Source organism: Cupressus sempervirens, chromosome 10 (genome assembly GCF_028749045.1).
Source record: "Cupressus sempervirens isolate cs-2001-9-10 chromosome 10, ASM2874904v1, whole genome shotgun sequence".
Classification (NCBI taxonomy): domain Eukaryota; kingdom Viridiplantae; phylum Streptophyta; class Pinopsida; order Cupressales; family Cupressaceae; genus Cupressus; species Cupressus sempervirens.
In genome coordinates, this window is record NC_143127.1 from 559,926,191 (window position 1) to 560,070,369 (window position 144,179).

General features: G+C 35.6%; 1 protein-coding gene and 1 pseudogene across 3 annotated transcripts; both read right to left on the reverse strand.

Annotated features, from left to right (window-relative positions):
• Positions 1 to 31,896: 31,896 nt before the first annotated feature.
• REP (Rab escort protein) lies at positions 31,897 to 70,847 on the reverse strand. 3 transcript variants are annotated; one of them, XM_089807585.1, is made up of 10 exons: positions 69,904 to 70,766; positions 65,604 to 65,729; positions 59,100 to 59,199; positions 39,246 to 39,284; positions 37,863 to 38,202; positions 36,873 to 36,948; positions 32,863 to 33,058; positions 32,595 to 32,684; positions 32,335 to 32,428; positions 31,897 to 32,072 (listed from the first exon to the last, which is right to left on the reverse strand). In XM_089807585.1, exons 1-9 carry the CDS (start codon positions 70,599 to 70,601, stop codon positions 32,345 to 32,347), a joined length of 1,749 nt encoding a protein of 582 aa, XP_089663711.1. In that variant the 5' UTR covers positions 70,602 to 70,766; the 3' UTR covers positions 31,897 to 32,072; positions 32,335 to 32,344. The 3 variants fall into 3 exon arrangements, with proteins under 3 accessions (XP_089663711.1, XP_089663712.1, XP_089663710.1); XM_089807586.1 differs by having other exon boundaries at positions 31,897 to 32,204; positions 69,904 to 70,753; XM_089807584.1 differs by having other exon boundaries at positions 31,897 to 32,428; positions 69,904 to 70,847.
• A 17,469-nt stretch (positions 70,848 to 88,316) lies between these two features.
• On the reverse strand, positions 88,317 to 106,094 carry LOC149535117 (AP-1 complex subunit mu-2-like; annotated as a pseudogene).
• Between the last annotated feature and the right edge of the window lie 38,085 nt (positions 106,095 to 144,179).

The following is a 144,179-nucleotide window of genomic DNA, read 5'->3' on the forward strand; positions in this document are numbered from 1 at the left end:
AGCTATCATGGATATGCCTCCACCAAAGACTATCAGTCAGCTTAGAGGTCTGCAAGGACGGCTACAATCCATAAGAAGATTTATCTCTCAATTAGCTGATAAGGCTCAACCTTTCAATAAAAATCTGCATAAAGGATCTACCCATATTTGGAACAGTGACTGTCAACAAAGCTTACACCAAATCAAAGGCTACTTGGCAAAACCGCCAGTTTTGATGCCACCCATTCTGGAAAAACCTTTGATTCTGTACATTTCAGCTACAGATTCTTCTCTAGGAGCACTCTTAGCCCAAAGTGATGAGACGGGTAAAGAAAGAGCCATATACTATATTAGTCGAACTTTGGTGGCTTATGAACTAAATTATACAAGTATAGAGAAGGCATGCCTTGCTGTAGTTTTTGCCTCCCAAAAACTTCGGCATTATATGTTGGCCCACACAGTTCACTTGATTGCCAAGATAGACCCTTTGAAATATTTATTAAGTAAAGCTGCACTTACTGGTCGCCTTGCTAAATGGATGATGATTCTTTCCGAATTTGACATTCAGTATGTTGAACGTAAGGCAATCAAAGGACAAGCCATAGCTGACCAGTTGGCTGACTTCCCACTTGAAGATGTAGCACCTCTACAAATTGAGTTTCTAGATGCCTCAATCATGAACATTACTGACAGAACATGGAAAATGTTTTTTGATGGATCCCATACACAGAATGGAGCAGGAGCAGGGGTGTTGTTTGTTTCCCCTCATGGTTATACGATCCCAAAATCCTACAAATTATTGTTCCCATGTACAAACAATATTGCAGAGTATGAAGCATTAACAAATGGGATCAAAATGGCCCTTGAATGGCGAATAACTGAGCTACACATCTATGGGGATTCTCAACTGGTTGTGAACCAAGTGAATAATGAATATCAAACAAAGGATGATAAATTGATCCCTTATAAAAAGTTGATAGATGCTCTAAGGAACTATTTTACCTTTGTAACATTCCAACAAATTCCTAGAGCAGAAAACAAGGCTGCTGATGCTATGGCCACCTTAGCATCTATCCTCCAATTACAAGAACATGAATCACGATTTGAGTTCCTGGTGGAAGAATTGTGTCATCTAGCCTATGATTCTTCAGATAACCAGGTGATCTACACTATTGTAGGTCACGATTCCTCCCGCTATGCGGCTATTTTCTCCTACCTACGTGATCAGGTTATTCCCGAAACCCTCACGCGCAACCAAAAATGCCAACTCCTTCGTAATGCCTCACACTACACTTTGGTCTCTGGTGACTTGTATAGGAGGGGTCTAGACGGAACGTTGCTTAGGTGTTTAGAACTAGAAGAGTCCGAGAAGGCACTTGCCAAAGTCCACAATGGCATTTGTGGGGCGCATTCTAATGGCCTTGCACTTGCCCGAAAACTACTTAAGACGGGTTATTACTGGCCCACCATGCAAGCTGATGCTGTGCGCTATGCAAAGTCCTGTCAGAAATGTCAGCTCCATGGTAACTTGATACATGCTCCTAGGCAAGAGTTAATCCCTTCTATGACATATTGGCCATTTCAGCAATGGGCCTTTGACTTGGTAGGAAAGATCCATCCAAGCTCATCCAGCGGTCATAAATTTATCATCACAGCAACGGAGTATTTCACTAAATGGGTTGAAGCTGTACCATTATCTGCTGCTACAGGCAAACATGTTGCCCTGTTTATACTGAATCACATCATTTTTTGATATGGTATCCCATCCTCTATTGTTACAGATAATGGAGGACAATTCAAAAATAAAGACTTAAAACAGCTGTGCAAAAAGTTTGGAATTAAGCAACACTGGTCTTCCATTTACTATCCCCAAGGGAATGGCCAAGCTGAGGCCTCTAATAAAATGCTGCTGAAAATCCTACACCGCACAGTTCACAAGTCTGGGAAAGATTGGCACTTGCAAATAAATTCGGCACTTTGGGCCTATAGAACCTCTATTCGTACTCCTACAGGGGCTACACCCTTTTCTCTATTCTATGGCTCTGAGGTTGTTCTCCCATTAGAAGTCGAAATACCTTCTTTGCGCATCTCCTTACATGGGTTAATAACTGATGAAGACCATAGAGCTATGAGAGTACAGGAATTAGAGACTCTGGATGAACGGCGCAAGGCTGCTTTTGATCACATGAGAGCTTATCAGAAGCGCATGTCTACACAATATAACAAAAAGGTTCACCCCCGTGAGTTCCAAGTTGGTGAACTCGTGCTTAGAGAGAATCCCAAAAATCAGCAAAATAGAGAACAGAAAGGGAAATTTGAACCTAACTGGTTAGGTCCTTACATTATCACAACATCATTTGGGTCTGGTGCTTACCAGTTGTCTACTTCAGAGGGTGAAGAACTTGCAGAACCTATCAACATCCTACACTTGAAGAAGTTCTATACTTAGAGGCTTACTGCTCAGCTATCTTGTATATATCTATGAGCCTGAAAAAATCTTAAAAATCAGAAAATGTCCTGAAAAAATGATCATCTTAGTGAAAACCTCACTTTGATGTATCACCAAAAAAAAAAAAAAAAAAAAAAAAGAGCTGTCAAAGTGGTGAAAACCTGGAAACAGGCGCTACTTGAAACCCTTGCACCTATGTCTATCAATCTCAATCATCCACTTTGCTACACATTTCCTAGCTTGGAATTGTTTCTTGTCCTCATCTTGGGGGCATAGCTACTTATCCTATTGAGGTATTCTTGTGCATTAGGGTTTCTTTGACAACTCACAAAATAGTGTTTCTCAACACTTCCCCCACTTTGACATCAAGTGTTTTTCAACACTTTATAGATAGTTTACCTACGGTCTCCGATGTCGTGATATTTCTCACTATCAGAATCAAGTCTTGAAGAAATGGCCAAGTGACTTGCACACACGCACTTTAACACTTAAATGACTGAGCTATGTTGATCTTTATCTACTTTGTGTGTTGTATATGATGATTTCTTTGTCATGTGTTCCCTCCCTAATAGTCTTTCGAGGATGTCATTGACTAGAAGACTAGGGGCATGGGGCATGTCTTCTTGATTTCTGCTTGTGGGTATACTTTGTTTGTCTATAGTGTTGTAAGCATTTGTGCTTGTCCTATTCAACACTTTGACTTATAAATGTATCATCCTTCATTGTTTTGCAAGACTGCACTCAGGGTTTATCCTGGCGCTTATGCCTTGATACAGGTGTAATCTTGCTAAATTAAACTTAGGGTCTCTAATCGTGTATTTATCTTGACTTACATGTCTTTGATGCTTAGATTGGATTTCCACATACCTATCTAATATCGATCATATTCATATCCTCATGGTTATACTAGTGATGGTTGTATGATCTCATGATGTCCCTAATAAATGCTCAATGATGAAATTAAGAGTCTAAATGTTATGCGCTTCTTGCTAGTAAACCACTTTGCATATTAGCTTGCATTTTAGGTTCATTTTCTAGCTTAGTCTTGCATTCTTGCATATGGGGAGAGCTCTCTTTCTTCATCTTTTTGTGGACATATCAGCTAACTCCTTTCATATATTTCTTTACTTTCTTCTATTCATGCCTTTTCACCTTCTTAATCTTTCACTTCATCTCTTTTCTATCTTATCATCACATTATATAAATTTTTGACCTCTTAAATAATTTTGACATCCTGGATTCCTTTTCGGGATCGAAATCCAAATTCAAGTTCATCTTGATGGTCAAAATTGTCTTTTAAAATTCTACTTTCTTTTGAGCAGTTAACTGACCTTTTGAGGTCTAATCTTGGAATCATCACTGGGGCATCTTCATTTCTTCGTGTCTTCATCATTTCTATGCTTCATATCTACTTCTATTCACCTTTTCTCATCTAAATCCTCTCTCTACTAGATTTGACCTAATTTTTATGCTATATCCTTCAAAGTCAACTCTAGTCAAACTGGGGCATTTCATCAATTTCTTATAGTCATTCTTGGGTTCTAATCATTTATCTGTCATATCTTGGACATTGCTATATTCTAATTTTCTCATGTCTAGCCAGTTTTTGCATCCCCTTACCTCATTTCAATTTCGATCCCGAGGGGGCAGAAATACTCTATTGCTGATTGTTACAGCTATCTATTTCTTAGGAGCATTTGTTTGACTTTATCACTTGCTCTTGATCTATTCACTTTGCTAGGTGTTAGAATTCTTTTCAGATCCTAACATCATCTTCCTAGTGTTCAGTACTACTGCTATCAGGCTGTGCATTCAGGACTTGCTATCTATTTCTGCATTTCATTCTTTGAAATCAGATATCTATATCTATCACTGCCTACTTGGCTTTCTATTTTTCTTTGACATAATGTGTTCCCAGATCGATCACACATTAGTCAAAGAGGGGCAAATGTAATCACCTAAAAATGGTCATCTAGACTATTAGCCCCCTTTTCAACATTTTGGCTAAATTAATTTAATCACTTACCTAAGCCAAATTGCTAATAATCAATTTATTTGATTATAACCTATAGTTTGACTATGCTATCCTAAGTTCATTATTTGATTAAAAGAACATGTCCCCTTTTAATTAAATAAAAGACCCCATTCTTCTAACCCACTTAAAGTGCACACATAAAGTCCTTTTTCTATTTTGCAATTAAAAGAAAAGGCTTTGTGACTTTTGTCTTATATGACAAGTCAACTTATATTCTATTGGTTGACTTGTGTGTGCACATGGATCACTCCTATTTTTGAATTCCATCGTTGATCATCCACCATCTTCATCTTGATCTCCACCGTCCGTACATCTTTAAAAGGGAGAGAGCTTTCCCCCTCAAAGCATCATCCTCATTTGAATATTGTTATGCTGCAGGTTTTCTAACAGGTTTCTTTGGAGCTTTGTGGAGAACTTCTCTTTCTTGTCTACATTCTCTCATCCGTGGCATTCTAGCTTAGCTTAGCTTTCATTTTTACATGTAGCTTAAATCACATAGTCTAATAGTTGGATTGTAACACTCTCATACATGCTTAACATAGCTATACTTTGTATCTCATTCTAGCTTAATCTTCATTTGCATTGCATTCTTGAGGAACTCCTTGGGACATTTGCATTCTTGCATCTTGTCTTTGGAACCTCCCATTGCATGGTTTACTAGCAAGAAGAGTATCTCTAAAGCTCATCTGAGAGCCTTCTTATTCTTGAAATATACTCTCTTGCACTCCGTGGATAGGGAGCTCTAAGCTGGCATCCAAGCATTCCAAACTCATGGAATCGTTTGGATAGAAGGGTTTAGAGTGGGACACTTTCGAGTGTACACTCTCCACCTTTCAAGCTAAACAAAAAAAATCAAATGCTCTCTTTTAGCGAGCAAAGTGTTCTACACAACACCCAGCTTATTTCTAAAGAATAAAAACTTAATTTTTACCACAGCCTTGTAAGTATATCTACTATCTATTTGTCCATAGGAAAGTACCAGAGTTTCGCTATCCACTTCTCGACTCAATCTTTGATGAAGAAAACCTACAATTGCACCTTTTATCCAACTTCAATAGCTTTAATAGGCTACAAGATTACCACAATAGTTATATAGAAAAAACTTCAACTTCACAATCCTCTCTACTAACGAAACAACTCTCATTGAATGTGCACACAAAAAATTGTGCTAAAAAATGTCTTTGGAAAAATTTGAAAAATTCGCAGCTGAAAGTATACCAATTTCTATCCACAAGAATAATTCTCTGCTTCCCTCGCTAAAACTTTTCTTTTCCCTTCTTCCCCAATTTCTCTTGGAAATCTCTTCCTCTCCTAGAAATATCTTCCTCACAATATGTCTAGGAAATCTCTTCCTCTCAAAATATTGAGGAAATCTCTTCCTCCAGTAAATCTCTTCCTCAATGTCTTTACACAACTCATCCTTGCTCCTTGGATCCACACCGTGGAAACCCCATGCCAAAGCATGATCACCATAGCCACCTTGCAACCTATCTTTACTCAATTATTGGTTGTCGTGGCCATAAAAGAAGCTGGAGATAAAAAAGAAATATATAATTTGTATCATAGATCTTTGCTTTGTATTCAGAGTTCATAGTTCTATACCATGTTAATTTCTTATAACTCAGTTATAGATCAATTGCATAATAAATTCACAAAAAAATTTGATATCTAATTTATAACAATTAATAAATTCGGCTAACTAATTGAAACCAAATAGCGTAAGCAAAATAGCAAAAGCCAAACACACATAGACAATAATACGGATATACCCAAGAAACCCCAATTTGTAGAAAAACATGCAATTGTTGGATATGTTATTCAGCCTAACAACATACTTTCGCTCAAAGTTTAATAGAATCCAATTACAAGTTTGTTATTGCAATCTTACATACATAGAGCCTAGCTGCTTTACTTGGCTTGCAAAAAAAGAATATTTTATTGCTTTCTTAGGCTTTAAAACATATCATATATAAAATCACTTATTGTTTTTATCAAAATTACAAGCATAGAAATATTCTTTTAAAGAATAAAAAAGCAAACCTCTTGCTAAATATCCAACTCAAGTTGCTTTAATAAAACTTCTCTCAACCTTTCGAGCTAAACAACAAAAAACTAACAAGAATACTATCACTTCATTAATGTGTATATAAAAAGAGTGAGTTAGCACTATCTATTTGTAAGTCAAAATTTGAGAATGACAAATCACTTCGAACAATCACAAGGAATTAAAGAACTTGTACCATTCAAATTTGACAAGTAAAATGCATTATCATCTAAAGTATACTATTATCACTTCATCTAAACTATAATTGTTAATTTCCTATAACCTAGTTATAGGTCAATTGCACAATAAATACACAGAGAAAAAACTCTATTTGATTTATAACAATTAATACTATGGGTTCCCCAATTTGGAGAAAAACCTGCAACTGTTGCATCTTCTATTCAACCTAACAACATACTTTCTCTCAAAGTCTAATAGAATCCAATTACAAGTTTGCTACTGCAATCTTACATATATAGAACCCGTATGTTTTACTTAGCTTGCAAGAAAAGAATGTTTTCTTGCTTTCTTAGGCTTTAAATCATAATATATAAAATCACTGCTTATTTTTTTCAAACTCACAAAGAATAAAAACAAAGCTCTTGCTGAATATCCAACTCAAGTTGCTTTATAAAAACTTCTCTCCACCTTTCGAGCTAAACAAAAAAAAAACTAGGACTCTCTTAGAGAGCAAAGTGTTATGCACAACACCCAGTGTATCCCTTAAGAATAAACACACAATCTTTACCAAAGCCTTGTTAGTATATATGCTATCTATTTGTCCATAGGAAAGTACTAGAGTTTCACTATCCACTTCTCGACTCAATCTTTGTGAAGAAAACCTACATTTGCACCTTCTATCTATATTCAATAGCAATAACAGGCTACAAGATTGCCACAATAGTTGTACAGAAAAAAAATTTAGCTTCACAATCCTCTCTACTAACAAAACAACTCTCACTAAATGTGCACACAAAAACTTGTGCTAAAAATGCCCTTGGAAGAATCTAAAAAAATTCACAACTAAAAGTATAGCAATTTCTATCCACAAGAACAATTCTTTGCTTCCCTTGTTGAAATTTTTCGTTTCTCTTCTTCCCTAGTTTCTCTTGGAAATCTCTTCCACACAAATATATCTAGGAAATCTTTTCCTCTCTTAGAAATCTCTTCCTCACAATATGTCTAGGAAATCTCTTCCTCTCAAAATATTGAGGAAATATCTTCCTCAATGTCTCTACGTAGCCCATCCTTGCTACTTGGATCCACACCATGTAAACCCCATGCCAGAGGATGATCACCATAGCCACCTTGCAACCTATCTTTACTCAATTATTGGTTGTCATAGCCATAAAAGAAGCTTGAGATAAATCCTTTTTTGTATAATTTGTATCATAGATCTTGGCATTGTATTCATAGTCCATAGCTCTAATACCATGTTAATTTCTCATAACACAGTAACAGATCAATTGCACAATAAATTCACAGAAAAAAGTTATATTTTATTTATAACAATTAATACATTGGGTTAACTAACTGAAACCAAATAGCATTAGCAAAATAGAAAAAGCCAAACACAAACAGACAAAAAGAGAGACATACGCAAGAAACCTTGATTTGTAGAAAAACTTGCAACTGTTGGATCTTTTATTCAGCCAAATAGAAAACTTTCGCTAAAAGTCTAATAGAATCCAATTACAAGTTTGTTAATGCAATCATACGTATATAGAGCCAAGTTGCTTTACTTACAAAAAAAATATTCTTGCTTTCTTAGGCTTTAAATCATATTATATATAAAATCACTTCTTGTTTTTATCAAACTCACAAACTTAGAAATATTCTTTTAAAGAATAAAACAAAAAAGCTTTTGCTAAATATCCAACTCAAGTCGCTTTAAAAAAACTTCTCTCAATCTTTCAAGCTAAAAACCAAAAACTAACAATAATATTATCACTTTGTCAATATGTATATAAAAAGAGTGAGATAGGACCACCTATTTGTAAGTCAAAATTTGAGAATAACAAATTGCTCGGAACAATCACAAGGAATTAAAGACCATGTACCATTCAAATTTGACAATAATTGCATTATCATCTAAATTGTACTATTATCACTTCATTTAAGCTATACTATTATCGCTTCATCAGTTATAGATCAATTGCACAATAAAATTCACAGAAAAAAACTCGATTTGATTTATAACAATGAATACTATGGGTTCCCCAATTTGGAGAAAAACCTACAGTTGTTGGATCTTCTATTCAGCCTAACAACATACTTTCTCTCAAAGGCTAATAGAATCCAATTAGAAGTTTGCTACTGCAATCTTACGTATATAGAGCCCAACTGCTTTACTTAGCTTGCAAGAAAGGAATGTTTTCTTACTTTCTTAGGCTTTAAATCATAAGTTGCTTTAAAGAAACTTCTCTCCATGTTACATCCCAATTTTTGACCTAGCTTGAAATATAGCCATTGAGGTTCGCATGAAGTCAGTTGGTAGTTTAATTTGATATAATATGGCGAAATGGTAAAATAGTTGGTCGTTATGATTTCAAGTGAAAATGACATGTTGGTTGATTGTTAATCATGAATTCATGGAATTAAGATGAAAGGTTAGTTGTTATGATTATTTATGATTAAATAATATATAAATTAATTACAAAGAATTTCCTTGTAGAAAGCATGTCGAAGGGGTGAAAGCATTGTCAAAAAAGAATTAGGCAGGGCATCACCATCACTGGGTAGACGGGTAAAGGACCTAGCCAGAATACATCTGCATGACTCACATGAGTTATTAAATAATTTGATTAAAATAATTGAGTTAAAATATAAATCGTATCTTAAATTATTTTAGTTTATCTTTTGTCATATACGTGCATTTAAATATTTTAAAAATATATATATATATAATAATTTGGCACCATTATCATTTAATAATTTAATAGTTGTACTTTATGATATTGTTCAAATTATAGTAATTGCATTATTATAATCTTCGAATTTTTAATAAAAAACGTGATACAACTTAATGATTTTAAAGATTGATTATATCATAATACTAATGATCATTCATAGTTGGGCCTTCAATACTCTTTGTTGTTTTTATTAATTTTCTAAAGATAGTGGAGCGCGCACAACCATTTACACCACTTGCAATAAAGATATGCATATGAAGAAAACAACAGTCGAACTTAAGAGAGTAACCAAAGAGTCCTGGACAATAGTTACCAAGAATGAAGAATCAATCATATTATAATAGTGCAAAATTAAGGGGAATCAGCTAGTCTAAAAGTCGATGCACTTATCTGCTCTTACATCCATTCCATTACTCCTTTTCTTTGGATTCTTCTTTGGCTTCGTATTATTTAGCAATCCAAGTTTCTTTGTAGCTGTGTGAAAAGACTGAATCTAGTTCTGATCATATATCTACCTTGAGACAAATCAATATCATTTTTGCAAGCCTCTGTGATGAGTTGAAACAAGTGCAGACTCTTCCCAGGTTTGGATTGAGAGAGAGTCAAGTAAGATTACCCATTTCTTACAATTGTTTTCTTTTAATTATACTTTCCTTGTTATCACGTCTGCTAATTTGGGTCGGTAGTCTATTATGAGAAAGGAAATCCCATATAGAATATAAAATACTACATTTTTATACTAATAAATCACTCTCCATATATCTTCAACTTGAAGCATGAATATTCTAGTCTTTAACAATGGAGCTTATGTTCCCAGTCTATCGTCTGTTTACTTTATTATCATTGCCATTAACATATGATAATTTAGATGTCCTCCTATATTGTTCGAATGTGTAATTATTTGTTTTTCCTTTTTAAGAATGTTATCTTCTCTAGTAAAATCAAATATATTCAGTTATAAATTGAAAAACTGAGATTGAGATAATGAACCCATAACATGATATATGTGTTTTCATCCATGGGATAGTAAATAGATTCATTCTGTAGCTTGATGTAATTCATGACATATGTAAAAATTAACCATCTTAGTTTAGAACCAAGTACATCTAGTTATATATTTGCAATGAAGATCTTGAAAAATCAGAACACTAATTCATTAGCAATGATGCATGATAAGGTGAAGAAATGTAAAGAAAATCCAATGTTTTGGTACTAATATAATCATAGACTGAATCATGGTGGGCGGTAATAGATTTCTAGTTCTTGGAAACTATTCTTAAATCATAGATGATTCTTTATTCATAAGAGTGTATCAATCGTGCATATAAGGGATAGAAATGCAATGAAAGTTGAGAGCAATTAAATTTGGCTTAGAATGTTATACATTTATTCAAACCATACAAAGATGAAAATGTTATCATAAATCCAAACACCATGGCTCACCAGGAAATATGGTGGAGTTAACTAATTAGTCATTCAATTTAGATATCTTTAGAGAAAATAATTATGTAATCACAGTTAATGAAATGTTGGATGCATGTTTAATTGACAAAACTAGTTGTTCTGAGAATTCTAGATACCTAGGACTCACCTGGTTGTGTAGCTAAGAAGATGAGTGATTGATGAAAGTACACTCTAATACCACTGATGAAGGGCCACACCACCCTTACCAACTCACAACCAAGAATGCAACAATATGAAGAGAACGGGATGATAAAATGTTTCAAACAATTTTATTATACTTAACAATCCAATAGCAATTACAATAACATTTCTACAAGATCTCTCAAGATCCAATCCAAACCCAAGCTAGTCCAGATCCACACTCTGGTAGAAACTTCCAAGATCTCAACTTGTGCTTGCAAGCCACCAAGCAACCTCCTTGTTTCTAAACCGCAGCCACTAGCTCTTCTCCAACCTTATCCAAGATCCAAGCGTAAACTGCCTCACATTCGGCGCTCTGTCTACACACTCACAACTCCATCACAATCCTTCTGTAAACTGCCTCAAATTCGGCGCTCTGTCCATAGACTCAGGAAAACTCACTCTTCACTTTTTCCTTCTCTTTCACACCTTGAAGCCTTCCAAGCTTTCCAAGCTTCACCTTCCACAACTTTCACCTTTCCAAGCTTTCCTTTCAAAGCTTCTACTTTCCAAGCTTCTCCTTCTCAAGCTTCTCCTTCTCGAGCTTCCACTTCTCAAGCTTCCACTTCTCAAGCTTCTTCTCGAGCTTCTACTCCTCGAGCTTTTCCCTTCTTCTCAAGCTTCTCCTTCTCGAGCTTGATTAGAAATGCTCATATGCCTTGCTTAAATAAGCACTTACCACCCAATGCATAACTTATCCACAACCTTCTAGAATTCCACCTAAACAATATCCACAACCTTCTACAACTTCCATAATCTTCTACAACATCCACAACTTTCTACAATATTCATAACTTTCTAGAATTCTACCCACACACCTCGATAAATGGAATGACAACCATTTATTTTTTATTTTTTTTATTATGCCACCTATACACCTCGAAAATAGAAATCCTCTTTTTCTCTCTTTTCTCCTTTTTCCCCTTTTTTAATTTTTTTTATTATTTCTCCTCTAATTTTCGTCACTTTCTCTCTCCTCTAGATTTATTTTTATTTTTATTTTTTCAATTTTTTTAATTTTTTTCAATAATTTTCCCATGCAAGATGCTCATGCATAAGTGATGAGGCGTGAGAAAGGAATCACCAAAAACATGAAACAATAATCAATTATGACATATCATTGTTAACAATTTAATATGAATTAAATAAAGCTCATGCATATTCTTGATATGGTGATCTCCTGCTACCAAGTCATATTCCATGTTGTATATCTTGATGCCCAGTGAATGGTAAGATGTTCCCTATCAATTTTGGGTAGGAAGGGTCTTTCTCATTAGAGATTGTGTGGGGATATGTTGTGGTCCAAGGTTGGGTGGTTAAGCCCCTGACAATGTTTCACCTCTCTCGAGATGTCGGACATGCATTAGATAGAGATAAGCTATGCATTCATTTGTTTATCGAAACTAAGTAATATCACTTTTATTTATGAGGAGGTAGGATTAAATTGAGTAATTTCATTGTTACCGTTATTTTACAACTAGAAGTAAGGAATAGATTCATAAATTACTTTTCATTTATATGAATATCGAATACAAGTACATTTCTAACCTTGAGTAACTATCACAGATGAGTAATCAGAAGGAAAAGAAATTTGAAGCCCTAATTGATTGTGTGATTGCTGGAACCTTAAATGATACGGTGGTATTGGAAGCCCTAGTTGAATCTATGATCGTGGAAGCCCTAAATTGAATCTGTGGTCGTGGAAGCCCTAAAAAGAATATGTGTTATTGGAAGCCCTAAGTGAGATAGCAGTATCATAAGCCCTAAATGAATCGATGGTAAATGATGCCCTAATTGATTCCATGGTATGTGATGCCCTAATTTTAGATTTAGTAGTATTTAATTGTAATTACCATTTGATTTAAAATAGCATTTTTTTTAGATGTTAGTTATCATGTGAAATTGTTATAGAGGTATTTGTGGACTAACCCAGGTGGTTGCAGAAGCATCCTTAGTTGATTTCGATCTCAATTTTCTGAGTAAATGGTTTTCAATTTCTCTAGTAATTTCATTTGAAGGTATTTCAAGTTTATAGTTAAGAAATTTTGTCTAACAGATTTTTATCGATAAATCTTATTCACATGAACATGAATAATATAACTGTCTGCCTATGAAACAAAGTATAACTGTATACTTTGAGTATTGTTGAATGATAAATTAGACCCTAGAAAACTGGATGTTACATATGGTATCAGAGCGCTAGGTTCAACCTTGAAACCTTTGGTCCAACACTGTTTCTGAGAAACTAAAATGTTTTTGCATATCTAGATATTGCAATCAAAACTGGAAAAATCACACTGAAAAATCATTCAGAATAGCCAAGGAGGCTGAAATGATATAAAGTGGACAAATGTATAAACTAATAAAAGATAAAAAGGATGGCAAGTTGAGTGGTGGAGATTGAGTTTGACGACCCAAATTTTGAAATCCTTGGCCAGGGTGGATTGTCTAGACGCTTCAGTTATTTTGTCGAATAACTATTGGGACTTTAATTAGGCAGATTTGCTAGAACAATTGATCTTGTTGATTGTCCATAAGCTTCAGTTATTTTGTCAAATAACTATTGGGACTTCAACCCACCTAAATACTCAGATGGCAGGATCAGAATGGTACAAAAGATTAAAAAGAGGTCCAGATGTCGAGACTTGCGCAATCCAAACACTGTTTATAATCTTGATAAAATGTTAACAAATCCATCCCGATCGAGTTTGTCAACCCAAATTAATGACAAAAATAAATTGTTACCTATTTGAACCTGAACTAAATGAAAACAAAACTATGAACCATGATCCTTTCTTATGTTGATTAAACAACAAGATCATTATGTGCTCCATTAGGGAGTTGGAACTATCAATGCTTGTTTACAGATGTAAACTTTTGATGAGATGGGCATGGAAGCCTGAATCACAGAAATGGGAAAGATGAATTTCCAAGTATTTACAAATGAATGATGAGCATCTTATGAATTGTTTCAGTCTTGATTGGATTTATGATGATCTTGCATAGTATATCATGTTTTTACCCTTTGACACATTGTTATACATGTATAATACACATGTGATGTTGACTTTACATATTGAGTTGTTGTACACTTTTTGTGGAGATATCCTATCATGAAATGATTATTCTAATGAAATATTGGGCATGAAGGCCAAGGTTACAATGGAAAAACATGGATTCACTAACCTATTTCAGGTAATCTATAAGTTTGCAAGGATGATCTATCTATTAATGAGGGCCATATGCCAGATGGTACGTATGAGTGATTTAAATTATGATCAAGTTATGATCTAGAACTTGCTGGTTGAAGAATTTCAATTTTTGCATACTTATCTTACTTTCAGTAGATGAACCCTGAAAATCCTCTTAAATGAAGATATCAATATGGAATCGAACTAAAGATATGGGGATTACCTACATGAGTATGACAGGAACATGAAATAGAACCAACTCAAATGATGCTAAGAAAACCCCAAGCAAGGTAAAGAGAACTCAGGTGATTACGTGTTTAATTTCATGTTACCATGCAAGTATTTTTCTGAGAACTTTAAAGTAAAAAAAAATGGAGCTTGAGTTTCGATTATGATTTTGATTCTGACCCAATTGAGAAAAGAAATGATATCACAATGTTATATATATTGTATTTGTAATATTCTTTTAGTGCCAAATTTGCAGAGATCATCAAGGATGATGAACCACAAGGGGAATGGTACGTAACATTCCAATTTTAAAAATACTCCTTTATAAAGTTTGTTGCAATTTCAAGTTCATTAAGGATGATGAACCACAAGGGGAATGTTATGTTACATTCTAATTTTTCACCTAACTTGATATATCGCCGTTGAGGTTCCCATGAAGTCAGTTGACAGTTTAATTTGATATAATCTGGCAAAATAGTAAGATAGTTGGTCATTATGATTTCGAGTGATTGTTAATCGCGAATTCATGGAATTAAGATGAAAGGTTAGCTGTTATGATTATTTTATGATTAAATAATATATAAATTAATTACAAAGAATTTCCTTGTAGAAAGCATGTCGAAGAGGTGAAAGCATTGTCAAAAAAGAATTAGGAAGGGCATCACCATCACTAGGCAGACGAGTAAAGGACCTAGTGTAGTGCTTGCCCCTAGTCTACATTTTCGAGTTACATTTCTGATATCATTGCCAAACTCTTTTAGGCCAATTTACGTTTGATGATTAGTATTATTATTTTAGAGATTATCATATGTTGTTTACACTCAGTTTATTATATGATGAGATTACTTGGTACTCTATATTTCATGCATGTATGATGATTATTCAATGGTTTCAGTTATCGATGATGATTAGTTAGATGGTTTATTATTCCATGTGCTTCTTATGGATACTTACACCATACTGCATGTGTATGGTGTGCGTGTTGTTTTATTTATGTATGGTGTTTCTGATGTGGTTAAGGAAGGGAGTCGTAGTCACCTGCTAGTCGGGATCTACATGATGCACCACTTCCTGCCATTGTCTGTTTAGCTTAGAATATTGCATTTGTACATGCATGAATTTTTATGCAGGTTGCAGGTACCGGGTATCGACTTCCCTGAATTGTCAGGATGAGCGTACCCTATCGCACTGTCTCAATGGTAAGAGAGGGGAGATAAACTCTTAAGTCCAATTCCTAAACCCTTTAGCCAATTGTCCTAATTGATAATTAGGACAAGTATCTGAGTTAAGTACCCTCTGAATGCATCAAATGATGTAATTTCGGGATTATAACCTTTTTGTTTTGATTTAGTATATGCTTTTCTATGTAGGATTTTTGTATGTTGTTATATGAGTCCTTTATGTGTTTTCTATTAATTAAGTCTAATTAAAAAGATTAATTAATGATTTAATTTAATAGAGAATTATTATGATATCATTAATATTTAATTAATTGAGAAATTAATTAAATAAAAGAACTAAATTTGGAGATTAAAGTTCAAAGATAAATTTAGAACAGGATAATATTTATTTAATTTAATAATAATATAATTGGAGCTCATTTTTAAATAAATGCTAAATATTATTGTTAATTAAATTAATTAAATATTTTATCAATTAAGTTTCTATAATTAATTTAAAAAGTTGAAAGACATTAAATTATTAAGAATTCTAGATCGCATGATCTAAGCTTGAGTTTAAATATGAAAAATAAATTAAAAGATTAAATAATAGAAATTAATAACGTTATTTTAATTTCATAAAGTGCACATGAGATTAAAGTAATAAATTAATTTAAAATATAAGTCAAGTGGAATATTAAATAAAGTTATTTAATAATTCAACTTAATGTGCATGAAAGTTGAATGCAAAATAAAAGAAAAGATAATAAAGGTTAATTTGGAGTTAACTGAGTTGTGCAAAGAGTCTTCTCGGGTAAACGCACAATTAGTGCCCCGATTTGAGGAGAAATTGCTTATCACAACTTTGGGGGTTCATTTTTGGGATAGACGAAGTTGGACGGGAATTTTTGGGGAGACAACTTTTGGAAGCGAATTTCAGAAGGCTAATACCAAAGAAAGATTTTGGGAAGAAGGTTATTGAGAGGAGCGAATTCTCTTGCAGTTCCTAGGGATTTCATAATAGCATCAGGATCAGGTAGGATCTTGTGTTTTTGATTATCGATTAAATACGCAATTATCCTTTCATGTCTTCTTCGTGTCTGGGGTTTGTAAATCTGAATTCTCTATGATGAATGTTTAAACATTACAATATTGAAAATTATCATATGCTTGTCTATAAACTTCTGTATACAAAATTTGTATGGTAAGGGTTGAATCTATTATCGAAATTCTAAATTAGAAGTTCGGATTGACTATATTTCTATACCAATTTAATGAAGAAGGCTATGTCTTTTAATATATTTATAGGTTTAGGAATTAAATTAGCATATTTATGAATTTATATATATATATATATATATATATATATATATTTATTTATTTTTTTTTTATATTCAAACAAAATTTAATTTCAAAAAAAAAAAAGAGATTGATTAAAAATAGATTCGTTGTTTTCTTTTTTTTTTAAATAATAATAATAATAATAATATATATTAATGTAATTAGTGGGGGGGATGGAATTATCCCGTGCCCAACCCCACTGTCGGCAAAGCCGACAGTACCTGCGTCGCAGGTACTGCGACCGCAGGGTCTTAATTTAGCTGATGGGCTTTAAAACGTTTTTAAAAGGATTTTGTTAAAATTTGTTTTTTATTATGTATAATTTTTATTATTTAAAAAAAAAAACAAATTTTATTATAATTTAAAATTTTCAATTAATAAATTTTTAATATATTTTAATTAATAAATATTGTAATCTTGATTAATATTGATTAGTTAAATAATAATACATTTAACATAGTTTGTGAATATTAATTTATTAATAATGTTGGTTAAATATTAATAAATTAACAATTAATGGATAGATTAAAATAAGTAATTAGAACAAATGATTATTGATTAATTTAATTTAAATTAGTTTAATTAAAGTTAATTAATAATGAATGTTAATTGATTAAATGGTAGATTTGAAATATTGACTTAATGGAAGTTATTATAGAAATGGGTTAATCGTAAAGGGTAGTTATGAAAACTTAGTTACTTGAAATTCGACATTAAACTGAAACATAAACCTTACCTTAGCTCAATAATATACTTTCAAATCCAATCTCTGAGACTGTGATGTTTTCTTTGTGCTTTGAGTGTTATGGGGTTGGTTTAGCGTTGACCAGTTTAGGTTGTTACCAGAGGCTCGGGATTGTGAATGTGATGTCATGATGATTTGGTCTCGATCTTTCTTAACCCGACCATGGTAATGTGATGAAGTGCTCTATTACATGATTGTGTTTACTGTTTGTTATTGCTTTCCAGTTTCCTTGTGTGAAGCTGAGATGTACGTATTTGAGATACTTGACTTAACCATTTTCGAGTCTCGATCAGTTATATTTGATAACCATTTTTGAGTCTCGGTCAGTTATACTTGGATTGCTTTTCGGTCGCTTGAAAGGACTGAAGTGTTTGTTATGTTCTTGATGATGTCATGTTTTGACTTGACCATTTTGGAGTCTTCGATCAGTATTGTAATTTACTATTGGGATACTTTTTGGTTGTTCATTGGAGAACCATTGGATTTTGTGACTTATCATTGATGCCTTCAGTTGCTGATAGAGAACTGTCGTGATCATATGATTACTATTTGATATTATCTGTTGCTCATGAAGAACTAATATAATTTTATGGCTTATCTTTTATGATATCTTTTCAGTTGCTTGTATAGGACTGAGGTGGTTTTATTATGATTCTTTGATTTATGTTTTCATGAGCCTAGGGTAGGTTATCTATGTGTAGAGTCGGGAAGTGGCTTGCAATGGGGGTCGGAGCCCTAAGAGGCTGCCTTGAGAAACCCATTGTAAGTCATTTTTAATAAGTGAAAACATTTACACTAAATGAGAGAAAATGAACCTAACAAGATAATTGTATGTTCTCTCCCATGCCTTGAGTGCTAGTACAGACTAGGATGGGGTAGAGAGAACGCTTGGTTACGACCTTGCATTCCATAGTAGGCCTCGTCAGTACGAGAGGATACTAGTGGCCGCAGGATCAGTAGGGACCCGGGATTCTTAAAGGATTGCTCAGGTAACTTCTACATGACTTTTGCGATGACACTTTTCCGCTTGCATATTAGGTTTCCTACGTGTCTTGTGGTACCTCTAGGATTTAGATGTCGATCTTTTTAGGAACCCTTGAGTTAGCATACTTATAGGATTTCCTAGACTTAGAGAGTATTTATGATTATAGGTTTTGTTATCCTATTTGGGACTTGAGACTATCTCCTCAGCGCGGTGGGAGTGGACCATTTAGGTTCTACGCGGTCGGGTGGTAGTGCTTTTACTCTTACCATTGAGATCCGTTTCGTGGTCACCGTGGCTGGAGTTTTCGTGATTGGCATTTACCTTCACTATGTTCTTGGATTATTATGATGGATGGTTAGATTTTATGATAGATGTTTTATCATTATGGATGTATGGATGTATCATGTATGGTGAATAGTTTCATATATTTTTTACTGTACTTTGTATCATGGATTTGAGGATGTTGTATCTTTATCTTTACATAGGTATATTCTTTTAAGCCTTTCATACCCTGTGACTTGTACAGTGGATGATTGAGCATTCCGAATTAATTTTCCGAGAGGCATTCGGAACAAATGTATATTATGGACATGTGACTTTCTGATTATTCTTTCATATGTATGTGATAGTTGTTAGACTTAGATTTAATTAAATTTAAACGTGACTCAACGTCTTGGGATCTTTAAGAAATGTAACTTGCGATGTATGTTTGTCGATGATTACATGTTATTGCTTCCGCTACTATGTGTTTGATGTGTATGTTATATTTTCTTACTTTAAAAAAAAAAAAAAAAAATTAGCAAACTTAGTGAAACTTTAGGTTAATTCTTTTGGATCCCTTGGCGGGGCGTTACATCTGGTATCAGAGCTCGAGTTTCTACATTGGGAGCTCTGGGTATATTGGAACGCCACTAGTGTTAACTAGTTGAACAAAAATGCAAACCTTAAACTAAAACTTGAAACTAGTTGAACTGAAACATTATGTAAACTATTAGTTACCTATTTTTAATACTTCAACACTTAGACTTCAAAACTGAAATTATACTTAAACTGAAATTATAGGTAAACTGAAAAATTGAAAATATCTGGTTTGCAAAACATGTGTCTTTTATCTATGTGTTTCAGTAGTATGTTTCATGGTTATTTTAGCATCTTGTGTCTTGGATATTATTGTAGGATGGTATCTGGGACGAGATCTTCCGTTAGAGGTCGTAGCCTTGGCCGTGGCAAAGGCCGTGGACGAGGCAGAGATATTAGTGTTCATGAGTCTATCCACGAGAGCCCCATTCAGGAAGAGAATAGGGAAGAGCATGTCAGTGAACATCAGGAAGAGAACCATGAAGAGGGACATGCTGACTCTGAGGAGGTTGATCCGAGGCAAATGATGCAAACCCTTATTGATCGCTTACCTCCTATTCTTGAGCAGGATAGAGCACACCAGGCAGGACATGAGCATAGACACAGATCTAGGAGTCCTCAAAGGGATCGACATAGATCCATAGTATCTTCTCAGATGAAGGATCTTCAGAGGTCCAAGATCAAGCCCTTTAATGGGCAAGGTTCTGGGTATGTAGCTGAGCAGTGGCTTATTGCCCTTGACAGGATTTTTGCTATGCAGGACTTTGACAGTAATGTCAAAGCGAGGTTTTCCATTACCAATCTAGAGTTATTTGGGGCCACCTGGTCGGAAATGCAGGTGGATCTCATAGAGTATTTGCAGCGGTGGACCACCATCAGGCAAACCATCAGGGGACAGTAGTTGAGACTACAGGAGCTATCCGAGGTACACCTCTCTCTGTATTATTTGATTCGGGTGCTACAGATTCTTTCATTTCTCCATCTCTAGTTGATAAGTGTAAGTTGGAGTCGGTTAAGCAAGATCATGGTTGGCAAGTGGAACTAGCCTCAGGCGCTAAAGTTTCCACAGATTCTATTGTTCATAAGTGTGGACTTAGCATAGGAGGATTTGAGACCTCAGTCGATTTTCGAGTTATTCCTCTTGGCTCCTACGATGTGGTCTTAGGTATGGATTGGCTTGGCTCTCATAGGGCTAGTATAGACTGCAGAAAGAAGACCATTATGTGTCAGGATGACCAAGGGAAGGATGTTGAGATTGTGGGGATACTGAAGCCTATATCCCTACGGATGATCTCTGCTATGCAATTAAAGCGAAGCTTTCGTAAGGGATGTCAGGTATTTGTCGTTATGGTAAATGAGCTAGATGAGGAAGACTCTACGAGGAAGACCCTAGATCACCCTATTTTACAGGAGTATGTTGATGTCTTTCCGAGTGAGATTCTAGGCATGCCTCCGAAGAGAGACATTGATTTTAGCATTGAGCTCACTCCAGGAGCAGAACCTATCTCTAGAGCTCCTTACCGTATGACCACTCAGGATTTAAGTGAGTTGTGTTTGCAGTTAGAGGAACTTTTGGCCAAGGGTAGTATTCGACCTAGTGTATCACCATGGGGAGCTCCAGTGCTCTTCGTGAAGAAGAAGGATGGTTCTTTGCGCCTTTGCATTGATTACAAACAGCTGAATAAGGTGACAATAAAGAACAGGTATCCTTTACCAAGGATTGACGATTTATTTGATCAGATCAAGGGGGCTACAGTGTTCTCTAAGATTGATCTTAAGTCAAGATACCATCAACTTCGCATCAAGGAGGCTGATATTCATAAGACCGCCTTCCAAACTCGCTACGACCATTATGAGTTCACAGTGGTACCCTTTGGGCTGACGAACGCTCCATCAATTTTCATGTGCTTAATGAATGGGGTGTTTCGTTCCTATCTTGATAGATTTGTTCTTGTGTTCCTCGATGATATTCTGATATATTCTAGGTCCCAAAAGGAACATGAGGAACATTTGAGTTTAGTTTTGCAGTGCTTGAGAGATAATCAACTTTATGCCAATGCAGCAAAGTGTGATTTCTTTCAATCAGAGATACAGTATTTGGGACACGTTATTTCAGGCGAAGGTATCTCTGTAGACCCTGCGAAGATCCAGGCAATAGTAGATTGGCCTGCACCCACTACTATGTCGGAGATTCGTAGTTTCATGGGTCTAGCTGGTTATTATCGCAGATTTGGTCAAAACTTCTCCAGAATAGCACACCCTATTACCTCCCTTCAGAGGAAAGGAAAGAAGTTTCTTTGGATAGAAAAATGTGTAGAAGCATTTCAGAAACTCAAGGAGCTTTTGACTAGTGCACCGATCTTAGCAGTACCTGATCCAGAAGGTGATTTCATGGTGTGTACGGATGCTTCCCTTGAGGGTATTGGAGCAGTTCTAATGCAGAATGGTCGAGTGATTGCATATGAATCACGCAAACTCAAGGATCATGAGTTGAATTATCCTACACATGACCTTGAGTTAGTAGCAGTAGTTCATGCCTTAGTGAGATGGAGACATTTCTTGTTGGGACACAGATTTGAACTACATAGCGATCACCGTAGTCCTCGGTACATATTCATGCAGCCTAATCTGAATGCTAGGCAAAGGCGTTGGATGGAGTTTTTGTGTGAGTATGACTTTGAGGTAAAGTATATCCAGGGGAAGGAGAATGTTGTAGCTGATGCTTTGAGTCGCAAGAAACATGTGATATCATCTATGACTCTTAGTGTTGATTTGAGGTGTCAGATACTTCAGGCACTCCCCACTAATTCATGGTATCTAGAGGTGTGCAGTGAGATCAATTTAGGGAGACCCTTGGAGGGTAAGTTTTCAGGCTATGTCCTAGAGTCAGATGGCCTTTTGAGACATTCAGGAAGGATCTATGTGCTGCTACTGGATGAGCTTCACATATTGATCCTATCAGAGGCCCATCGTGCACCTTACTCGGCACATCCAGGTGTCAAGAAGATGCATGCAGATTTGCGACGTTTATTCTATTGGTCTGGGATGAAGCGCGACATTGCTGATTTTGTGGCTAGATGTCTTGAGTGCCAGAGAGTCAAGGCAGAACACCAGCATCCGGCAGGACTTTTGCAACCGAATCTCGTTCCTTCATGGAAGTGGGACATCATCTCTATGGATTTTATAGTAGGATTACCTATGACTCCTCGCCGTCATGATGCTATCATGGTCACCGTTGACCGGTTGACTAAGGTGGCACATTTTGCACCAATCAGGTCTTCCTACACTGCAGCTTCAATGGCTAATGTCTTCATGCGTGACATTGTGAGACTACATGGTATTCCCCGAAAGATCATTTCGGATAGGGATCATGTTTTCACTTCCACATTTTGGACATCACTACAGCATGATCTTGGAGCGCAGTTGAATTTCAGTTCAGCATATCACCTAGAGACAGATGGGCAGACGGAGAGAGTGAATCAGGTTCTCGAAGATATGTTGAGGATGTACGTGATGGATAGGCAGACTCATTGGGAGGACTATCTCTATCTAGTGGAGTTTGCTTACAACAACGGGTATCACAGTTCTATTGGCATGGCACCTTTCCAAGCCTTATATGGACGCCCTTGTCGTACACCTTTGAGTTGGGATAGCCTTGAGGATCGCATCCTGTTGGGTCCAGAGATGCTTCGTGACATGGAGCAACAGGTGGTGTGTATCCGAGAGCACTTGACAACGGCACAGGATAGGCAGAAAAAGTATGCTAATGCACATAGGTCAGATAAGCAGTTTGCTATGGGAGAGAAGTTTTTCTTGAGAGTGCATCCGCGGAAGAGTCCGATTCGTTATGGAAAGGGCTCAAAGCTAGCACCTCGCTTTGTGGGACCATTCGATATTCTTGAGAGGATTGGTCCAGTTGCCTATCGTCTTGCTTTACCGCCCAGCCTTGCTCGCATTCATGATGTTTTCCATGTTTCAGTACTTAGACAGTATATCCCTAATGTTGTACATATTCTTGATTGGTAGAGGACGGGCAACTGGCTTTGGAGCCAATTCATATTCTGGAGCAGCGGGAGTTGACCCTCAGGGGTCGAACCATAGAGCAGGTAAGGGTCCAATGGGACCCTACTAATGACTCTTCAGCTACATGGGAGGATGCATCTAGATTACGAGATTTATATCCCGATTTGTTTATAGGCTTCCAGGAGTAAGCCTAAGTCTAGGGGGGGTGGATGTAGTGCCTGCCCCTAGTCTACATTTTCGAATTACATTTCTGATATCATTGCCAAACTCTTTTAGGCCAATTTATGTTTGATGATTAGTATTATTATTTTAGAGATTATCAGATGTTGTTTACACTCAGTTTATTATATGATGAGATTACTTGGTACTCTATATTTCATGCATGTATGATGATTATTCAATGGTTTCAGTTATCGATGATGATTAGTTAGATGGTTTATTATTCCATGTGCTTCTTATGGATACTTACCCCATACTGCATGTGTATGGTGTGCGTGTTGTTTTATTTATGTATGGTGTTTCTGATGTGGTTAAGGAAGGGAGTCGTAGTCACCTGCTAGTCAGGATCTACACGATGCACCACTTCCTACCATTGTCTGTTTAGCTTAAAATATTGCGTTTGTACATGCGTGGATTTTTATGTAGGTTGCAGGTACCGGGTATCGACTTCCCTGAATTGTCAGGATGAGCGTACCCTATCGCACTGTCTCAATGGTAAGAGAGGGGAGATAAACTCTTAAGTCCAATTCCTAAACCCTTTAGCCAATTGTCCTAATTGATAATTAGGACAAGTATCTAAGTTAAGTACCCTCTGAATGCATCAAATGATGTAATTTCGGGATTATAACCTTTTTGTTTCGATTTAGTATATGCTTTTCTATGTAGGGTTTTCGTATGTTGTTATATGAGTCCTTGATGTGTTTTCTATTAATTAAGTCTAATTAAAAAGATTAATTAATGATTTAATTTAGCAGAGAATTATTATGATATCTTTAATATTTAATTAATTGATAAATTAATTAAATAAAAGAACTAAATTTGGAGATTAAAGTTCAAACATAAATTTAGAACAGGATAATATTTATTTAATTTAATAATAATATAATTGAAGTTCATTTTTAAATAAATGCTAAATATTATTGTTAATTAAATTAATTAAATATGTTATCAATTAAGTTTCTATAATTAATTTAAAAAGTTGAAAGACATTAAATTATTAAGAATTCTAGATCGCATGATCTAAGCTTGAATTTAAATATGAAAAATAAATTAAAAGATTAAATAATAGAAATTAATAACGTTATTTTAATTTCATAAAGTGCACATGAGATTAAAGTAATAAATTAATTTAAAATAGAAGTCAAGTGGAATATTAAATAAAGTTATTTAATAATTCAACTTAATGTGCATGAAAGTTGAATGCAAAATAAAAGAAAAGATAATGAAGGTTAATTTGGAGTTAACTGAGTTGTGCAAAGAGTCTTCTCGGGTAGAAGCACAATTAGTGCCCCGATTTGAGGAGAAATTGCTTATCACAACTTTGGGGGTTCATTTTTGGGATAGACAAAGTTGGACAGGAATTTTTGGGGAGACAACTTTTGGAAGCGAATTTCAGAAGGCTAATACCAAAGAAAGATTTTGGGGAGAAGGTTATTGAGAGGAGCGAATTCTCTTACAGATCCTGGGGATTTCATAATAGCATCAGGATCAGGTAGGGTCTTGTATTTTTTATTATTGATTAAATACACAATTATCCTTTCCTGTCTTCTTCGTGTCTGGGGTTTGTAAATCTGAATTCTCTATGATGAATGTTTAAACATTACAATATTGGAAATTATCATATGCTTGTCTATAAACTTCTGTATACAAAATTTGTATGGGAAGGGTTGAATCTATTACCGAAATTCTAAATTAGAAGTTCGGATTGACTATATTTCTATACCAATTTAATGAAGAAGGCTATGTCTTTTAATATATTTATAGGTTTAGGAATTAAATTAGCATATTTATAAATTTATATATATATATATATATTTTTATTCAAACAAAATTTAATTTCAAAAAAAAAAAAGAGGTTGATTAAAAACAGATTTGTTGTTTTCTTTTTAAAAAATAATAATAATAATAATAATATATATTAATGTAATTAGTGGGGGGGAGGGAATTATCCCGTGCCCACCCCCACTATCGGCGGAGCCGACAGTACCTGTGTCGCAGGTACTGCGACGGCAGGTACAGAGTACCTGCTGTCGCAGGCCCTGCGACCGCAAGGTCTTAATTTAGCCGACGGGCTTTAAAACGTTTTTAAAAGGATTTTGTTAAAATTCATTTTTTATTATGTATAATTTTTATTATTTAAAAAAAAAAAACAAATTTTATTATTATTTAAAATTTTCAATTAATAAATTTTTAATATATTTTAATTAATAAATATTTTAATATTGATTAGTTAAATAATAATACATTTAACATAGTTTGTGAATATTAATTTATTAATAATGTTGGTTAAATATTAATAAATTAACAATTAATGGATAGATTAAAATAAGTAATTAGAACAAATGATTATTGATTAATTTAATTAAAATTAGTTTAATTAAAGTTAATTAATAATGAATGTTAATTGATTAAATGGTAGATTTGAAATATTGACTTAATGGAAGTTATTATAGAAACGGGTTAATCGTAAAGGGTAGTTATGAAAACTTAGTTACTTGAAATTCGACATTAAACTGAAACATAAACCTTACCTTAGCTCAATAATATACTTTCAAATCCAATCTCTGAGACTGTGATGTTTTCTTTGTGCTTTGAGTGTTATGGGGTTGGTTTAGCGTTGACCAGTTTAGGTTGTTACCAGAGGCTCAGGGTTGTGAATGTGATGTCATGATGATTTGGTCTCGATCTTTCTTAACCCGACCATGGTAATGTGATGAAGTGCTCTATGACATGATTGTGTTTACTGTTTGTTATTGCTTTCCAGTTTCCTTGTGTGAAGCTGAGATGTACGTATTTGAGATACTTGACTTAACCATTTTCGAGTCTCGATCAGTTATATTTGATAACCATTTTTGAGTCTCGATCAGTTATACTTGGATTGCTTTTCGGTCGCTTGAAAGGACTGAAGTGTTTGTTATGTTCTTGATGATGTCATGTTTTGACTTGACCATTTTGGAGTCTTCGATCAGTATTGTAATTTACTATTGGAATACTTTCTGGTTGCTCATTGAAGAACCATTGGATTTTGTGACTTATCATTGATGCCTTCAGTTGCTGATAGAGAACTGTCGTGATCATATGATTACTATTTGATATTATCTATTGCTCATGAAGAACTGATATAATTTTGTGGCTTATCTTTTTTGGTCTTTTCTCCTCTCCATAGTGATGTTTTAATTAATTAATTAATCTTTTTAATTAATTGATTAATTGATTAATTTTTTAAGCATGACTGTTGGTTTTCTTGGAAGTTGAGGTGGTTATCCCCTCACTTCTATTTAAACCGTTTTATTGTAATCTTATTGTAAGTCCACTGATGACGGGGTGAAATTCCCCAGAAACATGTCTGGACATCTTTTCAATAATTTCAATAAAATTTGTTCTTGCTTATTTCTGGATCTTTCTGATACTGCAAGTGATACTTTTGTTAAATTTTAAATCCTAAAGTTCCTTCTTCACGCTGCCGTCAGATTTTTCCAGTTTCCCTGAGGCTTTGCTAGCGGTGCTTAATGGCTTCTCCAGTTCACTTTTCTATCCTGGTGCTTCGTTGTTGATGGCTTTTTTTGCTTCGGGTCTTGGCGGATGGTTCGTGGTTGGTTCCACCCTTGCTGTCCCCCTTTGCGATCTTCGCTGGTGCCGAGTTTTTGTGGGTTGATCCTCTTTCCTTTGCCTTCCTCTGGTTTCGGCGAAGGCCCGGGCTGTCTTTTTTATGCCCTTTAGGGCTTTGCGGCCGCTCTGCTGCTTTTTTGTAGCTTTTTGGCACTTTGTGCCCCTTGGCACTGGGTGCATTTTGCACCCCGTGCCGCCTTGGATTCCTACTGGCGATGCCGTGGCCTCCTTCGTCGCGGGTCTGCGTTTTCGGCCGGGGGTTCTTCTGCTCCATGCTGCAGTTCTGAGCTTTGTTGCCCCTTCGGACGCCGCCTCTCTGCTGTCGCAGGATGCCGCCTCCTTGGATCCCCCTTGGCGATCCTCTTCTCTACAACTGGTTCGTGTTTGGCCCCTGCCGTCTTCGTCGACCTCCGTGTTTTTGGCGCTCGGTGTTTCCTCTCCCGGCCCCCACAGGCGGTTTTGGTGGTTTCTGCTTCCTTTCGGTGGTTTCCGATTTCCCGGTTTCGGTCCCAGTTTTGCTGCCTTGGTGGTTTCCATGTTCGTGGTTGCTCTTGGTCGCCTTCACTATGGTTTGGATTTGTGCCTCCTACTTCGTGGGAGATGGGTCCCCTCGTACCTAGCTACTATGTAGCGAACATGAGGGCTTCCCTAAACCCTATACATTCATGGCTTTTTGCCAAAAAGTACCTGCACGACTATTTTTGGTCTTTTCTCCTCTCCATAGTGATGTTTTAATTAATTAATTAATTGATTGATTAATTAATCTTTTTAATTAATTGATTAATTGATTAATTTTTTAAGCATGACTGTTGGTTTTCTTGGAAGTTGAAGTGGTTATCCCCTCACTTCTATTTAAACTGTTTTATTGTAATCTTATTGTAAGTCCACTGATGACGGGGTGAAATTCCCCAGAAACATGTCTGGACATCTTTTCAATAATTTCAATAAAATTTGTTCTTGCTTATTTCTGGATCTTTCTGATGCTGCAAGTGATACTTTTGTTAAATGTTAAATGTTAAATGTTAAATATCTTTTCAGTTGCTTATATAGGACTGAAGTGGTTTTATTATGATTCTTTGATTTATGTTTTCATGAGCCTAGGGTAGGTTATCTATGTGTAGAGTCGGGAAGTGGCTTGCAATGGAGGTCGGAGCCCTAAGAGGCTGCCTTGAGAAACCCATTGTAAGTCGTTTTTAATAAGTGAAAACATTTACACTAAATGAGAGAAAATGAACCTAACAAGATAATTGTATGTTCTCTCCCATGCCTTGAGTGCTAGTATAGACTAGGATGGGGTAGAGAGAACGCTTGGTTACGACCTTGCATTCCATAGTAGGCCTCATCAGTACGAGAGGATACTAGTGGCCGCAGGATCAGTAGGGACCCGGGATTCCTAAGGGATTGCTCGGGTAACTTCTACATGACTTTTGCGATGGCACTTTCCCGCTTGCATATTAGGTTTCCTACGTGTCTTATGGTACCTCTGAGATTTAGATGTCGATCTTTTTAGGAACCCTTGAGTTAGCATACTTATAGGATTTCCTAGACTTAGAGAGTATTTATGATTATAAGTTTTGTTATCCTATTTGGGACTTGAGACTATCTCCTCAGCGCGGTGGGAGTGGACCATTTAGGTTCTACGCGGTCGAGTGGTAGTGCTTTTACTCTTACCATTGAGATCCGTTCCGTGGTCACCGTGGCTGGAGTTTTCGTGATTGGCATTTACCTTCACTATGTTCTTGGATTATTATGATGGATGGTTAGATTTTATGATAGATGTTTTATCATTATGGATGTATGGATGTATCATGTATGGTGAATAGTTTCATATATTTTTACTATACTTTGTATCATGGATTTGAGGATGTTGTATCTTTATCTTTACATATGTATATTCTTTTAAGCCTTTCATACCCTGTGACTTGTACAGTGGATGATTGAGCATTCTGAATTAATTTGTCGAGAGGCATTCGAAACAAATGTATATTATGGACATGGGACTTTTCGATTATTCTTTCATATGTATGTGATAGTTGTTAGACTTAGATTTAATTAAATTTAAACGTGACTCAACGTCTTGGAATCTTTAAGAAATGTAACTTGCGATGTATGTTTGTCGATGATTACATGTTATTGCTTCCGCTACTATGTGTTTGATGTGTATGTTATATTTTCTTACTTTAAAAAAAAAAAAAATGTTTAGCAAACTTAGTGAAACTTTAAGTTAATTCTTTTGGATCCCTTGGCGGGGCGTTACACCTAGCTAGATTACATCTATGGGGCTCGCATGAGTTATTAAATAATTTAATTAAAATAACTGAGTTAAAATATAAAGCATATCTTAAAGATTTTAGTTTATCTTTCGTCATATTATTTTTAAATAAAATGTTTAGCTACGTGCATTTAAATATAATAATAAAATATAATCATAATTTGGCACCATTATCATTTAATAATTGTACTTTATGATATTGTTCGAATTATAATAACTGTAGAAACATCCTTAGTTGATTTCGATCTCAATTATCATGTGAAATTGTTATAGAGGTATTTATGGACTAACCCGAGTGGTTGCAAAAGCATCCTTAGTTGATTTCGATCTTAGTTTTCCAAGGTAAGTGGTTTTCAATTTCTATAATAATTTCATTTGAAGGTATTTCAAGTTTATAGTTAAGAATTTTTGTCTAATAGATTTTTATCGATAAATCTTATTCACATGAACATGAATGATATAACTGTCTTCCTATGAAACAAAGTATAACTGTATACTTTGAGTATTGTTGAATGATAAATTAGACCTTGGAAAACCAGATGTTACACTCCATCTTTCGAGCTAAACAAAAAAAACCAAACTCTCTCTTAGTGAGCAAAGTGTTCTGCACAACACCCATCTCATCCCTAAAGAATAAAAACATAATCTTTACCAAAGCCTTGTCAGTATATCTGCTATCTATTTGTCCATAGGAAAGAATTGGAGTTTCGCTATCCACTTCTTGATTCAATCTTTGATGAATAAAACCTACAACTGCACCTTCTATCCAGATTCAATAGCAATAGCAAGCTACAAGATTGCCACAACAGTTATACAGAAAAAACTTTAGCTTTACAATCCTCTCTACTAACAAAACAACTCATTGAATGTACACACAAAAACTTGTGCTAAAAAATGCTTTCAAAAGAATTTGAAAAATTCACAACTAGAAGTATAGCAATTTGTATCCACAAGAATAATTCTCTACTTCCCCTGCTAAAAAATTTTGTTTCCCTAGTTCCTCTTGGAAATCTCTTCCACACAACTATATCTAGGAAATCTCTTCCTCTTAGAAATCTCTTCCTCACAATATGTTTAGGAAATTTCTTTCTCTCAAAATATCAAGGAAATCTCTTACTCTAGAAAATCTCTTCCTCAATGTCTCCATGCAGCTCATCCTTCCTCCTTGGATCTACACTATGTAAACCCCATGCCAAAGGATGATCACCATAGCCACCTGGCAACCTATATTTACTCAATTATTGGTTGCCATAACCATAAAAGAAGCTGGAGACAAATCTTCTTCTTTTTTAATTTGTATCATAGATCTTGGCTTTGTATTCAGAGTTCATAGCTTCTATACTATGTTAATTTCTCATATAGCTCTTATACCATGTTAATTTCTCATATGTCTCTTATACCATGTTAATTTCTCATAACCCAATTGCTAATCAACTATACAATAAATTCACAGGAAAAAGCTATATCGTATTTATAACAATTAATACACTAGATTAACTAACTGAAACCAAATAGCATAAGCAAAATAGTAGAAGCCAAACACACATAGACAATAAGACAAATACACCCAAGAAACCCCAATTTGTAGAAAAATTTGCAACTGTTGAATCTTTTATTCAGCCTAATAGCAAACTTTCTCTCAAAGTCTAATAGAATCCAATTACAAGTTTGCTACTTCAAATATATAGAGCCTAGCTGCTTTACTTAGCTTGCAATAAAGGAATATTTCTTGCTATCTTAAGCTTTAAATCATATCATATATAAAATCACTTCTTGTTTTTATCAAACTAACAAAATTAGAAATGTTTTTTTAAAGAATAAAAACACAAAGCTCTTGCTAAATATCCAACTCAAGTTGCTTTAAAGAAACTTCTCTCCACCTTCCAAGCTAAACAACAAAAAACTAACAATAATATAATCTAACAATAATATAATCACTTCGTCAATGTGTATATAAAAAGAGTGAGACAGGACCAGCTATTTGTAAGTCAAAATTTGGGAATGACAAATCGCTTGGAACAATCACAACGAATTAAACAACTGGTACCATTCAAATTCGACAAGTAAAATGCATTATCATAATCAGATTTACAAAGATTCAACATAAATAATTTTTTATTGCGACTTTTGGTTTAAGAAATATTTCAAATCACTTGAGACAGTCCTAAAACACTTATCTTGAGTAACTTTTGCACTATAAGATTGGATAAGAAATCAATTTTATTTGATTAGCAAAATACAATAATCAGTTGCTTATAGATTCAAAGCAATAAAAATTACTATAAATTGATCATTTATGTCTTCTTATAGTTAGTTGGAAAAAATGTATAGTATGCCACCAAAAGCTTAAAAGGCCGTAAAAATACAAATCCAAAAGGCTGCAACAAGATGCAAACGATAGATTAGATGCGATTATATATCCTTGTCCGTTCATATTCTTTCCCGGTAAAGGAAAGAATAATAAAATCTAAGCATAAATTACCAATTGTTCAGTTTCCTCTCACATTTTTCTGTCACTCCAGCGAGATCAATATGTAAGTAGGATTTCTATAAGATGCTGCTCACTATTAATGTGATAGGATTGAAAAGATTTTATCTAAATAAAAATCAATATTTCATAAGAGCCTTTTTTATGCTTACATCAGTTCCACTAGTAATCTTCATTTTCCATTGCGTCTTCTGACTCTACAGTCTGCGGAAACAACATTTCTGAGTGGAACAATTCTTGAAACATCTGTAACATTCAACAGCCAAGAGAGATGTTTTCAGTATGCCATTCTTCATAACTCTCACTACGCACCCTAGAATGATAGAAACATAAATTTAAAAATTTCATAAAATTATCAAACATCATATAAAACGAGAGATGAAAAGAACAACGCACTAGAAAGGATGCCTACCTTGGATGTTGACATTACAAGTCGCCTGTAACAAAGTGTCTCATCTGGTATGCAACATTCTACTACTGAACATTGCAAATGCTCCAGATCCTACAAGTGTTTTAAATTGGATTAGTTTCAAATGGTATCAGTGTTGCAATGCGGACAAAAATTACTATCATACATATTCTAGTTAAATAATCCCTTGTATCATAAAAGAAACCCTGACGCCTAGGAATACTGATCTGATCAACAGAACTGCATTTTTAGCAAAATTTGTAATCTGTACCTCTGTCAAATGTTGAACAAATAAAGTGAACCAAAGCAAAGCTGGTTTACTCCTCTCCAATTCATTGATATTGAGAGATGATGCCTCAGATTCAGGTGTTTCATTAGGAAGCATAAAAAGAGATTTCATGGCCAAAATAAGTGCTTCTTTTCCTTGTACTGGATCTGAACATGGTGTTGAAAAATATACAACGAACCTGAGAAAAGATAGAACATATCATTACAAGAAATGTCATCATTCACAAACAATAGCTGAAAATAACTATTATAAAAACTAAAACATTTCGCCAGATTATTGAATGAGAACAGAAATCCTTGAAGAGATGATGGAGAAGTCCTTGGAAGTAAGGACCCCCAAGTGAAACATGAAGCTGGTCAAAATCAATGTTACAAAGCTACAAACTATGACAGGAAGCCAAGTCATATGTTGTAAAAAGGCTCGGAACAAAAGAACCATCATCGATCAACACAAACGAACTGGTGCAGCTTCTGAAAATGGTGATTGGGGAATAACAAGTGTTAGGCTGAAACAGCTAGGCTTGAGTATCCTAGGACAAGTAAAAGTACTGCCCTTCGAAACACTAAGGATGGATGAAACTTTACCAAATTGTGTCAATCTCTGTTGCCTAAATTGTGCACAAGGGGAAGAACCCCAACACAGAAAATCCACGTATACACTCTTGCCTGTAATGAGACGAGGTTTGAATGCTCGGTTAAAAACCAGCAGAGAAAATCAACTCTCACTGATCTATCTTCCTCTCTGAGAAAATACATTGCACTACAGCCAGCGCTTATTGCTATTGATACGTATAATAGGCTGCTGTAATCAGACTGACAACTCTAAGGGTTCCCTATAAGAATGTCCATTTAAAAAAGGCGTCCTCTACAAGAAAAAATACCACAAGCATATTATCATTATAACAAAAGAAATGGGGATAAAGAACCGCCAAAGACTCGATACAAACATGGATCTCTCTGCCAAATTTGAAGGGAAATAGATCATAGAACACGAATACTTTTTTCTCAATTTCTCCATCCCTGACTGGCAAAGACAACAAAATTTATCAGGATGCAAAGCATGGTGTTTAGTCCCAACATGTAATTGCTGAAAGGTCACACTCAACTTGCAAAGGGAAATGTGCATAAACAAAATGCCATCTATGATAAGATGATAAGTGCCCTAGGGCTTTTAGTATAATATGTTTACGTTTTATAGCTGCAGGAGAAATCATTTCTACCTGTGATGGATTGGCTCTCTCTCCTCTGCATATTATTCCTGGCTTAAATGATTTGAATGCATTTGAAGTTGAATCATTTCCTATTCTCTGCTGCCACAGTCCATGTCACTCTCAAATGAAATCCAAGCGTCGTCAGTTACTAACTGCATAAGGAATACATTGGTTTGGGTAACTGCGTGATTATTTAGTGTTTGCATGAGAATATTAAATGCATAACTGTCATGGACAGCTCATCTAACATTGGGTTATATTCTGCAGAAGTTAGAGTCTGTGCGTGGCATCCATCAGATTTGGTCAGAGATTATGATGTCAAGAAATTGTTTTTATTTTCATTAATGTTTTAATTTGAGTGATTTTTTGTTGTTTTTGACATCAGTGTCTCTGCGCTGCTGTCTCTTCACCAGTTATTTTCAGAGATTATTTTGGGTGTACCAATTCTTCTGTGTTTGGTATCGATACAATGCAATAAGGTGCTCTGTCTACTGTTGATGTTAAGGAGATTATTTGCTTTCACTGTCAATAGTATACTTCTGATGATTGGTGAGAGTAAACAAACTTTGAGACGGATTATTATTCTGATTAAGCTTGAAAGCTCTGTATTCAGATTCCAAGTGTTCAATAACAAATTGAATTTTTGGGTGTGGCTGGGTTTTTCCCTCGAGTAGGAAGGTTTTCCCAGGGTAAATTTCTGTGTCTATTAGTTCTTTGGTTTTGAGCTTCAGTCCATTGAATTTCTTTGTATTCGGTTCAAAATTAACATAATAATAATAAAGGGACAGCTGTAAGAGGGTCCCTTGGATTAAAAAACCCTAGCCATAATGTGTCACATAATCTTAGAAGATAATTGGCAAAGTTGCAGTGGTATGTTTGAGCTTAACAATTAATGCAGTATACTATATTGAGGCCCATGTTTAAAATTCTATTCATGTGGCCCAAGCTCCCATACTTTATTACGCACAGCCCACAAACCCCATAAAGATTTACCAAGGATGACAGAAACAGTATCTCATTAAGAAATCCTTATTAACGCACGTTAAGTAATAGTCATTTATTGAGCAAAATAAATAAAAAAATTCAATTCTTATGTAAATAAGCTAACACATCAAGACATCAAGGGTACAGAAAGACTCGAACAATAAAATAGAAATGAAAAAAAAATGCTAATGACAAAATTAATGATGACCAAAAAAAGATCTTGAGTGTATACATTACGAATCATTTCGAGTGTTGGTGTTATGATCACTCCCAAATCAATAGTGAAGTGGAATCTGATTTAAAGATTGTTTGTAGAGTTAAGGTGTTTCTAGGTGTATAAACTTCAAGAATCGTTACTACAAAATAAGTTTCATTGATGATATGCTGATGACACTTGATAGGTAATAATTTTCTAATGGAACTGATAAGGGCCTGGTTATGGGTGTGCATGGCATTGTCAACTGGCGTGTTTATGGATAGTTAAAAGCTCTCATATATGAGTGTATCCAAGGCAATATATAGTCTTAAAGACTGGAGATCTCTTATCACTTGTATGCATATTAGTTATATGTATTTCTATTGAATTTGCAGGCTCAAACTAACATAATAGAAGATCCTGACAAAAAGGAAGATTTACACTCTGTTCCAATACAGTGCCAAATGACGAATATGCAAAAACAATTAAGATCAAGTGAGGTGAGGTAAATATACAAACATAGAGTGTCATACAGGTAAATGGTGATGTTTATATTCATCAACTAAACATCCTCAACTATTTCTACTGACTTCAGTCCATTTTACCAATGCACAATTGCTGGCAAAGTCTCCATGAAAATTATATTCATTTTCATCTAATTTACATTTGATCTATACTCATCAATCTGACTATGTTTGTTATAGCCTAGCATGGAGTAGTGACACTGATTTCTTGCAAATTTAAAACCTTGGATAAAGGCACTTTTGTACTTAAAATGTAGGAATTGTGGAAGGACACAAAGATTAGAAAGAAATCTGTAGGATTAGAGAATCAGAAACCAAAATCGGGTGAAGATGTGTGAAAGTGTTTTAGTTCAGACCAATGTTACCCAGGGACATGTCCCCGGGCTTATATGACCCGTCCCGGAAATGCGGATGTCCTGGAAATTCAGGGAGATACGAAGACATGTGCCCTGGCTGTCCCATAGTATTAAATCATTAACGTTTGCATTTTGATAATTTGTTTGACTTCAACTTTCATGTCAAGTCTCAATTTACACTATTGTACACAAACCTTATATGTTAATGTTCTATTATGTATATAAGCATGTTTTATATGTTCTCATTGACGTATATGAAATGTCCCTATATATTTGAAATTTTCCTTAATTATTATATTGTTGTCCTCTCTATCATCCCTCCATCCCCTAAAATGGCAAAAAAAAGAATGTCCCGCAAACCCATTCCCCCGTCCTAGAAACTCAGTATAACATAGGTTCAGACAAAACAATTAGAATCAAACATGACAGAATCAAATTTTAACACTTCCAGACCAGCAGCACAATTCTCAATAATTTTATTAATCTAAATGTTCACTTCAGAGCTGGAAAATGTTGATTCTACCTGATAGTTTTAAATCTATGGTTTATGATCCATACATAAAACTTTGATCCTGTTCTAATATACTAAACTTTTAGTTGTGTTTCTTAATGTTTAACTTTATGAACCTTGTATGTCTCCATTTAAGAGAGAACCTAACTTTTTCCAAAATGTATTGACTTAAACCAATAATTAGATTGACATTGTTGGATTATGGACTTACTTTCCTTCTGGACATGCTGATGTATTGCTGCCCAGCTGAAGTGCTCGGATTGTTGTTCTCTGATTTCCAATTATAGCTGTAAATTCAGAAACATGAGGTTTCCTAACATCAGTCATAGAATTTCTCTAGAATGTGCAAGCAATTAGACATATAGATGTGTGCAATTTGAACATATTCAACTTTCTTTATCTCATTGAGCAATTGTATACATAATTGCAGCACAAAAGTAGATTAAAAAAGTAAGATACACCTACAGTCGATCATATTTAAAGAAAATATCCCTGCAGTCAAAAGTTTAAACAAATATACAGAGAATATATCACACAACTCACCCTAAACAGGTGAAACAATTAGGAGTTAGGCACACAGCTACAAACCAAGTAATAAATGAAAGTAGTAGTGGAAGCTTTAATAAGTTTCAAAGGGGAGGAGGGAGAGGAGGAAAGTAGATGTTAAGGAAGATAGATTACTGGATTATTATAAGTGGAGACCAAAAGCATTAAAAGAGGAGACTCCATAGCAAGACGTTCTACAAAAGAACATAAATCACATAAATTTGGCCTAGACTGTTACTTCTACCAGCCTTAAAATGAGCACTATCATTTATCAAAATACTATTTTTGGAAAGCAGAAGAGATGGCCCCAAAAAGTAAAAATAAGAAACATTAGAAAAATACTAATGGTTGAGAAGAAAACATAAATGAAAACAGAAAAAGAGATTTCAATATACTTGGATAAAAGAACTTAGTTATATCCATGACCATAAAATAGTCGGATTTCAAGCAATATCCTGGCTTCTAGTGCAACTTACATATACAGGAAGGATGATCAATTTTTGTCTCATTTAATCAACCTGTAAGTAAATTTACTCATAATGAACAAAATTTAGGGCAGTAAGAAGCCATGATAGTACCGTAAAATTAACCAAAGGAGAAATAACAATTTTAGTATGGAACAGAGACATAAAAGGGCAGGTAATACAATACTTACATCTAGGTGGGAAGGCCACCAATAATGTTGACAGATCTGGTTTTAGAGACTGATTTATGATGCATATGCATCTTGCTACTTTCCAAGATACCTTAGAAGGAGATCTGATGATTGGATGTAGCACCTGTTCCATCCTCCCAGAGTTACTCTTTGTATGTTCCACAGATGGATCTGATAATGGAATTGATTGTATGTCACCTGCCTCACTTTTGTTGAGTTTCAACTCAGCCAGGGATGAGGACAATCCAGATGGTAAGGCAGTAGAGAAGTTGATAACAAGTTTATGACTGAACAAATATTGACCGGATGCTATCTTTATTCCCTTGTAGATTCGACTTTCCTGTAAAGAATGCTTAAAAGGCATTAAAGTGCTGTACAAAAGAAAATGATGAAAAACGTTACCAGAAAAATAAAAACATTTCCTTTTTTGGCTGAGAGTTTCTAATAAAAAGGAACACCCAATTTTAAAAATAAATAGCTACAAAATGTAGAAATATAGCATAAATTTGTCAGCTATTTCTACCTTTAAACTTATAAACTATGCTTCACTTGAGAAGAATATCATAAATTCATGTTTTCCTAATACGGAACCTTTCTCATATATTATCAAAATTAAAAACAATGGCTATTTTTCTCATCCAGCATCCATCCTTTTTTTTCTTCTAGAGCAGAAAAGAGCAAAATTCTAAGGAATTTCCCCATGAGGGGATGCGGAGACATGGGGACGCAATTTGGGGATGGAGGACCAAAGGCCTATAATTTGGAGATGGAGAAAGGACAGCAGGGGGGCAGTGATGGAGCAATGGTGGAGGGGCAGGTTAATATAAAACTTGAGAACTGAAATCTCCAAGCAATATCTACAGCATAACATCTCTGTGAGTGCCCTCTGATAGGAAAACTAATTTTCTTAACTTCAATGTTGCAATTAGTATGTAATGGCATGTTCATATAGCAAGCAACCTGGCAGCGTCCCCGGTAGAGGTAGCAGCAGAGTGGTGGTTCCATGGGGAGGTCTCAGAAATGGTAGTGGCTAAATCCTAAACTAAAATGTAGCACATATAAGGGAGTTCAGAACGTTTGATAAAAAAACTAAGTGACCCCTTGGTAAGATGGTGCGTTTTAGTTCGATGTGTAGACATTGCCTAGAAACATCCCCCTACAATGGACGCGAACTTTTTTATAGGGAATCAGGGTTGCATCCCCATGTAACACTAGAAAAATGTATAAAAAATATATCAAACGAGCCCTAAAGGACTAAGATCTTTGGCCAACATCTTCGCAAGCCAAGACATACTGACTCAAAACCTAACTTTACAAACTCTAGGAAACAATAGAATATAGAGAACATCAATTAAGCGGTTTTCATAGAACTGAAAACCATACCTTACTGATAAGCAAACCAGTCACTGCCATGCGAAGCACCTGCAAAGAAAAAATTATATGAGAGATTCTAATTAAAAACTTTGAAGCTATGGAGGTGATCATACATATCCCATGAACTAGAATCAACGGATCCAATTTGTAGACTTGCCAGAAATGAAACTAAACACCTTAATGGATATGGTAACAGCTCACCAAACATTCTGTATGAGCTAACCCCTTGCATGTAAATTTAAAAAATAACACAGCAGAGAATCATAAGTGAATGCATAAAATTGCAAACTAAAAAGAAAGGAAGTATCAAACACTGGTGTCAATTCTTTATTTTCCATAATGTTCATTATTGTGGCATTTATTTCATATGTGATATTTTGTATGTCCTTTATAAGTGGTAATTAAATGGCAAGCCCTATTTGACTCTATTGTCTCGCATCAATAGTAAAATCTCTATTTCCCATACAATTGACCATATATCACTCACTTTGCACATTAAAAGCGTTGGTCTCCAATGTGTTTAATTCTTCTTCAAAGTTCAATGTTCATGGAAAGGTGATGCTTCTCTAGACAAATACGATATGCATTCTCAATTCTTGATGAGTCCCTTTTTGTTATTTGGAGCAAAACAGCATCACCTGTATGCATTGAGCTCTTACCTTGCACCTGCACCAAAAGAAGGTGCAATAGTTACGCCAACAATCAATATATATGTTTGAGTAATATACTATAGGGCATACGATATAATTAAATAGTTAAGATTGTCCCCTTTTTTTTCTTCTCCTCTTTCTTTTTCCCTTCTTCTTCTCCTACTTTTTATTCTTCCCCTTTCGCATTGGATATAGTAAGGGTTGAAGGGAGGGAAAACCAAGTGTATTCTCCTCCTTCTAATCCTTCTATTTGTTCTTGTTCTTCTTTTGTTGCTTCACCTTCTCCTTCTCCTTCTTCCTCTTCTATTCCTCCTATTTTATTCTTCTTAAGAGGAGAGCAAAATACACTTTTGATAGAGAATCTAAATTTTAAGAATAAATAATATGTAGACCTAATAAAGAAATCAATAGTATGGCCATAAAAATACACATAAGTAGTTTCATTGTACACATTCAATCTAAGAAATGAATTCTATTTTCTAAATAGAGTGTATCATATAAAAATATAAAAAGTATTCTCAATCTCCATGTGAACTAATCACCATTACCGGACACAAATATATGGTCCATTAGTATTATTTTTGGATTTAAAAACCTATTACAATGATATTGTTTGTTTTTTAATCCTATAGAGTCCCATTTTTTAGTGAGCATAAACATCCAATATTTTTTTAGACCTTATAATGAGGATACATTATAATAATTTTAGCTGACAAATGTGTCTAAATAGTTCTATTTGTAGGGTCACTTGTGTTTCTTATTGAGCATTCAGCTTCAATGCCCTATTTTCATACTCTCGAAAATAATAAATATGGTAGAATGATTTTGTTTTTCTTTTAGTTTTTAGAAGTTCCCTTCTTTAAACAATGATAAACATTCCATATAATTTTTGTCAGCCCTTAGGAAGTGGGTGCACAATCTGGCCTCATTATTTTACACATCAAAAAAACTTAGTTTTTGAAAGGTTATTTGAGATCCATTCAATGTGATTAGTAGATCTCAGAGACTATTTGACAAGAATGAACCCATTTTTCAGTTTCGAGATGTTCGACAGAGATATATATTGATTAAACATTTTTTACTAAGTATACTAGTCCTTCAAAATCTTTATAATACGTATTCACCATTTTCTTTCACACATGGATAAACTTTTAGTTTGCATTCTACTGGACCTGAATAAATAGCCATGCTGAGGCATAATAAATGGTGTATGAGGAGAGTATCTTCTGGCTGATTCTGGATGGGAGGGACCTCCCCAGGACAAAGAAAATCTATTACACCAATTAGGAGGTGTTTCCTCCCAACCTAACATGATAGACTTAGGTAAGAAAATTTTACTACTTGAGGCAGAGCAAAATATATCAAGTTTACACACGAGGTGGCATATGTTCTCTTCTACCATTTCAATTATGATGGCAGTGTCATCTGCAAATTGGATGTTTGTGTTTCTTAAATGATGAAAAACCCTTCACCACACACAAATGTTTAGTGTCAAGAAACCCTTGGTGAGAACTCCTTGAAGGATAGGGATGGGCCTCATACAACAATAAGCAAAGATTACAAAAAGAGGATCAAGAATAGAGAATCACAAAACCATAAGGAAATGAAACATGCTTCACAAACAATTACAAAGCTTTCTCTGCAATGACACTTCTCAAGAAAAAAATGGCACTTCTTACCCCGTTGCAAGCATCAAACAACTCTAGATACCATTTAAGAAGGCTCAAAGTGTCCTTTGATATATATGAAAGGTTAACAAAAGAAGATGTGTATACTTCCTCTATCCCTGTCCCCTAGAGTTGAAGCTCAGTAGGTATACTCCTCAGTCACACTAAATTCCTTCATTCCAGAAAGATTTGTACTTTGTACTATCTTTTGTCTCATTTGGAAACTTTGAAATGAACCCAATCTGACAAATTTACATGGGATAAGGTCCTTTCCTACAGCTAATATGACTTATTGAAGAACAAGATCCTATGTGTGTAATCTTCCTTGGCTGTTACATATATATATAACAACCCATTCAATGTGAATTGAATCAAGTAAGTTCCACTGAAAACATTGCAACGATTTTACCATGGGCTGCATTTGAGAAAACAACTATGGTTCCATGGATCCAAACATTCCCTGGGGTATTTGCCTTTGTCTAATCTTGACGATCTTGTATGCAATGGTGTTTGCTTGGAGTGTGAGGATAACAAGCCACGTTTTCTAGATCTTGACTGATCCATTTCTGACTATTCCTCACCCGTTGGGGGCTTTTGGTCTCCACAAGCTCAATACACTGATATTACCCCACCTCCTTGGAGAACTACTTTGCCTTAGTTATCTCTCCAAATTAATCTACATACTATTGCTATATTCAATTGTACTCTCCCACATGGTTATTGTTTTTTCCCCCAATTCAACTTGGACAATTAGTCTAAAGTCCTCAATTGAAGGCAACAATGGACCTTCATCATCTTCATCTAGCAAAGAAAGCATCACTTAAGAGGTAATGAGAGCAGTGAAAGTATAATCAATGATTCAATATACCTACTCATTGAATGCTTCCTACATTGTTCAAATAATATCTCCTAAGTTAGATTGTTTCTTTATTTAATTGTCTAGATAATGTATATATCTTGTATAATAGATTCTTTCTATTATTTGTATGCTTTGTATACAGGTTTTGAAGGGACCCAAAACCCTTTACGAAGCACTTACAAAAGATGATCAATAAAACTCATCACAAAGAACCAAACAGAAAACAAAGGACAGCAACAAAGATTAAACAAAAGACATGCCCAGCCACCCCTAGTAGAAAGCCAACATAAAGCCAGCACAAAACATAGAACTGAACCCAACCAAAGACTAACCCAGGCTTTTCAAAGTTTGTGTAATCTCCTCTTCAAACTGGTTCAATTTTTGAATCAGATTCTCTGTATTAGCCCTAGTTCTCTCCTTCTCTTACGCCAAATCCAGAACAGCCCTTTCCTGATACTTGTTCTCTAGCATGCAACCAGAGCATTCATATTCTCGGCTGAAAACTTAACCACTTTATAGCTAGGGTTTATGATCTTGCGAAGGGTGGAATCACATTTATTAACTCTCTAACTAAATTCTTCAAACTTCTTATGGAACAATTCCTTAGTCTTCTCAATTGCCTCAATGTTCCTGGAAAGGCACTTAGTCATCACTTTCTTCTCATTCTTGGTCCATAGAGTACACACAATAGATTCACCAAAGTATTTCTTCATACCATTGGAAGGGGTCACAATAGTAACCCTCTACACCTTAGAGAGGTTTACCTCCATGCACTGCATCTCATCAAACTTAGATGAGAGGGCACGATGCTTAAGGTGCAAGCTTTTAATCTCATAGAAGGCCCATCTATCACTTTGAGAAGGTAACCATTCGTCATCTCCAGAACCCCAAACCCCTCCTCCATCCTTGGCGCAAGTCTTGAGAGCTCAGTGCAACAAAAGTTGAGCAAGAGATCTCCACCTCATCCTAGGCAAGCACAGGATGCACAAAACTAGGAGAGGGGGGAGGGAAATCATTATCTAGGGAGTTATCATGGTCAACAAGAATCTGAATATCCTCTTTTCCCTTCTCCAAAGACATTATATTTTCTCCTTAGAGGCACAAACAAGGGCTTCCATAGCCTTAGCTAAAGGAGAAGGGATAGCAGCATTATCCTCCATAGCAAGGGCATTCTTCAACTTAGTTGTAGCAATAGAACCCTTGCCCTTGCTCGACCTCACAGGCTTTCGAGCATCCTTGGCCAAACCCTTACCTTCACTCAACCCCACAAACTACATCCCAAGCGATATTTTGAGTTTCTTGAGCAGGGCATGAGGGGCATCTTCCTCATCAACTTCAATTTCCCAACCATCTTCCTCTGAGCTCTAATTTTCCTCTTCCTCCACAAAAACAAAAGGGACTCTAAAAGGGGTAGTAGCATGTGTATCCCTAAAATGTTCGGAGATGAGAAGATAAGTCCTTGGTACAAAACAAGGTTATTACTAGGGTCCTTATGATCCATATTGCTTGCATTAAGCAAATATAATAAATAAATAAAAAGGTATATGTGAATCTTATGTCTAAAATGGTTTAACATTACTAGATGATGGCCACACACTGTGGTGAACCTCTCATCCATAGTGAAGCATTCCATGATGGGCTTCAGCAAACCCCGCTATATCTCCTTAACCTACTCAGGTGAGAAGTAGGAATTGTAACCCGTCACCAGTTTCTTCTTCTCCTATTTGGACTTGGGAAACTTATTGGTGGCTTACACAGACATCTTCTTGTCCCAGTAAAACTTAATCCCTTCAGTCTAGTAATCTCCCCCACACAGCCTTCATCAACAACCATAGTCCTACCAAAGAGACTAAGTTTGTCATTATTCCATCCTTGCACAAAGATTTGTGTGACCTTGTTGATTCCATGAAATATTTCTAGGTAGAGAGGTACTTGTTGTGTGGTTTTCACACCACACCCCATTGCAAATGGGGACCCCTTCTTTTTTGGCTTTAGCTAGTAGGAGTAGTTGTCTTAGGCAGTTTTGGTTGGCAACATTTTTTTTTTCAATTCTCCAAGTCCAAGATGAGTTTGGCCAATTTTGGCTCAGTAGGAAGTGTTTTCGTTCTCAAGCTTGTGCAAGCATTTTGATGCCCCACTTAGGGGAATCTTCGTGGTCCAAGTCCAAGTGGAAAGTGAAAAAAAACTGGTTAGGGAAAGATGGGTTTCTATGTTGGAAAAGGGTACGAAGTTTGTGAGAGAACCATGTCTTGGTGGAAATTTCGGATCTTCTGAAACCTCCCCTTTGGTGGAAATTTTGGATCTTCCAAAATCTCCCCTTCTGTGGAAATTTTGAATCTTTTGAAATCTCCCCCTCCTCATTCCTCCCAAAAATCACAAGACTCGGGCTTTTTTTTTGATGGCAACTCAAGCATTGCAATTGTAGAATGATGAGAGGAAGAAGTTGATAAAAAAAAATTCAAAGGATTTTCCACTCCAATGGAAATTTTGCCATATTGAGTCTCCCAAGTTTGTCATCCTCCAAGGTATTAGAAGATCGATTTATGGCATGAGGGCAACACCATGAACAAGAACAGAGCAAGGGATCGCCAAGGAACATTCAAATGAAAAAATTTAAGAACACCATCTCTTGGGGAAATTTCGCATCTTCCAAAATCTCTTTCTTGGGGAAATTTTGCATCTTCAAAATTTTCCCGACCAACTATCATGCTTTGTTGATCGCCAAAACCATCCTACCTCTCTTCTATTAAAAAATAAATATTTGAGAGAGAAAGTGACGAAAAATAGAAATAAAAAATGAAATAATAATAATAAATAATTTTAGATTGAGATGAGAAAAAATAAATATTTGAGAGAGAAAGTGAGGAAAAATAGAAATAAAAAATGAAATAATAATAATAAATAATTTTAGATTGAGATGAGACTAAAATGTGCCTCTTTGCAAAATGGTTGATTTTAAATTCAGATGAAGTTTGATTATTATTGATGTGATTTTATTTTCATATTTTTCACAAAGTTAATGCTCTTCTACTATTTTTTGCAAGGTGAATTCAACAAGGAGAAGGGCTGAATTGAAGTTCGTTCTTCAAAAATCAGCGTTGGTGCGCATACCCTCCATCGTCACGCCAACAAGGAGAGGCTAGAGGGCAAGGTGATGATCAAGACCTCAAAACTTCAAGTGGGTATTACAAGGAGGTGGCTTAAGCCTAAACTCAAGTGAAACCCTCCATCGTCACGCCAACAAGGAGAGGCTAGAGGGCAAGGTGATGATCAAGACCTCAAAACTTCAAGTGGGTATTACAAGGAGGTGGCTTAAGCCCGAACTCAAGTGAAAAGGAAGGATTTGTGGTCAAGCTATCAACCCACAAAGTCAGACTGAAATCATGAGGAAATTTAGGAAAGCAAAGAACATCTAGCTACATGAGGACATGTTCAAGGAGAATCAAGAGAGATCAAGTCCACTAGTACACAAAGATGCAAGCAATTCAAGTCAATTCCATGAGGAAATTTCGAAGGACAGAGAAAATCACAAATGTAGGGAGATACTCTACAAGCCAAGAGTCCAAGTAGAGGATATGGATGATGACATGGCAGTTGTTTGTCTTCTCCAATTAGAGAATTTCAGTTTCAAGCACAATTAATCACAACATGCCAAGAGTCTCATTTTCTCATTGGCTATCAAAATCATTGTAATTTTCTTATTGGGCCATTAATTGGTGCCTTTGTTTAATTGGTTGCAAATTTGGAAACCCTAATTAGGGTTTGTGGGAAGAAATCTTGGCCCTTGATCTTGAATCGATCTTAGCCCTTCATTGTAATTGACCAACTATAAAAGACCAAGGCCTTCTCATTTGTAAGGAATTAGTTTACAAAAAAGAGTAGAGCTAGGAGGAAAGATTAGGGAGCTAGAGTAGAGTAGGATAGCTAAGGTGAAGACTTGATCAAATTGTTGTTATAATGCTTGTCAAAGTATTTGATAATTCATTGTTGGTTCTTCATGGTGGATTACTTGTTATTGCTTTGGAGTGTTGCATGGTTTCTTTAATCTTTCACTTGGAGTAGATTTCTTTTCATGTTGAAGTAGTTTAGTTGAATGGAAGTTGTTGTACATGTTTTCTTATTTGACTCGAACAAATTTGGGCCACTAGCCTCTTGCTAATGGTAAGGGTGCCTTGTGTGGTAAGTCGTTAGAGATATAGAACAGAGTAGGATAGCTAAGGGAAAGACTTGGTCAAATTGTTGCTATTATGCTCGTCAAAGTAATTGATAATTCATTGTTGGTTCTTCATGATGGATTCCTTGTTATTGCTTTGGAGTGTTGTAAGGTTTCCTCAATCTTTCACTTGGAGTAGATTTATTTTCATGTTGACATAGTTTAGTTGAATGGAAGTTATTGTGGATATTTTCTTGTTTGACTCGAACAAATCCAAGCCACTAGCCTCTTGCCGATGGTAAGGGTGCCTCGTGTGGTAAGCCAATGAAAACACTTAACTTCAATTGATGTTCAATCTTTGGTTTGCATCCAAATGATGGGATTAGATAGAGAATATTGACATGAAAATCATTTGTGTATTTTTTAGAAGCTTGCACTTGGTGGGTGGAGTCGCTAGTGAGATTACACCTAGTAGAGTCCAAGTCATCCATAATTCCTTGCATTAAAAATAGATGTAGAAATAGAAATAGAGGTTAGAAGTTTAAGTTGGAGTGGAAGTGGAGGATCAAGAATTAAATTTTCATAGCACATTGTAGAGCCAAATCTTTAGAAGTGCAAGAGTGATATCCATTAAATGAATAGCGTAAGTCCCTTTATGATAACCAGCATATCACATCATATAACTGAGTGAAGTCAACAATTAAGAAGGAACCTTGAAGTCATTTCATGATCTTACTTTGCAAGCTTAGCACAAGTGATGACCTTACATCAAGAGAGGATTGTGTGCTTGGTGTTTCTCCTCAAAACATTAAGTATTTGATTATGTATGTTGTAGTGGAACAAAACACACATCAAAAGTAATCCACCCTTCCTCAGACAATACCATATAGTGTTATTGTTCTTCCATACCTCATAGCTTGCAATTTTAACCCTCATTTGTTCACCACCCATATTCTCAAACAACTTAGCACTCTCAATCATAGAGCAAAAAATTTCATAATAATATAGATGGCACCACAACAAAAGGTCAACAAGCCAAGTTAAAGACAAAGCCACTAAGAAAGTGTGTGGGAAAGCATTATGACTAGAAATGTGCTTATCTTTCGGGCGATCAGCCCACCTCAGAATGAATATATAATTAATGTATGTTGTCATCATGATTGAATATCAGCTTTCCATATTTACCATGAAGTTTGTCATAAAAAAAGGAGGGATTTAATATTTGCTTCCAAATTATCATCCTCATACCATATTTTGATGTCCTTAGGTCTAACCCCTAGGTTAGCATGGTCATCGGCCACCCATTGGTTTCCCTGTAGACATGAGTAATCTAGCTCCTTTCAAAAGTTTTAATCATACGAATTGAGGATCTTATAATATTGTCAATGGTCCATGAAGCCATGTCCTCCTACTCCAAAAATCTTATTACATTGTTGGGGACTCCCTCTATCGGACGATCCGAACTATTCGATAGTTTGGAAGACACCTATGGCCACAACAAGGTCATTAGACTAAATACCCAAGGGGAGAACCACTATCATGAGACAAATGCGATCCTCATTTCTGATCATTCCCCCGTACCCAACCAACCCTAAATTCTCCTTGGCTGCGCCATCAAAATTAATCCTCACCCAACCAATTGGAGGATATAGCCAAACCAAACCATCCCTGCATTTCTTAAGTTGGGCAACTAGTTTAGAAAATATCAGTTTTAATTCTCAACTTATTTGAAATAGATAAGAAATCCTTCTTAAAAGTAATTCTAGGATATCTATTGCTATTCTTCTCCAAAACATGGTATCTTCAAAAACGGCTCTAAAAAAATTGTGAGGAACCACTTCTAGATGAAGAGCCTTATCTCTAAATATTTTGTCATTCTGCTCTTTCCAAAATCCCCATATGAGATGAGGCATTATGAAGGACCAAATAATTTTGATAATTTGATTAGATGAAGGGCAGCACCACTGACTAAAAAAAGACTGGATTTCCTGTGGAAGAACCCAGCTTAAGTTCCATTTAATCAGCACTTTGAGCCAAATCTCCAAAGTATAGTTGCAATGAAGCAGGATATGAGAAGCAGATTCCTCTTCTCTCATACACAAGTAGCAATGATTAGGAAAAATGAAACCCCTTATGTAGAGATTATCAGTAGTAAGAACCTTGTTTAGGAGGAATAACCAAAAGAAAATATTCACTTTCGGGATCAGATTCTTGACCTGGGCTTTCACCCAGAAAGGAAGTTAGAAAGAAAAAGGCAACAACAAGACAGCAAATGCCACTGAAAAGCAACCTGAGGCAGTTTCAACCCAAATAAGAAGGTCCTCGGCATCAAGGATTAAGTACAAGGCATTGAAAGAAAGCTGAATTGACAACAATGGATCATTGACCTCCAAAAGATTTGGCCCATTTTGAGCTGATCCAGTACTCAACAACACAATCACCAAATCGCACTTTGCACTCCTCCATGAAAGAGGCAAAGGATTGAGAATAGCATAAAGGATTATCAATATCCCAGAATCAAACCTTCCTACCATTGCTAACCTTCCATCTAGCACTATGAGTTGCAATGTCCTTAACCTTAATATGTTATTCCAAAGATGAGAGCCCTAAGTAACAACCGGTGACCTGAAAAGATCATACAAAGATGAAGCAGAAAACAGATACTTTGTAATGTCCCCTATTGGGACTTCAATTTATTTATTTCATTTTTTTCTGATTGCATACCAGTTATATATATTTTCTTGTTTTTCTCCATATTTATGAATGATGATTTCTCACTGATAATATTCTATATATATAGTTTCTCATACCTAGAGTCATGTTCTTTCATAAATAGTAATTATATTATATTAATTATATATATTATATTACATATATAGATTACATTATATTTCTTATCAGCATTATTAAATAATATTATTTTTAATATTATTGCCTAATATATTTACTTTATATATTATTAATTTAAATTTAATCTTAAATCTTAGTAGCAATATAATATTATAGTATGATTATAATAAATCATAACTATATCATTATTTATATTATTATTATTTTATTGATTTATTATTTCTCTATATTTTAATTATATTTATTTTGATAGGGATATCACAGTCCTCCCCTTAGATTTTGCTTGTCTTCGAGCAAAAAAATCATTTATGCATAACCACCACACAAAGCATATAATTGGATGCAAGAAGACATAAGAGATTTATGGAGTACACACATTAATGTATGAAAGCGTGAAGTATACATGAGGTAGACATATGAGTACATGAAAATACAAAGTAGACACATAAAAACACAAAGTAGACATATGAGTACATGAAAACACAAAGTAGACACATAAAAACACAAAGCAGACACATGAATGCATGAGAACATGAAGCAAACACATGTTGACACATAACACATATGCATTCTTGATTAATGTCTTACAATTCAGTAAAGTCAAGAAGATGATTTAAAAATTTAATTCTTTGATAGAATCCTACAACCACAAGTGATCATTAGTACACATGTGTATGTATAAGTTTCAAGAAAATGTGAGTCAGGATAATTTACTCCAAGCCAATCCCATACTTCCACACGAGATGTATATGCATATAGACATGTAATATAATCAACCTTTCATAATTAGATTTATTATCAATAAAATAATATTATCACATATTATATTTTCTTCAATTTACTATGAGGCTAACATTCTCAACAGTCCCTCTTTAGCAAGGAGGGAATTGAAGAAGATATAATACAAGATTAAACACCACTTTGAGTGTGGTCTATCAAAGTATGGTGTCTAGCAAAATCCGGCCCAAAGAACCATGCTGGTTATCAAGGTATCCGGCAAAATCCGGCCCGAAGAACCATGCTAGTTATCAAGGTGTCCGGCAAAATCTAGTCTATCAAAGTACGATGTCTAGCAAAATCCGACCCGAAGAACAATGATAACACTTTGCTCCAACATTTTTGGTGTTAAGAGACAGATCAATTATTGATAAGCTCGTCACCTTACAATAGTGACCTTACACATAAGAAAAATCGTCACCTTTCAAGATAGGGATAGGGCCACTGACTCAATCACCTATTCCTACTATCCACCATCTATGGAATCGGAAAGAGAGAGAAGAAAGGCTGATCCCAATCTAAAATCTCATGGCCGACCAACCCCACCACTTTTACATTAGCACGCGATCCATCCATCTACTACTTACTCCTCTTGCTCACGGGGGAGGCACCCGACATTTGACGGCTCACCCATCAACAACTAGAGTTCATTGGGATAGGTTTCCCACCCGCTAACTATTGCAATGAATTGATAAAAATTTTAGATCATATGACTGCTCCCTCCCCCCACCCCCTCCAATAATAGTTGTTGTGCATGCAGAGGTTTATTTAACACAAGTTTGCAAACAAAATAATTTTCTATTATTCATGAATAAATATAACTTACAAATGTATTTACAAATTTGTCATACCAAGTTTACCTCTAAAGTACTCTATTTTCAACCTTGCAAGAGGCATGGTGAAAATGTCAACATCTTGCTCATTAGTGCTGATATAAATCAGTTTGATAACATTTCTGTCAACCATGTTTCTTATGTAATGGTAATGAGTCTCGATGTGCTTTGATCGATTGTGGAAGATAGGGTTAGTAGAAAGTTTGATGCAACTATGGTTATCACAATGAATCACTATGGGACTTATTTGCTTTCCAAAAAGGCCCAATAATAGCTTTCTCAACTATACTGCTTTGTGAGCTCCCATGGAAGCTACCATATATTCAGCTCCGATGGAATCAAGGCAACTGTTGGTTGTTTTCTACTGAACCAAGATATCATTGCAGATCCAAGACTGAAGCAATACCTTGTAGTACTCTTGTGGTTTATGGAACAACTAGCCTAATCAAAATCAATATATCCTTCATGTTTAACCTCAACATTTTTGTACTTCAACTCAAGACCAATAGTGCCAGGCAAATATCGCAAGATATGTTTAGCAGCCATCAAATGAATTTTCTTTGGTTCACACATTAAGTGATTTAAAACATTGGTGGCATAGCTGATATCAGGGCTAGTATTTACTAGATACATAAGTGATCCAATGATCTATCTGTAGTATAGTAACGAGAATCGCGACGATTCATGCGATTCGGCAATTCGATTCAAGCCAAACATTTTTTTGTAAATCGATGAATCAAATCAGCAATAAAAGGTTTATAAAATAAGTTAATAAATTTCAAAGGTTTTTAAAATTTGCCGATTCGATTCCGATTCAAGGCCGGTTCGCAATTCGATTCGGCCTTGTCGATTCTGATTCTCGTTACTTTAGGACTTTGTAGAGAGTGTGATCAATAGACTCTGAATTCACACCTTCTTTTAGCTTGTGTACATATGTTTCCATCAAAGTTGCTAGGGGTTTGTTGTCCATCATCCCAAATCTAGTCAATATGTCATGGGTGGACTTCCCTTGATTTAGAAAAATATGATCTTTCTTTTGACATACTTCTAGACCCAAAAAATAGTGTAGTAGGCCTAGATCCTTCATTTCAAATTCAGCTATAAGATCTTGTTTGCATCTTTCAATTAAATGATCTTCACTTGTTATTAATAAGTCATCAACATATAAAACAAGTATTAACATGTCACCATTAGATATTTTAAAATATATGTTAAGATCAACTTCATTTTTGGAGTATCTTAGTTTGGAGAGGTAGCTATCTATCCTTTCATACCAAGCTCATGGTGCTTGTTTGAGGCCATAAAGAGCTTTCTTTAGTTTACATACATATATGTTCTTATCTTTTATAACAAAACCTTTAGGTTGTTCAATATATACTTCATTAATAACACCATTCAAAAATGTGGTCTTGACTTCCATTTGATGTATCTTCCATCCTTTGAATGTGCAATTTCAATAATTGTCCTTATCGAAGTGTGTTGAGCAATTGGAGCAAAGGTTTCCTCATAATCAATACCTGCCTTCTGGGAAAAACCTTGAACAACAAATCTTGCTTTATGTTTTTCAATACTGCCATCTGAAGCATATTTGATTTTATATAACCACTTTGATGAAACATGATCACATAGTGGTCATGCCTCAATACATATCTATAGCACTTTGGAGAAGCACTATATATATAGAATTGTGATCACATAGTGATCATGCCTCAATACATATCTATAGTGCTTTAGAGAAGCACCGCTTCATAACAAACATCATTAGTAATACATCCGATATGATTTGCAACTCACCCGATACTTACCCAAGGTGATCAGTGGTAATACATATCTAAAGTCGATGATAATCTGCATTAGGTACAAGTAGATATTAACAGATTTCCACCGATAATGATTGGGTACTTTGCATTAATAATATATATATATATATATATATATATATATATATTATGACAGTTTATATGTGTATGTGTGTATTATAATCAACCTTCCATAATTAGATTTATTATCAATAATTTAATACTATCACGTATTATATTTTGTTCAATTTACTATGAGGCTAACATTCTCAACACTTTCAATAGTTAGTGACCAACAAGATAGCTCCCGTAGAGATTAAAAATCAGACTTAACTTAAGGAAAGAGTAGGTGCTCATAGTTCAGATTAGCATGACAGCAGTCCTATGTTTCAGTCTATTGAGGGAGTTGATGACAAGGGGGAAACGTGGAGGATGTTATAGGTATCAGTATGAATTGTGACTTGCATGGTGAGAGTGTAAGTTTTGAGGATTGTATGGAAAATATGAGTTATACTACTGGTTCCTATGACAGCAGTGAGTCATGCTTGCAGCAGCATGATACAGTAGAGATTTTATAAGGGAATGATATTGGCATTGGTGATGTCGACACTACTGAAGTTACCTTGTAATGACCCTTACTATAAAGGCCACTGAAACCCTCAAACTGGACTTAGGAATTTTGTCAAACAGTTGGCATGTAACCGAATAAGGCTGCAATATTACTAATTGTTGTACAACGAAACCTCAATATATGATGCCAATAATGTATGAACAACAATTCCAGATTATAACACTACCAATCTAAGAGATAGATGACAATATGAAACTCAAATATGAAGTCCAATGCAATTCTAATTTTATGACAGCAAATAGAACTGATTACAATGAGAGACTGTCACAACTATGCACTTCTAATACATCAAGCTCTTGACAATGCAATGTTATGACATGAACAATAACCCAGTTCAGATTTGGAATGCAAATGACGAAACTTTTACAACAGTTATTAATGACTGGAAATAACTATTTATGCAATGACAGTGCTGACTGTTCTAATCCATAACATGCAATATTTTGGCAATCAAAACTTCATTTTGTGCACCTGAAATAGCTCCAATTTTGCCGGATATGAATGCTGAATTAATGTCACACGAAGACCTCACAATCTGCCCCAAACCGACTCACAAAATTGCAGCTGCTGCCCAACTGACAGGGCCGTACAGGTACGGCCTGGTACGGCTGCTAGATAAAAATATTGCAGCATTTTTTGTCACTCCAAAAGCAATAAATCTGGATGCCTAGGGTTGCTGAATAACCCCCTAAAATATGAAATTCATCCGTCAAGCCAATTAGGAGTTATGAGCAAAAACGTGGGTCCAAACCCTGGACTGGCAGTCTGAAAATAATGCACAACTGTGTCTTCAAACCCTGTTAATCAATCCACAAATGCTAGGGCACAACTGAAACCCTTATTCCAACCAAAGTAAACCCTTATAACTGAATCTCAATGAAGTCCAAATGAGATGGCTGAATTACTAACTCCTCAAATGCAACAATTCAGGTGATATTTCACACCCTCAAAGTCGCCAATCCAAGGGAGTGATTCGTTCCCAAAGATCAAATAATAATTTGCAAACCCAAGAGACTACAAATTTGCTCCACAATGGAAGAAGTAGAAGAAATCTCAAATCCAAGCATGTCCAAAATGAGAGGCCCAGCCCTCTATTTATTCACAAACTGATTACAATGAGAGACTGTCACAACTATGCACTTCTAATACATCAAGCTCTTGACAATGCAATGTTATGACATCAACAATAACCCAGTTCAGATTTGGAATGCAAATGATGAAACTTTTACAACAGTTATTAATGACTGGAAATAACTATTTATGCAATGACAGTGCTGACTGTTCTAATCCATAACATGCAATATTTTGGCAATCAAAACTTCAGTTTGTGCACCTGAAATAGCTCCAATTTTGCCGGATATGAATGCTGAATTAATGCCACACGAAGACCTCACAATCTGCCCCAAACTGACTCACAAAATTGCTACTGCTGCCCAACTGACAAGGCCGTACAGGTACGGCCTGGTACGGCTGCTAGATAAAAATATTGCAGCGTTTTTTGTCACTTCAAAAGCAATAAATCTGGGCGCCTAGGGTTGCTGAATAACCCCCTAAAATATGAAATTCATCCGTCAAGCCAATTAGGAGTTATGAGCAAAAACGTGGGTCCAAACCCTGGACTGGCAGTCTAAAAATAATGCACAACTGTGTCTTCAAACCCTGTTAATCAATCCACAAATGCTAGAGCACAACTGAAACCCTTATTCCAACCAAAGTAAACCCTTATAACTGAATCTCAATAAAGTCCAAATGAGATGGCTGAATTACCAACTCCTCAAATGCAACAATTCAGGTGATATTTCACACCCTCAAAGTCGCCAATCCAAGGGAGTGATTCGTTCCCAAAGATCAAATAATAATTTGCAGACCCAAGAGACTACAAATTTGCTCCACAATGGAAGATGTAGAAGAAATCTCAAATCCAAACCTGTCCAAAATGAGAGGCCCAGCCCTCTATTTATTCACTTTTCTAAGAAGTTGCTAGAACTTCTAGAAACATCCTTCATAAAATCTCATTATAATGCACTTTTTCTAGAACTTCTAGAAACATCCTTTATAAAATCTCATTATAATGCACTTTTTATAATAAAGTAATTTTATAAAATAAAAAGTGCAACTCAACTTAAAATTATAACATGTAGGCCCCAATAACACATAATAATAAAATATAACCTCTTAACACTTCTTCAAGAGCAAGATATGACCACCTGATCCGCAGAATTGACTCTCTCTCCACATCATTTGCGTACGAGAGTCTGGAATAGGCAAAATCCATGATCAATGTCATGTCGAACTAAAGAGGGGACATTACATACCTATCATGATGACTCGTGCTGTTGTGAGTCTAATTTGTCATATCATTTAGATAATGGTTCAGAGGACTCATTGGTTGATGATAGCTCCCAAGATCATGACTCACAAGGACTTGTGGCTACATGGGGAGGGAAAGCATGTGAGGAGATTGATATAGCAGCAGCCTCTACTTATTCAGATGAGTCATTCATCGATGTACTCAGCAACAGTACCCTAGTTGTTAATGTGCGCGAAGATGATAGCACACATAATGTTGTGTGTCATGAGATGAGCAATGCAAATACATCGTCCTATCACAATGCAGTTTGTGGGCCAGAGAGCTTACATGAGAGTCAGGGAGTTCAGAGACACCCTATGGCTAGGCAATTGAGGGTGAGTGATCAGATTGCTACAGCTATAAAGCATTATAGCGTTGCCTATCCGATGTTAACTACCTATGGATTGGGTGCTCTTGTGACAACTGAGCAGTGTGATAGCAGTCTTTACCTTGCAGACTTTCATACCCCTCAAGAGGCCATCAAGCTAATGAAACACAACTATTTGTAGCTATTGGCTAAAATAGACTACCTTCTCAAGTAGGGTTGCACTTGTTATGATGCCTTGTTGGAAAGGAATAGGAGGTAGTTGAGCTCGCTCATGAGCTTGAGGTGACTTCTGAGATATTGGAGAGCACCCAGTTGACTCTTCAGGAATCATAGTTATAGTTAGACGAGGATATTATGGAGTTCAGTTCAGTACAGACTTAACCAGTTACAGTTTCAGTTCAACTTCCTTCTATGGCAGTTGATGGTGAGTCGATACCCAGGTGCAGTGGATTTAGCTAGGATGAGTTTACTGATTGAGAGCTGCAAAGAGCCTCTTGTGTCAGGTTCTCCAGGAGCCAGCACATTGATCGATTATGTTGGACAGGTTAATAGAGTCCTTGTGAGGTAGAGGTGGGTTTGTTAGTAAGTTCTGTGACAAATCATGACACTACTCCCTCTTCTTCACATAATATATGCAAAGTGTCATCTGGTTGGGAAGTTGATTCTCATGTTGGGTTGTTTCTCTCTAGAAACAATACTGTTATTTCATCCCGTGTAGTAGATTTTGTTCAAGAGCTTGTTGAGTCTCAAAGATGGAAGGAACCAACCTATACCCGAATCCGAACTTGTCCCAAACCAGAACAGGCAACTTAGTTTATTTGTATTTTCAATTATGGTTCCTGTTTCAAGGGACATCCTATTTATAGTAAGTCAACAAATGATTCAAGTAAGCTCAGATGATTTAGAGGAGTTATATGATACTTTCAGATGTTACTTCTGACTTTCAGTTTGGGCTCCAAGATTCTTGGAGGGTGCATCTATTTTTAGTAAGTCGGTCACCTAGTCAGGACCATTCATCATCTTTTATCATCAGGATCACTCCTATGCTATCAGATTTTCGATTTCGGTGTTGTTAGGCCATTTTCACAAGTTGGGTACATAATTAGTTATAATTTAATTAAGGTTGTTATTTTTATTGAAATTGTTTAATGGGCACCTTAGTGTTATAGCAAGTTGGGATCAAGATGAGTTTTAAATCATGGACACATGAAACAAAGACCTTGTGTGTCAAAAACATTATATAATGAAAATGTCATTTTTGGAGCAATGGGGGAGTTTAAATTAATTAAATGACTTTATTATTTGTCAACTTTAAATTATAACATAAAATTGTTTATGAGAAATGAAGCCTTTTAAGTGAAAAGTGTAAACATGAAGTCATTGGCTGTTTGGTGTGAAGGAGAAGCCATTTGAATTGAAATATTTTAAAAGCAAGCTCTTGGAGAGGGATATTCATTCTTGAGCATTTTATTATTTGGTGTTGAGTAGTTTGAGGGTTTGAGCTGAAGGAATTGTGAATTTCTTTCAAACTTTTCTTGCATTTTGAATTGGCTTTCAATTGCCAATGAATTGTCCTATTTTCTGTTGTTGTTTGGGATCGAATGTCTAAATCGATCCATGCTTGGAAGATGACATGACTGCTGAGGTTGGACGCAGTGCATTCTAAGAATTTCAGAGGCATTAGCATGGAGTTCGGCACCAATATTTCACATACACAGCAAGGTGACTGGCCGCAATTCTCTACAGAGAAGCAGCGACCAAGTTTTCAAGGCTGCGATCAGATTGATAGAGGCATAATGGGTGTATGAAAGACCTGTGTCACAATTTCAGACCTGCATTCATTTTCTAAAGGGTCCATATCTCTGCTGGGCAAATTTATGATCATTATTCTTCATTATTGGAACGCACCATTGCATAGCAGCATTACCAGGTTCTTGCAATTTGAATTTTCAGTGTGTGCATTATATTTAGTTGCCATCATTGTCACAGTTTGCATAATAAAATATAGAAGGAAGAATTTGCACTTTCAATTTCCATGCATTGTTATATATTTCATATTCTGAGAAAAAACCAAAAAAACACATATATTTGAAAAAACGCAACACAAAACATAAAGCTTTCAAAATACAAAAAAATATATTCTACAGCATAGTAGAGTGCGAGCCAGCAGGGCTCATTACAGATAGTGTTAAAATTCAACAAAGAGCATGACAGTTTGACATAATTGGCTCACTTAAACCTTGATCAAACCTACAACTCTTAGTGCTACAGCCTATATGCACAGACTTTTGAAAGTGCAACTAATTATATAATTAATTAAAAACTGAAATCAGAATGTAACAATTGCTGTCTGAACTTTTCATTATTCTGATTTTTGGTTCTACAGTTCTGATACAAACTAGTGACCATCTAGTCTCATAAATAGACTCGAACCTGGGTGATCAAGGAAAAACAAAATGTACTATTGTCTGTTATCTTTAAAGTTTAACATAGAAAACTCTAAAAATATGCCGGCTGTCTTGCCCAGAATAAAGCAGCACTATAGAAAATCTACAAAGAGCAGTCAAATAAACTAATAAAAGCACCCAAAACAGCAGTTACAGAAACTAAAACTGGGGTTTACTTTATCATAATTACTATTCCACCAGAACACCATCCGAGCATCCCCTAAAAAATCTAAACTTTGTTTGTCAATTATGTCTACAGTTTCATCATCACTCTCAGAAATTCTCTGTTTGGGTTCATAACATATAATTTTATGAACTGTGGATTGAAGCAGTTACCAAACCCTGTCAACCACTAACCACAAAACTTGAAGCCATACTCAAGACACCATAACAAGTCTTAAAAACAAAGCCACATAAACAATGCATAGTTTTTTCCAATAAAATCCCTATATAAACTGAAAATAACTCCTTTCACAATCTCAGGTATGTATAGACCTTGGAGTCTAATCTGATACTTACATAAATTGTTCCTTTAATAGCAGCGGTACGGCAAAAAGCTTGAGGGAGCTCTGCTTGGCCATAGACTGGATATAAAAATGCTCCAGATGCATTGACAAATCTGCAACAGAAAATTATAAGCGTGCCTCTGAAAAGCAGATGCTTTAACTGAAACAAACATCAATTCTGCATTAACATCCACCAACAAATTTGAAATTGTTTGCTCTTTATAAATAAAGATAAACTAGTACTCCAGATCACAGAAGAGAAGAGTTGCTTTCTTAAACAAGATATTAATTTGATGACAATATTTCTTTTGCATTAGAAATAGTGCCGAAAAGATAAATCTTTTCCAGAGATAGCCTCCTGAATTGTGGCAGTCGTAAAATGTAAGTGATACAAACACAGGTCACTGGGGATAACTAGTCTTTGAATTCTATAATGTTTAAACTATGGGAAGGTTGTCGGTTGTTTCACTCAAACGATGATATGACTGATGTCATGTCCCTTTTTGTAAAATAATTAAAATTGATTTATGGTCAATAATTACCCATTTTATTCTTGTATGGGATAATCATAAAAAGATTAAGGGTAATAATTAAGTTTTGCTTATGAATGTCTAACTATTGTCAATAACAAAAGGACAATCAAATATTTAAAACACTTAGCAAGGAGTTGGATTTCACGCCATAATGGGAAATTTGGATTTTGTACCATAATGGGAAATTGGATTTTGTGCCATAATGGGAAATTTGAAAATATTTCTAATTACAACTTTCCCGTCAAATGGAGTGGGAAATTGAAATATTCTACTTATTGCATTTCCCATCAAATGCAATTTGGAAAACAGAAGTGAAGTGGGAAAATAAAATAATTTTAATAATGATTTTGAAATTTTCACACCTAGTGCAGATTTGGAAAGCAAGAGTGGAGTGGAAATATGTAATGTTTCTAATTAATGATTTTCCCACCCAATTGGCCAAGGACAAGATAAATACAAAGAATGTTTGGAAAATAGAGATTATGCCATTTCTACTTCTCAATTTCACATTGTATGAACTCCATGTTCTGCAAAATTCTTCAGTGGACAGAAACCAGTTGGTGGATAATGGATGAAACGTCGAAACCCAAAGGTTCACATAGAGCAATTTCAATAAGAAGTTGCATTTGAGTTTCAAGATTTTAGCAGTTTCAACAGTTTTCTATTGTGTGTGTTCAGGGGTTCATTAATATTGCTGCAGTAATTCCACACATGTTTTGATGGGTTTTTCAGCTGCTATTAATCTTGCATCAAATTGTAATCTATGTATCTTTCATTTGGAAATCAAATATTAGTTTGTAATATTACAGTGACATTGGTGGTATTTGGATGTAAAAGTTTTTGTGGGTTTTTCTTACGAACTGGAGTTCGAATATATATATATATATATATATATATATATATATATATATATATATATGTTGCTGCCCTAATAGATCAGTTTCAGACCTGATTGTAGTATGCACATATCAGGTAAATCATGTTTCTATGCAAATGTAGCTAACCAGTTTGGTGTTTTTGGTGAAGTTCTGTACAATATTTATGAATCCATTTTCCACATCTGAGAGTAATTTTATATTTTGGGTTGAGGCAACTATAGTGTTATCAAAGCATAATCTTGCCAGCCTGTTGGGTATAAGATGATTGATATGAATCGTGGGTTTTTTTGATTCAATGGTTAAGAGAATGAGACAAAATGACAATATGAAAAATCTCTAATTGGTGTGTAGAATACATGATTATTAAAGAATCTCCAACATTTCAAGAATACTAGTCTTAGAATGGGTGAGAAGGCTATGCCTCAAGAGGAAGAGATAATAAAAATCTTTAAAGAGTACCAGTATAAACCTGAAGCAAAAGGGTAATATATTTTGACAGGTACTTTGTGAATTCTGAAGCGGACGAAGAACGGTTGAGAAAGGATAAAAACTACATGAAAATAATCAAAAGGAGGATGTCTGCGATCATCAAATAAATGAAATGTATCCACAAAATGATAAAAAATCAGAGCTAGAAGTTGAAGGAGCAACCATTGAGATCCTAGGAAATGAAAAGGAGATAGAACAAGAAGACTTTCAAGCTAATTTTTCAGAAGTTTCAAAAGAGAAGCATGCCAAATTTGGGAACAAAGTCAAGGAGGACTTAGATAAACCTTTCTCCATTAATAAATTTTATTTCACTGAATAAGGCTGTATTAAACCCGCTGGCTCACACTACTGTAATGCTGGATAAGATTGTTTTTGTTTTGAAATGTCTTGCAATCTTGTGTTTTTTCAAATATATTAATGTTTCAGTGTTTATCAAATACTGGAATATGCAAGTAAAAAACTCACCACTAATAATGCCAAATATCAAATTCTGAACAATCTTGCTATTAATGACTTGCAAATTTATTGCTTCACAAATTAAAAATTATAATTAAACATAAGGGGAACCTGAAATGTTTGATATAATTCCAATTTGCAGTAGAATAAACACATTCCACCTTGAGCTTTAAATGACACCAATCACAGCCTGTATAGGAAAGGCCCGCATCCTTCAGCAGTCACCAACAATGCCAACAATGGCACCAATACTACAGCCCTTTAAATGCACCAATAATTGTTGGATTTGACGATTTCAAGATGAAGGAATATGCCCTATCCTTTATACTCTCGAAGGGTTATCCATTGATTGAATTTCATAGTAGCATCATGGATAGGCATGCATTTGAAAAAAATGGTGAGCTATAAGGATATACAGGTTGAGGGTATTACTACCTCATGGAAGGAGGTTGAGCTAGTCTTATCTATAACTCGCGGAAACCAAGTCCCCCAATTGAGCAAAAAAGCATGGATGCTTTCATACTGGAATAGTAAAATTGAGGGGTTTGATGTTAGATGATTGGAAGGATAAGAGGTATTCTTACTCTTGGAGAATATGTGTATCATTTCAGGTTGTGGTGAGAAATGCAATCTTTAATTTGGTTTTCAAATGCTAATGCTTCCAAATCAGCATAATAAGGTGTTCAAAAATATGTTCCCAAGTTCGTATCGGCTAGGGAATGTCAGCATAATATAAGTTTTGAAATTGGTTGTGAGAATGTGAATCTTGTTCTTTATTCCTCAAAGACTATCTTGAAATCAAGTTATCACCAAATCTTTGTTTGCTGGGTTATGGGTTGAACATAACCTTCAGGTGCCTTATTGGATACATTGAGTTCTTGGTCATAGCATCTAATATGATTAATCCATCAACCACTTTTTCATCCATGGTGAATCAAGTGTGTAATGATCAGTTGGAACAATCTATTTTGATATATCTTGATGATTTTATAATGTGTAGCAAAGCAAAAGAGGATAATCTGAGGCTCCAAAAATTGATCACTGGGATTCTAGACACAATGAGAAATAAAGGGGCTTTTGTATGGATTAATGAAACGAAGATTCTGATAAACTTTAGAAGTTAGTCATCTCATATTTCATATTTTTCATTTCATAGTTCTCAAAGCCATTGGTTATAGAATGTGATGCATCATGAAGGAGATATACAGAAAATGCTTGTCTTATTGAGGAAGCCAATAGTACCAGAAGAAAATTTCAAGAAAGTACTGCAGCACGGAATTAAAGCTGCCTAATCTTGTAATGTATTGCAAAAGTAGCAAGCATTCAGTAATACCAAAGTGGTATGAATTTACTATTGTTCCTAACAGTGATAAAGTTATCTTCATATTGAGCTGCTACAATTCTCTAAATGCAATTGCACAAGCATTTCCAGGGATGATGACCTTCAAGGGTTTGAGAAGTATGCAGATTCTATCAAAGATAATTTCTTTTTTTACATGGCTGGCACCCCCATTTCGCACTGATCACATTGATGGACATTACATACGATTCCCACTTTTGCAGTTCATAGATAATTTGTTGTTGCTGATCTTGATGACTTTAGTTTTTAAGAGCTTTATAATGTTGTAGTTGGGGATAATTCCTTGCATAATGAGAAGGGAAGATCATCATTGCCAGTGTCAAAAACTCCAGTAATCATAACTTAAATTTGGAGGAGATTCAAGAAGGTTGTCCCTCTATTGCAATATGTATGTGCTGTCTATAGGTTTCCGGTGAAATTGTGTAAAGATTCGTGGATATTGTGTACTATGAAGTATACTGATGGTATAGATCATTTTGGTGCTGATATAGGCTATTTTCATATTTATATCTTCTCAATTCAAATCAGATTCAAAAGTTGTGGGCTTAACAGTTTGGTTTTGAACAGTACAATGTTGACAAACTAGTGTAAGATTGGAGATTTTGTTCAGTCTTTGGAGAGTTGTGGATCATATGTGGCTGTTGTATGGAGGTATTTCATACTCCTCCATTGAAGTTTTTCTATTATAGATCAGTCCATTAAGTTGTATGTAACATGTGTGGGCCTATTGTTGTAAATTCTTGTGATGTATATTCCAGCACTGTGGAAGAAAAAGAAATGGCTATTCTTGAAATTCATATTTCCTGTACTGGGGAGTACAACGACTCTTATAACAGATCTAAAAGTAGGAAAAATCAGATTTATATTATTGCTAGAAGTTACAGGATTGTTAAGTGTGTCTCATGCTGGTGCATATACATGACTATAGAACAAGTTGCCAAAGTAAGGAGAATGGATGAAATGGCATTAGGTAAATTTCTTTGGAAATATGTGGCTCAGATTTGGAATTAGAGTGAACGTTCAAAAGGTTTGCATGGATATTTTTTTTGGTTTCATGACAGTGTCACTAAAGAAGTTGATCTTTCAAGTTTGCAAGGTGTCTCTTGGAGTAAGATGCTACACCCCATCGAAAAAGAATCAAGGTTTGGTATTCAATTTTTTTCATGAAAAAACATTGTGACATTAGAACCTTGGAGCTCTATGTAATTGCTTGAGGACAAGCAATTCAGAGGGGATGTGGGAGGGGTGGCGAGGAATTTGTCATGTCCCCTTTTGTTAAAAATTGTTTTATGGTCAATTGTAACCCATTTTAGGACACTCAAAATATTAAATTTAATATTTGGAAACATTTTGTGGGGAGTTGGATTTTGTGCCATAATGCGAAGTTTGAAATATTTCTAATTACAACTTTCCCACCAAGTGTGGAGTGGGAAATTGAAATATTCTAATTATTGATTTTCCCACCAAATGCAGTTTTGGAAAGCACGAGTGGACTGAGAAATTTAAATATTTTTAATAATGATTTTCCCACCAGGTGCAAATTTGGAAAGTAAAAGTGGAGAGGAAATTACTAATTTTTCAAATTAATGACTTTCCCAACAAATTGGCCAAGGACAAGATAAACTAAAAAGAATGTTTCAGAAAATGGAGATTATGCCGTTTCTACTTCTCAATTTCTCATTGTATGAACTTCATGTTCTGCAAAACCCTTCAGTGGACGGAAACCCATTGGAGATTTAAGGCTTGTGGACAGAAAACCATGAGTCTCGGGTGGACAGTGGACAAAACTCTACTGAGAGCAATTTTGTCCAGAGGATGCATTCAAGATTCAAAAATTTTGCAGTTTCAACAGTTTACTATTATGTGTTTTCAGGGCTTCATTAATATTGTTGCAGTAATTCTAGAGATGTTTTGAGGGGTTTTACAGTTGTTATTAATCTAGTATCGGATCATAGTCTATGTATTTTTCATTTGGAAATCAAACAATATCAGTTTGTGGTATTGCAGTGACAATTGTCGTATTTGGCTGTAAATGTTTTTGTGGGTTTTCCTTACGAACTAGAGTTTGAATATATTAATGTTGCTGCTGTAATAGATCAGTTTCAGACCTGATTGTACAATGCACATATCAGAAAAATCATGTCCACTGATGTTTTATGATGCTCCACTTTTTAGCCCTTTCTATGCAAGAGTACCTAACTAATTTGGGGGTTTTTGGTGAAGTTTTGTATAATATTTGTAAATTTATTTTCAAGAATTGAGAGTAATTTTATATTTTGGGTTGAGGTTATTACAACTGGAGATGTTTCCAAGAAAACAACAGGCATGGCCATGATGCTTAAAATTGACCTTGACAAAACTACAACAATTAGTCCCTAAATTAACTCAAATATTTTTTAAAAAAATTGGTACTTTCAATTGCTCTCTGCATTCATTTGTGAGAGAAAAAACTACAATTGGACATAAAAATGTAATATAGGAGACCGCTACTAATCTCAATACCACATTCAAGTAGTATCATCAGAAATTTATTTCAAGAAAACATGGAGGAATCTCAACAATCAAGAATAAGCCCTTCAAACAAGGACCTTAAGTCATCTCAATGCATGCACATAAATATGCCATAGAAGAGTCCAATGCACAAGAATCTAGGAAAATTAAGCAGCTATAAAAAAAACCTATTGTACAAGAATCTTTTAAAATTTTAAATAATTGAAGCTATTTACAGATGATTCATCCGTCTAGAAGACCAAAACATAAATAACTAGAAAAGTAAAGATTGTATATGCCACAAAATTTACCTGCCAATAGACGAAAGATAGAGAACTAAACGTTCAATGCCATCTTTTGTTCTCAGTACTGTGCTTCGCCCCTCTGACTCATCCTCCTGATCATAATCTGCTAGAGCTATGGCATATAGAATCATGCTGCGGAAAACACAAAGTTAACTTCTTCGAATGGAAAAAAGAATGAAATGGGTTATATGCTAAATTATGCAAAAAATCCAGGCAATGTCATGTGGATTCTGAATTAAAGCCACAAACCAAATAAGCAGGAAACTAAAACAATCTCATTAGAAAATTATATTTAATCACCACTAATGTCACTCTATATGTAAAGCTTCGCAAGCATACATCAAATTTCAAGATTACTTTTACTAATCCCATAATCATTTCTCCATTCTGCAATGGTACAGATATTGCTATATATCTAGATAATTTCACTAAGTAGACTTTGAGATATGGTAACTTTTGCAATTGGAAATTTGCTATGTTTTATAAAATACATGTTAACATCAAATGCTCACTAAGGTAGACTTTGAGATATGGTAACTTTTGCAATTGGAAATTTGTTATGTTTTATAAAATACATGTTAACATCAAAGGCTGGTGCATTTCAAGCCACCATTGTACAGGGTGTAATGTCCCCGTTTATGGCAGGTTTATGCGGTTGATGGAGTTAGCTCATCATAGAGACCCTCGTTAGCTGACAGGGTGTTTTGGGGGTCCCAGCTGTAGATTTACTATTTTTGAAAGTTGCTTTTTTTGGCAATGTAGTGGGTGGCTTCGGCAGTTGGTTGTCACCTACAATAAAAAAAGTTAATAATTGCTTGAGCTCTTATTTATTCATTAATTATTAAGTTGCATTATTATAATAATATTTATATTATTATAATAATGAGATTAAGTGATATTTCTAAAAAGTGTATTAGAAAGTTTCGAGTGTTGAGTTCTTTTAGAAAACTTCCACAATTTCTGAAGTGGAGTTTTTTAGGAAACTTTGGCAAATGAAGGATTATAAATGAGAGCTCATTTCATTGGGAAAAACACGCTTGATTATTTATTTGTTTTTGTGCCTCTGTGGCTTTTCCCTAATTTCTGAATTGTGAGCCCTTGCTGAATTATAAGGGTCTCGGCTGAGAAGTTCCTGGCAATTGTGCTGAAGTATACAACTGGCCAACATTCTCCTACTGTATCTTCTATAGCTAAGGAGAACAACCTGAATTATTTTATATTGACTGGCTGAGGGTTTCTGGAGTTTGTGAAAGATCTGAGAATTCCATTCTTTGCAAATTGAGCAGGAGTTTATAATTTGCAAATTTCTCTTACTGTCCACACTGTATCTAAGGAGAGCTTATGCTGAGAATTGTTTTTGAAGTTCAAGAAGAATGGAATTAGAACTGACTTTGCAACCAGCGCTCAACAATTCATCTGGTGCATTTAAAGGAAATAGTTCTGAGCAGATTGGTCTGCCGGTTCTTCCACCTGGGGCTGTGTCTGGACATCACTGGTCATCTGCAACTATTTACAAGGTCTGGATGTCACTTTGGGGAGGCTGGTTGAGTGCAAACAAGGCCTGCAATCCATAATTTAGGAGCAGTGATCTAAATCTGGGCCTGTGAATAAAATTAAGTGACCTGCGAATTTCTCAAGGGGCCTGCAATCTGGTATCCAGCATTTTAACATTAAGGAGGACGACTTGCATTGCCTGCTGGGATGTCAACTAGGGAAGCTAGACATCATTTCACAGTGCCTGTGATTTAATTCTGTGGTTTGCATTTACACGGATTGCCTGCAATCTATATTCTGAGGCTGTGATCGAAGGCATTTGGGTTGCCATTACCAAACTGGCAACGTTTCTTCACATACAATAAAGGGACAGCATCTAGGAGGCACCGTGAGGCATTTAGAGGCTGTGAGAAGCATTTTTACAAGCCCAGTGATCATCTATATAAGGCTGCGATCAGACTGCATACACCTGCAATCACTCTAGTGAAGGCTGCTTTCAGACTTTGGCTGGCAATCTGAAAATCTGGGCCCTGCAAGTACTGGTGGTAACCTGGGGTTGAAGAGGATAGGGATCTGTTCTTAATTTAAAGGCTACAGCTAGTAATTATTGATGCTCATCAAGCCAAAATCTGTATTTCCAGGTTCCTTTTGATTTTGGTTGTAAATTCATTTGCTCTTCATTGCAATATTTAATTACAAAGTGATTTGCCTGGTAGTGATGAGTGTATTTGGACCGGTTCTTCAATAAATAGTGAAGTTGTCTAAAATCTGACATATTTTGGACTGGTTCTTCATTGAACATTTGGTTTGGCTCTTCCTTGTTAAATTTATTTTTCATTAATAATCTATTCAATCTGGTAACTTCAAACTGTTGACAAAATGTCAGACAGCTAAATAGAAAAGGAATTGGTGTTTGTTAAGTTATAACTGGTTGGGTTTTTACACAGGGCCATAATAACATGAAAATTCAAAAAGAAAATACACAGCCCCATCTACTGTTCCGAAAATATAAATAACACAAGTAGATGTTAAGCTTCACACAACCATAAGTGCATTCTGTAATCCTAGAGCAGTCACAGGAAAGGAAAGAACAATTGTAAATATCCTCGTCTCAATGAACAGAAAAAACTAGAAACCTTCAAAGTAGTAGACTTTATTTCCATTTTCCAGTTTCAAAAAAATATGGTATCTACAAGTTTTGACGGATATCTTTATAAAATTATGTATTTTTAGAAGTTCAATAAGTTTGCCAAGCTTGCTGCAAATCTGAATCTCACAAAATTGATTTGATTTTTTGATTCAAAATATCTCGATGTAGAAATCTTAGAACCTGTCGACTTGTTTATGATAATGCATGTTTCCGTGTATATGGAATCTCATGCTGTCAATGTTTCTAGATTTCTGAGCGCATTCTACTGTAGATCGATTTTTATTTAATTTATCCTCCAGAGTAAGATCCAGATTTCTCTGACGACTTCTTGGTATTAATGATGAGTTTAAATATTTAGCAGTATGCTTTGGCATTTCCAACACTTGTCATAATCCATGTTTTTTCATTAATGCATTGCTAACATGGTTCTGATTGGCATGTATCACGCCTTACATTTTATTTGAAATGCCTGCATCGGGTCAGAAGCCTTCTATAGAATTTTAACGAATTAGTTCAGAGAAAACACGGAATGTGGGCACAGTTATTTGGAATATACTTCAAATTCAAATTTGAAACCTTCTACAATCCGTGACCGTCGAGCATTTAGTCATTGGTTAGGATTCGGTCTGGTTTGCTCATCACCAAATTCTTATTGTTAAGTAATTGAATTGAGGTCGGTTCAGCCATGGAAGTGACAAAAGCTTTTTATCGAGGATGGGCCTCCCAATCACACTGAAAGAAAAATGATAGAAATTGGCTGGTTAAATACATATATTCTAAGAGTAGTCATAACTCGGCCACCCTTGGCTCACTTAATTACTATCAGAAATAACAACGAAAATCTGCGTCCAAAGGGTTGCACTCTGATCTTAAAAGAGTGCACGCAAAGAAAGAGATCCTCTTACAGGCATATACCTCCACACTGTGATACAGCACTCTCTAATCCAAATCGCGTGTTTTAGAAGTTGTGAAGCGCTACTCTCAATGAATTGGAGAGTACAAGACAATGTATAGTCCCAAGCATTTCTAAACAGATGTAATACGTGAGCAGGAAATATGTGGGTTAATAAGTGGACAATTAGAATGTGGTGAAGCAATCATTTCAAAACATATGCAATGTAAAACGTTTTGCAGCCTTTACGATCATACCAGAACAAATTAACGAGACCATAGTAGACATGTATCTGAAAACACGAACTCAAAGAGTTTGGGAAAACGATAAATTCTTTAACAAAGAAAAATCGCGTAACACGTGAAGAATCTTTCCGAACAAATACCCCAACGCATGCAGCCCTTCCATTGCGAAAAAAATTCACTCTGGTCAACTCAACTTAGAAACAGAGTGAATCAAACGAGATTTTTGACATGAAAGCTTAAAAACAAGAGCAAACGTTGTATAATTTTAATATCTCCGTTATTACTGCTACGAATAAAAAAATTCAGAGTGGGTCAATCGATTCTTTCAACTTGTTAGATTTGATGAAAACGAAATAAATGGTATAATTTTAATTTGGAAGTTTTATCTACTGTGATAAACACTATTGAGGTTATAAAGAGAAAAAGAGATGTTTTTCATTATGTCAAGGCATGCAGAACTTCCTTCACTCGTAAAATTGAAAAGAGAAGAATCTCACAGAAGATTAAAAAGGCTATAAGCTGTACGATTTGATAGATGAAGGCAGGCGTTGTTGGTCCAAAAAATGCACAAAACTACTCTCCAAATCCTCCTGGCTGAGCTTCTCTTGATTCTGAATCAACTTAAAGAATCTCATGAGATGCTTCTTCTCCACCAAACTAAGCGTCCTGTCCTGAAAGATACTGGCTCTCGAATCCGGCACAGGCGTCAAACCTTGCCCCAATCCCGACCAAATATAGCTACCCTCCACAGATTTAAACTCCAAGTATTTACTTCCCCCAGACTTCAATAACAAATCCACCAAAGGCCCCCCGCAAAGGCAAAGCTTGGGGCCGGCGATGTCCAAATTGAAGCTCTTGGGAGGCCCTAGACCTTCCAAACTGTAATTTTTTTGCTCAAAGTCCGAGTATATAGTTCGATCGGTTAGGAATTCCAGTCGAAGATCCTCGCCGTCGGGCGATCTTAGCGTTGCAGTGGCGTCGTTAGTTTGCGTCTGAGGTTGGGAAGCGCTGAAGCGGCCGCCTGAAGATGCCCATTGAGTGACTTCATCGAGGGATAGAGAAGCCCAGTGGTGGCCGTAAAAAGAATTGGAGTCTATGTGGAGCACACTCTGCCCCGAAGATGCTGCGGCCGCTGCCACGATCGATTCTTGAAGCCCTGTGCCTATTACTATCACGTCAAACGTCCCCGGTTCGATTTCTGGGAATTCCTGGGCATCTCCCATCCTTTTTCTGTTCTGCTTTGTTCAATGCAGATAGCAATTCACGCAGGAAGCGTCTTCAACGCCTCTTCTATCCTTGCTCTCGGCTTTCTTCTCCTCCAAGCAGCTTGCTTGCGCTGTTTCTTCTCCTCCCCCTTTTCGGCCTTATGCACTTTGTCCCTTGCCTGGCCCTTTTACATGAAGGGGTAGTGAGGTGAGGAAACCCACCTTCAACGAAAGAATCCTTTTTATATGGTATAACTAGCGCTTGTATCCCGGCACGGTGCAAGAGTGGAGCTACCTAATAGGCGATGGGGCTGAAGTGCATCGGTAGCTGAATATTTCGTCGGTGTGATTGTATTGTAGATAAAAACAAATTATTTCTAACAAAAATTGTTATATGATTTGTTATCAAGCAATAGGAGATTTGTAAAAGACAGATTTGTTATCTACAATTTATATTCAAATTCTTCATAATATTTTTATTATTCATTCATTGGAGACTTGCTTATCACTGGCAATGCCTTTGTCGTACATGTAAAAATCAATTTTCACAAAAAATGCCATGTATATTTTCAAGAGATCGCTTTAACAATTACATCCAGTTGATTTGACCATGTTGATGTCGATGGATGAATGGGTGTCGTCGTTTGCTCTATTGTTGTTGTAGAAATCAATTGAGAGTCATTTAAAAGTCATTGTGTACCACATGATGAAAGAGGTTGTAACAGCAAATAGAAAACTATGAAAGAATTATAAAAATATCACCTACATTCCATGATAAACAGCAATGGCTTCCTGCCCTCGCTTGATATGATATGATATGATATGAAGGATTTTAATAATGTCCATGAGGCCAAAGCAGCCTATGGGACCCGCCTTCTAACTACAACCTAATCTAGTTGTAACTCTTTGACTAACTCTTTTCTTCTTCAATGCATGTTGATGATCAATTTTGTAGTCTTGTACAACTATTTTTCCTTGAAGAGGTGGCTTAACTTGTTTTCTAATATCTCTAAGTACCTAGACCTGGTATCACTATATGTTAGGCATTCCATGATAAAGTGATGTTTCATTTCAATGGCCCCCATGTCGCAGAATAGGCAAATCCTATCTTCCCACTCCTCTTTTGGTACTCTCCATCTCCCCGTCTCGCATCTTAGATGGTGAGAGCTAGTCATAAGCTGGGCTATGAGCATTTTGGCCTTCCACTTGATATATGCACCTAAATACGCTTTTTCCTCGTAACAAGTATTGGGATTAAATTCTTTAATATAGTGGAACTTTTTTCTCCCCATGTGCCTTGTCCACATGATGTTACGAAATTTCTCTAGAAAAACTTCTTGATTTCTTCAGTATTATCCGGACAGTTATGTATGTTGATGTCCCACTTTTGCATCCATTTGTTGTTTTGTTTCATCCATGTGTTTTTTCTTCTTTCAAGTCTTTCCTTCATGATTAGCTTTGGCCTACAGTGGTTTCCCATTCCTTGGATTTTCTTTTAAGTAACATATTAGTCGAACCATTGCATCTGCTTCAAGTGGGGAGGCACCCACTTTAGATAATAATATATCATAAGGCACCGTGGTTTTAATTCTTGGGCTGCTAGTAATAAGGTGTTTTTGTATCCTTTCAACCTGTCTCCATTTCAGATCTAACAAGTTGCTGCCCCAAATTTCACACCCATAAAGAACTACGAGGGTGACAAGCAGCCCAAAGAGCATTTTCTTTGTCTTCCAATCACGTAGTTCAACATTCCTACACTTATTATGTAATGAATATAATGTCTTCCAATCCCCTTGAATCCTTTTAGATCTACACATTTCCCACCTGAGCTTGTTCTGAAAGTCTATTCCCAAGTACTTGTATTCGCTCACAATCTCAAGAGGGTTACCCTCAAAGAGAAAGGTGCCCAAGGGTCTCTTGTTTCTCCTTAGCAAGAAGATCATAACTTTGGTTTTGCTAGTGTTGACTTCCATCCCCACCTCTTGACAAAAGCTTTCTAATGCTTTCAAGTGTTCTCGCAGCCCTTTAGTTGTCTTGGCGATAACAATGAGGTCATTCGCATATAGTAATAATTTTATCATATATCCTTGCCAATTGAACTCCCTCGCTATTGTCCATGTTCAATCATGCTTCTAATTTGTCAATGTAGAGCTTGAACAAGGTTGGAGATAGTGGGCAACCTTGTTTGACCCCTATATTGTTGCTAAAACATTTTGATAACCCATCTATGGTTTTGATTTTGGCTATGACTTGTTCATAAAGTCTATACACCACTGCCCTTAATGCCATAGGGATTTCCAACTCTTCCATTCTTTTCCAAAGTTTGTCACGTGGCACTATGTCGAAGGCTTTCTTGAAATTCACAAAGTAACAAAAAGCCTCTCCTCTTGGAGTGTCCCAAATTTTCTCAACTAAGTATCTAAGAGTCATCTTGTGATCAATAGCAAAGTGTTTCGGTCTGAAGCCTGCTTTCCCCTTTGCTCTCTTCTCCTCTGTTTCAGCCCATTTACTAATTTTCCGTTCAACCATGCTTCCAAATAGTTTTCCAAGAAGGGGATTGATCATGATGGTCTGATAATTAGATGGATTGTTTATGTGTCCACTTTTGTGAATCAGGACAACTACACTAGTCATCCAATTTTTGGGAAAGCCCTCCATGTTGGTGTTGTTAAAGATATGTTGAATGTGAGGGGCAAGAAGATCAACACCCCACTTTAGGTATTTAGCTTGTAGCCCATCCATATCTTGTGCCTTTCCTAATGCTAACCTCCTTATGCCTTGGGTGATACCTTCAATATCTAATAGCTCCTCTGTGTGCTTAGTTATTTGAGTATCATGCTCGTCTACTTCGTGCTCATAAAGCATTTTGGTATATTCCAGCCATTGACTTTCAATTATGTTATTCTTGATTTGTTTCTTTTTATGCTTGAGTTCACTCCAGAACTTTTTGGCGTTATTTTTTCTACGATTTATCATCTCAAGCCTTCTTATGATCATATATTGTTCCTTCTTTCATTTTAGCAACTTGAGATACTCCTTATGTTTTTCACCGTTCTTTTACCCTCTCATATTGCTTTTTGCCTTCTTGCATTCCTCATCAAACCATGGGTTAATCGAGAATGTGTTCTTATTATCTATTTTGGGTTTAGATCTTTTGCATTCCCCAAGTGCCTTGTTAATAATGGGAATGAGATTCTCTTTGTTCATTTGGTGTTGGTTGGAAACACTTAGGTTCTTTTGTTGATTATTAGATATCCTACGAAGAGAATTTTTGAAGATTTCTTGATTCTCCTTAGTCATTATGATCCTACCCAACCAAGGGCCTTTTCTTTCTTTGTAGATATGTTGATCACTTTACTAATTTTTTATGTGAGTGGCCAACAAGAGTGAGATCAAATTATGGTCTAATTTTAATCCAATTAGATAGTCCTCCATCTCAAACTCCAATATCTTTGAGATGTAGTTTGGGGAGCAAATGACATAGTCAACTATACTTTGTCCATTGTAGGTTTTACAAGTAATGTTTCCTAAATTAGGCCATTTCTCTGTTCCATTACAAATTATTGAACATCAATATTTGGTTGGGCAATTTCGTCAAACAATAGGTTTTTTTTTTTGAAACATATGGAATGGATTCAAAAATGAGTTAATACTTGACTCTTTATTTTATTTTTCCAATTCAAAAAGCTTATATGGTTCTTAAAGACAAATCAATTAAAAAGTGAGTCCTACTTTTTACTTGACAAATCAATTAAAAAGTGAGTTCTACTTTTTACTTGACAAATCAATTAATAAAAAATACCAATATGTTGATGCATTATCATTCTAATCAATAACTAACCATCTATACCTTCTCGAGCTCCTGATGAGCCAACACGTTTGAGGCCTTCTTTCTTGATTATAAAGCTTGCCCCTATAAAGGCACTGGATACAATTGGTAGCAGACACTTGTTGAGATTGTCTGTAGATAAACTCGTCCCAATTATTATTAGTCTTTGCAAAATAAATTCCATATTCATGATAATTGACAATAGCATCTCAATTCAATTTCTTCCCTACATTAATAACAACAAGAAACCATAATGCATCCAACAAGGTGTTAGCCGCGAATCTAGTTTAGAATAGAGCAAGTCCCCACCATTTCGATCTCTATTGAACATGAGAACTGCTATAGAGTAGCCACAACATCAAATCGAATTCAAACTTCTATCTATAAATGCCATCACACTAACAAACCCTTGAAAATCCCACCTTTATAAGTCAAATATAATTATGGTGGATGCAAAATCTATGAGAGACTTGATTAGCCCTAAAGAATTATAAATTCCAACTGAGATCATTGTGGATTCCTCGGTAACCCTCGTCACATTCCAAGAAAACAAGTATTCAATTGGGCATCCCATAAATCTAATTGTCATGCACTTGGTTAGAATCCAATGCTTACCAAGTGCATCCTCTACAGTCATTGTGGATCATGTAGCCCTAAACTATTAGCAACACACCCAATTTGGTCAAATATCCAATCATGTAAGGGGAAGATTCATTCACAAGATTTTGGAATACATGTACACCGTTCCACACAATATTTGGGGAGGAAATTTTGTCACTTTAGACATTTCTAAATTTTACTTGGCAACGCATTACAGGATGATCGAAATATATACTAATGGAAGTAAGCACATAGATTCAACATTTCTAACTTGAGATTTTGTAAAGTAGTGGTGGAGACCGCTGACCATAGATGTATAAGACATGCCTTTCACTGAGTGTTTGGACATTGTGAGTAAGAGCATCCACTAGCACCTAACATAACTGATCAGCAACAAACATTCTGACAACAAATTTTTGATTTGGAAGATGTAGCTGTAGAACAAAAAGTTAGCGTGCAGAGAATATTGACTAAATTAAAAACATTCATAAACCAAAAACATGCTTACATATAAGGTTAGACAAAAGAGGGTAAGAGAGGGTGCAAACCAAAAGGAAGATCACCCAACAAGCCTCCTCGATTGTGTAGATGCATCTTTGGATGGAGATGTGCGCTCAATGATGTTGCTCAAATTTCAATGGATTAGAGATTTATAAGTGCAAGTGTGGATTGATTTTGCCATTGTAATGATATTTTGGTAGTTTTTAGGCTCTCAAAATAGCATTATAACTTTAGCATGAAATTAGATATCTTTTTGTGAAGGGAAAGGGTTTCATTTATAGGCTAAGGGGTGATGAGATGGAGGGTCAGGATGTGAAGATGGAGAAAGGGTGAGGGAGGGCTAAGATCTAAGGGGAGGAGAGCACATGGATTGTGCTTCTTCAAATCTATAGCCTTGTGACAAGTGTCACAAGGGGGTTGGATAGGGGAAGAGGGTCAAGATGGGTGTTCAAAGGGAGTTATGAGGGAGGATAAGGGAGGATGAGGGAAGATGAGTGTGGAAAATGGGTGTAAAAGGTATTTAAGGAGCCTTCAAGTCATGTAAGAGTCTTTAAGGCTCTTGGATAGGAATGCAAGAGGGATAAGATAGAACTTTGACTTTGGCTTGGTTTAGGACTTTCTTAACCCTTGGTTAAAGTTGTGCACGTGCTTAGATAAGGGATTAGGCTCAGCTTAAGAGGGAATTAGGTTGCAAGTGGCATGTTAGAGGGATGCAAGTGGGCTAGCACTTATGAGGTAGGTTAGTTGGTTAAGCAGGCTTAGCATCGATCAATGGGTTGGATTTAGCTAATGGTGGGGATTTGGGTATATTTAGGGGTTGGGAATTGATTTGAAATTATTTATTAGATCAAAGGGGATTTTCGGGATTAAATTAAATAGTTTTATGCACTTATTTAATTAAATAGGAGAATAGGGATTTAATTGATAATTAGACTTTGGATTTGTCATTTGATTTTATCAATTGGGCTATAATTGATTAATTGAATTAATTAACTAGGGGATGACAATAGATTAATTAAATATTAACTACTTAATTAATGATGTCTTAGGAGATGACTAAATAGGATTACTTAAGTGATGTAATTAGATTTAGGTGTCTATAGCAATGTGAGGAAATTCCAGGGGCTCTCACCCACAAGTGAAAGCCTATCGGCAATGATCTAGCAATCACACCTTATAAGGACCCATTTGGTTGTTGGAATAGGATTTAGGAATTGGAATCTAAAATCCTTGATTTGGGATTCTAGAACTTGAAATCCATATTACAGTTTTTGAAATTTATTTAGGGATAGTTTGATTCACACCTAAAAAAATTTGATATGCGAAATTTCTTATTCCAAGCCCATTTGGTTCAAAATATGAATATATGGTTCAAAAATTGAATATAAAAGTTACAATGAGAAAGGCGGTTCATATCTCCAATTTGTTCAAGGACCTATTCACGGTGCTTCCAACTCCACACTTCCCAAAAATGTCGATGTTCATTGCAAAATAAAAATTCAAGAAAAAGTTAAAAGAAATGTGAAAGAAATTAGATATGTGTGGTACTAGTTATTTTATTTAATCCCAACATATGAGTAGGTGCAACAATAGTCAAAAATCTTCCCCCAATTTTAAGAAATTGTATTCATACAAATTTTGACAATAATCTTTCTAATTTCTTCAAGTGGCACCTTCTAATTTTTATAAAATGGCATTCAAAGGGTACACGAAGTAAACGCAAAGGGTATCACTTCTTGAAATGCCTCACTCTCTCGATTACAACTCAATTAAATTTCAAAAATATGTGCAAAAATATGTGCTTCCAAATGGGCATCCAAATGTCAAACCCAATTAAATTTCACTTTAGTTGAAATCCTCATTTTCAAAAAATGGGATTTAAAATGGGAATTAAAATGTGAATTCCAAATAACAAGTATTTTGAGGGGAGATGGAATTCTTATTTTGGTGGTCAAATAGGGATACTGAATCAACATTTCTCCAAATTCTAATCCTCATTTTGCAAACCCAAACAATTGATTGGGAATTTTTGAGAATTTTGAATTTCAATTCTCACTCAAATTCATGATCCAAACGAGTACTTGAAGGGGTAGTGAGGTTAGGAAACCATCATCAAAGAAAGGATCCTTTTATATGGTATAATGAACTAGCAATCACACCATAGTGTGCAACAGGTATGCCTCAAAAGTATGGAAGGTCAACAAAGTATCTATTCATGTGTATGTATTTCCCTTTCATCCTATATATGTTGTCTATATAACTATCCATCTCTATTTATCTTCCATCCTCTCACTCTATTTTCACATCCATTTCGAGCTTCCTCCCCCTTCTATATTCCTCTTCTTGTCAATTTCCATCTCCATCTCCATACCTCTTTCTACATTCTTGCTAGCTCTATTTCTTTCTTTCTTTTTTCCTTGGGATGAAAAATCCCTATTAGAATGCTATTTTAAAATCTAACATGAACAACAGTGATTCACCTTAGGAAAAAAAATGTGAAAAAAATTGTGGTAGTAGACATGCATTCTTTTGAGGAAAATGGAGTAGACTAGTGGTAGCCACTATAAAGTTAGAGGGTGTGAGAAAAATATATAGAGATATAAAGTTAGATTGATAAGTAAAGATAGAAAGAGATTAAGATGTAAAGATAAAAAGAGATCTAGAGATTTATAAAGAGAAACATGAAGAGGAAGAGAATGAAAATATATAAAAATAAAAGTCCTCAATTGTGGTTAAATTTTCACATATGTAAATTAATAGTTATTTTCTTGACTTTTATTAAATGATTCCTCAAAAGAATACCTTGTTGTTATGTGAAGGAGAAGTGGTTGGAATGAGAAGGGTAAGGTTTTGATATAATGTAGGTATCTTTGATTTGTATATTAGATGTGGAGCCAAGAAATATATGGTTTTTAGTTTTCCTTTTTTTAACACTAACATATCGTATCCTATCATGCAAATCAAGATCTACCAACAACACTAATGTATCTCCTATGTTTGCATTTATGATGTGTCTCTTTAGTATGGTTGAAGACTCTCTGCTAGTATTATTCATATTTATTCATTGATTTTGTTTGTTATCTTTTGGGGCTCGGCATCTAGTACCTCAATAAGTTAAAGATTAGTTGTTTACTTACTATATTTTGTTGGATGGATATAACTTTCCTCCAACCATGATTCAAAAAGAGTTTCATAATTCATCGAAATACTAAAAATGTCATTTGAAAACATACAGATAGATATATTGAAAGAATTTTGTTTATGCTTACAAAGTTATAAGATGTCAATTATATCTTAGCTCTTTTCAAAATGCATAATTTTTCACAGCCAAAAAAATATTTTCCAAGTTGCATTTAGTTAAGTCTCAATTAATAATTTAAATTATATTTTGTCTAATTCATATATAAAATCTTGTGGGTCACTTCAATTGAATAACTAAAACCAACTATACAAACTACAAACAACACATTTTGATAGCTAGCATCATTAACAAATTACCTATTGCATTATTAGGAAAAGAATGAAGTGCTTAAGTAATGCACTTCTAAGCTTCCAAATTTAACTCTATTTATCCTTTTGAATAAATCTTTAATTAATACTTTATGATCCATTATTTAAATAGTGAGTTAGAAAATATCAAGTGTTTCATTAAATATATGCAAGTGTGAGGTTTATTAAGTGTTCCCAAAACTGAATTTTGCACGTTGAAGCTCTATTATGGAACATCATGTAGGCAAGCTTCCAAATGCAATAGCACAGACTCACTTTAGATACCATACACCATCACTCTTTCAACGCAGATTCAAATGGGAATAATATTAGTTTCATTATCTATGTGAATGAGTGACAACTCTTCCAAACTGTCTGGATTCTCTGTAGCCTTATGAAAATATAAGAAAATAAAGCTAAGGACTTCTTATTGTTGCTCTTATTTGATCCATCAATTATGTCGCTTCTGAATTCAAGAACCTTCTATCCCATTGCATTAAATTTTATTTAGATAGCTCTGGCCAGTGGATGTTTTAAATGAATAATGAAGACATCATCATGGCAGAGCTCGATGTACAACTCTTAGATTCCATCTTCATCCTCCATTTCCCTCAGCCTCTCTGTGAAATCTTACAATACAATCACAATTCCGCACTTGTAAAGACTAACGTCCTCTACCTTTATTTTTTGACTTTATCTGCCATATTCTGCAGAATTAACTCCATTCCTTCTGCTTGTCAGTGCTCACCAAATAGACTTGTGGACCATCATGTTTCTCAGTCACTATTTTATTTGTCTAGACTGCTCTCCATTCATACCCAGTACAACACATTTCTGATTATGATCATCTGTTGAGTTCTGTGGAATCTTTGCTCCATCTGATCCATGTATCTTCCCTTATTGGACTTACAATAGGCTTACTTATGCTATTCCACCTCAAAAGTGATTAAAATGTCTTCTCTACAGTAAATAGAAATTAACAGACACGATCAGTTCAACAGCCATCCATTTTTGAGAAGAAATGTCAACCGTTGTTTGAAGAAGTCACGGTGAGCATCTCATATAAGGGAATGCCTATGGCATAATAAGGAAAATAAGAATTCTTGGAAGGTTGATTTGGAGATGGAAAGATATCTTAGTTCCTATAATTTACAAGGCATTAGAGAAGTATAAAAGAGTCAAACTTATAAAATAGGTAAAAAATACTTTCCTAATAAACCTTTGGTTTGATAAAAATTGCAATTTACCTAAAAAAAAGTTGAGAAAGAGAACAAAAAAGAGTACAAGGAGATGTTAAGAGGTAAAAATAATCTAATGTTAGAATGAAAAGGATAGAGTTGATCATCTTAGGTAAACAAATTCTCAAAAAGTTCTAGAAAGAAATGCAACAAAAAGGAATGCAGAAAGAAAACGACATCACAGGGCCCCAATGGCTTGAATACGCAAGGATGTTATAGGAGTGTGAAAAGGATAAACATAGACCTCCAATAATCAAGACACAAACAAACTTTTTAATATTGAAGACATCTTCCGAGGCATAAAAAAAATTGGAGGGGGGAAAGACCTAAGACATTAATGAGATGCAAGTTGAACATCTAAAATGGGGCAGTGATATCTTGTCACCTCATATTTATTAGATCTTTAATGATGTCAATAAAGAGGAGTTCAACGAAAATTGGAAAATTAACATGGTGATCCCTCTCCATAAAAGTAGAGACATAAATAATCCATCAAATTGTCGCAATATTATGATTAACCTCACCTTGGGAAATATCTTTTGTAGCATGGTTGAAAGCAAGATTGGTTGAACCAGAAGGTAAAAGAGCTAAGGGATAGGTAGGGTTTAGACCAAAAGACTTTCATTGTTGATCATGGTGTTACACGAGGATTCTTGGTTGAAAAAATATGGAACACATAGGGTGTGGAGGATTTTTGTTGCTTTGTTGACTTTAAAAGGCCTTTGACACAGTGTCACATGATAAACTTTGGCTTAGAATGGAAGGAACAAAAAATTCATATTGGACTTAGAGTTGTGACACATAGACTATGTGAGCAAGTCACAATTAAAATTATGGAAGGGGTGTCAGAGAGCTTCGACAATGATATAGGTGTCAAACATGGATACCCCCTCTCCCCAACCTTGTTGGGATATATATTGATAAGTTAGAAGAATGTTTAGACAAGAATAATGGTGATGGGGTTCAACTAGCTAAGTATGTAATTAAGCTATGGAAAATCAACAAAGTAACAAAAGGCCTTTTGTTGCTTTGTGTAAACTATGGAAATTATCGTTGGCCTAAGTTGATCATGGAAGAAAGGCTTGACATAAGAAATAACTTGTAGATGAAGTAAATCAAATGACTAGAAAAATGGAATGTTAGTATGCATGAATGTCTAGATAACAATTATGGAATAAAAATGTTCGTGAATGGAAAATTTTGGAGTCTCATATGATAAAAAAAAAATAGACACAAAAAAGACTATTATATCAAAGAATTTAACCTAATGAGAGACCACGAGGAGAAAATATACATAGGAGCATATATGAAATGGAGAGTTAAAATGATCATAGTGCAACTTAGGATGAGCTCTTGTCATTTGAGGTGTGAAATAGGTAGGTGGACGATACCAAAGGAGGAGTGGGAGGAGAGAGAAATGTTTTTTCTACAACACATGAGTGGTGGAAACCTAGCGACATTTTCTTGTGGAATGCCCAACATACAATGACATTTGCTCCAATTATGGGGATATTCTAGAAACATGCAATTTAGGTACTCTTTTTTAGGAAACATGACTAGATAGGACAGCAAATTTAGTGATCAAAATTCATTATCAAACAAAAAACTTAAAGAAGCAACTTCAAAAGGCTTAATTTTCTTGCACCCTTTGTCTAGGGGATGTGTTTTTTTTCTAGGTGGTCTCATAGGCTACTTTGGCCTTGCAAACATTGTTAAATTCATTAATTCATTCAACCAAGATTGCAAAGTTCTATAAGATGATTGCATAGGGGAAGGGAATCAATAATGTGTAGGATCTAATACCTATGTGTGTTGTTAATTGATAAGTTAGGAGTTCACACCAATGTCAATGATTTCACACCTATGTCAATGACCAGTTGAAAAGTAAAATGAAAAGGCTATGTTTAATAATTTAGAATATTATATATCAATTAATGAGAATTAATTCTTTTTGTATATATGTGTGTGTGTGTGTGTGTGTGTGTGTGTGTGAGAGCGAGAGAGAGAGATAAAATATTAGGTTTCTTTCTTGTCACACAATATTCATCTTATTGATAAGTCCTAGTGTTAATTAAAGAGAGTTTCTTCGTGTAAAAATATTGAGTGCGATGACTTAAACACAAAACATGTCTAGTCATATACATATCATCAATTTACCCTTAAATGAGGTTTGAAACCTCAACCACAAACCACAATATAGTCAAAAAAATTCTAACATGGAGATACACCAACCCATGACATATTGAAAGTTGTCACTACAATGCAAGTATGAAAACCTCTATTGCATACATATATATGACCATGACCACTCTGAGTGTCCATTTGTTTGGTGGAATTGGGATGAAAATATCATTGTTAATTCCTTTAATTGATATATTAGATTTTTTTTCCAAAATATAAAAAAGGAATAGGGATTTGTTAATTTGCATTTACCCTCAAAACTAGCATTTTAATCTTCTATCTAAAAAAATAGAATTGGAAAATGAATTCCAAATTCACTTAAATGGGAAATGGGGGTAAATCAAGTAGCTTGTTAATTTTTCATGTCTACCTATTACCCTTTGTTCTATTTTCACATCATTTCTAACCATGAGATGATCAATATTGCACTCAAAACTGATTTTTTTTTGTCATTGCAAACTACAAGATGATTGTGGTAGGCATGGATGCGTCGCATACAAAGACCTATAAAATAAGTATTTTGATGTTGGGTCTTGGCCAAACCATATATGTGCTCCTAACTTTTGACAAATCAACAAGAAGTTACTACATTATTGCCCAAGCATATGCCAACACTTAGGAAGCCCCATTTGACAACACCACCACCACTATCATCTTTCAATACAACAAAGGAAGCTCCCTTGTTATGCTCTAACTTTCCTTGTATAATGACACAAAAATCACCACCAAGATTTCCTCAAACCTAAGGAGCTTGGCCTCACAAGACTGCTTTATTTTTTTTTCCTCGTAAAGTAGATGAATGTCTTTTTACGTGATGGGTTGGGACTCATTCATTGCCCAAATAATTCTTGATGGGGTTTCAATGAACAAGGTTTGCAATGATTGTGAATAACCACTCATCTGTACTCCTCATGGCTACCTCAATATTGCAATCCCACCATTTTAGCACCAAAGGAACGTTTTCCAGGGGCTTCCCTGCCTCCTGTATAGTTTAATACACTGGAAAAACATAAGCAAGAGCATATGGTCTCCCATGAAAACCATTATTGTGAAAGTACATAAATATAACAAGTCATTGCAAGTTATTCTTCGCGGGACAAATATCTTCATGGGTGAAAGGCATCCAATCCATCTACATGGATATGAATTTATATAGTTGGATTAAGATTCAACAATTGCAATGCAACAACATGTTCATTGAAATTCAACTTGGTATCATCTCATGCATCTTCTCACTAGTTAAAAACTAATTTAAAATAAAATAAAATTAGATGGTATTCTAATTCTAGATTATGGAACCAAACACACATAAAAATGCATCTTCTCACTATGAATTCCAAGTGAACAAAATGGTTTCAACTATATTCTAGCATTATTTAATTCCACCAAATGAACATACCCTAAACTATTAGATTAGACATTGTCTCATTGTTCTAGCCAACTTATTTCCTCATTCCACCTCACACACGCATCTTGAGCCCTCAAAATTAGGGCAAAGACACACCAATAATTTTTTTGATACACTCAATTTACTAAGCTAAACAGTTGCAATACAATAATATTTGGAGAATGCATTCAAGCAAATGATAAATGATATTACATTAGTGTCATATGAGGGGAATCGTGACTAGTTCCATTTGTGTGGTTGTGTCACCATCACAACTAACACAGTCAACCTCCCTCAACAACAATGTGATAGGTTGGAACATTTAAAATAGTTTTAAAAGTCTAACTAATGTTCTCACTAATAACTTGCACAATTCAAACTCGCAAGAGGTGAACAATTATTTAACTAGCTTGTTGGGTATCCATCTTAATATAATGTTACAAGGTTCATATTTCATGTTGATCAACATCCTAAGTCAAACCCTAGTATGATAATATTTTCAACATAACATGTTAGATTGGTCTAATGATTAACTAAGGAATTAATTAAAGGTCAACACTAATTTGACAAATTTAATAATTAGTTATGATTTAATAAATCATTTTATCACTTCACGAATAATTGAAAGGTCCAATAGATGCACTTACATTCAACTTCATAATAGTTTCCATATTCTATAGTTCCATTATGGTTGAGTCTAAAATATTAGTTTCCTAAGGTGTTCTTAATAGTTAAATTTTAATTTGGATAATTAAAGGTTATATCAATGTCATTAACAATTCGATAGATATGTTTAGGTGAAAAATGAAAGAGGGTAAAATAGGGCCTAGGATTCCACTTTTCATAATAATAAAGTATTATATATGTATGTGGGATAAGGAGTATTTACAAACCCAATACATCCTGAATTTGAATAGGATTAGCAAGACCCAAATAGAGGAATGGATGTCAATGCTTAGTTTAAATTACTAAAAGGAATATATGATGCAAAAAAAATGTTCTTTGTCCTATGTGTGATGCGTGTAAGTGTAAATGCAAAATTGAACTAAATGCCTAAATAAGATGTGAAGTGTGAATCTAGATGCTTAATATAAGTAAACAACTTAATGAAGATATGAAATTGTGTTTAAACTATGAATTGAATTAAAAGATAGAATACTCGCCTTGAAATGTGTATAGAGAGATAAGTTTTTGCTCCAAAAAGTGTGGATTTAGACCTGTTACTGAAAAATTGATCATCAATCCATTAATGAAATAGAAAACCAAAAAAAACTCAAATTTTGATTATTTTGCCAAGGTCTTTGGAACGGGTCAACTTGGTGGAAAAGCATCTATGACACATTTCACGAGGTCACTATTTTCCTAGGGTACTATAAGTAGAAAAACCTAGATTTTTTTGAAAGCTTTCAAAGAGTTATTTTCAAATGTGCAACCAAAAAATTGTTATCCTATCCTTGTACATAGAAAATTTAGATTGTTATTTTTGGTTTGATGAGGGATTTCCTTGGTCAAGCCTTAGATTGAGGAATTTACCTTGAATTGAAATGTAAATGTATGTAAGGAAACAAGATAAATGCAAGTAGTTACCTTGCTTGTAAAACCCCATATCAATAAGGATTTTGCCTTGTTGTATATTGTAGATATTAAATTTTGCATGTAGAAAGTAGGATATCTCCATAATTGCAATGGAGTCATGGATGTAAATGTGCATCAATGAATAAGATGATAAATGCCTCAAATATCCTTCCTTGATGATCAACAAATGTTAGATCTCGAAGAGGAAATGCTCACAGAGGATCCTTGAATACTTGATTAAAACCTCCTTGCTTGAATGTCTTGAACTTGCATGTGAACTTTCTATCATGAAGGTGTAGGTATAAGTATGGTGTAAAAATGAAGATCCCAAGCCTCCTTATATACCATTTTTTGGGTAGGAAAATAATTCAAGACATGTGGGGTGAATTCATGAGGAAGAGATTGACCTATTATAGAATAGGTCAACTTGGACAACTTGTTCCCAAGGAAGGGTCCAAAAAGAACACCAGAAGGTCTCAAAGGAAGTGCACACATAATTGGGAAGAATGGAAAGATATAGGGAAAAAAACACATTGAGCATAGGTCCATCCATGATCTATAAGGTCTCTAAAGAATGAGTGCTAAAAGATCTTAAATGATGGGTGCTTCTATTTTAAGATAGTACATTTATCCCCTACTTTAGTGGGAGTGTGAGTTACCTCAAGCTCATGCTAAAGTAGATCAAAAGAAAAAAATTGACCTCATCATGACTAAGGAGATGAAGAAACTACCAAGCCCCCAATATACTTGAGTCTTTTTCATAACCAAAATCATAATGTGTGTGTGTGTGTGTGTGTGTGTGTGTGAGAGAGAGAGAGAGAGAGAGAGAGAGAGAGAGAGAGAGAGAGAGAGAGAGAGAGAGAGAGAGAGAGAGAGAGAGAGAGAGAGAGATGATCAACTTGGCCATTAAGGTTTGTGTTCCTTATTGTGAACCACACTAAAGAGATAGGATTAAATCACCTAGTGAGTTTGTGTGCCTAATAGTTAATCCCATGAAAGAAAAAGGGGGTAGGATCAAATAGTCTAAAAGGTTTTTGTTCCTAATAATAAATTCCACAAAGAAAAGAAAGGGGGAGAATTCAATGGTCTAGTGGGTTTTTGTGCCCGATATTCAATCCCACAAAATTTGTATCATGTGGTAGCTTTACACACTAATACATTTGGCATCAATTTGTGATGGCTATGTGTCGCAATTACAACGACTATGTGTTGCCACTGCGACAGTTATAGACGTCGCTATTTTTTAGTCACAAAATACGACGTCTACCCTATTTCGTCACAATTACGATGCATAGCCGTCCCAATCCAACCGCTTTCTTGTGACACCAACCTCGTCGCAATTCATGGGGTATCCGTCACATTAGCGACCCCTCCAAGGTTTTTGCGATGGCAGTTGGGGTGACCACCTGCAACGACTCCAACAGCAACCCCGTTGCAATAATTCCTTTTTGTGTCGCAATTGCAATGGCAATGGTTGAATTGCGACTGAAGGGGGCGTCACCTTCATAGCAAGCCCGTCGTAATTCATCTTTTTTGTGTCGTAATTGCGACAAGATGTGACGAAACACGGCGTCGCCACTACCACTCTCTCGTAGCAATTGCGACGGTAGCAGAGTAAAACATTTTTTAAAAAATTGTTGGCTTCCAGCTAGGTCAAACAAAATCAGACCTCTTAAACCCTTTGTAACTTCATTTGGTCACATCTTATATTTGAGTAGGATGGTGTCTTATTGGTGCTCCCTCAATTATTTCATGAGATATTATTATCAGGCCATCCAATCGGCTATAGGACAAAGATGATTCTTGAACAATCGAATTAGCAATACGGTCGATCTGCATTGCATTTGGACACTTGGTTTGAGGTTCATCTCATCGATTCCCGTTCATCACAGGATCTTTATTTGATTAGACCTCGATAGAAAACATTGAGATTTCCCGAGCCCCAAGCCCAAATCATGCAGGCTTCAATCTCCACATATCATAAAGCTTGTATATAAAGTTGAGCATCCCGTAGCTGGAAGCTTCACTTGAATTAGCTCTCGAATGGTGTGAGAACGCTTAGCTCTATATACAGGCTTTATGATATGTGGAGATTGAAGCTTGCATGATTTGGACATGGGGCTTGGGAAATCTCAATGTTTTCTATCGAGGTCTAATCAGATAAAGATCCTATGATGAATGGGAATTGATTAGATGAACCTCAAACCAAGTGTCCAAATGCAATGCAGATCGACTGTATTGCTAATTCGATTGTTCAAGAATCATCTTTGTCCTATAACCGATTGGATGGCCTGATAATAATATATCATAAAATAATGGAAGGAGCACCAATAAGACACCATCCTGCTCAAATATAAGAGGTGACCAAATGAAGTTACGCAAGGTTTAAGAGGTTTGATTTTGTTTGATTTTGGAGGTAGTTGAGAATGACGTAGCTGGAAGCTTCACCTCCCTTGTCTCCTCCCTTTGGCTCACTCCTTCTCAGGCCTTAATATGCAATATATATTTTGTGCACTACAATATCATGTAGTGAAACCGATTATACAAATACAAATATAGTAGTGAAACCATGGAAGCAAAAGCCAGTAAAATTGGGAAGGTTCAATGAAAACAAATATTATGAAGAAAGATTGCAATGATGTGGCATTAGATTGAATACATCGATATATGTAATTGGATCAAAAATATCTTTGGATATTAATGCCAGTAAAGCAACATCATAATTTTTTGAGATGTGCATATTGATCTCATCATTTTTTATTTAATTAATGTTACTTGAATGATTTTAACAAGACACAGCTATTAGGCGGATAGTCAAATAACACCCTTCTACTTGATACTTCATTTAGAAACTAAAAACAACTTAATAAGCCATCAGAATGATCAAATACCACATTCTCTCTTGTTTACAACATTTCTCAGTTATCGCTAGTCTAGATCATTCTTAGTTCATATTCACCTGCCATTGTAATGTACCTCACCCATGGCAATGCTTGATATCCACTCTTTTCAATGATTTTCAGATACCTAACCTACAGTAAAGAATTGCAACAAAAGAAAGTTGTTATAAAGTAGCAGCCTAAATCTAAATGAACAAAATGTAAATTCTTAACCATTTATTCAATGCATCAATTTACTTGTGGAGCTAAATATTTAAAAAGCATAATGATTTTCACTAAGGCCAATATAAATATAAGCAATGAGCTTGTTCTCATCAGAAAACACACAAAAGGGTCCAATACTATGATGACTTTTATGGAGTTAGTCCAAAATGACCTGAAACGACTCAAATTTCAGATAAGTTATAAATCATGGTAATGAGTTAATGATACTCACAAAAGCAATAATCTACATTTGTAAACTACAGTTAAGAAATGACCTGAATTCCTGATATAGTAAAATATGGTATCTCAAATTTGACACGAATAGGCGCCCACTTTTCTGGGGTTGCTTCTTCAGTAGTTATGCTAGAAAGGCTAAATTTAGCCCTCAATATCTATTCATGAATCAAAACCCACATAATAAGTCAATCAAGAAACTAAAACATCAGGGTCTAGAACTATGGTACTATTAACCATCTTTGAACAAGAAAACCAATGAAAGCTGCAAGATACCTTTCCACCAAGAAATGATTTTATTTTCCAAAGCAAAGCATCCCTCTCTGTGGAGTATGCAGAAGTACCCATTGATGTGCGTACATGAGGTGTAGATGCATCAGCTGGTACTGGCAATTCAATTTCAACATTTGTTGTCGTACTGCAAAGTTAAAGAAAACCATGAGACAAATTAGCAAATACACAGAAATATCAGTCATACTTAAACCATTCCCTAAAGCTAACATGTTAGAAAGATCTATCTAAACAATAGATAAATCAGATCTAAAATAGGCATACATAAGCCAGAGAGATAATTTGAAACCTGCGATCTTTGTATTGGTTGCGTGCTCTCACCAAATATTCTACCTGGTTTCTTGAATGCTTTTCTACTTGAGCTTCAACCCATATCAATGGCTTTACCTACAAAGTAATAAAAACATATGCTATGAAACCTACTTTAGAAGGATATCCTTCATAACAGAACTTCAAAGATTTGACAACAACTACATTCTCTTGAATATATGAACAAACCTGTGTGCTAAGTCTATAGTTCATAAGATCAAAAGTCCCATCATGAGGTATGAAGGATATAGTTCTATCATTTTCAAAATGAGCAAAACGAACACACCTGACAGAAGAAATAGAAATTAACATATGCCTTTTCAAGGGAAAAAAAAAAGACCAAGTACAACATCAAAGGAATTTGCAAGCACTTTAATATAAGATAAAATTGATAGTTTAAGGAATTGAATAAGAAAATGAGCTTGATTGCATACTGATGAAACTTGATGTCATCCAAATCAATTGCTTTACCCTTTGATGCTTTGCCTTGAGCTTCTAGTAGCACCCTGTCATTGAGTCCAAGTTTGCATTCTGGCATTCCGCTGAAAAAAAGTGAATCAAAATACACTTGTCATTAACAACTAGCTATGTAACATTTCAGCAATCATGCTAAAAGTAAATTATAAATAAATAAAAATTAGAAACAACCACATTTTGCACAAAACAAGCTAAATTAACCATGAAACACAATCAATAATTCAATGCCAAATATTAAATCAAAAGTTATAAAGGTTTAATACTTATGGCATATGTATAAAACAAAGAAATCATTAGTGGTCAAACTACTTCCAACACTCAATAATTATATAAAACGTCTAAAGATATATACATATAAGTATTTTATTCTTTTTTTGTAATTTTTTGTACTGTTTTATTTCCAAGATCGACTGTGGGGATCTAGCTTCAGCCTTGATATGGCAAGGGCACAGGTGTCCTGACCAAATTATTCCAGATACATCTATTACAGACCCGAGGAAGGCCTACAAACTGTACGAATTGGACCTGGTCTAGGTATGGGACCTAGCGCAGCATAATCTAAACTTCAACATTTGGTCATTACAACTTGACTTTTAATTTGTCACTCTAAACTCTCCAAGAAATTGGACTCTGTTCAATCATCCACCACAGTTCATTATTCTTCTATATTTATTTTATTCTCGCTGAAGCATGTAATCTGTTGAAATGCAAGTATCCAGCAACGAAGTTGGTTGTCTCGTGACCAAAAAATTGTTATTTATTAAATCTTAACAATGAATATGAACATAATATTTGTACTTATAAAAGTTGGACAATTTGTAGATTCTTTGTCTAATGGTAATTCATAATTCTACCACTTAAAAATAAACACAAGATGTTTATTATCTGAACTCTCATGCGCCAATCCCGTTCTCATAATATATGTCTATTCGTTTAGCTGTGTATAAGCATACATGGGCCTTTCAGCTTAGAAAATGGGGTTTGTACTATTTCAAGGCATTCCAAAAGTAGGGTACATATTTAATAAAATAGGTGTGCAGTAACATTATAATGTTCTCCCTGAACCTAGCTGGAGTTTACAGTGTTTCAACTTAGCAGAGATTATGGGAAATAGTTCCATGTTTCCTCTTTGTAGTCTATTAGTTTTATTTCTAAAAGAACTCAATAATAAGATTATGCATGGGGTAGGAAAAAACTACCTCAAGTATGCTCTCATCTTCAGCACTCCAACCACATCAGATTGCACTATTTGCCCATTGCTACTCACAAGAATATTTACACTTTCTACTAATCCAAAAAGACCTTTAATAACAAATTAAAGGCACAAAATTAGTTAAATATCAATTTCCATATTCATGCAAAGCACAAAGTTAAATCTGGATTAGCTTTCAACCTCATTTTTTTTGTATTGTATTCCTTCACTTCACCAGGAAACTGCATTTGTAACAACCATTGGAGGTCATTGAGTGACTTCCATCTTGTAATCATCCATTTTGATGAATTCACTAAGAATCTTTGCCTCTGTATATTGAGGGTACCTGAAATCCATTATTTCATCTAGTAGTTCATACTGCACAATGGGATATAAAAGTGGTGAAATGATATACACATATTTTAAATTTTAAGTTCGTGATAAAATATTCTCAAATAGTTCATTACAAGGAATTCTGAACCCTCGACCCTCTGTGGCTCAGATTAAAAATAGATGTGTACACTCACAACAACGACAAAATTGTCTCTCAAAGACTCTCCTTCTAGCTCTTCAAAATAGTGCTTGAATATCTGTAGAAATAACACACATGACAATCCAAAACTGAACCTAAAGTTGACATGTGAATAATAGTAAGGTAGTTGCATTAGAGTTTTGTCTTGATGCTGCCATAAGATAGATATTGTTATGCTAAATGAACATGTAAGTCACCCCATTGTCATAGAGTATTGGATTTTGTAACGTGGGATCACCCTGTCCATGTAATTCCATCAAAAAACTTGTCAAAACACATATGTTGAAACCATGCTCACACATGGCCAATTCAACCTTATAAGAGACAAGATATAAGAGAGGGTGGTACATTTTAATGAATATATTCATACGAGACAATGTAATTTATGTGACATTGGCCACCTAAACGTCTTTAAATTTTAAGTAATTTGCATACCTCTATGTAAATATTCTATATCTGAGAAGCTTCTTTGTACAACATTGCAATTTTTAACTTCATGGTGCACATAGCACAAATGAGTCAATAGAAACTATAGTTTCTTGTGTTCTTTCCACAATTTTAAAAGAGTTCTTATTGATAGATCCATGTAAGAATTTTATTCCTCTAAAAATGGTTTCATTACCAGTTTTAAAGAAAGTGGACACAAACTAACTAAAGAATCTTCAAATCGAGGACTAGAAGTTACATTGATGCAGAGCCTTCTAATATGCCCTTAAGGAACCCTATTCAACTCGAGGATTCAACAATGTCTTGGAATCCACTCAAGGAACTAGAGTTCAACTCAAGGATCAATAAGAAGTCCTTGACTTAGTAGATCTCTTCCACACACCATACCCACAAATTCACTTCCTACCTCGTTACCACAATCTCTTATTGTATCAATTTCCTTCTAGGTCACCTAGTGTACCTAGCACTTCCATCATACCAAAATCCAACTTCGGCATCTCTCACTGACCCTAACACCTTAGACCATCTTATCATGGCCTATCTACCATGCTTCAACTCTTCACCAGCTTCCAACAACCCATCTTTCACCATTTCCTACTTTAGCCCTTCTAGGCTTGTCGAGTAGCCCTGTCCTACAACAAATTGCACTTTTCTCTCTAACTCCCCAAACAACCTAGTGACTTAGTCACCTTTTCAAATACCCTTTATGGTTTTATTCAAACCTTGCAAATATTAGTTTCTCAACCTGTGACTGTTGTACCTTTCTATGGCTATCACTACAATAATTAGGCCTAATTAGCCCTTGCCTAACAAAGCAAATATGCTTTGCACACACACCCAACTCTCCAAACCTTGAAATAGTCTTAAGGAATCTAATAAATGATAGGATTCCATAATTTTTTTGACCCTCCATGCATTTCTAGACACCTTTTCATCAAACCCTCCCTTTAAGGGTTTCTAGCCTACGACTTCCTTGGAAAAAGACCCTAAATCAACTCATAAAACCTTTCTATTGGCTCAAACACCTTCAAACATACTCCCTAAAATGTTTTCAACACACATTTATCCATTCCAACCTCCATTTGCTCATATTCACCATGTGGTAACTTGCAAATGCACCTTCACTGTTTGGTACAACAGTCACCCTGTTGTTCTTTTCTTTGTTCACTGTCACCTGCATCCTCCTGCATTAAAATCATAAAAAAAAAATCCATACACTTAAGTGACTTACCCAAAAGTTACATTCCATTCACAGAAAGTGGGAGAGGCTTGTCTCCATTAATGACTACAAAACTGTGACAATCAGTCATGTTCCCTGTGACAGCAGAGATTTCAAAGATAGTTTTTTTTTTTTAAATAACTTACAAAGTCCTTGCCAAGAGTTAACAAATCATGAAAATATTTTCAAGGAGCAACAACAATAAATCTTGAATATAAAGAACTTTATTGGATTACCAAGTCAAATCTTGCAATTAGGAAACTGTCATCGTGATAGTGAATAGCAGATTTCTTTGATTTATTTATTTTCTTGTTACATACACCTCTCTTCAACTTCTACCCTTGTTTCTTATAAAGAGGTTTATTTTCTAAATTCTTTTCCCATCTAACTAACTCATAAAACTAAACTAAAGCCCCCTTGGATGCCAACTGCTCTTCTAACTGTCTTATGATAGCAAATAGACAGTTTTTATAACTTTTTTGACATCATTACCTTTGATTATCTTTTGTGACCTTTTCTTAGCTAAAGACTTATGACAACTATAATGTCATTCCTAAATGACTCTAAAGGACCTTTTAAAACACTCTTCACATACCTATAACCTTAACTAACCCCAGTCAAGCCTAAGTTGGCTTATGTTGCCAATGTTGGCAATTTTACAAGATCTTGCACTTTGAGTGCATTTTACATCATTTAGGGGCTTTAATAACCTATTACATCATGTAAACACTACCATCCACCCATAACTCTTCCTAGGACACCCTAGGACTTCAAATGACCCCTTACATCATATTGACTCCCTATTTGTGCCAATTTGCCTATTCTTGGCAATACCTTACATTTTGTCAACTTTGTGAAATTTATTACATTTAATGGCTTTAATAGCCATGATTCATCATCAAATAACTCAATAGGTCTCCATTAGGCATTGATTGCCCTTATACCTTCATTATCTCCTACATAGCTCCTGGTGTACCCTGTAGGTTCATTTTTTCTTGGGTGCCCCTGCACCATACATGGATTCAAATGAAGGATCAGTAAAATATGGACAGGAAATTGACAAGTATTAAAAATGATACCTCCTTTACTACTTAGTAATATCAAAAGTGAGGTTCACCAGTAAGTATGTTGGTTAAGTGGTGGTGGTGATGGTGTAGGGGCCAACAAGGTTCAAACAACCATTAGGCCATTGTCATTGTAGGCTTGTGCCAATTTGCTCGCGGGGTTGAGCCTTAACTTTGTTAATTGTGGATGAGGTCCCCCATTTGTGGCCTCACCAATCCATAGCTCTAGGTCAAAAGCATTTTGCTTAGGGCCGGAGTGTGTGTTGTGTTGTGTTAGCATCACTAATATGATCAAATCCTAATTCCCTTTGCTTAAAATAACCTCTTCCAAGCAGCGGCATATTCAAATAACACAATCCCAAGACAGTGCTGATCAAGGGTTTCCCTAGTTAATTATGATAATCGTATCATTGGTGATAACACAATCCCAAGACAATGCTGAGATCCAAGGTTGCAATTAAAAAGCTACAAGTTTAGAACTTCATGACATTTCAAAGCATGAAGCCTTAGATGCATAGGACAACAGTCTAAACATAGGACAAAATAGAGAAATATTTAGTATCTTATTGAGCTTCACTTTGTTTCGAGAATAGTTTAATATTCTCTACTAAACAGGGCCAACCACGTGAAGGTGGAAGCTCATTTGGCCCCACCCCCCACCCCCTAACATCACTCTACATTCCTCGTTAACATCTAACATTCATTCATTCTTTCAACCATTAATAAAATGTAACATTCAATCAATATCACATGATAACATTCATTAACACATTAGATTTGTAAACATGCAACATTCATCAATATTTTGCATTAACACATAATTCATGAACATTCATTAGCACATAATTAAATTCATTGAGACATAAAATTCAGTCATTATCAATTAAGGTATGTAGATGACAATCATTTATTTTTTTTCTTTCTATTTCTTTTTTCTATGTAAGCTCTAAGAGGAGCATCAGTGTCATCATCAATTCCCCCCTCATCAGTTGTTCTTTTCTCTATTCTTGATGATCTCAAATTCCAATGCTGTTGCGAAGGGGGGTCCTCTGCAATAACAAATAAAAGAGTTCAATTAAAAATAATTTATTATAATTGTTACAAGTATTTAATTATTTTAAATAACATAACTATGGTGCTCTTTACCTGATCTGACCACATCATTTTGTCTGGACTCAACGTCAACACGCTCATGAACATCGACCCCTCGATCCTCTACAGCTACTATGCAAAATGTTACGTTAATCCAAACACCAATTGCAATTACATGTACAAAATTTAATAGCAAATGTATACCTCCAACACTGGGATGCACATCATGCGAACCTTCAACAGTCATAGATTATGTAGAAGGATTGTCAGGCTGCATTCCAACATTCTACGCATTGTTATCATTGCTTGCTTAAAATAGATATACTCACTTTATATTGGAACTGAACATCAAATAAACTAATTGGTAAAGTATTCAATTTGAAATACATTTCATTTAACTTATTTACCTGTGGCTCAAATGCATCATTATTAGAACCTTCCACACTGATTTCAGCTCATAGCCATTCAGCCATGGCTCTATAGCCTTGTTGGAATCCAATTCTCTTATCCTCTTCTGTGAGGCATCTCTTGAACTCTGAGCCCTCCATTTTTGTGTGGTATGGTGAATTTTACTTGCATTGTTTCATCAACCAATGGAGGGTAGTTAAAATATCAAAAGGAAATACAAAAGTTGCAAAAGTTGAGGATCAGGAGCATAGACAAGCTAGTCTATCCTAGCATTTCCCATCACAATATATAAAAAAATTGATACAATTTTTCATTTACTAATACTTACAACTCATGCTTGAAGTTTCGAAAAACCACCAGAGCTGAGCTTGTGTGTCCCATGCTTTTCTAGTCTTGCCTTTGTTGCCTTTGATGTGTCAAACAATCTATGAAAAGTTTGAAATATGTTAGATAGTATAAATATAGAGGTTAATTAGTATATAATTACATTCTCAACAGTATCACATACCTTGGTGTACTCTCTACTGGTGTAATTGCATTTTTCTTGTCAGCTTTATACTTTCCATCCAAAATCAAAGCCTACCACTCAGCCTCAGGAACATAGGGTGGACGCTCATACCTAGGGTTATCCTGTAAATTTTTTCTGTACTGGTCCCTAATATACTTCAAACACAAACCAACTTTTTCAAGGAGCTTGTTTCTCTCGAATGCACGAGGTCCAAAGAGTTGGGTCATGCTCTCTATAAGATCATCCTTCAACTTTTTGTCTTGGTTATTCCACCTTTTAAATAAAAAAAACCATGTTAGACTCATAAATGAAGTGAAGTTACCTTTAATATAGTTCAAGAAATGGATGAAAAGGAAAACTATTCTAGCAATGATATGAAACCAAAATAGTGGTTTGATATGATGTTCCACTAAGTACGCACGGTGGGCTCGAATATTCGCAAACACTCATCACCAAGTTTTTTCCAAAAAACATCATTCCCTACAAAACAATCATGGGATCATTAGTCGATGAAGAGTGATCAAAAACTAAATTACTATTATATCATTATAGAATAATAACTTTAAAGTACCTGAAACTTTGGCTACTTTTAATGGAATGCCTTCATCATCATTGACGATCAATATGACATCCTTCACCGTTCTCGTACTAGGAACATAGGAACATCCAAGAAATGATGTTGTAGCTCCTATTGCAAACAGTTTCATAAGTTTCATAAGTCTTTGTCACAAAGTATAAACACATAACACTTAAACACATAACAAAAGAGAGAAAAAGAGGGATTTGTGTACCAGTAGATGGTGCAACAGTCGATGCCTGTAAGCTGCGTGTTGTCGACTCAGCAGTCAAAAAGAGATTTTTGCTTGTCCTGGATGGAGGTAGCATCATGATAGGATCTAAAGTTGAAGAATAAAATTGTTAGAGCATGCATAAATATAGAACGCATGGACTAGCATGGAAAAGATTGTTAGAGCATTAAAAAAAAGGATTGTTCGAGCATGTATTAGCAATGATTATGATAATTCCTATATATATTTAGTGGAAAAAACAAGTGGGGAATGGAACATGTGATCTACCTAAACCACCCACAGCACCCTCATCATGGGAATGGGGCTCAAAATCACGCAAAAAATGATGTAAAGACAACGCATCCATATTTTAATTAATGCCATAAAAGAGCATAACATAAAAACCATTATTGAATTCTTGTTATAATTAAAATTTTCATTAATACTTACTTTTAAGGTTTCAGAGGTGTGCAACAATTCAGATGCCCTATCTTTTATTTCCTGAGTAGTAGGCTTAATGGTTGCCAAACGTATAACTTCTTTGCCAATTTTCTTTAGCAACTTTTTAATTGAACCAATTGGGTCATCGGTCTCTGCTAAATCAATATAAAAAGGGTCCTCCTCAGGGGCAGGCTACTGAGGGACTGCAGGTTCCTTTCCCTCCCGTCGACCACTGGCCCTTTGTGACAACAATAGTATTAGTATTATCAAAATTACTCCAAAACAATGAAGAAAACAACATTAGAAAAATAAAATTTTTCTTCTATCTAGTTTGTACAATTACAATGAGTTTTACCTACTCATGTGTAGATGAGCCAGGAACATCGCCAGCATCCCCTCCAGGCGGTTGCTCCATATTGTGCCCCTGTGTCAAAGATCAAGTATAAAAATGTTAGCCAAAAATTTATTGACTAAATGGTATGTTGGAGTCATTGATTAGAAGTTGGTTTAATAGTATGTACCACCCCCATGATAGTAGCCTCATTTGTATCTATGCAATTCAAATTGTAATCAATAAGAAGCTCTTCCCCTGTACGTATTGATTTTATCACACAGATGAATATATGATTTCCCTCGCGCGCCTCAAATATGCAATTGGGTTGCTTTATAGTTGACTCGGGTTGTGTACTATTTATAAAACCTGCAATATTCCCTATTGCTTTTGGCCTTCCATCAATATATATAGCCACACTTTTACTTTGATTATTCTCTTGTTGTTGTATATAATTTTCCGAGAGGGCATACCTACATATACTTTTTTTATATTGAACAATATGCATCCAACTTTTGTAATCGTAACATGGTCCAACATACTCCATCAATTCAGAAACATTGTTGTAAGACACCTTTATGTCGTCCATAGAAAATAGGCCCAAACCATGTAATGATGATGGTGCTATGCGATTTATCCTCTCGTTAACACAAAAATCAGTGTTTATTGGAGGAAGTTCCTTGGGTACCCAATGTTTCTATAGATGTTGGTACCTGAAGGGCACCTCGATGTCACCTTCCATCTCATCATCATAAGAACATGACCCCCCTTGAGCAAGAAAAAATCTCATGCATTTATTGAATTTCCTTCTAGTCCTTTGACCTCTAGTTAATCTCCATGTTCTAGATAAACTGCATGTCTCACTTTCCTCTTCTATTCCTATATTTCCCTCACTCAAGGAAGACACTTCTGACAAATACCTATTCGTTGGTACCTGCAAATGGGAGAGGTCTTAGAAGACATCAATCTTACCATTGATAAGTGTATTAAATAGACTGTCTATAAGGAGTATTGACTTATACCTGTCGATCCATGAGACTATGCAGGATGCTCCTAAAAGGGGTTCAGTTTCTTGCAAATGTAATTCAATTATCGTGAGCATAATCACATCATAATCATAATCACATCCATCATAAGCATCACATAAAAATTAAAAACATTAAAAGGTACACAATATAACACTTAAATTAGGCTCACATTATAAGCCTACTAGGGAAGTAGGCGTAGTGAAGGGCTAAGCACTTATATTGTGTTTTCCCTATGAATTTTATTCTAGGTACAACTCCCTTTTATAGATATTTAATGAATTCCCCTTTCTAAACTAAACACTTACAAATGCTTTTGACCTTAAAGAAAATAAGGCTCAATACATTCACGCATCAATATGTGTTTTAAATAGTTTTATTTAATTAATTTAGATTAATAGTTAATTTAGATTAGCAATATTCTATTTCTAGTTGAAACTTGTAGCTTTTAAATAGATAATGAATAAACTATGTAACTATATAAGACAAATATATTTCTATCAAGAAATGAATATTAAATAGATTAAGGATTGATGGCATACCTCTAAATTTCATCATCATCATCCTCATCGTCATCATCATCATCATCATCCTCCTCCCCGTCATCATCATCATCATCCTCGCCATCATCATTGTCATCATTGTTGTTGTCATCGTTGTCGTCATCCTCATCATCTTCATCATCATCATCAACATCAACATCATCTTCATCATCATCATCAATAGTAGCATCTACATCATCTTCTACTTCTTCGGTATCTTCTTCTTCCATCGCATTATAATTTATTGGCCTTCCTCTCGGTTCATGTTTAACAACAAATGACCAACCCGATTTATGTGAAACCTCTGAGTAAAATACCTGCTCACATTGGCTTGGAAGAACATAAGGCTCATCCCGAACTAGCTCAAATGACCTTGTATTAACCATTGTAAATCCATTATCATGTTCAATAACAGTTCTATTAGGATCATTTGGATTAAGTCGTAGCCTGTACCATTTGACAACGAAGAGTACTAATTTGAAGGAACTAAAGTCACACTCAAGTATATCATCCAAAATGCCATAGTATCGATTTTTAGACTCTCAAGGATGTAAGTCGTTTCTAGATGAAATATTAGTCATTTGAAAGATTGTAGTTATTCCTGAATCACAAGTTTTCTTTGTGTCATTCAACACTTTGACACAAAATTTTTGACCATTACAGAACATAGCCTTGTGGTGTTTAACCTGCAATAATATGTGAAACATGTCAAAATTATTGTATCATGAGTTGATAAACATACTGGTGATTAATAAATTTGTACATACCTAGAAATCTCTTAAACCACGTGCTAAATCTATTTCCTTTTGCGTAACATTGGAATCTCCATTACGATGAGCTTCTTTAACCAATGAAGATACACCTTCCCATGTTAATGTCTGACCAGAATGTTGACATCGTTCAATCCATACTGTCATCCAATCAAGATTGTTTGCAATATATAAATGTAGTGCATCCCACTCTCAAGCACCTGTACAAAAAAAAAAAAGACAACTTACAACCGATTTATTTTGAAGATTAAGAAATAATTTATTACAATAACATCTTATAATTTATTACCTCTCACTTTCCTGAATGTACCTTTCCCCATCAAGTACTCCCCTTCTAATTTTTTAAAAGGCTCGAGATCCCAAATGCAATCTACACAGATATTTGATGCAAACTTAGGAAGATATTCAGTAATGTACACCATAGTCTGGTATACCATATATCCCTCTACCATAGAACCCTCAGGATGTGCTCTTTTTCGAACCAAAGCCTTCAAAGATTTCAAGTGCCTCTCAACCATCCACATTGACCTAGTGTGTATAGGTCCACACAATTCAATCTCCTCAACTAGGTGTATGAGGTAGTGTTCCTGTGCATTGAAAAAAGTTGAAGGTAGACACTTTTGCATTTCACATAGTAAATGAGGAAATCTTCTCTTCCAATAGTTTATATCTTCTTTATGGATTTATTTAGATGACAACCACCTACATTAAGAGATTCAAGTCACAAAAAATATATAGATGAGCATAAGATAGAAGTAAGAAATTGCAATATGTTTAAATGGCATATCAAGAAATGGTCATGTATTGGTAATATTTATGCTAGGAAGAGGTAGGCACAAGATCGTGTGTTGTCACTTACAAAAATTCAAGATCTTGTCTTTTCATAGGATTTGAGTAGAGAAGAGTCTCAAGTTGTTTGAGAACTTAAGTAAGTAATGAGAACTATTTTTAGGAAGTAGAAGGTAATGGTTGATTGGCTTTAGGAAGGAGATACGAATAGTCTTTTTCTATAATTATGTGCAAACTTATAGTTAAAATAGGATTTATATATCTACTTTGGTTGATTTAGATGGAATTTATCTGATCTTTTCATATGTTTTGTCTCAAAAAAATCTACGTGGTACTATTTAGAAGGTTCATCCCTACTAAGGATGAGGGGAATGATGTAGAGATGGGTAAGGGCTCTTTATCAACTATTAGGCAGTCTTGCCAAAAGATCAAATTGCAATCCAAACTAACAATGTTCCTTAGGGCTACTAATGGCTCACATATACAAATATAAGGACTCAATTTCACGAGGGTTCTACTATGGTTTCCAAGGTCCTCAAACACCTAACCCAACCCAAAAAGTTCACTCACCAAGTTAATGGTTATAAAGATTAATTTGAGCTTGTAAACATTGTTTTAGGTTTACAATTTTTTGTTCTCTAAATAAATAAACCCTCTATGATTAGGCAGTTGGAGCAGGAAAACATCAAATGCTTGGAGTGTATTTGCAGCGTTCATGTTTATGATGCCTCTGTATTTTGATGAAGAATCTTACACTTAATCACTCACATGACCTCCAAAGGGAAACACTTCATACAATAGAAGGAAAATGGACAGATTGGACAAGGCATGGGAGGTTTTTTTTGCACAGGTGCACCTCCTTTTACATGTTGCAACAATTCAAGTATTTTCCACTTGGGATACTATATTCCTCCCTTGGCATGAGATACCTCCTTCATTTTTGTGGCCTCTACTGTAAGGAATTCAACAACTAATGAAGGCATTAAAACTAGTGCTTGCATATGCACTTGACCAAGAGTTTCCACTGGGGATGACATTAAAGCTTCATTTTTGCTGCCCACTTGACTGCAATAAGAATACTACAATAACAAGGTTCTATCATAGGCATTGATTTTGCCATCCCAATTCTAAATCTAAATTGATGCACTTTAGAACAACATTGCCTTGCACATGATAGCGATTGTTAATTTTTCTAGCCTCTAGTCCAACCACATCCAACTTAGATTATATGCTCACCCTTGAGGATCTTGCATTGACTATCTTCATGATGCATATGGTAGTTGAACTTGGCAATGAAATCATTGATGGGATTTTATCAAAATCTTTTGGCACGTTCACAAGTATATTTTCTTTGACTAGCTACTCCCTTATGTGGAGCTCTTCCTATAGATTACTTTTTAGTTCTCTTAACTTTAACCTCTACGACTCCTTCACATACCGTGACATTCTCACTCTTTCTATTTTGTGTTCTAAACTCAATTTCTGTTATAAACCCTAATTAGGATATGCAATGATGGGTAATTTAAAAAATGCAACAATTCAAGTTTGATGCGCTATCTATTTGGTAAGGAACTCCTCCACAAGTTTGATGCGCTATCATTTAGCAATAAAACTAATTTATCATTTAGCAATAAAACTTCCACCCACATAAATTGCTAAGTTGTAGAAATTTCTCACCTACAGAGCTTGATAATATACCCTTCTCCAAATGAATATAATGCAAAATGCTGGTGCATGTACCCTTCTCCAAATGTATATAATGTACGCAATGGCCCCTAGTTTTGTAGGTCAGTTTGAGGGTTTTTGAACGTAGAAGAAGTTGGAATGAAATGTCTCGCAATGCACCTCAAAGTTCAAGTGTTCAATGTTTGAAATGGCATATAACACGACTGGATATGCTACACAAGAAAACTCGCCGAATGATTGACGCGAGCTTTTTTTTTTCAATTATAGCTCCATGATGTCGCAATTGCGATGTTGTCGGGCTATAATTGAAAAAAAAAAAAAAAAAAAGCCAAAAAAACATAACATTTGCCCGCCGTCGCAAATTGACCCCTAATGTATTAGTGTACCCTGGGAATATCTATTTGGAGTTGAAGAAGGAGTTCACTCTTTATGTAGTCCTAAATATGTGAAGAAGATGAAAGAAAGAAAGCAAAGATTTATTAAAACAAAAATGTATTAGCACATGTAAGATACAAGGTACAACTACCATTATATTAAAGTTTTTAGTTTTTTTTTGGCATTTTTTTCAAAGGGAGAGAAGATCTAAACATGAAATATGTAGGTATGGAAGGGAGGAAGATCGTGGTATAAGAGAACATCTGAACACGAGCTAAGAAAGAGCTCAAATATACATATGCATTGTTGACAAGGGATAGAAATGAATGAATATATAACAAGGAGAAAATAATCAGTAAAGGGAAGGAAGTGAAGATCTGATACTACAAATTTGATGTGATTAGTCATAGGTGATTTTTCTCTTAATAGGGTTTTCATGTTAAAAATTATTGTGTTTAAATGTGTGGATTATTGTGTTACATGTTATGTTATTCTTATTTTTTGTATACTTCTTGTTGATGTAACTCAGTACATGAAGTATATAGTTAAAAGTTTATTACCCTAATACTTGGTGAAAGCTAACAATTTACTAGTGAAGGATGAATTAGATATTATTATGAAGTTTTAATATAGTTACCAAGTTGATATAGGAAAAGTTTAAGTTTGTAAGATGCTGAGAGTTTTTTAAGGCCCTATTCGATAGCTGAGGAAAATTGAGCCCCCCTCCCTCCTTAGTTATTTAACAAAAACATGTCAAGGTGTCCAACAAAGGATCATGGGAAAGAATGGGATGCATTAATACCATAGGAACAATATGCCTATAATGAATGGACAAATAGGAGAAATGGTATTAGTCCTTTTAAGATAGTATATCAAAAAATATAGAGGATATTTTAAATTGAGGGATATGAAGAGTATGGATAAGAGGAGTTCTCATGCTGAAGATATAGTAGAAGCAATGAGAGAGGTTCATGAAAAGGTGAGAGCTAATTTATGGAAGTGTTTACAACCAACCAAAATGTTAGGAGAAAAGATATACAACAATGATACACTTGAATAGGGAGAGAATTTCCAAAGATAGTTAGGATAAGATTATAATGGGAAATACTAGTCACTACAGGATCCCGGGAAAGTATGGAGAATTTTTTTACAAGTTGTTGTAACTATAGACACCTAAATTTGATTACACTGCTTTGGTAATCTAATTTAGCCATCTTTAAAGGCATCATTAATTAAATTCTTATTTAATTAATCCTTTGCCATCCCCTAGCTGACTAATTTAATTAATCATCTATAGTCCTAATTGATAAATCAAATAACCTATCATTTATCAATTAAATCCTATTCTCCTATCTAATTCTAAAATCCCCATTTATTAAATAAATCTATTTGATAAATAAATCCCTCAAATCTAAAAGCCCCTAACTTATCCCTAATCCTCCATTTAGCCTAATCCACCCCATCCACCCATACTAACCAAGCTTAGCCACTAACTCACCCAACCTCATTAATGCCATCCACTTGCACATCTCTAACATCCCTAATCTAATCCTAAACCCAAGCCTAATCCACCCCCTAATGTTGTCACATTCCTTAAACAAGTTTAAGAATTTTCTAAACTAAACCAAAGTCTCCCCTCAAAATATCCCAACCACAAACTTGATGAAGCCCACAAACCCTTAAATGCTCTTACAAGCCTACTCATGACTCTTACACCTCTCCCACTCATGACTCTTACATCCCTCTTACATAATCAACCTCCCTCATCAAGCCTTTAACCAACCCCTTATCCTATCCTCTCACACTCATCCTCCTTGTGACAAGTGTCACCTTCCCATTGGTGCTAAACAAGCACAATCCATGTACTCTCCTTTGAGAGCATCCTAGCCCTCCTTAAGCTTTCATCTCTTCTTGCATCTAAGCCATCCATCCCTCTACCCCTTGGCCTATAAATTGAATCCCCTCCCAAGCCATTTCATCACAATCCTTTTAGTAAAGTCATAATGCTAGTTTGAGAACCAAAGCCATCAACCATACCCTTATAATGCCAAATTGAGAGCTCATAAGGCTACCAATTTTTCATTACCCATCTCCACCATTGAAGCAATTGAGCATACATCCACATCAAAGGACACATCTACCAAGTCAAGGAAGCATGGGGTGTTTCCTCTCTTAGGTTTGCATTCTTTAGTTTGCTTTCTTTGTCTAAACTTATATGTGAATTTAGTTTTAGTTTGTGAATGTTTCTCTTATTGTTAATGTTATTTTCTCACTAAATCTTGTTCTACATTTTGGCACGCCTGGTGGGACCCCACATTTGGGTCTATCTAATCATGTTTTTTTTTTTTTTTTTTTTGTTATGACAAACTAGCCAAGTCTAACATGGTTTGCTTGTGTGTTCTTGCAAAAGGTTTGTTGTTATTTTTGTAGGTACGCAGGTTCCTCCTTCAAAATTGTGCTCCCGACCATATAAGCGATTTTGACCCAGTCAACATTTTTTTTGCATCCCCACAACTCCAAGAACGCGATCCTGCAATGCGGGAACGTTGCTATTTCACCAGTGGGAACGCAAAATCGCGACAACAAGTTCACAATTTAACACCAGACAACAGCCACATGCCTTAAAAATCTTCTCTGCATTCCCACCGACCAATATCTTAGTGGGACTATCATTTTCATTCGCGGGAATGCTCCTCATTTTTGCGAGATTGTCATTCTTGCTTGCGGGAACGCTCCTCCTTCTTGTGAGATTGTCATTCTCGCCTACAGGAACGCTTATGTTTTTAAAACTGTCGTCGAAAAATTGTAAAACCTTATCATTCGCGAGACTGTCATTCTCGCGTTGCGGGAACGTTGTAAGATCGTAAACCAGCGGGATTGCTCTGTTCAAAATGAGCTCCCTAGTTTTTATTTTTTTTATTTTTTACCATTTTTTTCGAAATTCCCGTGGCTTGGTCAACCTACGGGAATGCATCCTCGTGAAGCAAACTCCAGTGGGATCGCATTTTCCCTGCGGGATTGCTGCTTAGACTCGTGGGTTTGCTGTGCTAAGTGCTTGGTTCGAATTTCTGACGTTTTCTGATGCATGTTTTTATTCTAACTGGTTTTTTGTAGGTTTTATCATCATAATCATAATCATATTTAAAAAATAAAAAATAAAAAAAAATTGACCATTCTAAGCATTTTTACGCATATCAAAAATAACAAAAAAAGTTAAAATTTTTTTTCCCATAGTTAAGCTTTGATTTTGGGATTTTTTGGGTGACTAATCAAATGGATTTTTTGTCTCATTGTAGGTTGGAGCAACAAACTTAATCATGTTTTTAAAGTTTTTCTTGGAATGAACTTGCATGTTTAAACACGTTTTTCATTGAATGAATGTCGCTCAAATCTCTCTCGAATGCCATGGACTAAAATCAATCTTTTATTGGAATGCATGATTAAAACAACAAATCCAATATTGAATGCCATAGATCAAATAATCATCTTTTCGGGCATAAAAAGAATCTACATTCTAGAAATTTCCTAAATTATAAAAATCAAATAAAGATGCTCTAAGTGAGTTTGTAGTTGGACTCACCCTCTTTAATCACCCATCAATTTAACCATTGGTTGCAATCTCAGCGCCATCTATGGGGATGGGTCCACCTAAGAGGGTGCTAAGTGCTCCACAAAGATCAAACTTCACTTGTGTTTTTATTAGTTTTTCTAACTTAGAAAATTCATTGAATGCACATTAGGCTCGCTAACACTTCATTTGGGCATTAAAATTTGAACAAATCAATTGACATGGAGGGCCTCCAGGCGCGCGCTTGAAATCGAGTTTCACACATCTTTGTTTTTGCCTTAAAACAAAATCACATGAACTCTTGAATGCCTTAAAGGAAATTAATCGATACTTGACGTGGAGGGCCTCTAGGCGTGTGAGTTTTCTTTTTGTTGACCCTAACTCTTCTTCTTTCTTGCATTCTTAGATCGATTTTACTTTTGTTGGCGCATTTCAAGTTGGAATTAAACATTTGCATCTTAAACATGAGTGCTTGCAAAGTCTAGATCAAAAATCTTAAGTATCAGTTGGAAAAGAATTATGTCTTTTAGCCCAAGATCATCCAAGTCTTCTCTCCCCTTCTTGTCTTTCGAGGCCATCTTGGGTGCATAAGATTAGGATCCAAAATCTTGTTTAAGTTTTTAGGAGGCCTGCTTGAGGATTTCATCACCCCTTGAGAAGACCTCAACTCTAGCGTTCCAACAGAGTATAAGAATCGGGAGGTGAATCGAAAGACACCTCTCTTGGGATCAAGATTTTATCACTCGAGCTAAGCCTCAAGAAACTTTATACCCTTGAGAAGTGAAAGAGGAGAAGTGGGTTACCGCTCCTCTTGGCTGTGTGACATCTTTTTGGTTTCATCTATGAATTTGGGCCTCACGTACCTTGGGTATATCAAGGACTCCCTAGCTAAACCAACTGTCAGCCTTGCAAACAACCATCTAGGATGTTAATGTGTTTGAAGTGATTGATCAAAACATTTGTAGAACATACACACTCCTTGGCGCAAATATCACATTCTGAGAATCACAAACTTCTATCTGGTTGTTCCTATCTATTGCTTGATTTTATTTTTTACTTGTTAAAATGAATGCTTGCCAAACTTGGGCAATCCTAGCTTAGGGCACACTTAGCGTAGTCACTGCCTATTTTAGAGTTGAACAAGTTGAAGCAAAACAACCAAAATCTTCCCAAAGCCAAGCAGATTCAAGAATTTATGTCGGAACAACCCAGACCCAAACAGAAGTTTCACAAAGTCAAACTCAAGCCATCTCAGGTATACCAAGAAATTTCGGCCAAGAGAAAGGAAATAACACCAAGCTCGAATTGCCAAACTCCACAAAGCAAAAGAAAAAGCTGTCGATGAAGCCCTTCAAGAGGTTTGGTTGGATCAAACTATCAAAATTAGCCAACACCCAGGAGTTAACCCTGCTTATGCCTTACCAACTAGGCATGATTTCTATGATTAGACCCCTTTGTTTCTCCACATCTTCTTGCATAAGCTGCACTTTAGAGTCATCTTTGTAGGAAAGCCAACCATTCTAGGTCATCCCCTTAAGCATTTTAGCTCATCCATCTCATTTAGAACCAAACCATCTAGCCAACAATCCAAAAACTTCACATCCAAGCCTTCAAAATTGTTGTCACCTTGCCAAAAGTTTGCCATTCCTAACATCTTCCAAATCCACCAATCTCACCAAGGTTATCCCTTTGACAGAGCTTTGTCTAGGGTAATCTAGCTTTGTCACTTGTTATCCCTCATCACCTTGAGCTAAAGGTTGGGATCCACAAGTGGTCAATCTCGTATTCTTCCTAAAGGATAATCAGTCTATCCTTAAAGTTGACACAATCACCACCAAGCTTGCACATAGGAAAGCAGACCTTTCATACTTTGGCAACATATCTTTGAAGTTAGGATCCCCAAACCAATCCTCCTTAGGTTTTTTCATATAGCTTTGCCTCAACCTAGGAAATCATTTGCATAGAAAAGCCTTCCCCTTTTTCAATCCACCAGCATTGTTGCATCTCATCCATAGGAGCATTTTCATGCCACCTGTCACTCGCTTATCCAAGAAGAAGAAGGAAACAATGGAGCCCTATCATTTGGATCAAATAGCATCACACCCCTTGAGCATTCAACCATCCTCCAGCCCAGAGAATGCTATACCATCACCTACTGACATTGAAGCTTTCATGAACCAACCAGGAAATGCAGTATTGGTGAATGCCATTATAGACAAGAACAAAGAAACAATCATGGCTAACTTTTGAAGGGACAATATAGGAGCCTTCAACTTTGGAAGACCTCCTCCATTATCAGATCCATCTCACCTGTTGTTTGGGTAGCTGCCACCACCCATAGGCTCTTATGATTCAAATTATCCTCAATATGTGCCAAAAGAACAGCCTCAAGCCAATCCTTTTGATCCAACAGACCCAAACATACCATCCTCCACCTAAGTTGAAATCTCCATTCCGCAAGCCAACCCAACCACCACCACTCCATCCTTGGTTCATACCTCTCCACTCCAAACTATCTTTGCCCAAAACACCTCACCATTCACTCCCTTCACTATTGCTGCTGTTGCTCTCCAACCCAGCCTTCCAAATCCACCCATCTCCCAAATCAGTGCTAGCATCTTTGGCCAACCTCAACAATATACAACAGGAATGCCACCTATGGGGCCAAGTAATCAACCTTTCATCACCCCCAGCTTGTTCACCACAGGCCAAAGCACAATTCCATCATTTCCATTAGGTCCTTGGAGCTCAGTGCCATCAGCCACAAATCCACAAGCTACTACCCTCACTCCACAAAGTCATCAAACCCCACAAGCTACCACTAATGTTCTGCCAAGCTCTCAAGTGACCCAAGCTCCTACCACCACTCTACCAAGCTTTCAAATCTAGCCACCAAGCTATCAAACCCCATAAGTTCCATTCCCAAGCTTTCAATTCTCGCCACCTCCACCACCAACTAATCCATTACCCCCTATTACCAACTACTTTTCAATGCCACTTCTAGGAGGTAAACCACCACCCCAGCCAACCACCAATTATTTGTAGATACCATCCCAAATGGGGGCGCAACCCACATATTTTGGTCAAACTCCTCAAATCCAAAGTCACGTTCCACAAGCTCCTCGATCCTTTCCCCAAGCTTCACAACCATCTTATACCTTACCTCCACAAAGCAATCCATTTATCCCATAGCCAACTTATGTTCCTCAATCCCAACCTCAAATCCCATATCAACAGCAAGCCTCGCAGCACATGCAACAATATGTGCCACCTCCACCTCAACAACCTGTCATCCACCATGCAGTTGCCCAAACAATGTACAATCCTTATCAGAAAATCCCTCACAACCATCCATATTCAGTGGCCCCATCTAGCGCATACCTACCTCAAGGCACTCCTACATTGGGGGCACCCCAGCCATCACCTATCAATTCAGAATGGGAACAAATGAAGACAGCTCTGAAAGCCATCTAAGAAGGGAATGATCTGAAGACATTCAAGTTTGAGACTGTGTGTCCTTATCCATTTGATAAAGCCATTACTATCACTCCATTCCCCAAGCATTTTGAGATACCTAAATTTGACAAATTTAGAGGAAAAGGAGACCTAGTCACCCACATCAAAGAATTTTACATGCACTGCCAAGAAGTGGCATACAGTGATGTCTTCCTCTTATGCCTCTTTCCCAAAAGCTTGGCCGGGCCAGCTCTTGAATGGTTTTATAGAATCCCATATGGCACAATTAAAAACTTCGCTAAATTGTCTGAGGCATTTGTAGCCCAATATGCCCATCTTGTTGAAATAGAGTTATCAATAGTTGACCTTGTCCACACTAAGCAAAAAGGTGGAGAAAGCCTTGCCGAATACCAACAAAGATGGCAAACCCTTACCACCCGCATATCCTGCACCTTGCCAGAGCGCCATGTGGTGAAAATGTTTATTGATAATGCCCATCCCAGCTTGGCTCACCACATGACCATGAACTATTTGCAGACCTACAAAGATATCAAAGAGAAAGGAATGATCCTTGAGCAAGGACTCATTAAAGATGGTGTGGTCAAGATTTACAAGGAAGCCAACCAAAATCAAACACATTCAGATGACAAGTCTAGGTATTGGAACAAAAACAAGCACGTTGCAACAGATGGCGTCACTGACACCAAACATGTGAATATTGTTGGTCCTTCTCAAAACTAGTCCAACCCACCATATCAACCAAACAACCAATAAGCTATCAACTACCAACAATAGAATCACCAAAGCTATCAAAGCCACAATCCAGGACCCAACTTTCAAGGGTCTAGCAATCAAGCTAATGTCATCAATGTCATTGCAGGACCAAAGCCCAAGTTCCAACCTGCACCTAGAAACTATACACCCCTTGGTGAGCTATTGGAGGTCATTTTTGAAAAATTGACTAAGGAAAACCTCATCAAATTTCCTCCTACCTAACAAATTGATCCAGGCCAATCCAAAGCTGCATGGTACAAAGACAATGAGTACTACAAATTTCATAGGGTAAAAGGTCAAACCACCCTCAGATGCATGAAACTGAAAGATTATGTGCAGGACCTCATTGATCGGAAAGAAATCATAGTTGGAGTACAAACCTCTCCCAATGTAGGCTTGCAGATCTATCAAAATGCATTTCCTCCTCACAATAACCAAAATCCTGGAAAAGTACCTATCCAAAACAACAACAACAACACCAACAACTGCCAACCAAACCAACAGCATGGGAAGAACAATGACCACACTTCATCCTATATAGACTATGGTAGCCTTATAGGTTGTATATCCGAGAAAGAGCCTTCTGTCAATGTTATCAATATCCGAGGACCAGACAATGAGTGTGCAGTCACCACTCAAAGAGCACAGTTTAACATCGCAGGCCCACCAGTTTCATTAGCACCATCAGCCCCATCAAAAAGCTGGTACAATATCTTGGAACACCTAGGGAACATGCCAGCCCAAATCTCCATTTTAGACCTTCTCTGCACTAGTCCTGTGTACAAAGACATCCTTGACAGTGCTCTCATAGAATCTCGTGTCCCTTCAGATATCAACACTACTGATTTTCATAATCTTGTTGGACATCTTTCATCCTCATGTGCCCTATCTTTCAAACCCACCAACATACCCGTGGTTGAGCCAGATCACACCCTTCCGCTTCGCATAGCCATCATGGTATCCAATTTTGCCGTAAAAAGAGTAATGATAGATAATGGATCAGCCTTGAATATTTGCACCCTAAAATTCATAAAACAAGTTGGGTATTCTGAGTAAGATATCATCAGTGAGGTTATCACCATCAAAGCTTATGCCAACTTGGAAAGAACCACAGAAGGAACTATTTTTCTACCAATCAAGGTTGGGCTAGTCATCCAAGAAACACTTTGCCATGTTATTGATCTAAACCTACCATTTAACATCCTCCTCGGTCACCCATGGATTCATGCCATGAAAGCCGTTCCATCCACTTACTATTAGTGCATCAAATTTCCACATCAGGGCACTAAGGTAACCATCCATGCTGATCCAAAACCCTTTGCTTACTATAATGCAGTTGAAGCTTCATATACAAACCATTGCCCTAGAATTGATATCGGCATAGCCATCGCCAGCTCATCCCACACTTGTAATGACCCAGAAACCATCCTCGCTTCCACCCTATCTACCGTGAAGATCAATAACAAAGGCTATGGAGAGTATAGTCTGTCAGATGCATTTGCTGTCGGGGCACTCCCACTTGATCCACATGCCCATGGACGATCGACATATCACAAAGCTAAGGAGATTCCACCTCCTCGATACAAACAGTTTGGCCCAACAACCTTTGTATCCTCAAAAATCCCTCTTCATGAGGAGCTCACTCCAAATATCAACAATTGGTTACATAAAGATGCACCTCCAAGAAATCAAGCACGCCTTGATCACTTCAACCAGAAGTATCCCCAAGAACATAAGCTCATGACTGACAAATGGAACTATCAAGGTGGTGGTCTAGGACTAGATGAAAGAGGCATGCAGTGCCCCATCGACGCACACAAGTGGGAATCGAAATCAGGTCTTGGCTTTCGCATACCCACAATTAGAGGCACCAATATGGACGGTCACGCTTTTTCAAACATTCACTGCAACCTTGTCAAAATTAAAGACATTCTTGAGGAAGTTGAAAAGAGAGCCTACGACGATATCCCAGACCAAATCTTCCTAGGAGACCCTATTCTCCAAGAACTATCCATCCATCTCATTGACCTACCACATGCCCATGCACAACTCATCGATTGGGACCAACCAAGCGTCATACACATTGATGAGTTCACATCAGAGGAAGCACTTTTGAGATTCATGGGATTTGAAACACCTCACAAGAAAACAAAGCCAGATTCTGCCTATATCTATAAGCTAGATCCCAAGGGGTATTTTGGAGAAAATCCCCAACCTAGTTCCGATACACCCAAAACTAGAACTAAGGTGAATTCGAGACTAGCGAAGGCAACAAAGAGAACCCCTCAGCAAGAAAATCTATAGTCACAAGCAGAACATGAGGATTTAGCATTGCCTCCTCAAGATAATTGACCAGAGGTGTCTTCTATTCTAATTGAGGATACTAGAGAAGTCATCATTGGTTCTTCAGAGATCCCCAGACTTTTTCACATTGCTGCATCCCTATCACAAGACCAAGCTGACCTCCTCTTTGAGGTCTTAAGAGAGAACATTGGCCGATTTGCATGGTCATATCAGGACATGCTAGGACTTGATCCAAAGCTTGTAGTTCATCATCTTGCAGTCAATCTAAAGATCAAGCTCGTCAGACAAAAGCTTAGGAAAATGCACCCCAAGGTGGCATTACTGGTCAAAGCTAAATTAGAAAGAATGTTAGCTGCTAAGGTTATCTGACCTATCGACTACTCAGATCTCCAACATGGTCCCTGTCACTAAGCCTTCCGGTGACATCAGAATCTGCACTGATTTCAGAGATCTTAACAAAACTTGTCCAAAAGATGATTTTCCCTTTCCCAACATAGATATGATTGTAGATCTTACAGCTAGACATGAAATTTTGTCCCTCATGGATGGATTTTTCGGGTATAATCAAATCAAGATTGTAGAAGAGGATCAACATAAGACAACATTCACTACCCCTTGGGGAACCTTTTGCTACAACATGATGCCTTTTGGCCTAAATAATGCTGGGGCTACCTATCAAAGAGCTATGACAACCATTTTTCATGATCTCATCCATAGAATTTTGGAAGATTATGTGGATGATATCTTGGTTAAATCTCATACCTTCATGGATCATCTTGCTGACCTGGAGAAAGTCTTTGATAGGTTAGCCAAATATCATCTCATGCTGAATCCCAAGAAGTAAGTCTTTGGGGTCACATCTGGCAAGCTTCTAGGCTTTATAGTTTCTAAACGAGGTATAGAGATCGACCCTAAGAAGGTCAAGGCTATCTTAGACATGCCTCCTCCCCAGACACTGCGATAGCTTCGCTCTCTTTAGGGAAAGCTTCAATCCATTCGAGGCTTCATCTCCCAGCTTGCAGATAAGTGTACACCATTTTCACATTTACTGAAGAAGGATGAGAACTTCAAGTGGGATTCTTTATGTCAGCGCAGCTTTGATCAGCTCAAGTAGTATCTCACCAATCCCCCTATCTTGGTTCCACCAGTTCTTGGTCATCCGTTGATTTTGTACATATCAGTAATACCTACTGCTTTAGGGACACTTCTAGCATAGCTTGATGACTATGATAGAGAAAGAGCCATCCACTACATCAGTAGAACCCTAGTTGGTTATGAACTCAATTATAATCCTCTGGAAAAATCTTGTTTGGCAATTGTTTTCTCAACTCAAAAGCTTTGCCACTACATGCTAAGTCATACCATCCAACTAGTCTCCAAGATCGACCCTCTCAAGTATATGCTCTCCAGAACAACACTTACATGCCGTTTGGCCAAATGGGTTATGCTCCTTAGCAAATTTGACATCTAGTATGTGGACAAAAAGGCAATCAAAGGGCAAGAAATAGCAGATCATCTAGCTAATGCACCTCTAGTAGATACATATCCTTTGATCACAGAATTTCCAGATGAGCATATCTGCCTAATTGAAGAACAACCCCCATGCAAACTCTATTTTGATGGCTCATACACATCTCATGGATTAGGGGCAGGAATATTGTTGGTTACACCTCAAGGAGATTACATTCCAAAAGCCTTCAAGCTACAATTCCCTGGCACCAACAATATAGCAGAATATGAAGCTCTCGTAGCAAGATTAAAGATAGCTTCAGAATGGAACATCACTGAGTTACAAATCTTTGGCGATTCTCAGCTCATCATCAAGAAAGTCATAAATGAATATCAAACCAAAGATGAAAAGCTATTACCCTACAAAGAGCTAGTTGATCAGCTAACCCAACATTTTACAAAGCTTCAGTTTACACAAGTGCCTCAAATGCAGAACAAAGCAACAGACGCTATGGCTACTATCGGCTTGCTCTTGGAAATTCCCCAAGCAGCTACACAGTATGAGTTTTTAGTCGAGCAACTCCTCACACCCGCTTATGCGAATGAGGACTCAAATCATGTTTGTATCTTGGTTGGTCCCCAATCCCCTTGGTACCATGAGATTCACGCTTACCTTAATGATGGTATCATATCCCCTCACGTCACACGCACCCAATGCCAAAACCTCATCCAAAAATTATCCCACTATGTTATCATAGCCAATACCCTTTATCGTTGGGGTTATCACGATATTCTCTCTCAATGTTTAGACTAAAACGAGGCCGCGATGGTGTTAAAAGAAGTACACTCCAGACTTTGCGGTGCCCACACGAGTGGTATTGTCCTAGCGCGACAAATCCTTAGAGCAAGCTACTATTGGCCTACCATTGAAGAAGACTCCTGTGAATTTTTTAGAAAGTGTCTCCCATGTCAGCAGCACACAAATCTTGTGCACGCTCCAGCACAGGATCTACAACCTATTGCACCATCTTGGCCTTTCGCTTGTTGGGGCCTTGATCTAGTTGGAACTATCACACCCCTCTCATCTGATGGACATAAATGGATAATAACCGCTATAGACTATTTCACTAAGTGGGTGGAAGCAGTCCCCCTAGTCTCAGCTACAGGAGTTCAGGTCTCCAAGTTCATCTTGTATCACATTGTTTGCCGCTTCGGCATCCCATCCACCATCTTCACCGACCATAGAGGTAACTTTGAAAATCTCAACATGGAAGAATTATGCACTTCCCTCCGCATCCATCATCGCTTTTCTAGCCCATATTTCCCACAAGGTAATGGCCAAACAGAGGCAACTAACAAAACCCTCCTCAAAATCCTAAGGAAAGTTGTCAATGATTTCGGCCGTGATTGGCACCTACAAATAAATCCAGCCCTATGGGCCTATCGAACCTCCTTCTGTACATCCATAGGAACAACTCCATACTCCCTAGTCTATGGTGCTAAAGTGGTACTATCCATAGAGGTTGAACTTCCCTCATTGCGCATATCTTTGCAAGGGCAAATATCAAATGAAGAATACAGAGTAGCTCGGCTCACCCAGCTAGATCTCTTAGACGAGAAGCAACAACAAGCTTATGATCATCTCACTATCTATCAAACACGTCTCAAAAGGAATTTCAACAAGAACGTGCTTCCATGAAACTTTCAGCTGGGCGACATGGTCCTTAAAGAAAAGATGAAAGTCTAAGTAGATCGAGAAAAGAAGGGCAAGTTTGAACCTACATAGCTTGGTCCTTATGTTGTCGCTGCATCCTTTGGCTCTGGAGCCTATCAACTATCTACACCAGAAGGAGAACTCTTGAATGATCCTACTAACATCATTCATCTCAAGAAGTTCTATGCTTGAAGATCCTCGGTATACCCAGCTTTTGACAAATACAAAAAAATCGTAAAGAGAAATAAGCATCCAATGGTGAAAACTTGGCAATTCAAGCGCCTTGGATAGGCACCTTGGTGAAAACCTGGTAATTCAAATGCCTTGTGTACTAGGACTAATTCATTATCTATCACTATCCTATCCCTCATCCATCCATTCACCATCCCATAAAACACCTATTTGTTCCCTTGGTTTTCCAACCAAATATCCAAAATCTAATGAAGCTTGTAAATACCTCATGTACAACTTGTAAATCTTGTACCTCAGCTTGTAAATCTTGTACCAAAGCTTGTATTATACCTTGTAAATCTTGTACCATACCTTGTATATCCGAATCTTGTCCAAAGCTTGTACCATATTCTAGCTTGTAAATAATCTTGTATCCTAGCTTGTATCCTATCACATGCACACAAAGAACCCCATTTTCAATTAAGCTTTTCGCAAACCATTTACCTATCCACCTATCAACTATTATAGGCATCACACCATTCACAAACATTTCCATCTCACAAAAACCATAACATGAACAAAACCTTGTACATTTGTAACATATCTTAGTCCGTCAGCTTGTACATCCTCTTTAGCTTAGTACCATTGTATCTATCCAGTGTTCATGTTAGTTTGTCCTTGATCAGCATCTTGCACACATCGCACATCTTAGTTAGCTATTCCAATGTATCCTTTAGCTAGATCTCTTGTCACCAAAGTGTTATCCTTCTTAGTTCAGCTTGCCAGATGCATCACTCATCCAGATCCATCAGCATAGGTGCTCTCTGAAAGATCCTTGCAGGATATAGCTTTCCTCATGTCTGATCTTGGTTCGTTAGTACCTCATCCTACCCATCTCATTGGCAAATGGCTCTCTTTTGGATTTTCACTTTCTTTTGATTTGGAATCTTCCCTTTTGGGTCTTGAAGTATCTTTTCCAAGCAATCTTTTTGTTCCCTCCTCAAGGTTGCCACAATCTTCCATATCATGGTATATTGCGAATGGGGCAATCTGAGTGTTAGGTCTTGATCATGTCTTTTCCTTGTTTTATTTTCTTCTTATGGGTTACCCAGTGTCATTTCCATGCTACTTCCTCTGAGATTCATGTGTGATGCTGGGGCAATCCTTGCATGTTTGTTTTGAGTCAGTTCATCAGTCCTCTGGACGGTTGGTGAAAAGGCTTCGATGTTCTTGGTAACCTTGGCAATTAACCAAAAGTCTTATAGAAAATCTAGTGCTCAACTACATGGTGGTACTTCTCTTTGAAGTATCCCCCCACTCAAAAAGGCTTCAATGGATTCCCTTCATCTCCATTATCCCCCATCCATCTCCAGCATCTGTCACTCCTGCCCCAACTTATGCATCAGTATCTCTTTGAATCACTCCTCACCTTTAGCTTTAGGGATCCACAATCATAGTCTTAGGGATCCACCAATCCAATCAATCCACCAAGCCTCATCTTTCGAGATCCACAATCCTAGTCCTAGGGATCTCTGAAACCCATCTTCCGCCAATCTGACTCTTTGAAATCTTGTTGCATCAACTTTATCATCCCATCATCCATCTCCCTATCCTGGATTCCTTTTTTATAGCGCTTCACTCCTTCATCCCCCCCCAATCCTAGAAAGTCTTAAGCTTGTGCATCTGATTTCCCTTTATCATTCTCCTGTAGTGAGAGTTTGAGCTAATTTAGCCCCTTCTTTTTGCCAACCTATGTCTCAGCTCTTCTTGATTTCTTGTACTTTTCAAGAAGTCGTCAAGCCTCATTTCTCTCCTCGCCACCTTCTTGAGGGGGCGTCATCTAAGTCTAGTCTCTCCTCTTCTTATTTGAGACTGGGGCAACCTTGTTGCTAAAAACATCTTCCTCGTGTTGTCTCCATTCGAACTTCTTTGAAATAGTGTTGTCTCAACACTATGTCAAAGAGGGGCAAAATGTAGACACCTAAATTTGATTACACTGCTTTTGTAATCTAATTTAGCCATCTCTAAAGGCATCATTAATTAAATTTTTATTTAATTAATCCTTTGCCATCCCCTAGCTGATTAATTTAATTAATCATCTATAGTCCTAATTGATAAATCAAATAACCTATCATTTATCAATTAAATCCTATTCTCCTATCTAATTCCAAAATCTCCATTTATTAAATAAATCTATTTGATAAATAAATTCCTCAAATCTAAAAGCCCCTAACTTATCCCTAATCCTCCATTTAGCCTAATCCACCCCATCCACCCATACTAACCAAGCTTAGCCACTAACTCACCCAACCTCATTAATTCCATCCACTTGCACATCTCTAACATCCCTAATCTAATCCTAAACCCAAGCCTAATCCACCCCCTAATGTTGTCACATTCCCTAAACAAGTTTAAGACTTTCCTAAACTAAACCAAAGTCTCCCCTCAAAATATCCCAACCACAAACTTGATGAAACCCACAAACCCTTAAATGCTCTTACAAGCCCACTCATGACTCTTACACCTCTCCCACTCATGACTCTTACATCCCTCTTACATACTCAACCTCCCTCATCAAGCCTTTAACCAACCCCTTATCCTATCCTCTCACACTCATTCTCCTTGTGACAAGTGTCACCTTCCCATTGGTGCTAAACAAGCACAATCCCTGTGCTCTCCTTTGAGAGCATCCTAGCCCTCCTTAAGCTTTCATCTCTCCTTGCATCTAAGCCATCCATCCCTCTACCCCTTGGCCTATAAATTGAATCCCCTCCCAAGCCATTTCATCACAATCCTTTTAGTAAAGTCATAATGCTAGTTTGAGAACCAAAGCCATCAACCATACCCTTATAATGCCAAATTGAGAGCTCACAAGGCTACCAATTTGTCATTACCCATCTCCACCATTGAAGCAATTAAGCAAGCATATTGAGCATACATCCACATCAAAGGACACATCTACCAAATCAAGGAAGCATGGGTGTTTCCTCTCTTAGGTTTGCATTCCTTAGTTTGCTTTCTTTGTCTAAACTTATATGTGAATTTAGTTTTAGTTTGTGAATGTTTCTCTTATTGTTAATGTTCTTTGCACACTAAATCTTGTTCTACAGTAACCACCTTATATAGGTCTTTGTCTGTAGGATATGACCAAGGAGCCTAGATATATCTATTTTTGTGCCACAAGGTAGCTTGTAATCATCTTTAAATTGAGAAGTGAATTTGCACTCAAATTATGTATTATATTAGGATATAAAACTCAATTGAATCTACAACATAGGAAACTAAATCATGAAAGATCAAAGAACACAAGCAATCTGGAGCAGATGCTTCATCCAGATTAAACAAGCAATGAATGTGTGAATCTTTGACGAAAGCATATTACAATCTCTACATGTCAAAAACCTACTTTTGTTTTGGACCCATTCACCTGCACCCTCAAATCAACACTCATATAGACATTAATCCACATAAAAAATTGATACATTGCCCTTTTGGTGTGGAGTGATTGGACCATTTATACATAAGCTGAGAAAGTTTACTTTTACCTATAGTAATGTTGGGTTATTTTTCAGGAAGGAATAGGCAGCGTGGCATAAAACTTTTCTCACATAATCTATGCACCAATAAGCTGTGTGACAAGAAATTCTTCATATGTTTCTGTACTCGAATAAGCTACATGGCTTTAGCACAATATGCCTCAGCGAAATGTAGTTTCTTGGAATTCTATGATTACAGGTATAAAATTTGTCAGATCATTCATTTCGATTTTAAAAGATATTTTTCCAACAATCAGTATCCTAGGAATCAAAAAGATGTTTATCTTTCTTAGCAAGAATGCAGAATGCATGCCATGTGCTTGACAACATGCCTAGATGAAATATTGTTTATTGAAAATTCAATGGTTGCAAGCATGGAAAACTTTACTAGAATTTTTGAGACAGTAAAAAGTAAAAACTAGATCCAAATCGATAAATTTTCAAGAATCATTGAGGAATCTAAAGATTTGGACAGTTTTCTAGTGAGACTCATACATGTGTATGTTACTTACACATTGTTCCATTAAATCCTTTAGCAATTTGTATGTTTGTTGAAATCATACAGAATTGCATGTAATGAATATACTCGAATGATCTGTTTGTTTTCATATATTTGTATCTCTTGGACATTTCTGCTAATTCTTTGTTAAGACCAGAGTGGTAGACTTATATCAAGGGATGCAATGGATAAAATGCGAGCCAAACAAAGGGAGGAACAACAACATGAGGTGAGTAATCTTGTTTTATTGTTGACAAGGGATCTCCATTTGTAGCTGCAACACCTTGGAATAATATTGTCCTTAATTAAATGAGAACATAGTTTGTGGTTTTAAAGATGTATTCCATGTGAATTACTGGTCTATCTAATGCAACTCTGCATCCCAAATTTATATGAAATATATGGTATCATAAGCATTCGCTGTTGTCGTGTAATCCAGGATTATGAACTGGATGAAGCAATGGATGTGGCTATTGACATAGGTGAAAAGAACGTAATTTTGTATGTTTCTCTTTTGTTGTGCTTGTTCAGAATCTTGCACATTAACCTTAATTTTGTGATTGACAAAAAAATGTTTTTTATTTGATTGAATATGGTTTCCTAGGTACTCACTAGATTATGGTGAGCATACCTTAAGTAGCAGAAGTTCAACATTGGGTCTAGGATAACCTTTGCTTAGCATGAAGGTTTTTGTATATACCAGGATGAAGGTGAGGATGAGGTTGAAGTGGACGGAGAAGAAGAAAAGGATAGAGATGATGAAGTATCTAAATTGTGAAGTGCAGACAGTCACCAGTCTTCTCGGGTAAGCTCCGACTAGCTATTGCACATGTTGAATAATCTTTCTACACTAGCCTAGAATCAATAAATCCATTTCAACTGACTAGTACTCTCCTTTGGTGGTGATTCTCTACTACTGGCCCAAAGAGGAGAGGGATGAAACAATGCTTGTTAGGGCCTAGCTGTGGGTCTGGGGAGTGGAATGGTGTGGGAGTTTCGAAGACAACCAAAGATCTTTCTTAAAAAACAAAGATTCCATCTGATTCGTAGAAGCCCTTAAAAACAAAAATAAAAACTACAATGGCAAGAGTCCTCTGAATGTTACCTTGGCCCTTTTGCCGTGTGCAGAGCTATGTCCCCTTGGAAACCCTGTCTGGTATTGTGTTTGTTGCCCTGGTCCCACTGCGATGCTTCGGTGTGATGCCCTGGTCCCACTGTGTCTGTTATCTCTATACGAATGCACCTCTATCATTCCTTGTCCAAAATATTGCTGCAGAATCCATTGACAGAAGCATGCTCAACACTCAGCCGTTTTGCTTACGCCCAATCGGATCCATCGTCATTTGTTCCAATACTTATCGAGTTTTAAGGCTTTGTCTATCCTGCCACACTGGACTCAAAGTTGTTATTCAATGATTGAGCCGTATGCACAATATCTTTGCTGCCTGGTTTCTCCACTGGTGTCTTTGCCTAGTTTCTCCATTGGTATCTCCACTTGGTTTATCTACGAGTCTTTGCTACCAGAAATTAGACAACTATTCACTTCCTTAGAATGAAGGCGGGGGAAATTTGGGAAATCTGGGGGAAAAAAATTGGAGAGCAATTGCATTTGCCTGCACTTACTATTTTTCTTGTTTTTTGGTCAGGTTAATACAAACACTTCTAAAGATACAAATTTCAAATGAGCAACATTTTTTTCTTTTTTTTTTTCTTATATCCCATTAGCGTCGCAATTGCGACATTTTTGCTTGTTAGCGTCACAATTGCGACATCGTCGAGTTATAATTAAAAAGAAAAAGCCAAAAACACATAACATTTACCCGCCGTCACAAATTTCTATCGCAATTTCACTCCAAATGTATTAGTGACACCCCCATGATATAATACTTCTATATTATGAGAATGGTTTATGTATGTGCTAGGATGGGTTAAACGATCTTGAAAGTGTATGTGCAATGCTAGCCAACCAATCTAAGACATGTATAATGAGAGAGTAATTGGTTCTAACAAATTATTATATGCTAGTGTACTCTATATGATGTTCTTGGAAAATAAAAACATACGAAGATAAGGGGACCATGTATATCTGCCCCTCCTACTTAAGAGGGAAAATAATTTATTGTTTTAACATCTTAAGGAAGTGATGAAGAAGGACAAAAGAATTTTAGTATCAAGATAATATCCATAAGTAACATCCAATCCAAATCAAAGAGATCACAACTCCTATGAGTTCATAGAAGGGTAGAATGCATCGAGATGCCATGCAAGAAGTGAAAAATTAAATCCTTGAAAATGAGAATACAATATTATGAGGCTCCAAGAAAACTGATCTATCTACCATGAAAATCCAATTAAACGATGTAAGATTTGATGTCACATGATAAAAAAATAACACATAACCAAAGAAAATATTGTATCCATGAAAAAATTAGAAAGATGGATAAGATTTCCTTGCCCTCCAACTATAGGAACAAGAGATAAGAGGATTGATTATGCTTCTCACCAAGCAAACCATTTATGCCAATGAACCCCCAAGAGGAAGGCCAACAATGTTACATGTCATGGAGCAACAAAATAGGGACTTATATGTTATTTGAAGAAATCAGGATTAAAATAGATCTCATCATAAGGAGATATGTGAATAACCTCATTATTAATTAGTTGTTGAACCTTGTAATGTGAAGCTTGACAATCATTAGTAGAGTGATCATGATAATGGTGATACATGAAAAATTAAAGGTTTAGAAGCTTTTTACTATGTTTCCTTCATCATTCAGCCCTAGTAATAACCTTGGTGCAAAGAAGTTTAGGTATAATTATTTCTTCAATAATAGGAGAAGATATGTTATATATGGAGGAGAGGATGTGGACAAAGAATGAGATTCAACACTTTATTGCACACATTTGAAATTATGATTGACAATGGTGTGGAATAAATGCTCATGCCCCTTATTGCCTAAGGGCATATGAATTTCATGTTGTTGTTTACTAAATTCATTCTCAGGGAATCTATGATAACCAACGCTAAAACAAGAATCCATATCACTAGGTTTGATAGATTCAACATGATGGGAAGTAGAAACAAAGTTATTAGAAAGAGGAGTTGTTTTAGATTCCATGAATGAAATGCCAATAGTTCTATACTTGCCAATAAAATTTGGATTAAAATATAATTTACCCCAAAATGTTGAAAATATAAGAGGAGTTATTGAGAGGGGATGGGTGAATCAGTAACCACTAAAATAAATCCCAAATTCCTTAGATGTCAATACAAATTAAAACTCTAATTAAATCGTATTTTGTTGTAACTCGGCAAACACACATGCACTTGGCTTACACTAGCAAATGTTGTAACTCGACAACTGCTTAACATGAAAATCTTTAAGATATTATCTGTGATTAATCTTACTTAACTTGGTTGCACTCGTAAAATAAATAAAATGAACACAATTGACACCAAGATTTAACATGGAAACCCAATTTGGGAAAACCATCAATTGCAACTAGTTACTAATTTTCACTCTTCTGAAGTGAACTTGGTTAGGAGCCAACCTTGTTAAAGGTTACAAAATACACTGTTAGGTGTGACCCTGTTAGAGGATTTAATCACCCTGTTAGGAGTGGCCTTGTTAGAGGTGTTTAGAGACTTCAAACAGAAATGCCACCTTATTAGAGGATTTACAAATAGTTTTTAAGACAACTGGTTAAGAGATTTAGATCACTGCTACAATGGTTAGAAAGTAATAATGAGATGAATTAATTTCTAATGCAACTAAATTGCTGATTATAGATCTCAATCTTGGCTTGTATAGTTGATCCTTCCTAATCAAATGTATCTTTGTAGCTCAACAAGGATATTTTTCTTATCCTTCCACTTCGCTTCCTCTAAGCATTGTTAAATCTTCTATTATGTTCCACACATTCAGTCCTCAACTTGGCCTTATATTTATATCTTACACATTGTCAAGTCAGCTTGAATACAACTTACAATACTTAATATTCATCTCCTTAGTTGGCTAGAACCAACAAATAATTCAATTGAACTCAATATGCCAATACAATAAAATCCTTCGTTAGCTAACCCTGCTCAATAGACACTAACTTAGAACAATTTTCTCATGTTAACAAAGTGAACTTGGTTATCACTACATATTCACAAAGTTCCTTTGGTAACCAAGTGAGCTTAGTTAACACTGGTTCCATCCAACATTTCCTTCATTAACCGAGTGAGCTTAGTTAACACTCAATATCTGCAAACTTTCCTTTGTCACTCAAGTGAACTCGGTTGACACTATCTTTTGAACTTGACAAACTCTAGAATGCTAGGTAAATATAAGAAATTGTCTTCATTTCTCGAGTGAGCTCGACATACACTGACTGGCAAAAATGATATGATATTTTGTGTAACATCAAAGAAAATACATAATTAATCAATTGTTTTCAACACAAACATCTTCTAAAAGAAAACTTATAGAAAGAGTATAATTATTAAATTCTTGATTTTGTTTCTCCTCAACATTTAGACAACTATTACTATCTGCATGAAGAGTGTACATCACATTGTTGTAGATAAACTTGAAATTTGATGAAGAGTTGAAGGGATAGCATGCATAACATGTAAACAAGGTCTACCCAAAAGAAAGTTATTATTAAGAGGTCCAAGTATTTCATGAATAGGAGTTTTGAAAATATCTAGACCTACTTTGATAGGTAAAGTGATAGTGCCTAAAGTTTTCTTAGAAACATTAACAAATCCATGAATAGGAACATTGTTAGGTTTGATGTTTTAAAAATAACTTTTAATTTCTTTGAACATATCCATACTACAAATATTAATCTTAGATCCATTACCAATTAAGGTTCTACAAATGAGGTTACCATTTATAAGGACAACTACCATAATAATATCATAAAGATCTTGACTCTATTTAGGAGGCAAATTGGTAAGATTAAATACAAATTTAGGCGGGACAGGTGTAGCATTCATGCATTATAAAAATGCATTAATGTTATCTTTATTAGAAGGTGGAGTTGGAAGAGTGGCTAAAGGTTTTTAAAGGCTTCATGATATGTAGGAGATGTTTGAAGAAGTCCCCAAAGTGAAATCTTGTCAAGCATATTATATAATTATGATACCAAATCATAATCCAACCCAATATTTTGAGAAATGCAAGGTGGAGGAGGAAGAAAGGGTCGAGAAGGTGGAAGAGAAGTAGTAGGTTGAGAGTTATTCCTTGTATGATAGATGTGAGATACCACATGATGATCCAAATAATCACTAGATTCCCCTTTAAGAGTTATGAAAGGACAACCCTTCAAACTGACAAGGGGTTTATTTGATGAAGGGTAACCCTTGAGAGTGAGAATATAATTAAGATCTTGCTTCTACATAGAATCATCACTAGAAGGGAGAGCATTAGGGAAATTGTCATTTTCCACTTTTCCAAAGGAATCCTTAGAATAGGATTTTGGATTTCCACTAATAGTTCTTATCTACTAGGAGCATCAAATGAAGGCAAGAACACATTGATAAAAGTATTTATAATGTCTTCTTGTTCTTACTCTAAAATATTCCTAAGAGGAAGATATGTATTAGGAGAAGAAGAAACATGGAGATTGTCATGTTGAAAGGAAAAGATATCAATCAACATGGTATCTTTCTCATGAGGGAGAGAGTAGTCAACATCATTATCTAGAGGTTCATCCCAAAGACTGAAATTATCAATGAAAGGAACATCGCTATAAATAAAGCATACCATAGAACAGGAATATTCATGAGTTAAGGTGAGTCCATAAAGGGGAACGATTAAAAGAAGATATAGGATTACCCTCACCAATGCATCCCCATAGTCAATGCCTAAATTTAGAGAAGGGAAAATATCATTATTCCACTTATCTTCATAAAGATTACATGGTAAAGGTAAGTTTATAGGAGAATGGTGTTTTATGTTGAAGATAAGAGAATGATGTTTGGAGAATGCTTTAAATAACTTTTCCAACATAAATAAAAAGAGAAGTTCATGTAGAGTAGATCCTACTAGTCACATTTTTATTAAAATGTAATGAACCATCCAAAAGTAATGTATTAGAAATACATATACAATGATGTAAATGCCATGAAAAAGAGATCTAGAGGAGAAAATCTAAATGCAAGAAAAAGTAGAAATCAAGCTAACTCCTATAAGAATGGGTAAGACATCAGGTTCACCAAAAGAAAGTAAACACCTAATGCAAAGAAGGAAATAAGTGAGATCAAATGATCTAACTCCAAAATCCACAAGAAGGGGGAAAGGTGTTCAGTTCACCAAAAGAAGGTAAACACCCAATGTAAACAAAAAAAATCCAAAATGAAAATTGGGGGCTAGCTTGGCCAACCAAAATGTTTAGGTGAAAAATAGAAGAGGGTAAAATAGGACCCAAGGTTCCACTTTTCATGCTCAAGCATTAAATATGTACGTGGGATAAGGCAGATTTCCAAGAATAATTCCTCTTATATTTGAATTAGATTAGCAAGACCCAAATAAAGGAAGGGGTGCCAATGATTAATTTGAATTACTAAAAAGAATATGATGCAAAGAAATGCTTGTTGTCCCGTGTGTGATATGTGTAAATGTAAATGCAAAACTGAGCTAAATGTTTTAGTAAGATGTAAAGTGTGAATCTAGATGTGCATTTTAAGTAAACAACCTAATTAAGATATGAAATTATGTTTAAACTATGAATTGAAATGAAAGATAGAAGACTCATCTTTAAATATGTAGAAGATGAATTTTTAATCCAAGAAGTGTGGATTTGGACATGTTATATAAAGTATGATTGTGAATCTCTAAATGAAAAAAAAATTTGAGAAATACCTAGACTTTTTATTTTTATTTTCTGTTGAGGTCTTTGGAAGAGGTTGACTTGGTGGAAGAGTATTTGGAACATGTTTCATGAGGTCATCATCTTTCTAATGCACTATAACTAGGTCAACCTTTCTAAAATCCTTTAGTAACTTATTTCCAAGTCTGTAACTAAAAATTCATTATCATATCCCTATGCACAATAATTTCAAATTTTTATTTTTGGTTTGATAAGGGCTTGTGTTGGTCAAGCCCTATATTGAGGAATACATCTTGAATTGAAATGTAAATGTATTTAAAGGAAATAAGATAAATGTAAGTATTCACCTTGCTTGTAAAGACCCTTTTCAATAAGGATTGTTCCTTATTGTATGTTGTAGATGTTGAATTTGGTATGTATAATGTAGGATATCTCCGAAATTCCAACGGATCTTCCAAAACCACAATATGGAGCCATGTTTGTAAATGTGCATCAATGAAGAAGATGAAAAATGCCTCAATGTAGATCTCCTCCCTTGATAGCCAATAAATGGTAGACCTTGAAGAGGAAATACTCACAAAGGATCCTTGAATACTTAATGAAAATCTCCTTCCTTGAATGCTTCAATTCCTTGAGCTTGCACATGAACTTGTTATCATGAAGGTGTAGGTATAAGTGTGGTGTGAAAATGAAGATCTCAAGCCTCCTTATATACTAGTTTTTAGGAATAAAATTAAATGATTAAAAATCCCAAGATGCTTTAGGCCCAAAGCCCAAAAATACATAGGGAAGAGGTTGACCCGTTCCCAAGGAAGGGCCCAAAAAGAGCACCATAAGGTCTCAAAGCAAGTATAAACATAATTGAGAAAAGTGGAACAATATAGGAGAAAGAGAAATTGTTGATACTATAATTAGAACAATTTTAATGTTGTCTTTGATGTCAAACCTTATTGGTGAGACATTTTCTACTTGAGTAAAGTGTCATATCAAGATGATTGATGAAGAGGATCTGAGAAAAAGAGATAACACAAGAACCTAGTGGAAAGGTAGAGTTATATGGAATTATAATAAGCACTTGAACAATTGGACTTTGGTAAGATAATGTGTTGTTTAATCATAATACTAAGTGGAAAAGATAGTTATGTTAAAGCCTAGAAGATATGAACAATGAAGAACAAATACTCAGGCTTAACCAAGCTTCAAAGAAGAAGAGTAAGAAAGTCAAGCAATGCTAGTGTCAACTGAGTAAACAATAGAAGCCAAGCAAATTCAATGTCAACCAAACTCCAGTAAATAGACTGAGTGAAAATAGTGTAATCCGAGTAAGTCAGTATAGTGATGACCAAGGCTGAGGAACATAGTGTTAGCCAAGTGATAATATTTTACACTTTGTGAAGGAATCTCATTTCTTGGCTAACATAGTTAAATTCTTGGAACATGGAAAGCATTTTGAAGATGAGAATTGATGAGATGGAACATTTAATACAAGGGAAATTATGTCTGAGCATTTCTATGCATAGATTCAAAGAGAATTTTGGAGAACTTTCTAGAAGAGGAAGGGGGAAATGAAAAGATGAAAGGATTCAATGAATTTTGCCTAAACCTAAGATCAACAGTGGAGTTTAAGAGGCAAAAGATCAAGCTACCTATTTAAGGAGGCATAAGGGATAATATAAGAGAGGTTAGTAGAGATGGTGAAGACCTTAGAAAGGTTGAGACATTTTTTTGATGTTATTGACTAGCAAATTTGAGTAGAAGACTGAGAAGAGTTGTGAAGAGGTGAGGTGTTATTGCTTGAAGGGTTGCCAAGTAGATCATAGACATAGGTAATAATGGAGGTCATTTAGTGGATCAACATATGAGCTGTGATCTATATTTGCAAAGTGAGTTGTATTTATCAGATCAATCTGTTGCTACTATCTAACTATAATTTTAGTATGATATCCTTTAATCAAGGTTTAGCTAACAATTATTTGTAAATCCTTTAATCAAGGTGACATTCCAATGGAGTGTTTTTCAGCCCTCTAACTAGGCCATACCTAAAAGGGTGATTAAATTCTTTAACAGGGCCACACCTAATAGTGTATATTGTAACCTTTAATAGGGTTGGCTTCTCGCAGAGCTCACTTTAGAAGAGTGAAAATTTGGTAGCATGTTACTAGTGGTTTTTCCCAAATTGGGTTTCTACATTAAATCTTGGTGTCATACTTGTGCGGATGTTGTTTGAAATGTTCTACTATTAATATTTTACATTTTGCAAGTTTGTTATTATTGGGACATTGGACTAGAAGTTTTATGTTACTAATTATTTGCTACAGAGACTGAATGAATTAATGAATAGATCTAATTTGGTTGAAGTGTTCAAAAGTTTTATCGGTACATTTTGACCTGAGGATAATTGATTCACACCCCCCCCCCCCCAATTATTCTAAATCATTCTAACAATTGGTATCAGAGCTTGTGGTGTTTGTAAGAATTTTCTGAAGGTACTTGAAGCTAAAGATCAAGATGATAGAGTGTGATGAAGTTGCATCTAGTAGGAATTGGGGAGGGAGAAACATACTATATGGAACATGCATACAAAGACGTACCAAGGCTTATGACATCTCAGCAAATGAAAGATAAGCAAGAACACAATCAAGCAATGTTGGATATTGCATCAACCCTAAGTTATATTGAGTTTGATGACATAAAAGAATGTACTCCTACAAAGAAAATGTGGGATACACTGTAGACTATCTATGGTAGAGATAAAAATGTTCAGAGAGCTAAATTAGAAATCTTAAGAGGTAAGTTTGATGAGATAAAAATGATAGAAGGTGAAATGATTGCTCAATATAGTAGCCAAGTCAAAGAGGTGGTGAATGTGATAAGAGGATGTAATGGAAAGATTGATGATGAAACTATGATTAGCAAGGTACTGAGAACCCTAATTCATATTTATGCTATTAGAGTTTATGTAATAATATGTACTCCCGATAAAAATCTAACTTTAGAAGGATTAGTTGGTAGACTTACTACTTTTGAATTATCAAATTTTGATATTTTCACTCCTCCTACTATTGAATCTTCTTTCAAATCTCTATTGGATCTTAATATGAAAGGAAAGGGAAAATGTGTCAATAGTGATAGTGATATCTCCAATGATGATCTTGATGAACTTGAAGTACTAATGGCTAGAAAACTACCAAGAGGCAAAGGATAACTCAAAGCTAAAATTCCTATAATATGTTTCTCATGTAACAAAGTTGGTCATATTGCTGCAAGATGCCCTGATAGAGAATAACGGGATGAAAGAAAGGAAAGAAATTATAAAGCCAAGAGAGATGACAAAGACAATAGAAGATACAAGGACTACAAAGAAAAAGGTAAAAAATCTTGCTATATTGTTGAAGAATAAACTTACAACGATTCTAATGATCACGATGAAGAAGTTGTCTATGTTGTAGTGAAAAATAATTATGATGAAGATGAGAAAATTGCATTAATTTTATATGTGAGTAAAGATGATAGATGGATTATTTATAGTGGTTTCTCACATCATATGACTTGTGATAAAAGTAAGTTTGAAACCTTAGAACAATATGAAGGAAACTATGTTAAGTTTGGTAATGATGCAAAGGATTAGTAAAACTGATTGATAAGATTAGATGTAACAATGCTTATTGTGTTGAAGGAATCAACTATAATTTTTTGAGTGTTGTAAAATTTAATAGTTTAGGCTACTAAGTTGAATTTGAGAATAAGAAGGAAATGATCTACAATGGCTCAAGAGAATTGATTGGAAGTAGAGATTGAACTAGAGGTAACTTGTTTTATCCAAATTTATTTGACGAGACATGTTTGTTTGCACAATTTGATGATATATGGTTATGGCATAAGAGATTATGTCATGTGAAATTTTATAATTTGGTAAGCATTAGCAAGATGAAAAGATTAAGAGGGTTACCAAAATTGAAGCAACTTGATATTGCGATGTGTAAATAATGTCAGTTGGAAAAAATGACAAAATCTAGTTTCAAGAAAAAAAAAACTTCTAATGTTATTTTAGAATTTGTTCATACTGACGTTTGTGGACCTACTAGTGTGCAAAGATACTATGGTGACAAATACTTTATTCTATTTGTTGATGACTACTCTAGAATGATGACTGTGATGTTTCTTAAAAAAAAATTGAATGCATTTCAAATAATTAGATGGTATCTGGAAAAAGTTGAAAAGGAAATAGGTAGAAGTCTAAAGTGCTTTAGATGTGACAAAGGAGGTGAATATATCTCTAATGAATTCAACACATTATGCAATGATAGAGGAATCAAGAGACAGATGTTAGCACCCAAGACCACTCCACAGAATGGAATAGTTGAAAGGAGGAATAGATCAATCATGGGTTATTTTAGAACACTGATGATGGAGAAGAATGCATCACAAAAATACTAGAGAGAAGCTGTAAGTACAACAATTTATACTTTGAACCAAGTACAAGTCAAGAAAGGTACAATTGTTACACCCTTTGTGTTATGGTATGGGTATGCACCTAATGTATAATATTGTAAAGTATTTAGAAGTAAATGTTATATATTGAAGGACAATATAAATGGAAAACTTGATGCTAAAAGTGATGAAGGCATATTCCACTAAGAGAAAAGCTTATACGTGTTTGAACTTTAACACTAAGAAAATTGTGGAAAGTGTAAATGTGAGAGTTGATGAATATGCAGAAAAGAAGAAGTTGAATGAAAGAAAGAACCTAGAGATTAAAAAACATTTATATATGTTAATGGAGGCAATCCATACACTTTACCTAAACTAGAGAACAAAGCTACCAAGTAGCAACAAACTGTGGATGCTAAGTTATAGCAATAAGCTACCAAGAAATAAATTGCTCAGCAATAGACTATAGAAATTGAGCGTTAATAGAATAATGCTAAGATATAAGAAGAGGTTGCCAAGCATCAAGAATCTATTGTTGATCAACTTGAAGAACAAGAAAAGACACATGAAGTAAATCTGCATGATTATCCTGAAGTAGAAGAAAGAAGAAAAGAACCTATATTTGCAAACTATGTGACAAAACATCATGTACCTAATCAAATCTTTGCAAACAAATTTTTTGGAGATATGAAAAGAAAGGGACTGAGAAGTAACACATGTTTACTATGTGAATTTGAGCCTAAATTAGTGAAGTATACTTTGGAGAATGAGGATTGGATTCAAGAAATAAATGAAGAAATTGAAAAAATAGAGAAGAACAAAACCTAGTCATTAATACCTAGACCAAAGGACAAGAATGTCATTGGAACCAAGTGGGTATTCAAGAACAAGATGAATGAGAAAGGAGAAGTCACAAGGATCAAAGCTAGATTGCTATGCACAAGATATGCACAAGAAGAAGGTATTGACTATGGAGAAACTTTTGCCCCAATTGAAAGATTGGAAGGAGTTAGAACTCTACTTGCATATTATGCTTATAAAGGATTTAAAGTATATCTGATGAATGTCAAATCAGCATTTCTAAATGGAATAATTGAAGAAGAGGTATACATTTTAGAACCTAAAGAATTTGTTGATCCATGTAAGAAGAACATGGTATATAAACTACACAAAGAACTATATGGATTGAAACAAGCCCCAAGAGCATGGTATGAAAGGTTGCACAACTATTTGGTAAAGATTGGTTTTGCAAGGACAAATGAAAATAGTAATATGTACTTAAAGACTAAAGGTGGTAAAGGGATAATGCTAGCTGAAATATTTTGTGGATGATATTATAGGATGACAAGATGCATTATGCAAATAATTTTCTAGTGAGATGCAGAAGGAATTTGAAATGTATATGTTTGGGGAAATCAAATTCTTTGATGGTTTGCAAGTATGCCAGATGAAGAAAGGTATCTACATTTCTCAATCAAAATATATCAAGGAGATACTAAAAATATTTAGGATGGAAGATTCTAGACATGCCATCACACCTATGGCAATTGGAAATAAGCTCTCAAATAATGATGATTCTACTAATGTGAATCAAACCTTATATAGATCAATGATTGAGAAGCTACACTATATTGTTCACAAAATACTATAGATTGTATTAACAGTTGGGATTGTTGCAAGATTCTTTACGAATCCCAAGGGAAATCTCATGATGACAGTGAAAAGAACACAAAGATATTTGAAAGGAACAAAGGATTATGGACTATATACAAGAAGAATGAAAAAATTGAACTAAAAGTGTACATAGATTCCAATTGGGTAGGAAATGTTGATGACATAAAGGAGTATACATGGTGGAGCTTTCTTTCTGGGAAAGAGATTGGTTTTGTGGAAAAGAAAGAAGTATAACTGCATTTCACAATGAATAATATAAGTTGAATATGTAGCAATAGTAGTTAATTATTCTAATATTGTGTGGATGAAGCAATTTTTGAAAGAGATGAAGGAAGAAATCATTGATCCAGTTATTATCTACTATGATAACACAAGTGCTATAAACATATCTAAAAATCATGTTATGCATACCAAGACAAAGCATATTGCTATCAAGTATCATTAATTAAGAGAATTGGTACAAGACAAAGAAGTAAGATTATAATATGTAAATACAAAGCAAAAAATTGCTTATATATTCACAAAAGATTTACCTAAGGATGCATATGAATATCTAAGAGGTAAAGTAGGGGTGATTCCCCTAACTAAGGATACTTAAGTCAAAATGGAGATTTGCATCAAATGTGTTGATTGGATTATCTCACAAGTTGATGCAGAAGGTCACACTTTAGGACTTGCCTAAAGCTGTAAAAAGATCAAAGCATGAGATGTTGAATAGGTCATAAGTAAAGATGACAGAAGAAGAACCTAGTTGAGAGAACTAACCAAGAGATATCTACATGTTAAAGATGTATGTGACTAAGTTACCTGCTGATGGTATTGGAGTGTCTTTGGCATTGCTGTCAAAGGAGAGGTTTATGCAATTACCATGAATAATGGAAAAGAAGGAGAAGTAAAGTGATGTTGCAAAGAAGAAGAGTTCATTAAGAGAGATAAATCAGTGAAAGGTGTTTTCATTAATCAAGAAAATTAGAATTTCAAGAGTTTTATATCAAAGAGGGAGTTTATTGATTTCATATTCTGATGTGATAGAGGGAGTATATATGTTGTTATACCTATGTGTGTTGCATGTCAGCATTTCATGGATGAGAATCAAAATGAAACTAAAAAGGGAGATTAGAATCAGAATAAAACTAAGGATATTAATGAAGATCTAATATTGATCATAAAGGGAGTTGCTTGAAGCAAGTAAATGTTTTGGATTACATGGTAAATAGAGGTGTTGCAATCAATGCCAAAGAGGGAGATTTTGGAACTACAACTAGAACAATTGTTATGTTGTCATTTATGTCAAATCTTATTGGTGGGTATGTGTAGGATCATGACAATGTGAAAAAAGTGGAGTTTTAAAATGTCTAAAAGCATTTTAAAATCTACTTTGACTTTTTTCCACCCATCCTGATACCAAGCCAAAAAGGTTAGACCAACTCTTATCGGGTATCTGATCCATTATCAGGTATCTGATATGAGATCAAATATTCAGTATGAGATTAGATACTTGAAACCTACGACTAGGAATAAAAAAAATCCGAGAGCAAGATCAATCATTTTCAATTAGCATTATTTTTTCTCCCATTTTAGGTATCAGACACAAAAACAGGTATACGATTGAGGTAAGTAAATTTTTTTAAAAAAATTTGATGGTTTTAAATGAATTTTATTTAAAATTAGGTTTTGTTTAATGGTTTTCAATTAAATATATTTTAAATTAGGCTTTTTTTAATAGAAATTGTTGATTTCTTTTATTTTAATTAAAATTTTTAAAATATTGTTTTGCAATTTAATAGGTATGGTTGACTTGAATGATATTGATGACATTGAGCCACAAACAATGTTCCTCAAGACCCTCCACCAAACAATCTAGTACCCCCTCAAAATGTCCACCAAATGATCTCGTACCCCCTCAAAGCAATTGAAGATTTGATACAAGAAAATATTACCAAACTAAGGGGTTTGCAAAACACATATACCACTACACTTGCATTAGCTCCTAGTTATCCATGTTAAACACCATAGTGGATAATATTCAAACACTTACCGATGAACAAAATGTTGCTCGTCACTGGTGTGAGCAAATGCATACCATGTTTGATTATGGGTGGGACTATGACGAGGTTGCAACCCTAAACATAAGTAAAGATGATATAGTTAACCTTTTTGCAAATCCAAAAATTGATAAAATAATAGACCACAAAAAACCCAAATTATTAGTTAAATGGTGCATGAATGAGGCTATGGGTGTGAATTTTTGGGATCATTGGTGGATGGTTATTGAAAAACCTCCACACAACAATTTAGAGGTGTCATTCTATTTCATTAACTGTATGCTAAATTTGTGTTCAACCTCGAGATGAACTACTAGAACATGAGGCCCAACATGGGTGTAGTAGTAGGAGCTCCTCAAGATAGACCCTTTGCCCAATGGAAGAAAGCTAGAACTTTTGTCCCCCCTGCTAATGTCTCCCCCCTCCTCTAGTGAAACATCCTGATATCATTGTTGAGGCTAGCTCTTAGACTATTTGAGCCATCCATAGATTGAGTAGCCTATTGATATCCTAGGCTAGGTTAGTGTTGCCTCCCCATATTGATGATACTAGCACGAGTTCATCATCGATGAACTCATCACATGTTTGTGTGCTCCATACTTGCATAACATGCAATAATATTTGTTTGGGTCCCATAGGTGATCTTTTTGAGTACTTGTTTCTATTTGAGGAGTATGATACAACATGCACATCTATAAAGACTACACACCTTGATGTAAGAGAGGAGGGGCATGCAGAGCCATGTGATCCTTGTCTGTCAGTATGTGTATACTTTTTTTGTTATGGAATATGTGATTTAAAGTTAATCTTTATAATAGAGTAATTTTAACCCGTACTAACTTATACATGTATGCGATCTTCATTCATGTTTAGCTAATGACTGAGGAGGAGATCATGCAGGTTGATGATGTCATGCTCTTGACTATTTCATTTGGCCTTGAGACATCTATGGTACATTATGTTGTGTTCTCATTATTTTTCTATTTGATATTGGAACATATATGGTTTCTAATCTTCTTTTTCTCTTGCAGGTATCACTTGTCAGTGGGGGGCAGAGTACGGGGGGTGAGGCACACCCCATTGAAAAGGGAAAGATACTTAGGTGCTTTTAAAGTGATTAAATATTGATGAATTCTAGTAAAATGTTTGTGCTAATGAAAATTAATTACATTATTTATTCTACAGGGCGTGGCTACTCATGATGAGTCTAGGAAGATTTAGCATCGCAAATCCTTTAGCATTTCCATTCACAATGAGAGCCCCATCATTTGTATAAGTATTATTTATTTTTTATTTTCCTTAATTTCATAAATAAATTCAAAACTAATTTCCATGATATGAACAACTAGGCTTTTGTATCTCATAGGAAACACCTGTGCACAGGAGAGTTCAACGTTAGAGTTTTGTATCTTTGCTTATGCATCTATTATATTTAGAGAAGTCAACAAAGGTAAGTTTTAGTACCAGGTTCCATAAATCTTGACACATGAGAGGTCACCTAACCATTGCAAGAGGTCGACCAGAGAGGTATTTGTGATGAAAGTTTAAAACTATAAATCTTAATTAAAAAAAGGATCATTATGCATTTGAGTAATTAAATGTTAGATACATAGAATCATATAAATTTAGTAGTCTAACTTTGGGTTTTCCTTTTTTGTTTATGTAGGAGGCATCTGATCCACCTAGTTTAGCAAAGAGATTGCATTTTGATGATCCACCAACAACATAAGATAGTATAGTTGTCATGGGATGCATCATGAGACATTTTAAGATAGCATATGCCACATAGTGTACATAAACATTGATATTATAGACATTTTGATGGCATGATCAACCACATTTTGTAAATGGATTTATGTATTTTGATATATATTTGCATAATTTGTTTATGGATACATGAACTTTGATATATATTTGCGTAATTTGTCCATGGATACATGTATTTTGATATATATATTTATCATTTTTGTGCACAAGGATATAAATACTAATTTAGTATAATATTGGTCAATTTATTGTGGATCATGTGTATTGTTCATGTTTATGGAATATCATTCAGTTTGATCATGTTTGCTATATTCAATTCAAATGCAATAATTTGTGAAGAACATTCTAACAACCTTTATTATCAAATTTTGATGCGATTTTTAATTTGAAATTATATCATATATTTTTAATTTGAAACAATTTCTACAATCCCTTAAGATGTCTACAATTAGCCAAATCCATGGCCAATTTAGTCTTAGGAGCCCATCTTTGGTCTTAGGAGACGTTTCAGTATGTATTGGTCGCAAAAATTACAGGGGCTCTATGGTCAAAATAGGGGTGTCACTAGGTGTCACTAGGTTATTATATACCTTGACATCACCATACTATAGCATTGGACATTTCACTGATAGCCACCATGAGCTACGAGTTATGACCCTCGAAAGATTGATCTCCAAACGCACTTAGAGCATCTTGGAGACTCTTTGGTATAGGGTGGCTGCAAATGTTGGAGGTTTCCCTTGGCCAAAAAAATGTTGTTAGTTGGGTTCATCCACCCATCTAGAGCTAATGATATTGATGATTAGATGCCAAGATTAGCAGTTTCAAAGTTACGTAGTGATGCACCAATGAACTGAGGCACACTGCAAGTTTTGGCATCAAGCGAGATCGCAATACCAAATCCAAATAGAATGTGATCTCTCCAAAATGAGATAGGTTATTGTAGGCCTCAACATAACCATCCTATAGCATTGGACATTTTAATGATATCCCTAATGAGCTTTGAGTTACAACCCTCAGAAGATCGATCTCCAAATGCACTTCGAGCATCTTGGAGACTCTTCAGTAAGGGGTGGTTGTAAATGTTCGAGGCTCTCCATATTGGTAAAAAGGAAGTCACTAGGGTTCACTCACCCATATGAAGCTAATGGTGCTAATGGTTTGATTCTAGGATCAATGGTTTGAAAGTTATGCAGTGATGCACCAATGAACTGAGGCACACTACAAGTTTTGGCATCGAGTGAGATTGTTGTGCCAAATCCAATAAGAATGTAATCTCTCCAAAATGTGATAGGTTATTGTAGACCTCAACATCACTGTCTTGTAGCATTTGATATTTTACTAATAGCCCCCACAAGTTCTGAGTTATGACCGTTGGAAGATCAATCTCCAAATGCACTTAGAGCATCTTAGAGACTCTCTAGTATGGGCTAGCCACAAATGTTGGAGCTCTCTATGGTTAGAAAAAGGTTGTCACTAGGATTAGTATTAAGTAAAACATTATTTTTTAGCTCCCTAAAGTTTATAAATTTGGGCACAGTAAAAATTTGGTATTAATATTAAGTAAAAACATCATTTTTAGGCCCCCCCACATTAATTACATTTAGTAAAAACATCCTTGTTGCTTACATTAAATCAACAAGTTTATATTTACAACATCTCAAGTGTTTCATCATTATTATATCAATACATAACTACCAAAAGTACTAGTGTCAAAAACTATATTGTAAAAAATCGTAGTATCAAAAATAGAATAGATTTTTCTTCATTCTGCTCCTTATTTAGTTTTTATTTTCTTGTATGGCTCCTCTTCATGATGTACCTACATTCCAATATCATTAAAAATGTTAATAAATGATCATATTAAACAAGATAATAATTTGTTCATGAAATCATTTTGAATGAAAGAACATAAGAAGTAAATATACATAGTTGAGTGTTCATGTAGGGTTCTCTCTTTGCTTTAGGGTCTCCAATAGGGCTTCATGATAAGTATTCGTAATAGTAAAAAGTTCTTTTAGTTTTTGTCTTCCTTGATGCTTCAAAAACTTCACATTTGTTGCTATAATAAGATGTGAATACATGAGAATTATTTTGTGCTTTTGATAGTCTTCGAATACAGGAATTCCATTCCTTCTAAGCATGTATGTCTACAACCATGTTCCAGCAACAATAACTGAACTAGTAGGATATGTGAAGCCATCATCATTTGTAATTGGTTGTGCAAGCTTTTTTTTACCTCTTAAACAACATGCTAACCAATAATTTGATTTCGTATCATTCCATTGTGGTGCAACCAATGCAAAGACATGTCATGGCTAAAGAAAACCCGATAGATGGTTATGCCCAACTGAACTTTCCATGTCATCATTTCTGACAAATGGTATGATAGATAATGGAGTAAGATAATGTGGATCTTGTGTTTCCACCCACTCAATTGACTCATAGTGATCCCAATCATACTAAAAACAACTAGGACAAAAGAAAGCTAGTTGTCATGTATAAATGGTCCATGTACTAGAATTTAAGCTCTAGAATGAATGCATTTTTGGTGAATCTCTAACAAAAGCACAATATGATCTATCACCTGTGGACCCTTCCTCAACTAACCAAAACAACCTACATACTACTAAATTAAGAGTCCCCTTGTGATAATGTTGAATTAACCAATCAACAATGCTATGAGCATCAAGAAGCTCTACTCTTGAAATCTTCAATTGCTCCTTAATTAGAGCTCTCTTCACACATGCTCTTGCTCCATCATATTCCCCTTTCCTAAGGCCAAACTTAAGAAAACTCCAAATATGAGGCACCCCCTCTCTACATGCACCCTAAACAACTAATAAAACATGCGAGCATTCTTGAATAAACCTATGCAATTATTTGACCAGATATATGTCTCTGCATAGCAATGTCATGCTCCTATAAGACATAAAAATAATTCTAGAAAAAATGTTCTAGAAACTCGTGAGAGTGAGATCTATCATCACTCATGTGAAAATAATACTCTCTAATAATCTTTTGATTATCTTCTACACTATTAGGGGCATGCCTATATGTTATGTGGACAAAAATAACAATATGAATGGAGTTTTAATACTGAGATTGTGTCTCATTTTGGGGCTGTAACGTGTAGTTCTCTACAAAGTCAACAATTGATATAATAGTTCCCTAGGGATATATTATAATCAATCATATGGGTCAAAGGGGGCATAGGTTATCCTACAACCCCCTTTGACCCCTAGGGATTGTAGGACCCCTCAGGACATATGGTACTTGATCACATTGGTTGAAGGGGGTCATAAGCTAACCTACAACCCCCTTCAACCCATTTCATTGTGACATGTGTCCCTAGGGGTCCTAGGACCCCTAGGGACATATGGTAATTTATCATATGGGTCAAATAGGGTTGTAGGCTAACCTATGACCCCCTTCAACCAACTTTATCATGACATGTGTTCCTAGGGGTCCTACATATGGTAATCGATCATATGGGTTGAATGGGGTTGTAGGCTAACCTAGGGCCCCCCTTCAACCCATTTCATCATGACATGGACCCCTAGGGACATATTGTAATCAATCAAATGGGTCGAATGGGTTCGTAGGTTACAACCCATTTAATCACAACATGTGCCCGTAAGGGTCCGAGGACCCCTAGGGATATATGTTAATTGATCATATGGGTCGAATGGGGTCGTAGGATTACCTACACCCCATTTGACCCATTTCATTGTGACATGTGTCCCTAGGGGTCCTAGGACCCCTAAGGACATATCATAATCAATCATATGGGTCGTAGGTTGACCCATTTCATTTTGACATGTGTCCCTAGGGGTCTTAGGGAGATATTGTAATAAATCTTATGGATCAAAGGTGGTTGTAGGCTAACCCATGTCTCCCTTTGACCCATTTCATCGTGACATGTGTCCCTAGGACCCCTAGGGACATATTGTAATCCATCTTAAGGGTTGAAGGGGGGTGTAAGTTAACCTATGACCTCGTTCAACCCATTTCATCATGACATGTGTCCCTAGGGGTCCTGAGACCCTTGTAATCGATCATATGGATCAAATAGGGTCATAGGCTAACCTGTGACCCCCTTCAACCCATTTCATCACAACATGTGTCCCTAGGGATATATGGTAATCCATCTTAAGGGTCAAATGGGGTCATAGGCTAACCAACGATCCCCTTCGACCCATTTCATCGTGACATGTGTAGGGACATATGGTAATCAATCATACGGGTCAAATGGGCTCATATCCTAACCTACAACCCCCTTCGACACATTTCATCATGACATGTGTCTCTAGGGGTCCTAAGAACTGTAGGGACATATGGTAATCAATCATATGGGTTGAAGGGGATCGTAGGCTAACCTATGACCCTCTTTGACCCATTTCATCACAACATGTGTCTCTAGGGGTCCTAAAAACCCTAGACACATATGGTACTCGATCATATGGGTCAAAGGGGGTCATAGACTAACCTACGACCCCCTTTGACCCATTTTATCATGACGTGTGTCCCTAAGGGTCCTATGACCCCTAAGGACATATGATAATCGATCATATGGGTTGAATGGGGTTGTATGCTAACATATGATCCCCTTCAACCCATTTCATCATGACATGTGTCCCTAGGGGTCCTAGGACCCCTAAGGACATATGGTAATTGATCATATGGGTTGAATGGTGTTGTAGGCTAACCTATGATCCCCTTTGACCCATTTCATCATGACATGTGTCCCTAGGATGCCTAGGGACATATGGTAATCGATCATATGAGTCAAATGAGGTTGTAGGCTATCCTACGACCTCCTTTGACCCATTTGATTGCGACATGTGTCCCTAGGGGTCCTAGGACCCCTAGGGACATATGGTAATTGGTCATATTGTAATTTAATAAACTATATAATACTATGTAATAATTTCTAATACTATGTTAAAATATATATTATAGTAGTATATGTAATAATATATATTTAATATTATATATATAATAATAATAATATTATTATTATATAGATAATATTTATAATATTATAAATAATATATAATACTATATAGTACTATGATCCTAAAATACTATCTAATAATATTTAATATCATATATAATATTATAATAATAAAATTTATTATATAATATATAATAATAAAATAAAAAATAATAATATTCAAATATCATTATATCTTAAATGTGAAAAAATATATAAATATGTTTGCAAGCCTTTTGGTTTAAAATGTACAATTGGTTCCCACTATCTCAAATTTAAAATTTTGTATTTTACAGCCACATTTCGGGTACCCGATTTTAAATTTGGTACTCGATACAGGATCGAGTACTGGATTTTGGATTAGGTACCTGATTAGGTTTGGTATTTACCAAATCTCTTTAGTTAACTCAAAAAACATGTTTGTGACATGTTTCCCTGTCATTCAAACTTCGATTGGCCATTTGACAATATTTTTTCATCCAAATTCAATGAAATGAAAAGGGTTTTTTGAGAACATCAAATTATGAGTTTGATAAGTATTTATTAGTTAATTTATAATGAAGATGTGTGTAAATTATTGATTGACATATTGATTGAAAAATAGCTATAACTTTCAAATGATATAACATTTTTGAAATCCAAAAGTTGCGTCACATTCTATGCTTCATCTAGTATAAGAGAAAAATAAAAATAAAATTAATTATATAAATTTTCCATTTAGTTAAGGTGGTTAGACACGAGTTTTTTAATTCTTAAAAAGTTATAGTAGAAAATTCATATTTAATTAATTATTTAGAGTAAAAATACCCAAAAATATGCATCGCATCCGTGCATGAGTCTACTTTTTATATCCATAATTATATTAAAAAATATTATCATTTGATTTTGATTAAGGTGGTTAGACATACACCTGATTTTATTTTCGTCTTGAAATTTTTGTAGCACTGCTTTAAAATCCAAAATTTTGACCAATCAAATAATTTTTCTCTAGATAAGGCCTAGTCATTTAAAAACTATATTCAATTTCCCACATATTCTTTTCTTACAAATTTTTGATATAAAATCCATAACTACTTTAAAATTATGTGTCAACATAACATTGATTTGTTGGTTTTTCATTGTCACTTAAGGTCATAGTTTGGTTGACCATGATCCTACACATACCCTGGTAAGACGGTTTCTACTTGAGTAGACTCCCATACCAAGATGATTGATGAAGAGGATTTGAGAAGAAGAGATTTTTTAAAACAATTATTCAGTTGTATATTGTCATTGATGTTACACAAATGTTACACTCTAACCAAGCACTGCCAGTAGTGACCAAGCTTAGAAGACTCTAGTATCAGCCAAGCAGAAGTTCAGAAGAAACCAAGTTCAATGATAAAAAATAAACCAAGCTAGGTTGGTCATTAAAGGATTCAAGTGTTAATCGAGTTAGGTAGGTTACCAAAGGGGTTCAATGTAAGCTGAGTTAGGTCAATTACTAAGGAACTTAATGGTAACTGAGTGACCCAGTTTTGGTTTCAGCTGACCTATAACAAAATAATTTTGTTTATCATTTTGTTTATGTAAGACAACTTAGTGAATTTTTTGATTAAGTAAAAACATGTTTTAAAGGACCTGAAACCCTTTACATAGGAACATACGAACAAAAGATGAAAAACCCAGAAGAAATGTGCATCAACACATAAGAACAAAACTAGCTAAAACATGTAGGCATAAAATAACCAGTAGGAAAAGATAGAAAAAAGAAAGCAAAAAGACAACACAAAACTAGCTATAGGGTCTTTAGTAAATCCACTACCTAGTTTGCAAGGATGTTCATGTTATCTGTAGAGGCCTTCAAACCATCCATTTCTTTAGCTTCGACAACCTTAATATTTTTTAAATTAGTCCTAGTACACTTGCTAGATCCATAGTCATCTTTCACATCCTTGGATCCTTGACCTTTCCCCTATTCAAATTT

What these genes read in the sequence shown, in the direction of transcription:
- REP (XM_089807584.1), bottom strand. Translation starts at nt 70,601, where the DNA reads ATGGGAGATGCCCAGGAATTCCCAGAAATCGAACCGGGGACGTTTGAC. An exon ending in TTGTTCAACATTTGACAGAG is followed by an intron (nt 32,685 to 32,862) that starts GTACAGATTACA and finishes AAACACTTGTAG; the next exon opens with GATCTGGAGCATTTGCAATG. An exon ending in TTGTAATGTCAACATCCAAG is followed by an intron (nt 32,429 to 32,594) that starts GTAGGCATCCTT and finishes TGAATGTTACAG; the next exon opens with ATGTTTCAAGAATTGTTCCA.